This window comes from Ranitomeya imitator, chromosome 3 (assembly GCF_032444005.1).
Source record: "Ranitomeya imitator isolate aRanImi1 chromosome 3, aRanImi1.pri, whole genome shotgun sequence".
In the NCBI taxonomy this organism is placed as follows: domain Eukaryota; kingdom Metazoa; phylum Chordata; class Amphibia; order Anura; family Dendrobatidae; genus Ranitomeya; species Ranitomeya imitator.
The window spans coordinates 524775012-524919190 of NC_091284.1; the positions used below are offsets into that span (position 1 = coordinate 524775012).

At 43.1% G+C, this 144179-nt stretch overlaps 1 protein-coding gene across 1 annotated transcript; it reads left to right on the forward strand.

Moving 5' to 3' along the window:
- The first annotated feature begins 44190 nt into the window (after positions 1-44190).
- MYH15 (myosin heavy chain 15) lies at positions 44191-113020 on the forward strand. The gene is made up of 43 exons (XM_069757759.1): positions 44191-44215; positions 44339-44463; positions 51444-51547; positions 53011-53154; positions 53902-54058; positions 55084-55111; positions 61009-61105; positions 63620-63640; positions 64099-64191; positions 65613-65676; positions 67695-67793; positions 68670-68773; positions 68891-69029; positions 71170-71288; positions 73249-73398; positions 74999-75169; positions 75307-75486; positions 75595-75727; positions 83352-83419; positions 85347-85434; positions 85520-85637; positions 86337-86460; positions 87947-88083; positions 89744-89999; positions 91053-91295; positions 91434-91610; positions 91907-92052; positions 92994-93084; positions 93372-93761; positions 94525-94651; positions 94965-95083; positions 95305-95501; positions 95701-96050; positions 97409-97533; positions 99473-99588; positions 102176-102368; positions 107212-107415; positions 107638-107763; positions 107984-108154; positions 108246-108350; positions 110701-110796; positions 111486-111617; positions 112899-113020. The coding sequence occupies exons 2-43, from the start codon at positions 44373-44375 to the stop codon at positions 112914-112916; spliced, it is 5811 nt and encodes a 1936-aa protein (XP_069613860.1). The 5' UTR covers positions 44191-44215; positions 44339-44372; the 3' UTR covers positions 112917-113020.
- Positions 113021-144179: the final 31159 nt, after the last annotated feature.

The window sequence follows — 144179 nt, forward strand, 5'->3', positions numbered from 1 at the left end:
TCTAGGTTATCCTATATAGTGTTTTTCCACTATTTAGCTGGATACGAGTGGAAAGACACTTATAGGATTTTTTTTTTTTCAAATTTTAAACAGGCTGCACTATTTGAAAAAAAAGGAAAATTTTTCGCAAGGTATGAGCCAGTAACGAACCCTGAGCTGAATCCAACCGGCTATGGCTGCACACAGACTACAGGGCGAGCTGGGCTCACACGGAGACCGTGCAGACAGCCGTAAACGGCGCTGCAAGGCCAAAAAACCCTCCTCTAGGTTATCCTATATAGTGTTTTTCCACTATTTAGCTGGATACGAGTGGAAAGACACTAATAGGAATTTTTTTTTTCAAATTTTAAACAGGCTGCACTATTTGAAAAAAAGGAAAATTTTTCTCAAGGTATGAGCCAGTAACGAACCCTGAGCTGAATCCAACCGACTATGGCTGCACACAGACTACAGGGCGAGCTGGGCTCACACGGAGACCGTGCAGACAGCCATAAACGGCGCTGCAAGGCCCAAAAACCCCCTCTAGGTTATCCTATGTAGTGTTTTTCCACAATAGAGCTGGAGACTGGTGGAAAAACACTAATAGGAAATTTGAGAAAAAATGTGCAGCAGGCTGCACTAAGAGCAAAAAAGAACAACTGTGTGAGGCAGTGTGAACCCCCCCTGAGCTGAATACAACCGGGTATATGGCTGCACACAGACTACAGAGTGAGCTGCACACACACACACACACAGAGACCTTGCAGAACGCTGTTAAAACAGCGCTGCAAGGCAAGAGCAAGGTGAACAGTGAAGAACACACAGCGTTTTGCTAAATTAGCCTTTGGAAAGGAAAATAAAGCAATTAGCAAGCTCAACTGGCCCTCAGTTAGAACACAGCGTCCTGTCCCTAACTGAAATCACAGCAGAGTGAGCGCAAAATGGCGGCAGCGCTTTTTTATAGTGCAGAGTGACATCATTTCAGCAGCCAATCCAAGCCTTGCCAGTACTTACATGCCCACCATGCTAAACAGGATGTGCCCACACTTTCATTCATTCCTCATTGGCTGCTGCGTTCAATTTGAATTCTGGGAACTTCCGATTCCGGTATCCGATACGCGGGAAGTATCGGAATTCAGTATCGGAATTCCGATACCGCAAATATCGGCCGATACCCGATACTTGCGGTATCGGAATGCTCAACACTACTGACAAACAAGATGGAAGAACTAGAAGCAGAAATATCTACAGGTAACTTTGACATAGTGGGAATAACCGAGACATGGTTAGATGAAAGCTATGACTGGGCAGTTAACTTACAGGGTTACAGTCTGTTTAGAAAGGATCGTAAAAATCGGAGAGGAGGAGGGGTTTGTCTCTATGTAAAGTCTTGTCTAAAGTCCACTTTAAGGGAGGATATTAGCGAAGGGAATGAGGATGTCGAGTCCATATGGGTTGAAATTCATGGAGGGAAAAATGGTAACAAAATTCTCATTGGGGTCTGTTACAAACCCCCAAATATAACAGAAAGCATGGAAAGTCTACTTCTAAAGCAGATAGATGAAGCTGCAACCCATAATGAGGTCCTGGTTATGGGGGACTTTAACTACCCGGATATTAACTGGGAAACAGAAACCTATGAAACCCATAAAGGCAACAGGTTTCTGCTAATAACCAAGAAAAATTATCTTTCACAATTGGTGCAGAATCCAACCAGAGGAGCAGCACTTTTAGACCTAATACTATCTAATAGACCTGACAGAATAACAAATCTGCAGGTGGTCGGGCATCTAGGAAATAGCGACCACAATATTGTACAGTTTCACCTGTCTTTCACTAGGGGGACTTGTCAGGGAGTCACAAAAACATTGAACTTTAGGATGGCAAAGTTTGAACAGCTTAGAGATGCCCTTAATCTGGTAGACTGGGACAATATCCTCAGAAATAAGAATACAGATAATAAATGGGAAATGTTTAAGAACATCCTAAATAGGCAGTGTAAGCGGTTTATACCTTGTGGGAATAAAAGGACTAGAAATAGGAAAAACCCAATGTGGCTAAACAAAGAAGTAAGACAGGCAATTAACAGTAAAAAGAAAGCATTTGCACTACTAAAGCAGGATGGCACCATTGAAGCTCTAAAAAACTATAGGGAGAAAAATACTTTATCTAAAAAACTAATTAAAGCTGCCAAAAAGGAAACAGAGAAGCACATTGCTAAGGAGAGTAAAACTAATCCCAAACTGTTCTTCAACTATATCAATAGTAAAAGAATAAAAACTGAAAATGTAGGCCCCTTAAAAAATAGTGAGGAAAGAATGGTTGTAGATGACGAGGAAAAAGCTAACATATTAAACACCTTCTTCTCCATGGTATTCACGGTGGAAAATGAAATGCTAGGTGAAATCCCAAGAAACAATGAAAACCCTATATTAAGGGTCACCAATCTAACCCAAGAAGAGGTGCGAAACCGGCTAAATAAGATTAAAATAGATAAATCTCCGGGTCCGGATGGCATACACCCACGAGTACTAAGAGAACTAAGTAATGTAATAGATAAACCATTATTTCTTATTTTTAGTGACTCTATAGTGACAGGGTCTGTTCCGCAGGACTGGCGCATAGCAAATGTGGTGCCAATATTCAAAAAGGGCTCTAAAAGTGAACCTGGAAATTATAGGCCAGTAAGTCTAACCTCTATTGTTGGTAAAATATTTGAAGGGTTTCTGAGGGATGTTATTCTGGATTATCTCAATGAGAATAACTGTTTAACTCCATATCAGCATGGGTTTATGAGAAATCGCTCCTGTCAAACCAATCTAATCAGTTTTTATGAAGAGGTAAGCTATAGGCTGGACCACGGTGAGTCATTGGACGTGGTATATCTCGATTTTTCCAAAGCGTTTGATACCGTGCCGCACAAGAGGTTGGTACACAAAATGAGAATGCTTGGTCTGGGGGAAAATGTGTGTAAATGGGTTAGTAACTGGCTTAGTGATAGAAAGCAGAGGGTGGTTATAAATGGTATAGTCTCTAACTGGGTCGCTGTGACCAGTGGGGTACCGCAGGGGTCAGTATTGGGACCTGTTCTCTTCAACATATTCATTAATGATCTGGTAGAAGGTTTACACAGTAAAATATCGATATTTGCAGATGATACAAAACTATGTAAAGCAGTTAATACAAGAGAAGATAGTATTCTGCTACAGATGGATCTGGATAAGTTGGAAACTTGGGCTGAAAGGTGGCAGATGAGGTTTAACAATGATAAATGTAAGGTTATACACATGGGAAGAGGGAATCAATATCACCATTACACACTGAACGGGAAACCACTGGGTAAATCTGACAGGGAGAAGGACTTGGGGATCCTAGTTAATGATAAACTTACCTGGAGCAGCCAGTGCCAGGCAGCAGCTGCCAAGGCAAACAGGATCATGGGGTGCATTAAAAGAGGTCTGGATACACATGATGAGAGCATTATACTGCCTCTGTACAAATCCCTAGTTAGACCGCACATGGAGTACTGTGTCCAGTTTTGGGCACCGGTGCTCAGGAAGGATATAATGGAACTAGAGAGAGTACAAAGGAGGGCAACAAAATTAATAAAGGGGATGGGAGAACTACAATACCCAGATAGATTAGCGAAATTAGGATTATTTAGTCTAGAAAAAAGACGAATGAGGGGCGATCTAATAACCATGTATAAGTATATAAGGGGACAATACAAATATCTCGCTGAGGATCTGTTTATACCAAGGAAGGTGACGGGCACAAGGGGGCATTCTTTGCGTCTGGAGGAGAGAAGGTTTTTCCACCAACATAGAAGAGGATTCTTTACTGTTAGGGCAGTGAGAATCTGGAATTGCTTGCCTGAGGAGGTGGTGATGGCGAACTCAGTCGAGGGGTTCAAGAGAGGCCTGGATGTCTTCCTGGAGCAGAACAATATTGTATCATACAATTATTAGGTTCTGTAGAAGGACGTAGATCTGGGTATTCATTATGATGGAATATAGGCTGAACTGGATGGACAAATGTCTTTTTTCGGCCTTACTAACTATGTTACTATGTTACTATGTTATGTTACTGGCAGATTCCCCTTAGTCCTGATGCTATTCCCAAGTCAGCATTTGTCACCCCGTTTGGCTTACTCCAGTTTCGAGTTATGCCATTCGGGATGAAGACTGCCCCGGCGACCTTCCAGAGGCTGGCTAACCGGCTTCTGGATGGTCTCCAGGACTATGCGTGTGTCTACCTGGATGACATCGCCATCTACAGCGCGACATGGGAAGAGCATCTAAATCACCTAGAGACAGTATTAGACAGGATCCACAAGGCCGGAATCACCCTGAACCCAAACAAGTGTCACGTGGGCAAAGCAGAAGTTCAATATTTAGGTGTTGTGAATTCGGTTCTTGGGCTCCCTCCGGTGGTTGTAAGTGGCACTTTTGTGAGTTCTGCTCTTGGGCCCCCTCCTGTGGTTTCAAGTGGTATGGCTGCTCCTTGGAGTTAGCTGTCAGCAGCTGCTTTCACTGATCGTCTTTTCTGCTCGGCTATTTATGCCTGGCTCTTTCTTCAGCCAGTGCCACTTGTAAATGGTTCCTGGTTGGATTCACATCTCTTTGGATTTCCCTGTTATCCTGACCCGTTCAGCAAAGCTAAGTCTTGCTTGCTTTTTTATGTTCACTGATTGTGGACTTATCCGTTCTGTGCTTTCTATGTTTGTCCAGCGTTATCAGTATGAATTAATTCTGTCTTGCTGGAAGCTCTGGGAAGCAGATTTACCCTCCACACCTTTAGTCAGGTGTGGAGATTTTTAGTAAACTCTGCGTGGATTTTTTGTAGTGTTCTATACTGACCGCACAGTATTCCATCCTGTCCTATCTATCAAGCTAGACTGGCCTCCTGTGCTCATCCTGGTTTCATTCTGTGTATGTCTTTTCCCTCTCCACTCACAGTCATTATTTGTGGGGGGCTAATCTATCCTTTGGGGATTTTCTCTGAGGCAAGATAGTTTTCCTGCTTCTATCTTTAGGGGTAGTTAGCTCTTAGGCGGTGACGAGGTGCCTAGGGAGAGTTAGGAGCATCCCACGGCTACTTCTAGTGTTGTGTTGAGCTTAGGGACTGCGGTCAGTACAGTTACCACTTCCTTCAGAGCTCGCTCCATGTTGCTCCTAAACCACCGTATCATAACAGTACAAGTGGCCAAAAATGAATTAAATGCATCTCAAAAGAAGGAAAAGAAAGTTCTGAACCATTTTTTTTTCTGTGCTCTGGTTTGTCTCTTTTTTCCTCTTGATATCTGGGTGGTTCAGGATATATGCTCTGGCATGGATGTTCAGGGTTTGTTTTCTCGTGTGGATCAACTTGCTGCAAGATTACAGAGTATCCAAGATTATGTTATCCTGACTCCGGCTTTAAAGCCTAGAATTCCTACTCCTGATTTGTTTTTTGGGGACAGATCCAAGTTTTTGAACTTTAAAAATAAGTGCAAATTGTTTTTTGCTTTGAAACCCCGTTCTTCTGGTGATCCCATTCAGCAAGTAAAAATCATCATATCCTTGCTGCGTGGTGACCCTCAAGACTGGGCTTTTTCTCTTGAAACAGGGGATCCGGCATTATTGAATGTAGATGCATTTTTTCAAGCGCTTGGCTTATTGTATGACGAACCTAATTCTGTGGATCATGCAGAAAAACCCCTGTTGGCCTTGTGTCAAGGCCAGGAGGCGACAGAACTATACTGCCAGAAATTTAGAAAATGGCCTGTGCTCACTAAATGGAATGAGGAGGCTCTGGCTGCTATTTTCAGAAAAGGTCTTTCTGAAGCCCTTAAAGATGTTATGGTGGGCTTTCCTACGCCTGCCGGTTTGAGCGAATCTATGTCTCTAGCCATTCAGATTGATCGGCGTCTGCGCGAGTGCAGAGCTGTGCACCATATGGCAGTGTCCTCTGAGCAGAGTCCTGAACCTATGCAATGTGATAGGATTTTGACTAGAACAGAACGGCAGGAATTCAGACGTCAGAATAGGCTGTGTTTTTACTGTGGTGATCCTGCTCATGTTATCTCTGATTGCCCTAAGCGTACTAAGAGAGTCGCTAGGTCTCTTACTATTAGTACTATACAGCCTAAATTTCTCTTATCTGTGACCCTGATTTGCTCATTGTCGTCCTTTTCTGTCATGGCATTTGTCGATTCAGGCGCTGCCCTGAACTTAATGGACTTGGAATTCGCCAGGCGCTGTGGTTTTTCCTTGCAGCCTTTGCAGAGCCCTATTCCTTTGAGGGGTATTGATGCTACACCCTTGGCCAAGGATAAACCTCAGTACTGGACGCAGATGACTATGTAAATGGCTCCAGCACATCAGGAAGATTGCCGTTTTCTGGTGTTGCATAACCTGCATGATGTTGTTGTACTGGGTTTTCCATGGTTACAGGAACATAATCCGGTGCTGGATTGGAAATCTATGTCTGTGACTAGTTGGGGTTGTCAAGGGGTACATAGTGACATTCCTTTGATGTCAATTTCCTCTTCCCCCTCTTCTGAGGTCCCTGAGTTTTTGTCGGATTTCCAGGATGTATTTGATGAGCCCAAGTCCAGTTCCCTTCCACCGCACAGGGACTGTGATTGTGCTATTAACTTGATTCCTGGTTGCAAGTTCCCTAAGGGACGACTTTTCAATCTGTCTGTGCCAGAGCATGCCGCCATGCGGAGTTATGTTAAGGAATCTTTGGAGAAGGGGCATATTCGGCCGTCTTCGTCACCATTGGGAGCGGGTTTCTTTTTTGTTGCCAAGAAGGATGGCTCCTTGAGACCCTGTATTGATTATCGTCTTCTTAATAAGATCACGGTCAAATTCCAATACCCCTTGCCTTTGCTTACTGATTTGTTTGCTCAGATTAAGGGGGCTAGTTGGTTTACTAAGATTGACCTCCGAGGGGCATATAATCTTGTTTGTATTAAACAGGGTGACGAATGGAAAACTGCATTTAATACGCCCGAAGGCCATTTTGAATACCTTGTGATACCATTTGGGCTCTCTAATGCTCCATCTGTGTTCCAGTCGTTCATGTATGATATTTTCCGCAATTATCTTGATAAATTCATGGTCGTATATTTGGATGATATTTTGATTTTTTCCGATGATTGGGAGTCTCATGTGAAGCAGGTCAGGATGGTGTTCCAGATCCTTCGTGATAATGCTTTGTTTGTGAAGGGGTCTAAGTGCCTATTCGGAGTTCAGAAGGTCTCTTTTTTGGGTTTTATTTTTTCTCCCTCGTCTATAGAAATGGATCCTGTTAAGGTCCAAGCTATTCATGACTGGATTCAACCCACATCTGTGAAAGGCCTTCAAAATTTTTTAGGCTTTGCTAATTTCTATCGCCGTTTCATTGCCAACTTTTCCAGTGTGGTTAAGCCCCTTACTGATTTGACGAAGAAAGGCGCTGATGTGACGAATTGGTCCTCTGCAGCTGTTGAGGCCTTTCAGGAGCTTAAACGCCGATTTACTTCTGCCCCTGTGTTGCGTCAGCCAGATGTTTCTCTTCCTTTTCAGGTTGAGGTCGACACTTCTGAGATTGGTGCAGGGGCCGTTTTGTCTCAGAGGGAGTCTGATGGTTCTTTGATGAAACCGTGTGCTTTTTTTTCCAGAAAATTTTCGCCTGCGGAACGCAATTATGATGTCAGCAATCGGGAGTTGTTGGCTATGAAGTGGGCGTTTGAGGAGTGGCGACATTGGCTTGAGGGAGCTAAGCACCGTGTTGTGGTCCTGACCGATCATAAGAATCTGATTTACCTCGAGTCGGCCAAGCGGCTGAATCCTAGACAGGCTCGATGGTCCCTGTTTTTCTCCCGTTTTGATTTTGTGGTCTCGTATCTTCCGGGATCTAAGAATGTTAAGACTGATGCCCTCTCTAGGAGTTTTTCGCCTGATTCTCCTGGACATGTAAGGTGATTTCTGTGGTTCATTGTTCAGTGTTGGCTGGTCATCCTGGGATTTTTGGTATCAGAGATTTGGTTGCTAGGTCCTTTTGGTGGCCTTCCTTGTCGCGCGATGTCCGTGCCTTTGTGCAGTCCTGTGGGACTTGCGCCCGAGCCAAGCCTTGCTGTTCCCGCGCTATTGGGTTGCTTTTGCCTTTGCCGGTCCTTTAGAGGCCCTGGACGCATATTTCCATGGATTTTATTTCGGATCTTCCTGTTTCCCAGAAGATGTCTGTTATCTGGGTTGTTTGTGACCGGTTCTCTAAAATGGTCCATCTGGTACCTTTGCCTAAGTTGCCTTCCTCCTCAGATCTGGTTCCATTGTTTTTTCAGCATGTGGTTCGTTTGCATGGCATTCCGGAGAATATTGTGTCTGACAGAGGTTCTCAGTTTGTCTCTAGATTTTGGCGGGCCTTTTGTCCTAGGATGCATTTCAAAACCTGACCTGCACATCCAAACATAGACACAGTGTGAACAGGTGCTGAACCTAGAGTCGCCAACTCGTATATAGTTAAGTAAATAAGGCAGCACACTGCAGCGCTAAAGCATGCAAACTTGAAAACACGAAATTTGAACTGCATTACTGCACTAGAAATATGAAAAATGAGAGCTTTAATCGCATAAAAATGGCCAATTTTATGTGTACCTGGTAGCCTCTTTAAGGCATCTCTCTTATACCAGGTCCTACGCTTGCCTTACCACGCTGAGAATAAACGTCTCCATCTGAATGGGTACATGTGAAAACCTCTTCTTAGACTAAAATTCTCTCTCTCTGTGGAGGGGTATTGGACCTGCTGTAATTAAAACACCTGAGGCTAGGAGGCGGAGTGCACGATCAGAAGGCTAGAGAATACATTTCAAAAACCTGACCTGAACATCCAAACATAGACACAGTGTGAACAGGTGCTGAACCTAGAGTCGCCAACTCGTATATAGTTAAGTAAATAAGGCAGCACACTGCAGCGCTAAAACATGCAAACTTGAAAACACGAAATTTGAACATGTACCCATTCAGATGGAGACGTTTATTCTCAGCGAGGTAAGGCAAGCGTAGGACCTGGTATAAGAGAGATGCCGTAAAGAGGCTACCAGGTACACATAAAATTGGCCATTTTTATGCGCTAAAAGCTCTCATTTTTCATATTTCTAGTGCAGTAATGCAGTTCAAATTTCGTGTTTTCAAGTTTGCATGTTTTAGCGCTGCAGTGTGCTGCCTTATTTACTTAACTATATACGAGTTGGCGACTCTAGGTTCAGCACCTGTTCACACTGTGTCTATGTTTGGATGTGCAGGTCAGGTTTTTGAAATGTATTCTCTAGCCTTCTGATCGTGCACTCCGCCTCCTAGCTTCAGGTGTTTTAATTACAGCAGGTCCAATACCCCTCCACAGAGAGAGAGAATTTTAGTCTAAGAAGAGGTTTTCACATGTACCCATTCAGATGGAGACGTTTATTCTCAGCGAGGTAAGGCAAGCGTAGGACCTGGTATAATAGAGATGCCGTAAAGAGGCTACCAGGTACACATAAAATTGGCCATTTTTATGCGCTAAAAGCTCTCATTTTTCATATTTCTAGTGCAGTAATGCAGTTCAAATTTTGTGTTTTCAAGTTTGCATGTTTTAACGCTGCAGTGTGCAGCCTTATTTAATTTTGTGCTAGGATGGGCATTGATTTCTCTTTTTCTTCGGCGTTTCATCCTCAGACTAATGGCCAAACTGAGCGAACTAATCAGACCTTGGAGACCTCTTTGAGATGCTTTTTGTCTGCTGATCAGGATGATTGGGTGCCTTTCTTGCCGTCGGCCGAGTTTGCCCTTAATAATCGGGCTAGTTCGGCTACTTTGGTTTCACCTTTCTTTTGTAATTTTGGTTTTCATCCTCGTTTTTCTTCGGGGCAGGTTGAGCCTTCTGATTGTCCTGATGTTGATTCTGTGGTGGACAGGCTGCAGCAGATTTGGACTCATGTGGTGGACAATTTGACGTTGTCTCAGGAAAGGGCTCAACGTTTTGCTAACTGCCGTCGGTGTGTCAGTCCCCGGCTTCGTGTGGGGGATTTGGTTTGGTTGTCTTCTCGTCATGTTCCTATGAAGGTTTAGTCCCCTAAGTTTAAGCCTCGGTTTATTGGTCCTTATAAAATTTCTGAAATTATTAATCCGGGGTCTTTTTGTTTGGCTCTTCCAGCTTCTTTTGCCATTCATAATGTTTTGCATAGATCTTTTGTTGCGGAGATATATGGTGCCCGTTGTTCCCTCGGTTGACCCTCCTGCCCCGGTGTTGGTTGAGGGAGAGTTGGAATATGAGGTTGAGAAGATTTTGGATTCTTGTTTTTCGAGGCGGAGGCTTCAGTATCTTGTCAAGTGGAAGGGTTATGGCCAGGAGGATAATTCTTGGGTTGTTGCCTCCGATGTCCATGCCACCGATTTGGTTCGTGCTTTTCACTTGGCTCGTCCTGATCGGCCTGGGGGCTCTGGTGAGGGTTCGGTGACCCCTTCTCAAGGGGGGGTACTGTTGTGAATTCCGATCTTGGGCTCCCTCCGGTGGTTGTAAGTGGCACTTTTGTGAATTCTGCTCTTGGGCTCCCTCCTGTGGTTTCAAGTGGTATGGCTGCTCTGTTTGTGAATTCTGTGGCCAAGCTCCCTCCTGTGGTCGTGAGTGGTACTTCGGCTGGTTCTGTCTATGAGCTTCCTTTGGTGGATGAGAGTGGTACTGCGGCTTCTGAGTTTCCTTCCTCAGGTGATGAGGTTAAGTTGTTAGGTGCTGCTCTATTTAACTCCACCTGGTGCTTTGATCCTGGCCTCCAGTCAATGTTCTAGTATTGGTCTTGCTTCCTCCTGGATCGTTCTTGTGGCCTGTCTATCCTGCATAAGCTAAGTTCTGCTTGTGTTACTTTTGTTTGCTATATTTTCTGTCCAGCTTGCTATATTGGTTTTTCTTGCTTGCTGGAAGCTCTGAGACGCAGAGGGAGCACCTCCGTACCGTTAGTCGGTGCGGAGGGTCTTTTTGCCCCCTCTGCGTGGTTGTTTGTATGTTTTTGTGTTGACCGCAAAGCTATCTTTCCTATCCTCGGTCTATTCAGAAAGTCGGGCCTCACTTTGCTAAATCTATTTCATCTCTGTGTTTGTATTTTCATCTTTACTCACAGTCATTATATGTGGGGGGCTGCCTTTTCCTTTGGGGAATTTCTCTGAGGCAAGGTAGGTTTATTTTTCTATCTTTAGGGCTAGTTAGTTTCTCAGGCTGTGCCGAGTTGCATAGGGAGCATTAGGTGCAATCCACAGCTACCTCTAGTGTGGTGTGATAGGATTAGGGATTGCGGTCAACAGAGTTCCCACGTCTCAGAGCTCGTCCTATGTTTTTGGTAATTGTCAGGTCACTTTGTGTACTCTGAACTTCAAGGTCCATTGTGGTTCTGAATTACCTGTTCATAACAGTACTGGAGGCCCAAAGTACTAATGCTTCTCAATAGAGGGAAAAGAGAAGTTCTGAGACCATTTTTTTTTCTTTGCACTGTGTTCTGTCTTTCTTTTCTCCTTTACATCAGGGTGGTTCAGAACACAGGTGTGGACATGGACATTCAGGGTCTGTCCTCTTTGATGGATAATCTCACTATAAGTGTACAGAACATTCAAGATTTAGTGGTTCAGAATCCTATGTTAGAACCTAAAATTCCTATTCCTGAGTTATTTTCTGGAGATAGAGCTAAGTTTTTGAATTTTAAAAATAATTGTAAACTATTTCTGGCTTTGAAACCCCGCTCCTCTGGTGACCCAGTTCAACAAGTTAAGATTATTATTTCTTTATTACGTGGCGACCCTCAAGACTGGGCATTTTCCCTTGCGCCAGGAGATCCTGCATTATGTAATATTGTTGCGTTTTTTCTGGCGCTCGGATTGCTGTACGACGAACCTAATTCAGTGGATCAGGCAGAGAAAAATTTGCTGGCTCTGTGTCAGGGTCAGGATGAGATAGAGATTTATTGTCAGAAGTTTAGAAAGTGGTCCGTGCTCACTCAATGGAATGAATGTGCGCTGGCAGCTATTTTCAGAAAGGGTCTTTCTGAAGCCCTCAAGGATGTCATGGTGGGATTTCCTATGCCTGCTGGTCTGAATGAGTCTATGTCTTTGGCCATTCAGATCAGTCGACGCTTGCGTGAGCGTAAATCTGTGCACCATTTGGCGGTATTATCTGAGCATAAACCTGAGCCTATGCAGTGCGATAGGACTTTGACCAGAGCTGAAAGGCAAGAACACAGACGTCAGAATGGGCTGTGTTTCTACTGTGGTGATTCCACTCATGCTATCTCCGATTGTCCTAAGCGCACTAAGCGGTTCGCTAGGTCCGCCACCATTGGTACGGTACAGTCGAAATTTCTTTTGTCCGTTACTTTTATCTGCTCTTTGTCTTCCTATTCTGTCATGGCATTTGTGGATTCAGGCGCTGCCCTGAATTTGATGGACTTGGAGTTTGCTAGGCGCTGTGGGTTTGTCTTGGAGCCCCTGCAGTGTCCTATTCCATTGAGAGGAATTGATGCTACGCCTTTGGCCAAGAATAAGCCTCAGTATTGGACCCAGCTGACCATGTGCATGGCTCCTGCGCACCAGGAGGATATTCGCTTTCTGGTGTTGCATAATCTGCATGATGTGGTTGTGTTGGGGTTGCCATGGCTACAAGTCCATAACCCAGTATTAGATTGGAAATCTATGTCTGTGTCCAGCTGGGGTTGTCAGGGGGTACATGGTGATGTTCCATTTCTGTCTATCTCATCATCCACCCCTTCTGAGGTCCCAGAGTTCTTGTCTGATTACCGGGATGTATTCGATGAGCCCAAGTCCAATGCCCTACCTCCGCATAGGGATTGTGATTGTGCTATCGATTTGATTCCTGGTAGTAAGTTTCCTAAAGGTCGACTGTTTAATTTATCTGTACCTGAGCACGCTGCTATGCGGAGTAACGTGAAGGAGTCTTTGGAGAAGGGTCATATTCGCCCGTCATCGTCGCCATTGGGAGCGGGGTTCTTTTTTGTGGCCAAGAAGGATGGTTCGCTGAGACCTTGTATTGATTACCGCCTTCTAAATAAAATTATGGTCAAATTTCAGTACCCCTTGCCGCTGCTGTCTGATTTGTTTGCTCGGATTAAGGTAGTTGGTTCACCAAGATAGATCTTGTGCGTATTAAACTAAGCGATGAATGGAAAACAGCATTTAATATGCCCGAGGGCCATTTTGAGTACCTGGTTATGCCATTCGGGCTTTCTAATGCTCCATCAGTGTTTCAGTCCTTTATGCATGACATCTTCCGAGAGTACCTGGATAAATTCCTGATTGTATACTTGGATGATATTTTGGTCTTCTCGGATGATTGGGAGTCTCATGTGAAGCAGGTCAGAATGGTGTTCCAGGTCCTGCGTGCTAATTCTTTGTTTGTGAAGGGGTCAAAGTGTCTCTTTGGTGTTCAGAAGGTTTCATTTTTGGGGTTCATTTTTTCTCCTTCTACTATCGAGATGGACCCTGTTAAAGTTCAGGCCATTTATGATTGGACTCAGCCAACATCTCTGAAGAGTCTGCAGAAGTTCCTGGGCTTTGCTAATTTTTATCGTCGCTTCATCAATAATTTTTCTAGTATTGCTAAACCGTTGACTGATTTAACCAAGAAGGGTGCTGATGTGGTCAATTGGTCTTCTGCTGCTGTGGAAGCTTTTCAGGAGTTGAAGCGTCGTTTTTCTTCTGCCCCTGTGTTGTGCCAACCAGATGTTTCGCTTCCGTTCCAGGTCGAGGTTGATGCTTCTGAAATTGGAGCAGGGGCTGTTTTGTCACAGAGAAGTTCTGATTGCTCGGTGATGAAACCATGCGCCTTCTTTTCCAGGAAATTTTCGCCTGCTGAGCGAAATTATGATGTTGGCAATCGAGAGTTGCTGGCCATGAAGTGGGCATTCGAGGAGTGGCGTCATTGGCTTGAAGGAGCTAAGCATCGCGTGGTGGTCTTGACTGATCACAAAAACTTGACTTATCTCGAGTCTGCCAAATGGTTGAATCCTAGACAGGCTCGTTGGTCGCTGTTTTTCTCCCGTTTTGACTTTGTGGTTTCGTACCTTCCGGGCTCTAAAAATGTGAAGGCGGATGCCCTGTCTAGGAGTTTTGTGCCCGATTCTCCGGGTTTGCCTGAGCCGGCGGGTATTCTCAAAGAGGGGGTAATTTTGTCTGCCATCTCCCCTGATTTGCGGCAGGTGCTGGAAAAATTTCAGGCTAATAGACCTGACCGTTGCCCAGCGGAGAAACTGTTTGTCCCTGATAGGTGGACGAATAAAGTTATCTCTGAGGTTCATTGTTTGGTGTTGGCTGGTCATCCTGGAATCTTTGGTACCATAGATTTGGTGGCTAGATCCTTCTGGTGGCCGTCTCTGTCGCGGGATGTGCGTTCTTTTGTGCAGTCCTGTGGGATTTGTGCTCGGGCTAAGCCCTGCTGTTCTCGTGCCAGTGGGTTGCTTTTGCCCTTGCCGGTCCCGAAGAGGCCTTGGACACATATCTCTATGGATTTTATTTCGGATCTCCCCGTCTCTCAAAGAATGTCGGTCATTTGGGTGGTTTGTGATCGCTTCTTTAAGATGGTCCATTTGGTGCCCTTGTCTAAATTGCCTTCCTCCTCTGATTTGGTGCCATTGTTTTTCCAGCATGTGGTTCATTTACATGGCATTCCAGAGAACATCGTTTCTGACTGAGGTTCTCAGTTTGTTTCGAGGTTTTGGCGAGCCTTTTGTGCAAGGATGGGCATTGATTTGTCTTTTTCCTCGGCTTTCCATCCTCAGACAAATGGCCAGACTGAACGAACCAATCAGACCTTGGAAACCTGAGATGTTTTGTTTCTGCTGATCAGGATGATTGGGTGTCCTTTTTGCCTTTGGCTGAGTTCGCCCTTAATAATCAGGCCAGCTCGGCTACTTTGGTTTCGCCGTTTTTCTGCAATTCTGGGTTCCACCCTCGTTTCTCTTCAGGACAGGTTGAGTCTTCGGACTGTCCTGGTGTGGATACTGTGGTGGATAGGTTGCAGCAGATTTGGACTCATGTGGTGGACAATTTGACTTTGTCCCAGGAGAAGGCTCATCGTTTCGCTAACCGCAGGCGCTGTGTGGGTCCCCGACTTCGTGTTGGGGATTTGGTTTGGTTGTCATCTCGTTATATTCCTATGAAGGTTTCCTCTCCTAAATTTAAGCCTCGTTTCATTGGTCCATATAGGATTTCTGAGGTTCTTAATCCTGTGTCTTTTCGTTTGACTCTTCCAGCTTCTTTTTCCATCCATAACGTGTTCCATAGGTCATTGTTGCGGAGATACGTGGCACCTGTGGTTCCATCTATTGATCCTCCTGCTCCGGTTTTGGTTGAAGGGGAATTGGAGTATATAATGGAGAAGATTTTGGATTCTCGTGTTTCGAGACGGAAACTCCAGTATCTGGTTAAGTGGAAAGGTTATGGTCAGGAAGATAATTCCTGGGTCTTTGCCTCTGATGTCCATGCTGCCGATCTGGTTCGTGCCTTTCATGTGGCTCATCCTGGTCGGCCTGGGGGCTCTGGTGAGGGTTCGGTGACCCCTCCTCAAGGGGGGGTACTGTTGTGAATTCTGTGGCCAAGCTCCCTCCTGTGGTCGTGAGTGGTACTTCGGCTGGTTCTGTCTATGAGCTTCCTTTGGTGGATGAGAGTGGTACTGCGGCTTCTGAGTTTCCTTCCTCAGGTGATGAGGTTAAGTCGTTAGGTGCTGCTCTATTTAACTCCACCTGGTGCTTTGATCCTGGCCTCCAGTCAATGTTCTAGTATTGGTCTTGCTTCCTCCTGGATCGTTCCTGTGGCCTGTTTATCCTGCATAAGCTAAGTTCTTCTTGTGTTACTTTTGTTTGCTATATTTTCTGTCCAGCTTGCTATATTGGTTTTTCTTGCTTGCTGGAAGCTCTGAGACGCAGAGGGAGCACCTCCGTACCGTTAGTCGGTGCGAAGGGTCTTTTTGCCCCTCTGCGTGGTTGTTTGTAGGTTTTTGTGTTGACCGCAAAGCTATCTTTCCTATCCTCGGTCTATTCAGTAAGTCGGGCCTCACTTTGCTAAATCTATTTCATCTCTGTGTTTGTATTTTCATCTTTACTCACAGTCATTATATGTGGGGGGCTGCCTTTTCCTTTGGGGAATTTCTCTGAGGCAAGGTAGGCTTATTTTTCTATCTTCAGGGCTAGTTAGTTTCTCAGGCTGTGCCGAGTTGCATAAGGAGCGTTAGGCGCAATCCACGGCTACCTCTAGTGTGGTGTGATAGGATTAGGGATTGCGGTCAACAGAGTTCCCACGTCTCAGAGCTCGTCCTATGTTTTTGGTAATTGTCAGGTCACTTTGTGTGCTCTGAACTTCAAGGTCCATTGTGGTTCTGAATTACCTGTTCATAACACTGCTCCTTGGAGTTAGCTGTCAGCAGCTGCTTTCACTGATCGTCTTTTCTGCTCGGCTATTTATGCCTGGCTCTTTCTTCAGCCAGTGCCACTTGTAAATGGTTCCTGGTTGGATTCACATCTCTTTGGATTTCCCTGTTATCCTGACCCGTTCAGCAAAGCTAAGTCTTGCTTGCTTTTTCTGTTCACTGATTGTGGACTTATCCGTTCTGTGCTTTCTGTTTGTCCAGCGTTATCAGTATGAATTAATTCTGTCTTGCTGGAAGCTCTGGGAAGCAGATTTACCCTCCACACCTTTAGTCAGGTGTGGAGATTTTTAGTAAACTCTGCGTGGATTTTTTGTAGTGTTTTATACTGACCGCACAGTATTCCATCCTGTCCTATCTATCAAGCTAGACTGGCCTCCTGTGCTCATCCTGGTTTCATTCTGTGTATGTCTTTTCCCTCTCCACTCACAGTCATTATTTGTGGGGCTAATCTATCCTTTGGGGATTTTCTCTGAGGCAAGATAGTTTTCCTGCTTCTATCTTTAGGGGTAGTTAGCTCTTAGGCGGTGACGAGGTGCCTACGGAGAGTTAGGAGCATCCCATGGCTACTTCTAGTGTTGTGTTGAGCTTAGGGACTGCGGTCAGTACAGTTACCACTTCCTTCAGAGTTCGCTCCATGTTGCTCCTAAACCACCATATCATAACATTAGGGTATTGGGTGGGAAGTGGGAAACAGAGACCAGAACCAGCCAAGATTGAGGCCATAGCCAAATGGCCCACCCCACACACTAAAACCCAGGTCATGGCGTTTCTAAGGACAGCGGGGTATTACAGGAAATTCGTTCCCAATTACAACAGCGTGGCCAAGCCTCTCACTGATCTGACCCGTAAGAACCAACCCCGCCAGGTATCCTGGACCCCAGAGTGTGAGGAAGCCTTCCGCCAGCTAAAAGACGCCTTCACCAATACCCCTGTATTGGCCGCACCCGATCCAACTAAACGTTTCCTTGTTCACACAGACGCTTCTATGTTTGGATTGGGGGCAGTACTATGCCAAGTTGGGCCGGACGGCCAAGAACACCCGGTAGCTTACCTGAGTCGGAAACTACTGCCCCGTGAAGTGAGCTATGCGGCCATCGAGAAGGAGTGCCTGGCAATAGTATGGGCACTCAAAAAGTTACAACCATATTTGTATGGACAACAGTTTTCCCTCCTAATGGACCATAATCCCCTAGTCTGGCTTAATCGGGTCTCCGGAGACAATGCCAGATTACTGCGGTGGAGTTTAGCCCTACAACCTCTGGACTTCACCATCCACTACAGACCCAGCAAACAAAACGGTAATGCCGATGGACTAAGTCGACAAACGGAACTTGTACCAACCCCATAAACTTCGGTCATCCCCAAACCGATCCGCTAAGGATCAGACTGTGTATGCCGATCGCGTCGCTGAAAAGGGGAGGCGTGTTACAGAACCCCCAGCACCAAGAATATGCTATGCAGTATATATTATGTATAATAGGTTCCATGGGAAATGCATCAGTCAACAGGCTGCATCCCTGGGCAGAGGGGACAAGATATTCTCCTTCTGATCTCCCCCACCTTTGTAATTCCCACAGTAAATACCAGCAGGCTCCGGGCCCCTGCGGCTATTGTAATGTATGTCTGGCATGTTTTTTCTATTGGCCTGCCCTGTGTATCTGTGTTATATATTCTGTGTGCTGTGAATAAAGTGTGTTCTTTTAGACTGGAAATACGTGGAGTAGCAGGCAGCTTTTATATGCTCTCACGGAATCAAGGAATTCCAGCCAGCGTCCTTCATTCAGAATCCAGCAAAAGCAGAGTGGACCTCCTGAAACACGGGGGGGGGGGGGGGGTGCTGAAAGAGGTACTACAGCACAGTAGACCCCGTTACAAGACACCTTAAGGCAGACTTTATAGCGCTTCTTCTGCCGCCAATTGCTCGCTTTCCTTGGCACAGTTCTCCGTACAGCAGTTGTTTCGGTAGTCGGCTGTCAGGCATTCTGACCACATGTCCAGCCCACCTGGCTTGGACTTTTAGCAGGAGAGTGTAAACGCTGCAGAGCCCAGTTTGTTCCAAAATTGCTGTGTCCGGGACATTGTCTTGCCACCTGATGTGGAGGAGTCTGCGGAGGCAACTCATGTGGAAATGATTAAGCTGTTTAGCATGCTGGCTGTACACTGTCCAGGTCTCGCTAGCATAGAGAGCATTTAGGGCAACTTATCTTCTGTAATGCTGACCTTCAAGCTCAGTGACTCTGTTGTTAGTTCTCTATATTGACATTACAACACCAAGAAGGTAAAGTTGTGGAAATATAGAAATTACATGATGGATAAACATGTCAATGATATGTAAGTTTAGAAAAATATGGAAAAAAAACTTTAAAAATACCTCAATTTAATCACTATTGAATATGAGCGCCATGCACAGAAATATTAATTACGATTTGCCAATAAAGGCAACTGATCCATAACTAAAGACAGTTAAAATTAACTTTTAACCCCTTTCTGACCTCGGACGGGATAGTACGTCCGAGGTCAGATCCCCTGCTTTGATGCAGGGCTCCGGCGGTGAGCCCGCATCAAAGCCGGGACATGTCAGCTGTTTTGAACAGCTGACATGTGCCCATAATAGGCGCGGGCAGAATCGCGATCTGCCCGCACCTATTAACTAGTTAAATGCCGCTGTCAAACGCAGACAGCGGCATTTAACCACCGCTTCCGGCCGGGCGGCCGGAAATGACGTCATCGCCGACCCCCGTCACATGATCGGGGGTCGGCGATGCATCAGGATGGTAACCATACAGGTTCTAGAGACCTCTATGGTTACTGATCACCGGTGGCTGTGAGCGCCACCCTGTGGTCGGCGCTCACAGCACACCTCCATTTCTGCTACATAGCAGCGATCAGCAGAGGCGATCGTGCTGTGCCTGCTTCTAGCCTCCCATGGAGGCTATTGAAGCATGGCAAAAGTAAAAAAAAAAGTTTAAAAAAATTTGAAAAAAATAAAAAAAATATAAAAGTTTAAATCACCCCCCTTTCGCCCCAATCAAAATAAATCAATAATAAAAAATCAAATCTACACATATTTGGTATCGCCGCGCTCAGAATCGACCGATCTATCAATTTAAAAAAAAGCATTAACCTGATCACTAAACGGCGTAGCGAGAAAAAAATTCGAAACGCCAGAATTACGTTTTTTAGGTCGCCACGACATTGCATTAAAATGCAATAATGGGTGATTAAAAGAACGTATCTGCACCAAAATGCTATCATTAAAAACGTCATCTCGGCACGCAAAAAATAAGCCCTCAACCGACTCCAGATCACGAAAAATGGAGACGCTACGAGTATAGGAAAATGGCGCAATTTTTTTTTTTTTTTTTTTAGCAAAGTTTGGAATTTTTTTTCACCACTTAGATAAAAAAATTACCTAGTCATGTTAGGTGTCTATGAACTCGTACTGACCTTGAGAATCATAATGGCAGGTCAGTTTTAGCATTTAGTGAACCTAGCAAAAAAGCCAAACAAAAAACAAATGTGGGATTGCACTTTTTTTGCAATTTTTTCCCGTTTTCTAGTACACGACATGGTAAAACCAATGATGTCGTTCAAAAGTACAACTCGTCCCGCAAAAAATAAGCCCTCACATGGCCAAATTGACGGAAAAGTAAAAAAGTTATGGCTCTGGGAAAGAGGGGAGTGAAAAATGAACACGGAATAACGAAAAATCCCAAGGTCATGAAGGGGTTAAAATTAACTTTTAATTAAACTGATTTTTAACCATCTTTAGTTAGGGATCAGTTACCTTCATTGGCAAATCGTAATTAATGTTAATGCCCTGCGCTGACTGGGTGAACATCAATTTTGTCTGTATGCATAGAAATACACATATACAGTTGTAGCAAAAAGTATTGACACCCCTGCAATTCTGTCAGATAATACTCAGTTTCTTCCTGAAAATGATTGCAAACACAAATTCTTTGTTATTATTATCTTTATTTAATTTGTCTTAAATGAAAAAAACACAAAAAGAATTGTCCTTAAGCCAAATTGGATATAATTCCACACCAAACATAAAAAAGAGGGTGGGCAAAAGTATTGTACCACATTGAGCATGGAGAAAAGAAAGAAGAACAAAGAACTGTCTGAGGACTTGAGAAACCAAATTGTGAGGAAGCATGAGCAATCTCAAGGCTACAAGTCCATCTCCAAAGACCTGAATGTTCCTGTGTCTACCGTGCGCAGTGTCATCAAGAAGTTTAAAGCCCATGGCACTGTGGTTAACCTCCTTAGATGTGGACGGAAAAGAAAAATTGACAAGAGATTTCAACTCAAGATTGTGCGGATGTTGGATAAAGAACCTCGACTAACATCCAAACAAGTTCAAGCTACCCTGCAGTCCGAGGGTACAACAGTGTCAACCCGTACTATCCGTCGGCATCTGAATGAAAAAGGACTGCATGATAGGAGACCCAGGAAGACCCCACATCTTACCCAGAGACATAAAAAAGCCAGGCTGGAGTTTGCCAAAACTTACCTGAAAAAGCCTAAAACGATTTGGAAGAATGTTCTCTGGTCAGATGAGACAAAAGTAGAGCTTTTTGGGCAAAGGTATCAACATAGAGTTTACAGGAGAAAAAATAGGCATTCAAAGAAAAGAACACGGTCCCTACTGTCAAACATGGCGGAGGTTCCCTGATGTTTTGGGGTTGCTTTGCTGCCTCTGGCACTGGACTGCTTGATCGTGAGCATGGCATTATGAAGTCTGAAGACTGCCAACAAATTTTGCAGCATAGGACCCAGTGTGAGAAAGCTGGGTCTCCCTCAGAGGTCATTGGTCTTCCAGCAAGACAATGACCCAAAACACACTTCAAAAAGCACTAGAAAATGGTTTGAGAGAAAGCACTGGAGACTTCTAAGGTGGCCAGCAAAGAGTTCAGACCTGAATTCCATAGAACACCTGTGGAGAGATCTAAAAATAGCAGTTTGGAGAAGACACCCTTCAAATATCAGGGACCTGGAGCAGTTTGCCAAGGATGAATGGTGTAAAATTCCAGCAGAGCATTGTAAGAAACTCATTGATGTTTACCGGAAGTGGTTGGTCACAGTTATTTTGGCTAAAGGTTGTGCAACCAAGTATTAGGCTGAGGGTGCCAATACTTTTGTCTGGCCCATTTTTGGAGTTTTGTGTGAAATGAACAATGTTTTGCCTTTTGCTTCATTCTCTTTTGTGTTTTTTCATTTAAGACAAATTAAATGAAGATAATAATACCAAAGAATTTGGGATTGCAATCATTTTCAGGAAGAAACTGAGTATTATCTGACAGAATTGCAGGGGTGTCAATACTTTTGGCCACAACTGTACACTTACATGTGCTGGCGTGCCATCAATGAAGTTATTAATGGTTGTCTGAGGAATGTTCTGCCATGCTGAATGCACTTGGATATGCAAGTCATCAAAATCCCCTGCTGACAACTGCCAACCAATGACATCCCAGATGTCCTTCAAGAGGTTGTCTAGGCTTGGAGTTCAAGTTTACAGTCACTTTACATGACTACAGATTTGTGAATCCTCACGGTGCGTGCTGTCAAGATTCTCAATTTCTGCTGCTTCATTTGACCTTACATCTATATGACAGCTCTTCCTCTTCTTGTCTGTACTTTTGATGGAGTATGACTGCCAACATCATGCTGGTTGACAGCTTGCTCCCCACAATTAGGCAGCTGGGAGGCCAGATATCAATCAGCATGAAAATGGCACTAAATCCCCATCTATACAGTAGAAAAGTAGCTACTTAGTCAACATGTCACCAGAAGCCGCAGATGTGCAGGCAGGAGCGTGTTTGATCACTGTGCCAGCTGAGATCAGCACTGGACACAACAGGCATGTAGGGAGCAACCACCTGCATGTAAGCTCTTAGGCCCATAGGAAAATAATAAAATAGTCCCGGATAACTCCTTTAAGTATAGACTCCTGTTCAGAGTTCTAATCTGGCCCTAGGCTTGGAGGCTAGCTTGATAATTCAGTCACTTATATTCATTCCAAGTCCTATGACAGCCTTGCAGTGTTATCTCAAATGTTTTAATAATGTGACTTCAGCCATGATAAATCTGTCATCAGCTCCTCTCACAAATGAATTCTTGTAGTGATTAGATTGCTTCTTGTCTGTGCACCAAAGCTGTTCTAGAAGTCACTCTATGAAATCTCGATATTTATATACCATATTCATTATGTATATATGTTCTTGGGGTTCACGCTCTCAGGTAGCCGCTTGGATACACGTGACACAGGGCTTTGTCCATCATAACCTTTACAGCTATAAAACGACAACAGCCTTCCTTCAGTATCAATGGATAACATAAACAGCCCTTTTCTTTTTGCTTGTAGTTTTCCATATTACCATAGTAACCACAAAATCTGGTGCGATTCACTTTTCTGGCGTACGCCAACTGTGATCGGGAATGGAAATGAAACCTCAAAACTGGCAGGATTCAGTATGAACAGGTTAGTTCCAATGTTTTGTCCAATTGCTGATCCATGGAACAAAATAGGAGAATGGATACACCGATTTTGAAGCAGACATATAGTAAATTAACTAATCAATGCATCACAATGGGCAAATAAGTGAAAGGGAAATATAGTGAAAATATGTCTTCTGCCAGGAACTTAATTTGTGCGACCTATCGAATCTGGCTGTTTATCAGACATGTACTAAAATATTTCTGCATTATGCAGCCGAGATAAAAGGTGGGGAAGGATACAACTGTTTGTGAAGAGTTATTCATGAAGAGCGAGGACATAGCTTTATTCTGCAAGATGACATAGCTGCTTCTAAAAGGTAAATCTGCACTTGAAAGAAATGGCCTCTCAAGAGTTACATAGAGTCTCTCACTACATACTGTGATGCAGTGACCCCTGTAACAGGTAGGGGGCACTGCATGGTCTCCCCAGTATGCACACAGAGGTGTATTGAGGCCGTGAGAGTGCATGGCAGTTGCATGCATGGATGTGATTATGTGACAAAGTCCGGCATTGTGGTGAATGGCCGATATATGTGTCGCAGAGGAGGAGACTCTGCGCTGCCAGCCTGAAGTGATGTGGTGTTCTGGGACCTGTAGTCCTATAGTTATAGTGTTGTATAATAGTCATGGGAAGATTGGCAGGGCTAGTTATGTGAGATGGACAGGACAAACTAGCCACACATCCACACTCCCACCCAGGGGAGTGGTTAAGGATATATAATGTGACCAGGGTGTGGGTCACGTGGTCCCTGTGTATGGTGGCTGTGAGGTTCCAGTGGAAGGTCCTGGAGAGCCTGTGTGTTGGAAGGTCCTGGGAGTAGGACCGGATCCCTGAATAGCACACTGAACCACCTGTGTTGGATTTCCTGGGAGTAGGAGTCCAGAAGAGCACATGGTGGGGTTTTGGACTTGGTGAGCCTGGTGTGTTGGATTTCCTGGGATTAGGAGTCCTGAATAGCACACTGGAGAACTGTTGGGAAAGCTACCGTCCTTCGTTTGGTCTGGACTGACTAGGATATGCCGCACCGGCAAGTTGCTGATTCCTGTGAGGCAGCTTTCCCAGAGGACTGACAACGAGTCAGCAGGTGGAGCAGGAGCTCCCGTAAGGTACCATAGACTGTTGGTGCTGGTGTTGTGATATGAACTGTGTGGTAACCCACGGCAACTGGTCAGGGGAGGACCAGCGTGTTTAGTTACCACAGACTAAGGATCTGAGACGTGATGTGATGTCCCGGTCCAGTGTGTTAAAGAATGGACTACTTGTAAGTCAGCGATGTGCAACTTGGCTTACGCTGTGGTTTATGCTGTATAAAATAAACCGGATGGACTGTTCTTGTGTTCAAAAACCATGCCCGTGTACGTTAATCCCATGCCAAGCGAGTAATCCCCTGCCCGTTAGTAAGTGCAATCTTACAATACAATACTCACAGCAAGAAGCAATGAAAAGAATGCTGCACAGGTTGTACCCATGTTGCCTTTTCTAGCTTATTTCTGCTGCTCATGATTAAATTAGAAAGGATTTATTTTTACTTTTTCTAATTACGGTATTTATTTTTGAGAAATGCTTCTCATTTTAGTTTTCATTTACTTATTTAAAAGGAACCTGTACACCCCCCCCCCCCCAAGCGTTTGAAACTAAAAGAGCCACCTTGTGCAGCAGTAATGCTGCATTCTGACAAGGTGGCTCTTTTAGTTATTGGTCCTGTAAATGCAGAAATAATCAGTTTTGTAATTTGTCCGAAATACTTGTCTTCAGTCCTGGAGGCAGGCCTTTCCCCCCTGCTGGGGGTTGACAGGTTCCCTTTAAATCCTCCTGGTCCTTTTTATGTCTTTTTTCAGAAAGGTATGCAGGCCAAGGGAATACTTATAAACACTCATGCACTTGTGTATTGATACAATAAAAATATAGTAAAATGCCAATAAAATATTGTAAAAAAACTACTCGTGAAGCATTCATTGCTAGGAAAACACACACAGTAATGTTATGAGGTCTGGGAAAAGTTATAAGTACCATAATCCTGCGTGATAAAAAGGCTGCATAATTGCTGATTAAAGTGCAGTGCACAACTTTCACTTGTGGTGAGTGCCTGTTTGCAAATGATGAGTGATGTTATATTTTATTTAAATTTGTATTGACACAATATAGAGAAGATATAGACAATAGAGAACATTTTCTTGGTCTGCACAGTCTCTGCAATGTCTTTCACGTAAATTTGGCTATGGTGTTGTAGTGTATGCTAGCCATCTTTCAGAAAACATCACATATCAGTTTTCAAGACATCTGTTATTTTCCTTGCAAAAAATATAGAATATATTGCTCAATGTTGTTTTTACCGATGTTAATGTAAAATGACCGCAAGCGGTAGCCATGACCGAACTGCTGTCTCATTACGGCCTGAGACTTTACAGGAAAAGCGTGTCCCAGTCCCAATGTGCTGTCCAGTGTGGGGTGCATCACAGTCACGTGTATGCAACAGTCCACTGCTGCTTCCAGGCCTCAATCTTCCAGAGTTGCCGCACATAACTCAGAGTAAAGGGTGAAAACGTGTGCACTACTGTTGGTGGTGCCAAGGTAGGTTCCTACACCATGTAAATCAGAAAGAAAGAACCTTGCACTTAACTTAATGCTCTTGTGAATTTTAATGTAGTACCCAAAAACGTTTTGGTCCAGAATCAGGACCTTCATCAGTTACTATAGGAGTGAATATAAAAAATATATACATACATACAAAAATAAAACAAAAAAAAAATATATACAAAAAATGCGAAAATGCAAAGCATCAGAGCCGTTTAGTGGAGGGAGGGTGAAAACTGGTATAATGTAACAGACTATTGCGGTCGGTGCTTTTGGCATAGAGGTTGGTGGAAATCGAACCATCAGGTTTCAGTATGACCATTGTGTCTAGGAATTTGATCCTGTGTGGATCATGTGACATCGTAAAAGTGATATCTGGCCAGGATGTGTTGAGCCATTGAAAGAAGGAAGCAAGGGCCATTTTACTTCCGGCGATGTCACTTCTAAAAAACTTCTTGTTTCCTTGACACAGTAAATTTCCTTAACACAGTTCATTTCGAGCATTACTATCCGTTCCTAATGGACTATCCCTATGTTTGCTATTCCAGACTGTCCCGGGGATTTCCTGTCCAGTGCCGCAGTGCACTCATGATCCGCTACCTTCCCTTAAGGCACTCCTCCCAGTGCCTATGCCGCACCCTGAGCTATCGACATTGCAGTAATGTCCACAACAGATTCTAGTAAGGCCTCCCACTGCAATGAATGATGGCTCCTCGCTTAGCCAGCAGCCCATTAGGCTTGAAATTGACCTTGGTTATTGTACCTCTCTATCTGACTATCACGAAGTAATCTGCTTTGTACTAGCATTAGCAGATCCCATTGTGGGCTAGTCCCAAACATAAACTGTACCTTATCCTATTTTATACCAGTATGTGTTAGGGTTGGTGGAACGCACCGAGTAAATATAGAGATAGTATAGGTGCGTTTGCAGCCCGGGGTCCACCGTGCAGGAGTGGAACCTGCGGTTAGTAAATGACGGCACTATATGGCGGTACTACGCCTGAATAGACACGGGTTCCGTCACCCGGTCTGTATAGGAGCGAACTCTTGCTTCACAGAGTCGCCGGGATTAAAGGTAACGCTGTGCTATGTTAACCTCATCGAAGGGTCAAAGCTCTCTAACGGTGCAGGAAGCATACAGTGGTCATACAGTCAGCAACAGCACACAAAACCACTCCTCTCCGGAGGTGCTGGAATTCTAGAGGCTATACACCAGCCCTACATTCACACAAACAAATTCCTCTCCAGAGGTGCCAGAATTCTAGTGACTATATGCCAGCCCTACATTCACACAAACAAACTCCTCTCCAGAGGTGCTGGAATTCTAGTTGCTTATAGCCGACCCTGAGCACATGCTGACAGAGACCACAAAGTAGCTAAGCTCATACACTTATGAACATAAGTTGATACTAGCGCATGACCGTGCAGCCATGCAAACCTTTTATAGAGAAAGCTCTCCAGGACCTTCCTAGTGGTCCAATAGGAAATGCTTCAAGACCTGAGCATGTGACCCCCGACCTCCAATGAGAGGTCGTCCCTTGGGCATACTCAGTAGAGGAAAAGCAGGACTTAGTCCCAGGAGCGTCTGCTCGCCACTGAACAGTGCTGGTTACAATGGCTGAGTCTGGAAGATCAGCAGTAACCAAGCGCACAGTATCTGACTGAGCCAGACGCTGGGACCGATGTCTCTGCTGAGCAGGCTTCACTGTGGCTGAGGAAGAATGGGAGACCGCAGCGGAGGTGGCTTGAGATTCCCCCTGTGCAGCAGAGGGAACTCGACACCTAACAAGTATGTACTAAGCCTATTTCCTTTCACTTATGTCCTAATGTATATCATATCCTATACTATACACTACCGTAACACAGCTTATGAACAGTTACACTTATGTTTCACCTCAAAAACGCTGCAGAGAATCCGCAACGTGTGCACATACCCTAAAGCTAGGAAAAAGCCTTTCATCAATGAGAAGCGAAGGAGAGTCAGGCTGAAGTTTGCCAAAGACCATAAGGATTGGACTATAGAGGATTGGAGTAAGGTAATCTTCTCTGATGAGTCTAATTTTCAGCTTTGCCCAACACCTGGTCATCTAAAAGTTAGACGGAGACCCGGAGAGGCATACTAGCCATAGTGTCTTGCACCCACTGTGAAATTTGGTGGAGGATCGGTGATGATCTGTGGATGCTTCAGCAAGGCTGGAATTGGGCAGGTTAATCTTTGCGAAGGATGTATGAATCAAGCCGCATACAAGGTTATCCTGGAAAAACAGTTGATTCCTTCGGCTCAGGCAATGTTCCCCAACTCTGAGGACTGTTTTTTCCAGCAGGACAATGTACCATTAGGGTTGAGCGAAACGGATCGGACAAATTCAAAAATCGCCGACTTTTGGCAAAGTCGAGTTTCATGAAACCCGACCCGATCCTAGTGTGGGATCGGCCATGAGGTCAGCGATCTGCGCGCAAAAGTCACGTTTCGTATGATGCTTTCAGCGCCATTTTTCAGCCAATGAAGGAGGACGCAGAGTGTGGGCAGCGTGATGACATAGGTCTCGGTCCCCACCATCTTAGAGAAGGGCATGACAGTGATTGGCTTGCTTTCTGCGGCGTCACAGGGGCTATAAAGGGGCGTGCACACCGACCGCCATCTTACTTCTGCTGATTGTAGCATAGGGAGAGGTTGCTGCAGCTTCATCAGAAGAAGGGATATACAGTAGTTAGGGAGGGAAGATTAAGCCCCGAAACTGCTTGTGCTGTAGCGATTTCCACTGTCCAACACCACCATTTTTTTGCAGGGACAGTGGAGGCTATGTTTTTGTGCATCATCTCTGTAGCTTATTAGGCTGCCTTATAAGGCTCCCTGATAGCTGCATTGCTGTTTGCACGCTGCTGTGCAAACCAACTGCTTTTTTAAAAGCAAAAATCCTGTTGCTTCTTTCTGCACAGTTATCTTGTTTATTTGTTCACACTTTTGTGTGCAGCAGTCCTTTTTATTGCTGCCATACTTTTCCTAAGATCATTGTAGGCAGATTGAAATTGTACTACAGTCGTTGTATTTTTTCATATATCTTCCAGCCACTTTCTTCAACTTACATTGTGTTAGGCCCGTGTCCCATTCCCCTGTTCCTTCCCCTCTTTCATTTGCATGCCCCTGGTGACTTAGATGCACCACCGACTGTAGTGGTCAAATATATACAGTATATGATTTGTGAATAATTATAACTCTTTTTCTAGTGTTCGCTACAGCTCTTTTTTGATATCTTTTGGTGTTATCAGTCAAGTTCCATCTAATCAAGGGTTACCCTCCAAGTGCTGACTGTACGATGACCACCTTTGGACGATTGAGGCATATTCAAGGAAGACTGAAGAAGTCCCCTATGATTACATCATGATATGTTATGCTTTTGTATGGGGGCTGTATGACTTAAGATCGAATTATTCTATACATTTAGTATTATGTGCAATATCGTTCATGCCTCTAGGATATTTCCGCAGGTCAGCAGTAGTAGTAGTTTATACATATTCCGTTTTGGTAGGGCATCTTTACAAATTATTTCCTGTTTACTATTCCCCTTATATATCCATATGGTCCTGTCTGGATATGGGTCCTATTTCGTATGTGCAGTTTATGGATTACTCATGGGTTAACATTTTGAATTGGGGGGAGGATCTTAGTTCTGGTGTTGCTGCGTTAGATTCACTATTTGGTATAAGCTTTTACACTATTTTCTATTGGTACCTGTGAGCGCACGGCGCGCATGCGCTGCTGTGCCGCCGTGGGGAAGCGCTCTCTTGCTGTGTGTAGTTGCCTGGGTTACGTGCCCGGTCATGTGACCGGAACACGTGACCGGGTGACGCGCACGCTGAGCGCGGTCCCCTAGGTGACGCCGCAACATGGCGCCGGTGCACCGCTGTACAGGTGCCGTACATTCACTCATTAGGTCTATGATATAAGGGCTTTAACATCAATGGTACCTTACCTCCTGACGAAGCTGCTCTTGCAGTGAAACGCGCGTCGAGGTGCGCTCAGTCGGTACGACCCCTCTCTCCCTGGTTCCAACATGACCACAGGTAACTACCGCTCCTAGCTGGGACTTACTATTTAGCTGGCGACTATTGTGTATATTATGGGATGCTAGAGTGTAGTAGTTACACATATACTGTGGATTTACCATGTATTTAGTAGCACTAGGGAGCTGTTAACATATTATGGTCACTTGTATATTATGGTCATTTGTTATTTGACTTGTGACAAATATTAGGGGTCCTACCAGTCTGTAGCTTCTGTTTCGATCCTGTATCCGTTCATTATAACGTCTCACCAGTATGTTATTCGATATATATGTATTTTTAGATGTTTTGTAATAAAAGTTGTGGTTTTAATATATTTATCTTGCGATCCAGAGTCTTCATAGTTCTCTATTGGTGTGCAGTATCTACTTGTGAAGGGATCCTGTCATTATATATGAGGGTGTATTGTTTTGTTTTAAATTGTGTTGTTTTATACACTGGGCCTGAGTTTTGATTCAGTCGCCCCCAAAAAAGTGAGATTCAAATTCTCACAAAGTGGATATACTTCAGTCCTGTTAGTTTGTCGTATATCAGCCAGCCACTTTCTGCCACTTACATTGTGTTGTTCTATGCTCAGGGCATGAGGTTTGGTTCAGTCTCCCCAAAAAAAGGGAGATTCAAATTCTCACAAAGTGGATATACTTCAGTCCAGTTAGTTTGTCATATATCAGCCAGCCACTTTATGCCACTTACATTGTGTTGTTTTATGCACAGGGCCTGAGTTTTGGTTCAGTCTCCCAAAAAAAAAGGGAGATTTAAATTCTCAACAAGTTTATATACACCTTCTACCTTGTTTTACAGTACCATATAACGGTTGTTATTTTGGTTAGATTTTCCAAAAAATGAGGAAGTCTGGTGGAAGAGCCCGTGGGCGGTGGTTGCCAGCTGGTACTGATGGTGGAGGTGGTGGTGGTGCATCTGGTGGTAGTGGCAAAAGCACAATAACAGCTAAGACTGGAGGTGTTGAGCCAGCGTCATCGTCTGGCTACACAAGGCCTCGAAGGCTCCCTTATCTGGGAGTAGGAAAACAGCTTTTAAAGACGTCGCAGCAGGAAAAAGTTTTGGCTTTCCTTGCTGACTCAGCCTCTAGCTCTTTCGACTCCTCTTCAGAAAGTTCAATTCTTATACCTCCCTAAATGGGCTGACTCCCCCCACAGGGCCGTGCTCACCACCTGGTGCAAGCACCCGTGCGAGTGCCGTTTGCCTGGACAGGTGAGTGTGCCCACTCTTGGGCAACGGCACTGGCACAGGGTCCCTCATAGTACAATGAAGTGTCTCTGACGGTGGTGGTGCACAACCAACGTCAGACACACCGTCGTAATATGAGGGGCCCTGTGATAAGTACCGCCGCCCACGAGAGAGTGTTCCCCCCAGCTTGAACAGTGCTCTACCACTTGCAATACTTACCTCTTCCTGCTCTACCACTGTGTAGTCTGTGCTGTTAAATCCTTCAATGGCACTGCCAATACAAATTTGTTGAAATAATAGATGATAGTTAAAATATACAGGGGCCCTGGCCTCCATTTAGACCAGTTAATACATTGCACCTACTACCACTGTCTGCTATTCAGCAGAAGAGCTCACCCCTGTACCTAGCTATGCCACCTGTTTATTTATGAACAATTTTTTGGCAGACATTTAGCCCACTTTATTATTTGGGCCTACTAACTGTGTCTGCCTCTCATTACAGTTTTCCTCCACTGAACAAAGCAATGCCGCCTGTTTAGTCCTGTTACCAATTTTAAACTGCATTTAGCCTACTTTATTATTTCGGCCTACTAACTGTGTCTGCCACTCATTACAGTTTTCCTGCACTGAACAAAGCAATGCCGCTTGTTTAGTCCTGTTACCAATTTTGAACTGCATTTAGCCTACTTTATTATTTGGGCTACTAACTGTGTCTGCCACTCATTACCGTTTTCCTCCACTGAACAAAGCAATGCCGCCTGCTTAGTCCTGTTACCAATTTTGAACTGCATTTAGCCTACTTTATTATTTGGGCCTATATCTGTGTTTCCTCCTCATCCTGCCCATTACCCAGCCACTGCTAGATGAGTCTGCTGGTACATTGACCCAGACCACTACATTCCCCTTGCACTCTACACAGCCAGAATCTGACCCTGCTGAAAGTCAGGTTCCCCTTCCCGCATACTATACCACCTTACACGGGGCCAAAGAGGAAGGTGCAGATGAAAGTGTAGGTTCCTTCTTCAGGTGGTGGGCATACTCATTGGCGACGCCACTGGCACAGGGCCCCTCATAGTGCGCAAAAGTGTCTCTGCCAGTAGGAGGCGCCACCCGCCGTCAAACACACCGCCGTACTATGAGGGGCCCTGTGCCAGTGCCAACGAGTGGGCCCCCCCTGCTTGCTCAGGATCACAGCACTTGCAAAGTTGAAATACTTACCTCTCCCTGCTCCACCGCCGTGATGTATTCCGCGTTTCCAGGGCCCACGAAAATCTTGAGCCAGCCCTACCCCCTCACAACTTTAGCCAAATGACCCCAGGTTTTCAATGCCTAACTATTATTATAAAGTAAATTAAGATTAACAAGCTTAAGTAATAAGAATTAATGTTTTTGGCATTAAAATGGGCACTGTAGGTGTTTTCCTGTCCTCCACTCACTGCCAACTTTGATTCCCCATTGACTTGTATTGGGTTTCGTGTTTCAGTCGGCCCCCGCCATTTCGCAATAATTGGCCGATTTCACCCGACCCGACTTTTGACAAAGTTGGGTTTCGCGAAACCCGACTCGATCCGAAAAAAGTAAAAGTCGCTCAACTCTATGTACCATGCCACACCATCAATCAAGATGTGGATGAAGGACTACCACATCAAATCCCTGTCATGGCCAGCCCTATCTCCGGACCTGAACCCCATTGAGAACCTATGGAATGTAATCAAAAGGAATATGGATATTCACAAGCCATCAAACAAAGAAGAACCTCTTAAATGTTTGTACCAGGAGTGGCATACGGTCACACAAAAGCAGTGTTAAAGACTGATGGAAGGCATGCCAAAACGCATGAAAGCTATGATTAAAAATCATGGTTATTCCACAAAATATTGATTTCTGAACTGTTCCTGAGTTAAAATATTAGTATTGTTGTTTCTAAATGATTATGAACTTGTTTTTTTTTTTGCATTATTTGACGTCTACAAGCAAAGCATTTTTTTGTTATTTTGACCATTTTTCATTTTCAGAAAAGAAATACAAAATTTATTGCTTAGAACTTCGGAGACATGTTGTCAGTAGTTTATAGAATAAAAGAACAATTTACATTTTACTCAAAAATATACCTATAAAGAGAGAAATCAGACAAACTGAAAATTTTGCATTGGTCTCTTAATTTTTGCCAGAGTTGTATATTAACACATTATACCATCATGTGTAATAGTTTCTCTGCATACTACATGAGTTTATGTTCGGTTCGTCCTGTAATCCTCCATCTTAGGCCTTATTCACATGTCAGTATTTGGTCAGTATTTTGCATCAGTGTTTGTATGCCAAAACCAAGAGTGGAGCTTACAGAGAAAAGCTATCATTGAAAGATTGATATATGTTCTATCAGTGGCATATCTACAAAATTATGGGCCCCGATGCGTACTTTCAAATGGCCCCCCACTGCCAAAATATTTTCCACCCAAATCCACATCCTGCCCATGATCCTGCCTCATCTGCCTCCACATTCTGTCCCATCTGCCTCCACATTCTGCCCCATTTGTCTCAACATTCTGCCCCATCTGACTCCATATTCTGCCCCACTTGACTCTACATTCTGCCCCATCTGAGTTCACATTCTGCCCCATCTGCCTCCACATCTCACCGGAACAGCAGGACCTGGAAATCTGCTGCTGTCTGATTCCAGAGAACATGAGCACACAACCAGGATGGAGCTGCTGCTAAGAGCTGAAGGACCTGTGGTGACGTCACCGTCATGTGATCAGGAGGTGGAGCTGATAAATGGTGAAGGACCTATGATAATGATGACGTCACCACAGGTCCTTCAGATCTTCCTTTCTAATAGTTCAGTATTCGGCTGCTGAGCTGATGTGTGTGTGTGCCCAGCAGGGATTCAAGCTTGAGGAGGCTAATTTGCATATTCCAGGTGCCTTCTGGGAAAAGCGAAGAGTCTCCCTAAGCTAGAAGATCGTTGGGTACAGCCGGGACCAGCTGCTTGGAAAGAATCACCAAACCAGGGATTCAAGCTTGAGGAGGCTAATTTGCATATTCCAGGTGCCTTCTGGGAAAAGCGAAGAGTCTCCCTAAGCTAGAAGATCGTTGGGTACAGCCGGGACCAGCTGCTTGGAAAGAATCACCAAACCAGGGATTCAAGCTTGAGGAGGCTAATTTGCATATTCCAGGTGCCTTCTGGGAAAAGCGAAGAGTCTCCCTAAGCTAGAAGATCGTTGGGTACAGCCGGGACCAGCTGTTTGGAAAGAATCAGCAAATTTTTGCCTGTAGGACATTATTGCAAGAGAGCTTGGCTGAGTAGATTACACAAGAAGGAAAACACACAGCAAGTCAGCAGGATCTAGGAGCAACATGGCAGATGTGACAACCTACATGGTGAGCTGCAGTATGTGCTACATGTTCACAGATCGACCAGAAGAAGAATTAAATTTCACCTGTCAGAAGTGTAGACTAGTGGCCCTTTTAGAAGAAAAGGTGCGGGGTCTGGAAGAAAGAATAGCAACTTTGAAACTCATCAAAGAGAATGAAGACTTTCTAGACAGAACAGAAGCATCTCTACTGGTCACAGAAGGTGAAAAAAGTGTCAGAGAACCTCCAAAAGCAGATGAGTGGAAGCATGTGACCAAAAGAAGCAAGAAGACCATGGAGAAATCACCAACCACACAACTGAAGAACCGATATCAAATCTTTGTAGAGGATGAAGATGGCACACCTAAGGATGAAGCAATACCAGCAAGCAAAAAAGAAAAGGGCACACAGCAACAAGTGACAGCAAAAAGTACAGCCAAGAAGCAACGAAGAGTGGTGGTGGTGGGAGACTCACTACTGAGAGGCACAGAAGCAGCCATCTGCAGATCGGACATAACTGCAAGAGAAGTATGCTGCCTTCCAGGTGCGATGATCAAGGATGTGACCGATAGGATACCAAAGCTCTTCAACTCCAAGGACGTCCACCCATTTCTTCTGATATATGTTGGCACCAATGACACGGCAAGGAAGGACCTACTGACAATCTGCAAAGACTTTGAAGAGTTGGGGAAGAAAGTAAAGGAACTGGATGCACAGGTAGTTTTTTCTTCTATCCTTCCAGTAGACGGGCATGGCACCAGGAGATGGAACAGGATCCTTGATGCAAACAACTGGCTAAGACGATGGTGCAGACAACAAGGATTCGGATTCCTGGACCACGGTGTGAATTACTTGTACGATGGACTCCTCGCCAGAGACGGACTACACCTCAACAAACCTGGGAAACACACATTCGCCAGAAGACTCGCTACACTCATCAGGAGGGCGTTAAACTAGAAGAAGAGGGGACGGGAAGAAAAACATTAGACTCAAACAAAGAAGACCCAGGAAAACATACTCAGAAGGGAGGTAAGAACATTTCTAAAACAATCCACAGCGAGGAGATTGGAACAAAACAAAATCCTCTAAACTGCATGCTCGCAAACGCCAGAAGCCTGACAAACAAGATGGAAGAACTAGAAGCAGAAATATCTACAGGTAACTTTGACATAGTGGGAATAACCGAGACATGGTTAGATGAAAGCTATGACTGGGCAGTTAACTTACAGGGTTACAGTCTGTTTAGAAAGGATCGTAAAAATCGGAGAGGAGGAGGGGTTTGTCTCTATGTAAAGTCTTGTCTAAAGTCCACTTTAAGGGAGGATATTAGTGAAGGAAATGAGGATGTCGAGTCCATATGGGTTGAAATTCATGGAGGGAAAAATGGTAACAAAATTCTCATTGGGGTCTGTTACAAACCCCCAAATATAACAGAAACCATGGAAAGTCTACTTCTAAAGCAGATAGATGAAGCTGCAACCCATAATGAGGTCCTGGTTATGGGGGACTTTAACTACCCGGATATTAACTGGGAAACAGAAACCTGTGAAACCCATAAAGGCAACAGGTTTCTGCTAATAACCAAGAAAAATTATCTTTCACAATTGGTGCAGAATCCAACCAGAGGAGCAGCACTTTTAGACCTAATACTATCTAATAGACCTGACAGAATAACAAATCTGCAGGTGGTCGGGCATCTAGGAAATAGCGACCACAATATTGTACAGTTTCACCTGTCTTTCACTAGGGGGACTTGTCAGGGAGTCACAAAAACACTGAACTTTAGGAAGGCAAATTTTGACCAGCTTAGAGATGCCCTTAATCTGGTAGACTGGGACAATATCTTCAGAAATAAGAATACAGATAATAAATGGGAAATGTTTAAGAACATCCTAAATAGGCAGTGTAAGCGGTTTATACCTTGTGGGAATAAAAGGACTAGAAATAGGAAAAACCCAATGTGGCTAAACAAAGAAGTAAGACAGGCAATTAACAGTAAAAAGAAAGCATTTGCACTACTGAAGCAGGATGGCACCATTGAAGCTCTAAAAAACTATAGGGAGAAAAATACTTTATCTAAAAAACTAATTAAAGCTGCCAAAAAGGAAACAGAGAAGCACATTGCTAAGGAGAGTAAAACTAATCCCAAACTGTTCTTCAACTATATCAATAGTAAAAGAATAAAAACTGAAAATGTAGGCCCCTTAAAAAATAGTGAGGAAAGAATGGTTGTAGATGACGAGGAAAAAGCTAACATATTAAACACCTTCTTCTCCACGGTATTCACGGTGGAAAATGAAATGCTAGGTGAAATCCCAAGAAACAATGAAAACCCTATATTAAGGGTCACCAATCTAACCCAAGAAGAGGTGCGAAACCGGCTAAATAAGATTAAAATAGATAAATCTCCGGGTCCGGATGGCATACACCCACGAGTACTAAGAGAACTAAGTAATGTAATAGATAAACCATTATTTCTTATTTTTAGGGACTCTATAGCGACAGGGTCTGTTCCGCAGGACTGGCGCATAGCAAATGTGGTGCCAATATTCAAAAAGGGCTCTAAAAGTGAACCTGGAAATTATAGGCCAGTAAGTCTAACCTCTATTGTTGGTAAAATATTTGAAGGGTTTCTGAGGGATGTTATTCTGGATTATCTCAATGAGAATAACTGTTTAACTCCATATCAGCATGGGTTTATGAGAAATCGCTCCTGTCAAACCAATCTAATCAGTTTTTATGAAGAGGTAAGCTATAGGCTGGACCACGGTGAGTCATTGGACGTGGTATATCTCGATTTTTCCAAAGCGTTTGATACCGTGCCGCACAAGAGGTTGGTACACAAAATGAGAATGCTTGGTCTGGGGGAAAATGTGTGTAAATGGGTTAGTAACTGGCTTAGTGATAGAAAGCAGAGGGTGGTTATAAATGGTATAGTCTCTAACTGGGTCGCTGTGACCAGTGGGGTACCGCAGGGGTCAGTATTGGGACCTGTTCTCTTCAACATATTCATTAATGATCTGGTAGAAGGTTTACACAGTAAAATATCGATATTTGCAGATGATACAAAACTATGTAAAGCAGTTAATACAAGAGAAGATAGTATTCTGCTACAGATGGATCTGGATAAGTTGGAAACTTGGGCTGAAAGGTGGCAGATGAGGTTTAACAATGATAAATGTAAGGTTATACACATGGGAAGAAGGAATCAATGTCACCATTGCACACTGAATGGGAAACCACTGGGTAAATCTGACAGGGAGAAGGACTTGGGGATCCTAGTTAATGATAAACTTACCTGGAGCAGCCAGTGCCAGGCAGCAGCTGCCAAGGCAAACAGGATCATGGGGTGCATTAAAAGAGGTCTGGATACACATGATGAGAGCATTATACTGCCTCTGTACAAATCCCTAGTTAGACCGCACATGGAGTACTGTGTCCAGTTTTGGGCACCGGTGCTCAGGAAGGATATAATGGAACTAGAGAGAGTACAAAGGAGGGCAACAAAATTAATAAAGGGGATGGGAGAACTACAATACCCAGATAGATTAGCGAAATTAGGATTATTTAGTCTAGAAAAAAGACGACTGAGGGGCGATCTAAAAACCATGTATAAGTATATAAGGGGACAATACAAATATCTCGCTGAGGATCTGTTTATACCAAGGAAGGTGACGGGCACAAGGGGGCATTCTTTGCGTCTGGAGGAGAGAAGGTTTTTCCACCAACATAGAAGAGGATTCTTTACTGTTAGGGCAGTGAGAATCTGGAATTGCTTGCCTGAGGAGGTGGTGATGGCGAACTCAGTCGAGGGGTTCAAGAGAGGCCTGGATGTCTTCGTGGAGCAGAACAATATTGTATCATACAATTAGGTTCTGTAGAAGGACGTAGATCTGGGGATTTATTATGATGGAATATAGGCTGAACTGGATGGACAAATGTCTTTTTTCGGCCTTACTAACTATGTTACTATGTTACTATGTTACTATGTCCGGTGGAGGGCAGGTCTGTCTTTTACCGTGTGGGAGGAATCTCCTGTATGGCAACAGATTTTAACTTTTTGCTGTTGTCGGCGTGCCTCTGACCTGCCAAGCCCCTGACTCCCCCCCGGGCCCAGTCACAGTGGCGACTGCTGCGACCGTGGTAGTTACGCCCCTGTATTCTGTGTTTTGGAGACACACTTGGTTTTGGCCTAGAAATACTGATGCAAATATATTGATGTGTGAATAAAGCCTTAGGATGATGCAAACAATGGTTGCTGCATTTCCCAAGTGCTTGAATGTCCCAGTACTAATTATTGTACTGAAGGCTCAAATCTTCTATACAGGTGACCATATTCTTAACCATGGATTGCCTGACTCTAGGACATTGATTCCACTGGTGGATAAATCCTGCTAGATGAGTGAGTCTTGTGCTATCCTGGTCTATGGAGTTGTCACACAGGGTGGTCCACCCAAAATAGAGGAGATATGACTGATATTGTTCCAAGTGTCGGATCAAAATAGCCAATGAAAATCTATGGGACCGTGATAGAGTGGGGAAAAAACTTATTTAGTCAGCCACCAATTGTGCAAGTTCTCCACTTAAAAAGATGAGAGAGGCCTGTAATTGACATCATAGGTAGACCACAACTATGAGAGTGAAAATGAGAAAACAAATCCAGAAAATCATAGTAACATAGTAAGGCCGAAAAAAGACATTTGTCCATCCAGTTCATCCTATATTCCATCATAATAAATCCCCAGATCTACGTCCTTCTACAGAACCTATTAATTGTATGATACAATATTGTTCTGCTCCAGGAAGACATCCAGGCCTCTCTTGAACCTCTCGACTGAGTTTGCCATCACCACCTCCTCAGGCAAGCAATTCCAGATTCTCACTGCCCTAACAGTAAAGAATCCTCGTCTATGTTGGTGGAAAAACCTTCTCTCCTCCAGAAGCAAAGAATGCCCCCTTGTGCCCGTCACCTTCCTTGGTATAAACAGATCCTCAGCCAGATATTTGTATTGTCCCCTTATATACTTATGCATGGTTATTAGATCGCCCCTCAGTCGTTTTTTTTCTAGACTAAATAATCCTAATTTCGCTAATCTATCTGGGTATTGTAGTTCTCCCATCGCCTTTATTAATATTGTTGCCCTCCTTTGTACCCCCCAGTCGAGGGGTTCAAGAGAGGCCTGGATGTCTTCCTGGAGCAGAACAATATTGTATCATACAATTATTAGGTTCTGTAGAAGGACGTAGATCTGGGGATTTATTATGATGGAATATAGGCTGAACTGGATGGACAAATGTCTTTTTTCGGCCTTACTAACTATGTTACTATGTTACTATGTTACTCTCTCTAGTTCCATTATATCCTTCCTGAGCACCGGTGCCCAAAACTGGACACAGTACTCCATGTGCGGTCTAACTAGGGATTTGTACAGAGGCAGTATAATGCTCTCATCATGTGTATCCAGACCTCTTTTAATGCACACCATGATCCTGTTTGCCTTGGCAGCTGCTGCCTGGCACTGGCTGCTCCAGGTAAGTTAATCACCTTGTCTGATTTGGCAAGATTTATTTTGCAAATTATGGTTGAAAATAAGTATTTGGTCATTAACAAAAGTTCATCTCAATATTTTGTTTTTGTTTGTTTGACAGAGGTAAAATGTTTTCTGTAAGTCTTCACAAGGTTGGCACACACTGTTGGTGGTACGTTGCCCCATTCCTCCATGCAGATCTCCTCTAGAGCAGTGACGTTTTGGGCCTGTCGCTGGGCAACACAGACTTTCAACTCCCTCCAAAGGTTTTCTATGAAGTTGAGATCTGGAAACTGGCTAGGCCACTCCAGGACCTTCATATGCTTCTTACGAAGCCAATCCTTTATTGCCCTGGTGGTGTGCTTGGGATCATTACCATGATGAAAGACCCATCCATGTTTCATCATCAATGCCCTTGCTGATGGAAGGAGGTTTGCACTCTCTCACGATACATGGCCCGATTCATTCTTTCATGTACACGGATCAGTCATCCTGGTCCTTTTGCAGAGAAACAGCCTCAAAGCATGATGATGCCACCCCCATGCTTCACAGCAGGTATGGTGTTCTTTGGATGCAACTCAGCATTCTGTCTCGTCCAAACACAACCAGTTTTGTTTCAACCAAGCAGTTCTACTTTGGTTTCATCAGACCATGATATTCTCCCAGTACTCTTCTGGATAATCCAAATGCTCTCTAGCAAACTTCAGATGGGCTCGGACATGTACTGGCTTAAGCAGGGGGACATGTCTGGCAATTGCAGGATCTCAGTCCCTGGTGGCGTAGTGTGTTACTGATGTGTGTTACTGATGGTAGCCTTTGCTAGGGTGGTCCCAGCTTTATGCAGGTCATTCACTAGGTCCCCCGTGTGGTTCTGGGATTTTTGCTCACTGTTCTTGTGATTATTTTGACCCCAAGGTGTGAGATCTTGCATGGAGTCCCAGATCGAGGGAGATTATCAGTGGTCTTGTATGTCTTCCATTTTCTTATTTTTGCTCCCACAGTTGTCACACTAAGCTGCTTGCCTATTGCAGATTCAGTCTTTCCAGCCTGGTGCAGGGATACAATTTTGTTTCAGGTGTCCTTTGACAGCTCTTTGGTCTGACCACCATAGTGGATTTTGGAGTGTGACTGTTTGAGGTTGTGGACAGGTGTCTTTTATACTGATAACAAGTTCAAACAGGTGCCATTACTACAGGTAGTGAGTGGAGGACAGAGGAGCCTCTTAAAGAAGAAGTTACAGGTCTGTGAGAGACAGAAATCTTGCATGTGTTTTGGTGACCAAATACTTATTTTCAACCATAATTTGCAAAATAAATCTTGCCAAATTAGACTAGGTGATTTTCTGGTTTTGTTTTCTCATTTTCACTTTCATAGTTGTGGTCTACATATGATGTCAATTACAGGCTTCTCTCATCTTTTTAAGTGGGAGAACTTGCACAATTGGTGGCTGACTAAATACTTTTTTTCCCACTGTATAATTGGATAACATTTTTATGTGTGCTGTCTCTTTTTTTATGGACTGTTTAGGTGGAAATTTTTTTCTCCATCCAAGAAAAACTGATGAAACTCTGACCAAAATCTTATGGTAAAAACTGTCACTGAACAAACTCAGATGAAGCGCTCATACTGATGAAACTTGTACCAATTTTCTTATACAGCTCTGGCAAAAATTAAGAGACAACGGCAAAGTTCAGTTTGTCTGATTTCTCTCTTTATAGGTATATTTTTGAGTAAAATGTAAATTGGTCTTTTAGTCTATAAACTTCTGACAACGTATCTCTGAATTTTTTTCTGACAAAGAAAAATGGTCAAAATCCACAAAAAACAATGCTTTCAGACCTCAAATAATGCAAAGTTCATAATCATTTAGAAACAACAATACTAATGTTTTAACTCAGGAAGAGTTCAGAAATCAATATTTTGTGGAATAACCGTGATAATTACACAGCTTTCATGCATCTTGGCATGCTTTCCACCAGTCTTTCATACTGCTTCTGGCGCAAAAAATGTAAGCAGTTCTTCTTTGGGCTTGTTTCCATTTGCGAGAAACACGTCCGTGTCTCGCATGTGGAAACGAAGCTCTGGTGCCGGCACTCCGGAGCGGAGCATGCGGCCGCATAGCAACACTTGCAGCCGAACGCTCCGCTCCGGAGTGCCGGAAACAGAGCTTCGTTTCCACATGCGAGACACGGACGTGTTTTTCGCAAATGGAAACAAGCCCTTTGTTTGATGGCTTGTGACTATCCATCATCCTCTTGATTACAGTCCATAGGTTTTCAATGGGGTTCAGGTCTGGAGATTGGGCTGCCCATGACAGGGTTTTGATGTGGTGGTCTCTTCATTTTTGCCAGAGCTGTATGAGAAAATCCCTTGTATCTGAATGAGCTCTTAGACTGGATTCACATTTTTGTGCACAGTGGGTTTTATTTATGTATTTTTTGAGCTGTGATACATTTTAGCCCTTTAAGGTTTTTGAGCTGTGGTGCATATTTTTAAAAACGCAGTATGTCAATTCTTTTACAGTTTTTTGCTGCTCTTTTTTTACCCTTTCAATTGAATACATACAAAAATTACACATATTTTTGACACTTTTTTAATACATGCGTTAATCCTGCCAACACTGCATTTTTCATGCACAAAAAAAACATTGCAAAAAAGCACCATGTGAACATAACCTCAAGCTGTCCAATTGGAGTCAGGAGACTCACAGCCAATTTGTTTATCGTGGTCCTTACAGAAAGTGCAAAATGTGAATGTTTGAGTCCAGCCTTATGTGGACATGATCGCAATTGTTAAAAAAGGGCTTTTACATATTTTCACAAAATGAGCATAATTTATCATACATTTATGTAGTTTTAGCTTCTACAGGTGAAAACACCAGAAGGTATAAGGCCATGTTCACACGTTCAGTATTTGGTCAGTATTTTACCTCAGTATTTGTAAGCCAAAACCAGGAGTGGAACAATCAGAGGAAAAGTATAATAGAAACACGTCACCACTTCAGTATTTATCACCCACTCCTGGTTTTGGCTTACACATACTGAGGTAAAATACTGACCAAATACTGAATGTGTGAACGTGGCCTTATTGTCCAAAGTCAGCAGCTGATTCCACCTTTCAAAATAGTTAGAAATGGAAAGGATCTTCCCTAGAATCATTGGGTGTAATCTTGACATGTTTTATGATGCAATAAGGGTATGTATAATCCCATTTTAGGAGAAAGCCACTCTTCCTGGAAACAAAGGGTACAGATTCCACATTAGGGCGCTAAACTATATCGCCCTACAACTATTACAGCTGCTATCTCAACATACAGGGTAATATTTGGTAATATGAATAATGTAACATGGGATTGCGGATGTGAGGGCAAAAATTTCAAAGTGTTAAATCAAATGAGTTGGAGAAAAACAAAGGTTGGACTAAAGAATAACATCAAATACAATAATGAGACTGGGCAAAATATCTAAAAAAAATGGCAAGAGGATGGGATAGTAACTAGGAATAGGGTAAGAAATAATAATAGGATGGTTTCTAGCACAACTGTGAGGCCCCCCTAGTTATTGGTATTGCGCACCTATGGGGAAGTGATTTTATACTTCAAAAGCCATTCATATGCTGTGACATTCTCTGGCTTAGGCCAGTCTCACACGTCCAGATAATTCCGGTACCGGAGTAATCCGTGTCCGTGTGCTCACGTAGGCCATCCGTGTAGGATCCGTGTGATGTCCGTGAGTATGTTTTTGGGGTCAGTGTGCTGTCTGTGTGCTGTACGTGTGCTGTACGTGTGTCTGTGTCCGTGTATTGCAACAATTTTTACAATTTTAACCCTATGACAGGAAAAACGCACACGGACAGCACACGGATGGCACATGGATGGCACACGGACAGCATCCGTGTGCGGTACGTGTTTACACGGACCCATTGACTTTAATGGGTCCATGTGATCCGTGCGCTCCCATGAACACTGACATGTCTCCGTGTTTTGCAAACGGACACACGGTCCGTGAAAAGTCACTGACATCTGCAGAGACACATTGATTTTAATGTGTCTACGTGAGTCAGTGTCTCCGATACGTGAGGAAACTGTCACCTCACGTACCAGAGCCACTGACGTGTGAATCCGGCCTTAGCAATGGTACAATTTGAAACAACATTTAAAAACTGCACATATTTAGCGATTAATAATTGGCGATTGTAAAGTATAAAAATGGCGTATTCATGACTGTAGATAATGAGGCTATACATCTGCATATTTAGTACACATTTTTCATCAAGTACAGGTTCCAGTCCCTTCCTATTAGCACTGAAGTGGAGAGTGATAAGGAAATATTTTGGGAGCCATGGTGCACACATTTTATCACAAGTGATTAGGGAAAACAATTTCTCTGTTCCATTAGGTCATTTATCAACAATGTACCAACAATCAAGTGAAGAGACAAGCATGAGCCAAAAAACATGTATGCTTAGTGTCACCAATCTACACCCACCAGACTAATATAGCATCACATGAGAGGTCCTTGGACTCGCTGACCTTGGAGACCTCATATAAAAGGTAGACCTCATCCGGCGCGGGGCACTGAATCAATCACTTGACAGGGTATGTAATAATCATTACACTTCCTTGAAATGGCTTATAATAATGCATGGTGTATATATTTAGTTATTTTTTATGTGTATTATAGTCAATATCATAAAAAAAAGGTTTGTTTTATGTTTGTAGTGGCTGATTTTGTATATCACATCAAGCTGTCAAGATGATGGACATGTCAGATTTCGGGGAGGCAGCTCCCTTTCTGAGGAAGAGTGAGAAAGAGTTAATGGTGCAGCAGACTGTGGCTTTCGATGGCAAGTACATTTTATATATTTTAACCTATTTTAGGATTTACAGTAAGAGCAGAGACATTTTATATTTTATTTTTATTATTTATTTTATTTTTATTTCATAAATCAACGCATTTCATCAGTTACAGCTTTTTTTATTTTGCTGTCAACAAAACTGCATGAAAGCTTGTTTTATTCTTGCTCTTTTGGGGTGTGGGGAGTTTATTGTGGGAGGAACGGCAGTTTGGGGACTAGATAAGGATAAATTGATTCTTTTTACATGTGTGGAATAAGAAAAAGTCAACATTATTCTTTAACACATTAATATGGTAATATCCTTGCAAAATAAAGGCATGCTTTATGGGAAAAAAAATATGTTGCCACATTTGTTCTGTATATGAAAGCAAATGAGAACTTTTTTTTTTTTTTTTGCAGAATGTTATAATTTTTATTAGTATCATGATGGGTTACATGTAGTTTATTGATTGGTCGTTTTTTTTTTGTATTTTCAATATTGATCAATAAAAACAAATTGGACATAGTTTATTGATTCATTTTAATCATGTCTTTGTAATTATGTCGGTACTAAGTCTAAAAGTTGGTTTACTATTTAAGAAATATATATATTTTTTTTAATGGTTTTTCTGTGGTTCGAACGCTGCAATTAGAATGTAGTAAAACTATTTTTCCTACAGTACATAACAGTAGTTGCATTTTTTTTTTAGATTTGGCAGTTGTTCTCTGGAGGGATTTTTTTCCTTGAAAGATCAGGAAAATGTTTAATTAAATTAATATTTATCTTCTAGCTGTTTTGACGAACAATTTTTTTTTTCAAATAGTTTTATTTATTCAATACTACCTTATACTTAGTGCCAACAGGTTCCACAGCACTTTAAAAATCAGGGTACATATTCAGATGCAAATCACAAACAACTGAGGGACAGCATCTGATAATAAAACACTATATAATCGTATTTCCAAGTTTTATTTGTATTTTCTGATCAAGTTTTCTGATAAGTACAGTAAAGGTACCTTCACACTGAGCGACTTTAGAACGATAACGATAGCGATCTGTGACGTTGCAGCGTCCTGGATAGCGATATCGTTGTGTTTGACACGCAGCAGCGATCAGGATCCTGCTGTGAGATCGCTGGTCGGAGCTAGAAGGCCAGAACTTTATTTTGTCGCTGGATCACCTGCTGACATCGCTGAATCGGCGTGTGTGACGCCGATTCAGCGATGTCTTCACTTGTAACCAGGGTAAACATCGGGTTACTAAGCGCAGGGCCGCGCTTAGTAACCCGATATTTACCCTGGTTACCTAAAAAAAAAAAAACACTACATACTTACATTCTGGTGTCTGTCGCGTCCCTCGCAGTCAGCTTCCCGCACTGACTGTGAGCGCCGGCCGAAAAGCACAGCGATGACGTCACCGCTGTGCTCTGCTTTACGGCCGGCCGGCGCTCACAGTCAGTGCGGGAAGCTGACTGCGAGGGACGCGACAGACACTGGAATGTAAGTATGTAGCGTTTGTTTTTTTTAGGTAACCAGGGTAAATATCGGGTTACTAAGCGCGGCCCTGCACTTAGTAACTCGATGTTTACCCTGGTTACCCCTGGACCTCGGCATCATTGGTCGCTGGAGAGCTGTCTGTGTGACAGCTCTCGAATGACCACACAGCGACACTGCAGCGATCGGCATCGTTGTCTGTATTGCTGCAGCGTCGCTTAATGTGACGGTACACTTAGATGCATGCTGGAGATGATCGAATCTGCTAAGATTCTAATTCCAGATTACAGGCAAATTCAAAAGAAGTTGTACACAATTGAGAAAGGGAAAAAATAGATGCGACGGGCTGGGTGGCAGGCAGGTAAACGTGGAGGTATTATTTTTTTTACATGGTTCAGCAAGATGGCTGCCATTTTGCTGAATTCAAGCAAAACAAATTGCAAAAAAGTCCATATTCTGGAGAATGCTAATTTTTGTAAAAGTTGAGAATTTCCATTCCACTCAAGTTTGCTTATCTCCAGTGAAAGGTTTTCTTTTGGAGATTACAGGCATAGATGGACATTAGTGCAGTAACAGAGAAGAAGCTGAGATCTTTGGTCAGATTCAGACGACTGTACGTGGACTGAACTCGGTTTAGTCTAGTCATACGCTGTTCAATTGTAGCTTACTGTATCTGTAGAGAATTAAGTCGAGGTTCTGTTTCCCGAAGGAGAGAAAAGAGTCTGAGGTTAAAACATTTCTGCCCTATGAAACATATGCTGGATCATGTACTATGACGTGTATTAATGCGGCACAAAGAGGTAAAGTGAAAAATGATTAGAGAATCGGTTGTTGTTATACACATAAAAAATAAAAATTTAATTCATACATATGAGAAGGCAGTAACCAGAAGTGGTCAGAGGGCATTGCCTTTATTTGCATCAATTATATCACAGGGTTGCACACTCTTTATAGGGGTTCTCGGAGAAATGTAATAAAATAAATAAATAATACACATTTAAATACCGTTTTTCTCAATACCTTTATTTAGCAAAAAGCCATGATTTACCTACTGCACTCTGTCAGTATTTTAAAGATGGCAACTTCCATCAATCACAAGCCGTCCTAGATTTTAGAGCACACATAGTAGGACAGGCTGTGTGAAAAACATTTCTTCACATATTAAGTAAATTAGGTTACTTGCAGTTTCTCATCGCGTTTTTGGGCTGCATTTTTTCTCATGCGTTTTTGATGCTGCAATTTTTGACTCTTTTTGGTATCTCATATTTTAAACAAAGCTGCTTTATTTTGAATATGTCCTGGTATTTGGCTTTGATAAAGCTTTATTGATATACTAATGTGGAGATTACATGTGTTTTTGATGCATTTCCGCTGCAGGAAAGCACTAATAATACATGTGCATTTTTTACCTGCAGATTTAGGCCTGTCCCACACGTCCAGATAATTCCGGTACCGGAAAAATCGGTACCGGAATTATCCATGTCCGTGTGCTTACATAGCACATCAGTGTGGCACACGTGCGGCAGCTGTGTGCAGCCTGAGTGCCGACTGAGGACCACACGGACCGTGCAGGAGACAGCGCTACAGTTAAGCGCTGTCCCCTGCGTGCGGTGCTGAAGCCGGTATTTATCCCTTCTTCCCAGCAGCGTTCGCTGGAGAGAAGGAATCAATAATCTTTTTTTTTTCTTTCCCCTTAAAAATAAAGTTTGTGTCCCCCCTCCCGCCTCCCATCCCCTGTGCGCCCCCCCTCGCTTGCCAGGAAATACTCACCGACACCCAGCTCCAGCGATGTCTCCTCTCAGCGCCGGCAGCAGGCCCTGTGTGAGTGGTCACGTGGTCCCGCTCATTACGGTGAGGAATATGCGCATATTCCTCACTGTAATGAGCGGGACCATGTGACCGCTCACACATCACAGGCTGCAGCCGCTGAGAGGAGACCGCTGGAGCTGGGTGTCGGTGAGTATCTCCTGGCAAGCGAGGGGGGGCGCACAGGGGATGGGAGGCAGGAGGGGACGCACAAACTTTATTTTTAAGGGGAAAGAAAAAAAAAGATTATTCATTCCTTCTCTCCAGCAAACGCTGCTGGGAAGAAGGGATGAATTCCGGCTTCAGCACCACACGCGAGGGGGACAGCGCTTACAGTAGCGCTGTCTCCTGCACGGCACACGGACTGCACACGGACAGCATCCGTGTGCGGTACGTGTTTTACACGGACCCATTGACTTTAATGGGTCCGTGTTATCCGTGCGTTCCCACAAACGCTGACATGTGCAGAGACACTTTGATTTTAATGTGTCTACGTGAGTCAGTGTCTCCAGTATGTGAGGAAACTGTCACCTCACGTACCGGAGCCACTGACATGTGAAACCGGCCTTAGGCCAGTCTCACACATCCAGATAATTCCGGTACCGGAAAAATCGGTACCGGAATTATCCGTGTCCGTGTGCCGGTGCGTTTCTGTGGCACATCAGTGTGGCACACGTGTGGCACACGTGTGGCACACGTGTGCCGCCTGTGTGCCCACTGGGTACCACACGCACCGTGCCGGAGACAGCGCTAAAGTTTAGCGCTGTCCCCTGCATCTGGTGCTGAAGCCCCATTCATATCTTCCCTGCAGCAGCCTTTGCTGTAGAGAAGATATGAATAATTGTGTGTAAAATCAAGATCCAGGTCCCCACCCCCTCCCACCCCCTGTGCGCCCCCCCCCCCCCCCCGCTGTGATTAAAATACTTACCCAGCTCCCTCGCTGGCTGGCGCTGCTTCCTGTCCTGGCCGCACCTTCTACTGTATGAGCGGTCACGTGGGGCCGCCGATTACAATCATGAATATGCGGCTCCACCTCCCATAGGGGTGGAGCCGCATATTCATTACTGTAAATGAGCGGCCCCACGTGACCGCTCATACAGTAGAAGGTGCGGCCAGGACAGGACGCTGCGATGGAGCCGGGTGAGTATTTTAATCACAGTGGAGGGGCGCAAAGGGGGTGGGGACCTGGATCTTGATTTTACACACAATTACTCATATCTTCTCTACAGCAAACGCTGCTGCATGAAGATATGAATCGCGGCTTCAGCACCAGTGGGGGGGACAGCGCTTAATGTAGCACTGTCTCCTGCACGGCACACGGACTGCACACGGACAACGTCTGTGTGCGGCACGTGTTTTACACGGACCCATTGACTTTAATGGGTCCGTGTAATACGTGCACTCCCACGAACACTGACATGTCTCCGTGTTTGGCACACGGAGACACGGTCCACAAAAGATCAATGACATCTGCACAGATGCATTGATTTGAATGTGTCTACGTGTGTCAGTGGCTCCGGTACATGAGGAAACTGTTACCTCACGTACCGGAGCCACTGACGTGTGAAACCAGCCTTAGGCTGTGTGTATATGATGCGTTTTTACACTGCTTACTTTTGCTATGTCGTAAATGCAGCAGTTCCAGCAAAGTGGATGCGATTTATAGAAATCTCCTGGCTACTGAGCTTTTTTGTAATCACTGTTAACTGACCTGCGGTGCATGTTTCAAATCCTCAAGATATTAATTTATTTTTCAGGTAAGCAGCAAAAAATGCAAGTAACCCAGTTTACATAATACGTGCAGAAATGGTGCAGAAATTCTGCAACATCAAAAACTCATTGAGGGAACATGCCAGCCTCGTAGCCTAAACTTTTGTAACAAAAAGAATGACCCTTTGCACTATGTTTAACACATTTTCAATGACTTGATGGGGTGTGGCTGAGCAGTGTCAGAGTCTGCTCCTCATTCTGTAGTGGCAAGGACCAGACACGGTGCCAACATGGCTACTAAGAGATGGCGTAAGTCACTTACAGCCACTCTAGTAGACTTTGGCTTTTTTAGATTCTCTTAATAAACACCATTAGTAAATAGCAGACAATGTTTTAATGCTTTTTTTTTTTTACTTTACATTTTGTATTAAATGTTTTTATTGTAGATCTATAAAGGTTCTGAAAATAGATATATTGATTTTATTTACATTTTCCTAGTAGCTTGCATTTTCACGGGTAATTAGAGCTTCTATGGAAGTCAGTTATGGAGGATAAAATGTCCTGTGCTGTGGCATTTCTCACAGTCAGGGCCGGTAGACCTCCTGTCATATGGCTCTCTTAAGTAACGTAATGGATTTCACCCCTGCTTCCTCACTGTACTTGCTTAATTGATTGTATCATCTATATATTTTGTTATGTACATACATACTTTCTTTTATTCTTTTTATTTTCCACATTATTAAGAGTTTGAGCATTTATTAAAGGGATTGTCCGGTCTTAAACGACGAGTCTGCAGTTACTCTTTGTGACTGCACACTTGTGAATCCTCACATCGCACTGACTGCGCGCTGTGATAATTTTCCGGTGCTGGAACTGTCATGTGACCGCAAGTATGCGATATGCAATATGCATACTCCTGGCCATACTCCAACTAGACTGTTTCCGGCTTCGATCAATACACATGCGAGGCCGTGCTCATCTAGTCAGAATGTGGCCAGGGGTATGCATATCGCACGCAAGCGGTCACACACCCACCGCTCCCTGTGCCCGCACCAAAGAGTCCTCACAGCGCATAGTGCGCAGTGCAAGGATCTGCAAGTCTGCAGTCACATAGTATGACATAGTGTGACTGCAGGCTTGTAGTTTTAGATTGGACAACCCTTTTAACTTCCATCTTTAAAATAAAAATGTTACCTTTCATTATAATCCTGCTTGAGATCACTGCAATCTCAGCACCTAACCAAATCTAAGAACTGATCTCTAGAAAACGGGAAATGTCAGTCTATTGTGCAGCTCTGTGGTCAATATGAAAACTATACAATGCAAAACCCACCAAAAACTAAGAATGTGTATAAAATAAACATTTTAAGCAATAGTAATGTTATTTTCCAAACATCCCTCATGTACAATAGATAGTTGTTGGTATAACGAAGAGCAGAATGTTTGGACTGACCGCTACCTCCCCCATGTCACCCATAAACTGGAACACTCAGCCAAGCGCTCCTCTGGTAGTAGCTTCAACCTCGGAGAATAAAAGGATCAGTGATCTAAATTCTGATGTACTGGATCCCTCTGTTCCCCGATATCATCTGTCTGGGGCCAGTAGGGAGGTTCTCGGCATGTTCAACCAAGATTAGTCTAATGTGTATGGGGGCTTAATAACGCTTTCCCCCGTGATTTTAACAATCTAGTTAGCAGAAATGGTTGAAAAATCTGCATTCATCCTCTCTTCTGGTTTGTCAGCTGTATTAGAGATCAGGACAACTGACCTGCAGTTATGAAATTGTCTGAGCAGCTGCAATTCTTTTGCAGCATCACAATGTGGAGTAAAAAAGCCCAGAAATTTCATGTTGAAGGCAGGAGAAAGCAGTACAGCTCCGGAGAGCACATGCTGTGTCACGGGGTCATAATGCTGGATATAAATGAAAAAAATAATGAAATATATTGTAACTATGCACTTAACATGTTTATTGTAACAGGAAAAAAGAAATGTTGGATTCCTGATGAAAAGGAAGCCTATCTGGAAGCTGAGATCAAAGAGACGGGTGGAGGAAAAGTGACTGTTGAACTGGCAGATGGAAAGGTGAAATATACCATATTGTTCTTAGTACATTAAATAGAATGAGACATAGAATTAAATAGACACACTTAAAGGGTTTCACCAGTTTGGTCCTGAAGTGAACGTCTAAAGAGAATCTGTTAAAAGGATTTTGCTACACCATCTGAACACATCATAGTGTAGGGGCAGAGATCCTGACTCCAGTGATGTCACTTACTAAGCTGCATGCTCATGTTTTAATGTTGAAATTAACCTACCCTTAAAAGTCTTTGTCAGTGGGAAAACTTACAAAATCAGCAAGGGATCAAATACTTATTTCCTTCACTATATGGTCCCCTCATCCCCATCCTGGTATGCATAGCCCCCTCATCCCTATCCTGGTATGCAGGGCCCCCATCTCTGTTCTAGTATGCATGGCCACATCCTTATTCTGGTATGATTGGCCCTCATCCTGTTATGTATGGCCCCCATCAGAAAAACACTAAAAAAAAAAAGCGTAAACCACTATACTTCATACATTCCTGCGCTCCCTTGCAGCATCTTGTTCTGATGCCAACAGGTGCTTTATGCTTGCAAGCAGCCCATGACCGTGACGTCATGCGCTGCTTACAAGCCGATGTCTGCTGCCAAAATACTTAAGTAGCAGGGACACAAGAAAGCCCGGTAGCTGCAGAAGCCAACTGCTGCGGCTAACAGCGTGTCCGCTATTAAAGAGAAATGAATATTCTCTGTTGTCCACTCCCAGGGGTTTGGAATGCAGAGAATATTCATTTCTCAGTGGGTACAGGAGTTAGCCGCAGCCACTGGCTCCTGCCTCCTGTGACCCATTTCTCCACCACTGCCGCTCCGCCACCTCCCCACTACAGCCAGAGCTGTGAGCCAGAATACATCTGGACTATAAGATGCACCCCCATTTTCTTACACATTTTTGGAAGAGAAAAAGTGCATCTTATAGTCCAAAAATACGGTATGTTATAGTTTTCTCCTTTAATTTTTTAGTGAATCAACCATTACAACATTGTGTGGCAGAGAGTTCCCTAATCTCACTGCTCTTACAGTAAAGAATCCCCTGGTGTAATTAGGTGGTAAAAAACTGGTGACAAAGTCCCTTTAACACCTACTGTGGATGTTCACAGACCAAGAGTTTTCTGTGCATGTGAATGTAAAAATACACATACATGGGAAATAGTAGCCCTGGATCAGTTTTGTCATGCATGGCATACATGGCAATAACATTAGAAGCATAGTTCTTTGCACAACTCTATGTGCCAAGCGATTTCCAGGATCTATTTGCAAATTTGACACAGACATTTTGCTTTGCAAACTTTTATAAAAAATATATTTTATGGGGTAAATCTGAATCCAGGACTGCTTTGGTACCTGCAGTGCATTTTTTCCAGATATGAGTTGTGTCATACAGATACTTTGTTGGTATTTTTGTATGCAAGGAAAGTAAACAATTCAAGTTACTGGTTTCTCCTTTTTAGTCGGTGATTGTAAAGGAAGGAGATGTTCAGCAGATGAATCCTCCAAAGTTTGACATGATTGAAGACATGGCCATGCTGACACATCTGAATGAAGCATCAGTGCTATTTAACCTGAAGAAACGCTATGCTAACTGGATGATCTATGTAAGCCCAATCATTGCTATGTACTGTATACTATATTGTTGATTAGTCACATTTCAGGTACTCAAGCATTCTGTCTTATCTGCATTTAAATACAAAACCTTCATTTTAAAGTTTACATTTTATATTGGTTTTAACATGTTGAAGAGGTTTTATTACAGGAGGTTTTAACTACCTGCCTTTTTTACCTGGCCCTGGCTCAGTCACCGACCGCTCCTGCCAGCGATTTAGCTGCTTAACGTCCACAGGGCTGCTCTGTCAACAGGGCATGACTGCTGATAGGCTGATTGACAGCCAGCTCCCTGTTGTTAGGCGGGGGGGGGGGCAGCTGTCAATCAACAAGATGTCGGCAGTCACACTTTATCAGCAGAGCAGAAGAGAAGAGACTGCTCTGTTGATGTGACATCAGCGGAAGCCACTGCATCGCCAGCAGGGGTGGTCTGTGACCGCTTTGTGCCGGCAGAGATCGGTGCTGGTGGGCACAACAGGCAGGAAGTTAGCAACTACCTGCCTGTAAGTTCTTAAGACCACAGTTTAAAAAAAATGACCTGGATAACCATTTTAACTGCTACTATACCAGAATTATCACTTATAATATTTTATACATATCATTTATTTTATTATTTCCTTACACCGTTATTTTCTTTAAAGATTTACTTAGGATTGTGTTTATTAAAATATTTTATTCCAATATTTTAATGATAAGTAGATGTAATAATTACCATCATCATTTTTTTTTCTAAATTTCAGACCTATTCAGGCCTTTTTTGTGTAACTGTGAACCCATACAAATGGCTTCCCGTCTATAAAACTGAAGTTGTTTCTGCCTATAAGGGCAAGAGACGTTCGGAAGCCCCTCCTCATATCTTTTCCATTGCTGACAATGCTTACCATGACATGTTGCGCAGTAAGTAGCATTTTACCTTAGTACTTATGCAAATTGTCTCTTCAGAGAGGAAGAGGACTAGAACTCTAGTGCCACCTATTGGAAGTAGCAATCCTAACAGTCAATGTCGACCTTTTAACGAGCCTTGTCACATGACTTAGGATAAAAACCAAACCAGAATCTCAATTTGCAGACACTGTGTTTCAGGGTACTGCCCCTCATCAGTGCAAAGTGGAGATCTGGTTTGGTTGGGTGAGATGCGCCTGACCAGAATCCAAGAAGTATCGTTTCTTCTTGCGGAGAGTGACCTGTTCAGCATGTCGAGATGAGGAGACTTAAAGCCGCATTGATTCTCTGGGAAATATTCTCTTCAGAGAGGAAGAGAACTAGAACTCACTAGTGCCACCTATTGGAAGTAGCAATCCTAACAGTCAATGTCGACCCTTTAACGTTAATACTTAGTAAGTCCTAGTCTATATCTTAAACTGGTAAATATTTGGGGGTTATTGCAAATTTTGTGAGATTTATGGGGAAGAATAATAATGCATGCAGCAATATTCTTCCAATCCCATAATCAGCCATCACTAATGTATTTGATGGACTCCATCATAAGTCATGGGAATCCTTCAGGTGGCAATAATATCTGTCCTACTATGGATTCAATACTGCTTAATGGTTTCCATTATAAACTACGGCAGTGCATTTCGCCTTGTTTTTCTGCACAATACTAGAACCTATTTTTAGTAATCCATTACTAAAGCTGTAAGATGAGATCTATAAATTATAATGTCCCTCAGTCATGACATGATTAGTCTCCCAACCCACCTATACAACAGAATAGTCTCAATTTTAGAATTTCCCGGTATTGGCCCACTTTTCAGATCACAATGTAGGCAGCTTATTCTCTTGTGAAAAACCATGCTAAAACATAAATTTGCAACAATGTTGTAAACATGCTGGGAATAAGTTGATATATAAAACCTATGCAGTAAAAACAAGTCATTAGCACATATTGTATGTAATTATAAGCATCTCTTGTCTCTTAGATCGGGAAAACCAGTCAATGCTGATCACGTAAGTAAGCTGTCTGTATATCTAGATTATCTGTCTATCTTTAGTAAAAAAGAACTTTCCCAACCAGCACTCCATACCTTATATGCACTAGCCACTGTAATCCTTCTGACCCTTCTTTTTATTTTTTAAAGAGAACCTGTCACCAGTTTTGTGACATAGCAGCTAAAAATATCACCTTATTCAGCGTCTGCTATGCATTCCGTAAATCCTTATATAACCCCCTGACTCCCCTTGTATACTCCCGAAAAACCGTTTTAATTTCTCCCGTTCTGTATGGTAGTCTTCTCAGTCCGGTCCGATGGGCATGGTTTCGAGGCTCTACATCACTCCCATCGGCTTCTTCTCGCCATCCTACTTCATGGATGATGCTTCTTGCGCCATGCGACATCGCTCGCCTGCTCAGAAATATTGCGCTTCGCACGTGCGCAGTATTCTTTGCCCAACTGCGGGCAAAGCCAAAAAACAGAAGTGTCATGTGCCAACACATGTACTTCCGGCTCATGTACCGGAACGTTTGCCAGCACATGCGCACTTCTGTTTTTCTGCTTTGCCCGCAGTTGGGCAAAGAATACTGCGCACGTGCGAAGCGCAATATTTCTGAGCAGGCGCCACATGTTGCATGGCAATGTGCATCTTTATCCAAGTTAGGAAGACGGCGAGCAGAAGCCGGGGGAGGGATGCAGAGGCTCGAAACCACGCCCATCGGACCGGACTGAGAAGATTACCATACAGCAGAGGAGAAATTAAAAAGGTTTTTTGGGAGTATACAAGGCGAGTCAGGGGGTTATACAGCTCTGGCAAAAATTAAGAGACCGCTGCAAGATGTTCAGCTTGTCTGATTTTTCTCTTTATAGGTATATTTTTTAGTAAAATGTAAATCGTTCTTTTAGTCTATAAACTTCCGACAACATGTCTCCGAATTTCCAAGCAATAAATTTTGTTTTTTTTTCTGACAAAGAGAAATGGTCAAAATTTAAAACAAACAAACTGTGCTTTCTGACCTCAAATAATGCAAAGAAAACAAGCTCATAATCATTTAGAAACAACAATACTAATGCTTTAACTCAGGAAGAGTTCAGAAATCAATATTTTGTGGAATAACCATGATTTTTAATCACAGCTTTCATGAGTCTTGGCATGCTTTCCACCAGTCTTTCACACTGCTTCTGGTGCAAAAATGTAAGCAGTTCTTCTTTGTTTGATGGTTTGTGACTATCCATCATCCTCTTGATTACATTCCAGAGGTTTTCAATGGGGTTCAGGTCTGGAGATTAGGCGGCCCATCACAGGGATTTGATGTGGTGGTCTCTTAATTTTTGCCAGAGCTGTATAAGGATTTAGGAAATGCACAGCAGACACTGAATACGTTGATATTTTTAGCTGCTATGTCACAAAACTGGTGACAGGTTCCCTTTAAGCAACCCACTCACGCGCTGTGCATGTGCAATTTTCCAGGCACGTTCCGACCTATCAGTATTGATTTTTCAATTTGATCATGCAAATGAATACCTAGGAATGCCGGGTCCTGGAGCGTCATGGGCCACAGATAATGACATACAGGGCCAGCTATGTTTTGATTTTAACATGCACACAGGGAATTTATTAATAATAATAATCTTTATTTTTTATATAGCGCTAACATATTCCGCAGCGCTTTACAGTTTTGCACACATTATCAACGCTGTCCCCGATGGGGCTCACAATCTAAATTCCCTATCAGTATGTCTTTGAAAAATGTGAGAGGAAACCAGAGAACACCCATGCAAAAATGGGGAGAACATACCAATTCTGCAGATGTTCTCCTTGGTGGGATTTTAACCCAGGACCCCAGCGCTGCAATGCTAACCACTGAGCCACCGTACCGCTTTATTAAGATCACTAGTATATTTATGCACTATGTGTGAATAGCTGTTTTAAATATAATATTTATATAATGAATGTATTTTTGATGCCCTTTGAATAAATTTGCTGTACTCATTAAATTGATTCATTATAATCAATTATGAACCAACAACTATATATAAGTTCACACTAGGCATTTTTTTTTTTGCAGCAAAACCTGATCTCTGTAAGGCCTCTTTCACACGTCCAGATAATTCTGGTACCGGAGAAATCGGTACCGGAATTATCCGTGTCCGTGTCCGTGTGCTCACGTAGCACATCAGTGTGGCACACGTGCGGCAGCCGTGTGCCGCCCGTGTGCCGACTGAGGACCACACGGACCGTGCAGGAGACAGCGCTACAGTTAAGCGCGTTTTTTACCGGCAGCACGGACCACAATACGGACAGCACACGTGCACACGGAGAACAGTGTGCACTCTCTTCCATGTGCACGTACTACCCGCAGGAGAGACAGTGCTACAGTTAAGCGCTGTCCCCTGCGTGCGGTGCTGAAGCCGGTATTCATCCCTTCTCCTCAGCAGTTTGCTGGGGAGAAGGAATGAAAAATCCATGTTTTTTAATTAATTTTCCATTAAAAATAAAGTGTGTACGTCCCCTCCCGCCTCCCATCCCCCGCTTGCCTGCCGGGAAATACTCACCCAGCTCCCAGCTCCCGCGATGTCTCCTCTCAGCGACCGCTGGCAGCAGGTCCTGTGTGAGCGGTCACATGGTCCCGCTCATTACAGTGAGGAATATGCGAGGAGGCATCGCGGGAGCTGGGTGAGTATTTCCCGGCAGGCAAGCGGGGGGGGGGGGAGGCGCCGGCGCACAGGGGATGGGAGGCGGGAGGGGACGCACACACTTTATTTTTAAGGGAATATTAATTAAAAAACATGGATTTTTCATTCCTTCTCTCCAGCGAACTGCTGGGGAGAAGGGATGAATACCGGCTTCAGCACCGCACGCAGGGGACAGCGCTTAACTGTAGCACTGTCTCTCCTGCGGGCAGTACATGCACATGGAAGAGAGTGCACACTGTTCTCCGTGTGCACGTGTGCTGTCCGTATTGTGGTCCGTGCTGCCGGTAAAAAACGGACATGTCTACGTGTTTTGCACACAGACACACGGTCCGTGTGAAAACACGCACATGTGCAGAAACACATAGATCCTAATGGGTCTACGTGTGTCAGAGTCTCCGATACGTGAGAAAACTGACACTACATGTACCAGAGACACTGACGTGTGAAAGAGGCCTAAGAAAGAAGCTGCAGAAAAGAAAGCATGTTTTCCTTGCGTTTTTGCCGCATTTTGGGGCAGTTTTTGAGGTGGTTTTGGCATACTAGATTTGTCTCGTGTGCATGCTGATATAGTTTAGTGTTGAAAAAAAAAGTCCTATTCTATAGAATCAGGTTTTGGTACAAGAAACGCAGCAAAAATGTGTGAGCAGGAGGTTTCTGAAATGTCATAGACTTTGCTGGTACTGTAAAATGCAGCTGAAAATTTGCCTTCCCCGAAAAGCTGCTAAAATGCCTAGTGTGAACTTAGCCTATGTGTGCAAAATGACAGCAGCACAGCGTAGGAATATAAAAAAGTGAACAAACTTAAAATTTGCCATGTGAGCAAAAAAAGCAACATTTCGGCTCCAAAGAGCCTTTGACAAGTAGTTCATAGAGTGCAGCAGACACATATGTATAGGTGGGTTCATTTAGAATGACATCACAGGATGATCAATCGGTGAAGTGCAATTTACGTATTAAAAAAAATAGCAGCAATACTCCAAATCTTGACTGCATAGTCCGGGTCCTCGCGTCTTGACTGGCATTGTCGAGGCTCTGAATCTTATCTAGTGTTATCTGAGTCCTGTCTGCAAGCAGAAAGCACTCTGTTGGCGCACGCTACTCTGGCCGGAGCGTCGTCTCCTGTGCACATCAAAACCTCTCACTGTATAAAAAATAGATAGATTAGAAAAAATGCATAAAATTACATTAGAAAAAAAGGCTGACTTTTAATAGCCAATAATGGCAACATTTTCCAAAACATCACTATTATGAGCTATTAAAAGTCAGTCTTTTCCACTAATTAATTGGTGTGCGGCCTCCATTTTTTTTTATATATACAGTGGGGCAAAAAAGTATTTAGTCAGTCAGCAATAGTGCAAGTTCCACCACTTAAAAAGATGAGAGGCGTCTGTAATTTACATCATAGGTAGACCTCAACTATGGGAGACAAACTGAGAAAAAAAAATCCAGAAAATCACATTGTCTGTTTTTTTAACAATTTATTTGCATATTATGGTGAAAAATAAGTATTTGGTCAGAAACAAACAATCAAGATTTCTGGCTCTCACAGACCTGTAACTTCTTCTTTAAGAGTCTCCTCTTTCCTCCACTCATTACCTGTAGTAATGGCACCTGTTTAAACTTGTTATCAGTATAAAAAGACACCTGTGCACACCCTCAAACAGTCTGACTCCAAACTCCACTATGGTGAAGACCAAAGAGCTGTCAAAGGACACCAGAAACAAAATTGTAGCCCTGCACCAGGCTGGGAAGACTGAATCTGCAATAGCAAACTAGCTTGGAGTGAAGAAATCAACAGTGGGAGCAATAATTAGAAAATGGAAGACATACAAGACCACTGATAATCTCCCTCGATCTGGGGCTCCACGCAAAATCCCACCCCGTGGGGTCAGAATGATCACAAGAACGGTGAGCAAAAATCCCAGAACCACGCGGGGGGACCTAGTGAATGAACTGCAGAGAGCTGAGACCAATGTAACAAGGCCTACCATAAGTAACACACTACGCCACCATGGACTCAGATCCTGCAGTGCCAGACGTGTCCCACTGCTTAAGCCAGTACATGTTCGGGCCCGTCTGAAGTTTGCTAGAGAGCATTTGGATGATCCAGAGGAGTTTTGGGAGAATGTCCTATGGTCTGATGAAACCAAACTGGAACTGTTTGGTAGAAACACAACTTGTCGTGTTTGGAGGAAAAAGAATACTGAGTTGCATCCATCAAACACCATACCTACTGTAAAGCATGGTGGTGGAAACATCATGCTTTGGGGCTGTTTCTCTGCAAAGGGGCCAGGACGACTGATCCGGGTACATGAAAGAATGAATGGGGCCATGTATCGTGAGATTTTGAGTGCAAACCTCCTTCCATCAGCAAGGGCATTGAAGATGAAACGTGGCTGGGTCTTTCAACATGACAATGATCCAAAGCACACCGCCAGGGCAACGAAGGAGTGGCTTCGTAAGAAGCATTTCAAGGTCCTGGAGTGGCCTAGCCAGTCTCCAGATCTCAACCCTATAGAAAACCTTTGGACTGAGTTGAAAGTCCGTGTTGCCAAGCGAAAAGCCAAAAACATCACTGCTCTAGAGGAGATCTGCATAGAGGAATGGGCCAACATACCAACAACAGTGTGTGGCAACCTTGTGAAGACTTACAGAAAACGTTTGACCTCTGTCATTGCCAACAAAGGATATATTACAAAGTATTGAGATGAAATTTTGTTTCTGACCAAATACTTATTTTCCACCATAATATGCAAATAAATTGTTAAAAAAACAGACAATGTGATTTTCTGGATTTTTTTTCTCAGTTTGTTTCCCATAGTTGAGGTCTACCTATGATGTAAATTACAGACGCCTCTCATCTTTTTAAGTGGTGGAACTTGCACTATTGCTGACTGACTAAATACTTTTTTGCCCCACTGTATTTGGAGGATTGGTCTTTGACTGGGGGTTTGGCATTGTTAACTCATGGCTGGTGCTGCAGCTACGACTATCTATCTATCGACCGATCTATCATCTATCTATCTATCAACTATCTATCGATCTATCTATCTATCTGATTATCACCCATATAACTAATTATTAATAATAATCTATTGTAAGTATATAACCAAACCATCCCCACCATGCTTACCACATAATCATAGCACTGTATTTGCGTTTTCTGCATGTATTTATGGTATTGTAATTACCACTTTATTCTCACCTGCATTTTAGTGGAGAATCCGGTGCTGGCAAGACTGTCAACACAAAACGTGTAATTCAGTACTTTGCCACAGTAGCTGCAATTGGTGACGTTTCTGGTAAAAAGAATGTGAGTGTTGGTTTAGCTAATGTTATTTCATGTCTGCTAATCATCAGTTTATGGAATACGGCAAGTGGTTGATTTATAATGCAATATTTACCCCTGCCTTTACTGTTTTGTCGTATGGCTCTTTGTCATATGGCTGTTTGTCGTTTGGCTGTTTGTCTTTTGGCTATTTGTGGCTGTTTTTGGCACTTTGTGGTTATCATCCTTGTATTTAACACATGTTCATGTATCAAGTAAAATGGTTATATTATAAAAAAAAAATCAAAGGACATTTTCTCGGGGGTTATTGATTTTATCAGTCTTGATTAGAAAGCACTACAATTGTACACAGTGAAACCAGTAAAACGATCTGTACAGACCCTGTGAGATGGCATTTAGTCCTTACAGATTTGTTACTACTCTATGTGCCATCGTACAGTGATTTCATGAAGAACAATATCCTTTTCGTACATGCATTGCTTACAGAATATCACATGAGCTAGAATGTGGCACCAATGTTTTTGTCACAGATTCTTACACGGAACAAACCTTTGTATATCTATATCAGAGGAAAATGGAAGTGTAGGATAGGCCCAGACCAGGATAAGGGTGCTGTACAATAGATTTCTATAACTTCACTCTGTGATATGGTCATGTGTATAAACCCAAGGATGTTTCAAGATCAGAATGTAAAATATTAATTACCGGTATATGTATTTGGCACAAAACTTGCCTTTTATTTTGGTTAGTCTATTTGCAGGACTGGGCATGATACAAATGCTATGTCCGCTTTAGGCCTGCCAATATATATTTGAAGCTTAAATGGGTTGTCTGGTCACCTAGTATTGAAGACGTTTCCCCAGAAATACAGTCAAGGCCAAAAGTGTTGGCACCCTTGAAATTGTTCCACAAAATGAAGTATTTCTCCCAGAAAATTATTGCAATGACACATGTTTTGTTATGCACATGTTTATTTATTTTTTGTGTATTGGAACATAATTTCTCACAAAATCCCAAAAATGGTCTGGACAACATTGCTGGCACCTTCAGCTTAATATATGGTTGCACATCCTTTGAAATAAATAACTACAATCAATCGCTTCCTATAACCATCAACAGTGGTTGATGACCCCACATGGTCTGAAGTGCAAATGTCGGGTCATCATAACAGAACCAGGCCCCAATCATAGGACAACAAAACATTCACTCCTAATCTAGGTACGTTCCAATATTTATGGACACAACTGTTTATCACTTATCACTCTCCCATAATGACAGTTCTGTGCTGTGTTGTGTATAAATATGTAATTCTTCACAATTTGCTTTAGTCTGTGCCTGATGAAGGGACCTGAGTAGTCTCGAAAGCTTGCAATTTGTTACCATCTTTTCAGTTAGCCATTAAAAGGTATCAACCACTGAGGACTCTCAATTCTAAATATTTTTCTATCTACTGGCTAACACGATACCAAGATATATATCTTTCCTGTATAACCATCAACAAGTTTCTTACACCTCTCAACTGAAATTTTGGACCACTCTTTTTTTGCAAACCGCTTCAGGTTTCTCATATTTGAAAGGTGTCTTCTCTCAACAACAGAGTCAACTTCTACCCTTTTTATCTGGTTTCTGTTGTGATTGTTTACCATCAAATTTTGAAAAGTTGCTAACAATTTTGTCATGTCCATTTTTGTTTTTTTGTATGACATGATGTCCTGTTTGCCTTTTTTTCTCTCTTTTTTATTGTTCCTGTTCACACAAAGGAAATAAACATGTGTATAACAAAACGTGTAATTGCAATAATTTTCTGGAAGAAAAACTTATTTTTCTGGAACAATTTCAAGGGTGCCAACAATTTTGGCCATGACTGTAGGTCATGAATATTAGACATTCAGCACCCCCATTGATTAGTTGTCATTAGGTATAGCAATTGTCGGATGCAAACATAGAAAGGAGCTGAATAGTGCAACTCCGTTCAATGTGCAACGGCCGCTGCCGAGAGCTGCACTTCAGCTCATATTCTCTTGAAGCTGCTGGACTACATGTTGATCTGCAGTTTGCTACTTGGAGCTGTGTGATTGGAGCTGTGCTGCTCAGCTAGAGTTAGAGTTAATATCAAACATCCTACCGCTGCTGAAGCTAATAACCGCAGATCAGTGCCAGACCTCCACCAATCTGATATTGATAACCTATCCTATAATAATAATAATTTTATTTATATAGCACCAACATATTCTGCAGTGATTTACAAATTAAAAAGGGGATCTGTACAGACAATAGACATTACAGCATAACAAAAATCACAGTTCAAAACAGATACCAAGAGGAGTGAGGGCCCTGCTCGCAAGCTTACAAACTACGAGGAAAAAGGGGAGACACATCCTATATAAAGGTCATCAATATTAGATGCCCGTACAACCACTGTAACTTGATATAATTCAGTACACAAGTGTGCATGTGTTACAGACATATGATCAGGCACATTATGTGAAGTATTGATTTGATTTGAACTAAACAAAATGTTTGACTTTTTGATTACAGCAACCAGCAACAAAGACCGGGGTAAGTAGAAAAACTTGACTTAAAAAATTAACAGATTTGAGTTTTGAAAACTACAAGCTTTACATATACATACACACAAAAACTAACTGATGCTGACAGATTTAGATTTCTGAAAATGTCAGACTTTACATATACAACCACGTACTTTAGAGCTACTTTTTAACCAGTTAATGAAATCTGGCATTGATTGAATAACGTGTTTTTGTAGAAAATTTCACAACCCCTTTTGAAAAGTACATAGTGGTGCGCACACAACTGCAAGGTGTAATTTCCAAACTTGACCAGTGTCTCTCTATAAGGCATACTTTACAACTATAGATACTGGCAAGTTGGCATTGACAAAAAATGACATTTCTATCATTCGCATATTCAAGACAAATATATAGAAAAAAATATCTGCTCATATAATCAACACAGCAAATATGTATAGTAATTCTATAGGGGTTGTTGTCTAATAGGGAACACTGGAAGATCAAATCATCCAGGCAAACCCTGCCCTAGAAGCCTTTGGGAATGCCAAGACTCTGAGAAATGACAACTCTTCTCGTTTTGTAAGTTTCTCTTTGTTTTTTGTTAAAACCTTCCTAGTAAAATCTAAAAGAGATACTGTAAACCTGTTTGCTATTATAATTGTTATATCTAAGAACTGTCTGGTCAGAAATATTACCTTATATCTGGCAGTATGTATTGCAAGCAGTGTAATTTAATTGAATTAATCCTTATGCATGCAACCCTGGGCTGTCTCTCATTCCAGTTTCCCCGACCTACACCTGAGATTGACAGTTGAACTGCATTTTGGAACACCTTAGATATAAAAAGGGGGTAGTTTCAAATGACATGTTTCTGAGATATTATAAAATTGGCAACAGTTAAAACCAAAGGACAGATTCCCACCTTATTGTTATGTAAAACAGCCACAACTCTCTGGATGCGTAGAGCCTAGGTGATCAGATTGGCTACATTAGAGCACCACTCCAGAGGTTTTTTTATTGCAGAGTTGGAGTGGTGCCACTAATCTAAGTTCCCTGACCCTGGTCTCATACTCACCAGCCACCGTCTTGCTCTGTTATCAGTGCCTCTCCTGTCAGCCTCCATCAGTCTGTGACCTGCCGGATCGCTCCAGTGTTTGCTGGGCAATCAGAAGTCACAGCTCAATGTAAGTTTATGTGAACCAGAATGAGGCCTTCAGACTTGCATTGAGAGCTTGTGATGGTTACCTCTGACTTTCTTTTAGTCAGAAATTGCGGTCACAAGCTGGCGGCGCGGTACCAGAGCAGTGCTGGGAAAAGTTGAAGACAGCGGCTGATAAGCATAATACTAGGGTCAATAAATTAAAATGAGTAGTACCACTCCGCTGGAGTGGTACTTTTATTCAACTGAAACCTCTTCCCACTGTCACTCCATCAATCGATAAATAAGACAATAAGACAGTATTAATTTTCTATATGTCCGCAACAATACAGAAGAGCCACTCCTATTGTTTTATGACTTTTTTTCTATGGGGTTTGGAATTTTTTGGACCCATATTGCCAGAGTCTAACAACCAGAATGCAGTATGTCGCCGCAAGCAAAGTATATTTCCCTAATCTGCTTGCATTGACAGACAGTAACTCTTTCCCCTTGTGTGTAACTGTGAAGGAAGAACTGTTCAGGTCATAAATGTATTTGATTGTTTTTTCCAAGTATAAGACATCACAAGTGCAAGACATCAGATAAATTTGCTTTTCTTCCCACAGTTGCCTAATTGCCATATATTTCCAATCTAATAGCAATGCTTGGTTGAGACAATTTTAAAACATGGGAAATTTCAAGATATGGTGATTACATGGTCAAATCCAATTCAATTACTGGAAATGATGAGAAAAAGATTAGAACAGTCAACCAAACAGGAGAAACACTTTTAGTAAATTACCATTCTATTGCTTATTAATTAAAAAAAAAAGCGCAAACATTTAATTAAACTCTTTTTCAGGGTAAATTCATCCGAATCCATTTTGGTACAACCGGCAAGTTGTCTTCTGCTGATATTGAAATTTGTAAGTTTACAATGCCTTCAGGGTCAGTCTGTACACTAGTGTACCCTTATATCACATGCTACTTATTTTTATACTAGAACCCTAAAAACCATTAAAAATGCACTTTTCCTAAATTCTAAAAAAAAAAAAAGCATCATACCAAAATAAACGCATTGCCTAGAGACATTCCACGTCCTCTACCGGATCCTCCCCAACTACGGCAATTTTGGCAAAACTGCAATAACTTAAGTGAAAACGCAAAAGATCAGAACATTTTTGCAACTTTTCAAATTGTTTTACTCCAGTTTTCTGGTACAAATACCATGAAGAATTGGTGTCATGATGTTTATCTTAATGACAGAAAAACGGAATATTAAAAAAAGATTTAAAAAAAGCGTATAGAAGATAATGTCGCCATAATACATATAATTGTCCTAAACCATTTAAAGAGAACTTGTTTGTGCTTTTATTTTCCCTACCCTTCTTCTAAGATTCATAGCTTTTTTATTTATTTTATGTATTTATTTATTTTTGGCTGACAAAGGCATGTGAGGGCTTTTTTTGTGGGACTACTTGTACTTTTGAATAACACCATCCATTTGATCATACTGTTTACTGGAAAATGTGAAAAAAAAATCCAAGTGAATTGAAATTGCAAAAAATGCAATTCCACAATTGTTTTTGGGTTTTGCTTTGTCAGCGTTCATTCTACAGTCGCAATGACCTGTAGATATGATTTTCCAGGTTAGTACGATTATGACAATACCAAACTTGCATATTTTTTATTTAAGTGGAGAATAAAAATTCAGACATTCATAAAACAAACAAAAATTAGCTTGAGTCGTCATTTTCCAAACCCTGTAACATTTTTATTCTTCGGTTGATGGAGCTGTGTTAGAGCTCATTTTTTGCGCGGTGAGCTGTTGTTTTTATTGATACTAGGTTTTTATGGATACAATGCTTTTTACATCTTTATGCATTTTTTTGTGGAGTTGCGACAACCAAAAACCCACAATTCTAGCATTTTGATTTTATTTTCTCATTAGTTTTTACAGATCTGGTTAAATAGTTTTATGTTTTCATAGATCAGATTTTTCTGAACAAATATGTGTATTTTTGATGTTTTACCTATCTTTATTGTTAACTGGGGAAAAACGGGGTGATACAAATTTTTATGTTTTTTTTAGTTATTTTAAAACTTTTTCCTTATATTTTACTCTATTTGTTAGTTCCATTTGGGGACTTGAATCTGCGATCATCTGATCGCTTCTGCTATATACAGAAATACTACAGCACTGCTTTATATCGTAAAATCACTATCTTCTATGAAGTCCAGCCACGGGTTGGATGTCATAGAGGAGATCACATGGCATGGGGGAAGGTGGCATTCAACTGGCCCCCGACAGTCATAGCAAATTATTGGGTCCCTGCCATCGTGTCACAGGGAAGCCTATGGCGGCTTGAGCCGACGCCTAGGCCGGATGGCAGCGCTTAAATTAAGAGGATAACAGATCGGCAGGCATGCTGATCACCACTGTTAGCGGCAGACGTCTCCCTCTGCTTCTCATCCAGCTCAAAAGTCCCTGACATGCTCCAAGACGGATATATCCATCATGTGGCATTAAAGGGTTAATAAAGTTAGTTTTATTCATCAAAATTGCTGCAAAAACGTGAGTTGCGGTTTTTGTAACGTTTTTTCACGTACTCATTACTTTCTAAGGGTGAAAAAACTGCGAAAAAATGCTGAAAAAATTGACATTGGTACAGATTAACAAAACGCTGCAGTTCTCAAATTCAGGAAGGAGAAAAAAACAAGCGTGTGTTTGAGATTTCCGAAATCTCATACGTTTTGCTGGTACTGTGAAATTCAGCTTTCAATTTGCATTAAAAAAGGTCTGCAAAAACGTTGCATGTGAACATGGCCCAAATATGAAACCATAAATAATAAAGAGCTCGGCAGCATCTGATATCATTGCTGCATTTTATACATATACTTATGAAAAGATAAATTGTTACAATTTAACAAAATATATTTTCAGATCTACTGGAAAAATCCAGAGTCATTTTTCAACAGCCAGGAGAACGAAGCTATCACATCTTTTATCAGATAACCAGTGGGAAAATGAGTGAGCTACTAGGTGAGATACGATTTCTAACCACAAAACAGCACAACAGACCACCACAGCGAAATCATAACATATGACTACAGCTAGATTGTTTATTGGAAGTGTAAAGAATTAGGAAATAATACAAGTGCACACATAGATTTTACTAGCTTTAAATTCACAAGCAGAATAATACATTTTTTCACTGAGACTGAACTGATTTCATGGGAATAATTTGTCCCCTGCACACTTGGCAGATTTGCAAATTTTTTTTTGCAAAATCAATGCAAATTCCACTTGTTACATGTAAGTTGTTCAGCAGATTTGATTTGTTTTGGATTTGCCACAGACTTCATCCTATGGTGAGAATTGATGAATGGATGGTTTGAGTTCATTGAAAATTGAATGTTCCTTATTATTTTCTGGGGTCTGTCCAGCCAGAGTGTGCAAAATGCTCCCCTGCTGCTCGCTTCTGTCTGCCTTTCGTAAGGTTGCAGCACACATCGTGACATCACAAAGTCACAAACTTATGACCCCCAAACCCTGATCACAGCTGTAAGTCCTGATCTATAGTGAAAAGCTTGGAAATGCGGCTTTTAACGGTAGAAAGAACATACAGTTGGCCGCGAGCAGCGGGGCTGCCGTAGTGGTGAGCTGTGAGGGTTTTTTTCCAGACCCTAAATGGTCCACTAAAATGGCGGCCAGAGATTTCTTTTTTTGACAAATCAAATTGCAAAGTATTCTAATTTGTGTAGAACTGCGAATTTCAGGGAATTTGACTCAATCTCAATCCTCCCGGGGTCGATCCACTCATATCTAATGGCTCTACTCACTTGTATTCACTATTCACTCATATCTCTATTCACTTGTATTTTAATGCTAGAGCTTTCTACTGTTTATGTGTTGTAGACATGCTGTTAGTGAGCACAAACCCTTACGATTTCCACTTTAGCTCACAAGGGGTTGTTACAGTGGACAACTTAGATGATTGTGAAGAATTAGTTGCAACTGATGTAAGTATTGACTGTCCAAATTCTAGAAGTTTACAAAAGTTGAGTTAGAAAATATTGCTTTGTGATCTGAAATGAGTCTTGAAATATGGCCTTATCTTTGTGTATATATTTCCATAGCAAGCGTTTGATATATTGGGATTTATTCCGGAAGAGAAGTATGGAGCCTACAAACTGACAGGAGCCATAATGCATTTTGGAAATATGAAATTTAAACAGAAACAAAGGGAAGAACAAGCAGAGGCTGATGGCACTGAAAGTAAGATCAAATGGGCACATTAATGGTTTATTCCCCCCAAAATCCTATTCATATGATTTACATGCTGATCACTGAAGGTCCAACAGCTGTGACCCCAGTGATCCACAGAACTATCTTAAGTGGACCTGAGGTGCACAAACTCAGCATCCCTTCCAATCATTGTTATTGGAACTGCCGGAAACAGAGTGGCTTTCTCCAGTAGTCCAATAGACAATGAATGATACAGAAGTACTGCTCCATTCATGACAAGGCTCTGAAGATCCCGTAAACAACTATATTTTACTGCAATTTTGATTAATGGTATAAATGTATACACCATAAGTACGGTCAACGTGTTATTCACAAAAGTTAATCCTTATTGCTGATCGCTGAGGGACACGTTAACTATTCATATGTACTCACTGAAATGAATAGCCAAAATAGTAGTAAATAAAATAGTTTTTTTAAAGGGTGGTCTCTAAGAAAAAAGTTGATTTACAGTATACATAGGATATAAAGGAATTGAGAACATGCAAAAGAAAAATCTCTTCTGGCCTATAGAAATGTCCTGCCACATTGCTTGGTTAAAATGATTGGCCAAGAGTGGAAGAAGTGACAATTTGCTGCAGGAAATGTTATATAATAAAGAGCACTAATATCACTTAGTTGTTGCAGAAATGGGTTTCCAGATATATCCAAAAGAAAATTTTGTTTAAAACAACTTCATTATTAAATTACAAACATGGCTACATGACGTTTTGGCCATAAGTGGCTTATTTTTAGACATACACTAAAAAACAGAACCAACTATAAGAAAATATTATAAAATAAAGAACATTCCCTTTACTCAATTTCCCTGTGAAATTCCCTGTGACTGCAGGGCCGATACTGCATCATTCTCCATCGGTCTTTATTTTCCGGGAGTGATGATATCACATACACAAATCACCAATAAGATTTCTACAACAAACCACGAACTTCAGCAGCGGTAACGACATGATGGCAAGTGACTGCTAAGAGACAGTTCACACACATACAATGCTCTCTGCTGAGTTCTGTAATCCCCAGAAAGCAGGAGTCCAATGGACATCCCACTGCAGAGCTCAGTGCAGAGCACTGTATTATGTGCGAACCTAGCCTTAGGACTTGTGCAGATGACCGTAGATGACCGTAGATCTGTCAAAACATTAAATTGAACCAATGTTATTCAATGAGCAATGCATGAGTACGATTTTTTTCTTCGGATTGAGTGGTCTGAGGAAAAAATTTGCCTCAAAACATTAGTTGGTACTCACCAATTTATGTCTTTGGGTCCGTGAAAAACATCGGACAACACTTGGATGACACGGACTGACTGAATGGAAAAGATGGAGAAACTTTTTTGTTTTTAATACTCCACATCCAAGAAAAACGGGTCCCACTCTGATCAGAGTCTAATCAGAGTGTGATTACCATAATCAGACAATTTTTCTCAGATGTCGATAGGCTGGTGATTTGCTGAAGCAGTCATATGCTAGTATGGCACATCATCGCAGCTGGAAAAAAAAAGACCAAAGGGCACAACCAGACTGGAAGGAGATTTACCTAGCATTGTTTTTTTGTTTTTTTTAGTTTATAGCATTACCTGTCTGTTGTTCCTGGCACTGGTTATTGACCGCTCCTGCCAGAGATTCAGATGCTCGCTGTCAACAGAGCAGCAGTTTCTTTTCCAGTTGACAGGGCGGGACTACTGGTGTCATGCTGATTGACAGCCAGTTACCCCCAATTAGGCAGCGGAGAGACGGCTGTCAATCAGCATGACACCAGTAGTCCCGCCCTGTCAACTGGAAAAGAAACTGCTGCTCTGTTGAAGTGAAGTCAATGGAAGTCTGTGACTGGAGAGTGACGCTGGGCACAACAGCAACTACCCACATGTTAGGTTATTCTGAATTTAGTGACCATGTGAGAGCCAGTGGGCAAATATACATGTCAAAAATGCATATAATGGCCAAAAATAGTATTATTCCCATGTGCACGCACATTAAATCTGATCCAAAAAAGTGAATAATTGTAAACAAACTGTGATTTGGACCATGGCCTACTTTGGAAATAAGAAGCGACATGTTTGGTCTGGTTCATAATGATATTGTAACACTGGGCGGGTGTCTTTCATTTATATTAGATACAGATAAGGCTGCTTATTTGATGGGCATCAGTTCCTCTGACTTGGTGAAGGGGCTACTGCATCCCCGAGTGAAAGTGGGGAATGAGTATGTGACCAAAGGACAAACTGTAGAACAGGTAAGACCACCTAACTAAGTGGTAAACATACATGATCTATACCATACATTTTGCTTAAATACATGTATTTTTCACAAAAAAAAAATAAATTTGCAATTGGGCTTCATTAAAAATGATGCACCATTTGCCTTCTGTAGCCTGAGTGCTGCTCTGTCTATTGCTGGCTGCACAATCAATTAAAAGGGTTTTCTAGATTTTGGAAATCCCTGTCCTCCGGCTGCAGCTTACTCTCCGTCCCTGGAGTCTCAGCTGCTGCTCCAGGTGTCTGTTACTGACTGCAGCGCCGATGTCACGTCGACATCACTGCAGCCAATCAGTGAGCTCAGTGGCTCTGAGCGGCTCATGCTACTAAATCTGATTGGATGCAGCGATATGGACACGACATCAGCAATACAAACAATGACAGGTATCGTGAGCAGCGGCGGAGACTCAGCGCTGAAACAGGGTAGGTGAGTAAAGTATTGTCTGTTTATAAAAACTGCAGCTGAAGGACAGGGATTTTTAAGAACGGTTACCCCTTTGGCCACGTTCACACTACCAGTATTTGATCAGTATTTTACATCAGTATATAAGCCAAAATCAAGAATGGAACAATCAGAGGAAAAGTATAATAGAAACACGTCACCACTTCTGCATTTATCACCCACTCCTGGTTTTGGCTTACACATACTAAGGTAAAATACTGACCAAATACTGAACGTGTGAACGTGGCCTTTAACTGATAATCCCTCAGTGAGCCATTCTGAAGGGAGAGTTTATAACTGTTTTTTTTTCTTCTTATGAGCTCCTCTCAATTAATTTATGACCACATGACAGTTAAGCTTTTGGTCATAAATCAATTGTGAGGAGCTAGGAATAAAGAAGATAACTGTCCTTCCTTCTGCTCACTCATAAACTCTTAATTAACTCCTTCCGCAGCCATCAATAGACAGTGCAACTATAAAAGTAAATGGTGCAAAATGTTTAATGAAACCAAAATGATTTTTTGCCCAAAATATTTTTTTTAACCAAATTTTTACCCCAAAAATGTCCCCAAAAAGGTCTTCATATCCTATAAGTGGACTGTAGTTATTTTTCTATCATAATTACCTGATTTAGTCTCAAAATGTGAATTTTTTAAAGAAACAACAGAGTACATTATAGCAACTTATATAATGTCTATCTTCTTTTTATCTAAATTGGTAAAACATATTTTGTTTATTTTTTTATTAGATATTTATAGCAGTTCATTATTATTGTTTAGAGCTTTAAGATAATAATGTGAGCACTTGCAGCCACGGCTAGAAGAAATGTATGCACGTACGTCATTGGACCCAATAATCAAACACTATGCAATAAGCTTTCTGTAGTGGTGGCTGCAGGCTATTGAAAAAAGCACTTCAAGCGAAAATTGTATCTACTAATATGTATTTGATGTAGTGTGGGTGTATTAAAGGGAATCTGTCACCAGAAAAAAAGCTATTAACCTGCAGATATGGGGTTAATCTGCAGGTTAATAGCGTTATTAACCTGCCTGGCACTTGCACTTAGCCAAACACTGCAGGGAGAAAATGAACATTATCCCCCCCGGCAGCGTTCCGGTTTCAGTCACAGGTATAGCGGTGGCTGTAACCACGACCCAACTCGATACCGTTGCTAAACTTCCTTTAAATCAAATGCCTTTGTGTTTATATTACTTTTCATTGGAATCTGGGGCCTAAAATTCTAAAAAATTGCTTCATACCCTATCCCTCCCCCACAAAATTTGACAGCATCTAACACATCCAAATTCCTCCATCACACCGCTCCAGAGTAGAGTGTTTTACACCTAGAGAAGAAGCTTTTTTTGTAGAATGACTCCTTGTTGTATACATATATTCATTCATACTGACCACGTTAACAATTCTTCCCACGCTGTAGTTTGCTGGTTTACTTATGACAATGAAAATTATTAGCCCTTTAATGCTTGTTTTTCTCATAGGTTGTTTATGCAGTTGGTGCATTAGCCAAAGGCATATATGACCGAATGTTTAAGTGGCTCGTGATCCGTATAAACAAAACGCTGGACACAAAGTTACCCAGGCAGTTCTTCATCGGTGTGCTTGACATTGCTGGATTTGAAATTTTTGATGTAAGTCAAATATTCCAAGAATGCTCATTTTCAAACAATCTAGCCCTAGTCTATATACTAAAGGGGGGATTAGCTGGACACTTTGAATATAGTATCTGAGAAAGCAACTGTGGCTAAGGGTGTTTAAAAAATACAATTTTACTAATGGTATGATCCAGTTTTTTTTATTTAACTAATTGTCTGAAAATAAGCCCACTAATGAGTGATGTAAATTTAGACTAGTCCAAAAATGAACCATATTCATCATTTAATATATCAATAAATAAACCAAAGGAGTGCTCACAGTAAATGTGGTCGGAAAACAATAAAAGAATATAATCAAATGATGTAATTTTCCGTATGGTATAAGATACTTATGAGCTGGACCAATATAAAAGAAATGGACAGTCGGAGATTACAATGAAAAAAGCAAAAAAGAACCACAAAAACCGACCACAAGTCCAGTATAAAATAATTTTTATTAATATATAAAATATATGGTAAAAACAACAATTAACGGGGAAACTATAACCAGTGCAAATATAGTTTATAGGTCACAGTGCCTTAATCTATATGATATAAAAATATTATACTCATAGAACAACAAGGACGCATATCAGAAGGCAAGTGCTATAAGAAGATTAAATAAACCACAGAGTTGTGAAACAATCTACCACAAAATTGTAGTTAAATATTAGGGGATCGCATTCAAACATGTGAGTGGACAGTACAATAACAGACCATTATGTCTCACTGATAAGTAATCAATCATATACTGTAACAACATGAATAAAGTGAGTAAAAACCTCCAAAAGTAACTACCCGGGCAGCAACCGTATTAGCTAAGTGAAAAAAACCTGTGTGAATCGAAATCATCAGATCAACAATAATCAACGCATATAAACCATTGGGTGTGATACCAGATCACAAAGTGATAAAAACAAAAATATTAATGGTACCAAAATAAGAACCATAGGAGATAATGGTGAAGGAGGAATGACTGAGATAATTACTTTTGTTTTTTCATTGGCTGTAAGCCATAATCATCAACATTAACACAAATAAACACTTGATATAGATCACTCTGCTTTTAATGACTCTATATAATATATGAGTTTCACCTTTTGTGTTGAAGAACTGAAATAAACTAACTTTTTGATGATATTCTAATTTTGTGAGATGCACCTGTACGTGTTCTATTCCTGACAATTGTCTCTTCAGAGAGGAAGAGGACTAGAACTCTAGTGCCACCTATTAGAAGTAGTAATACTAAAAGTCAATATCGACTCTCTAACGAGCTTTGCCACATGACTTAGAATAAAAGGAGCATTGCAAGTCTGAAAAGTCACCTCACCTTGGCATGTCAGGCTTCTCCACAAGGAGAAACGTTACCCCTTGGATTCCTATTCTTGAGAAACACGGATAGAACACATATGGGTGTAAGAGGCCTTGAATCAATATATGCACTTCATTACTTGTTAAATAGTATGGCTCACTTTCATATCATAATTCCATAATATTTCAGTAGGTCAACTGAATCCTCTAATATCAGCATTATCATGCTCGTTATACTTACTTGTGTAACTATACAAGGAGAATCCAATTGTTCGTATTTATGCAGTATAACAGCTTCGAACAACTTTGCATCAATTTCACAAATGAAAAGCTGCAACAGTTTTTCAACCATCACATGTTCGTGTTGGAACAAGAGGAGTATAAGAAAGAAGGTATTGACTGGGAGTTCATCGACTTTGGACTTGACTTACAGGCCTGCATTGACCTGATTGAAAAGGTAATGATTGTATTTTATAAAATTCACATTCTATTAAAGTATTAATACTTGATATTAATTCCTTATTCTATGTTATTGTTTTGTATTTATTGGTTGCATATACAATATTAACCAATTTGATATCTCTCATGTGATAGCCCATGGGGATTATGTCAATCCTTGAAGAGGAGTGCATGTTTCCTAAGGCTACAGACATGACATTTAAAGCTAAGCTTTATGATAATCATCTTGGAAAATCACCTAATTTGCAAAAGCCGAGACCTGACAAGAAGAGAAAATATGAGGCTCATTTTGAGCTTGTACACTATGCTGGAGTGGTAAGTAGCCCCGAGTAATAGTCTACACGATAAATATCTGCACGTGTAATGGCATCATACCACTATATTATGTATACATTACAAATATTATTTGTTTTTCACCTGTAGGTTCCTTATAATATTGTTGGTTGGCTGGAAAAAAATAAGGATCCACTTAATGAAACAGTGGTGCAACTCTTCCAGAAGTCATCCAACAAACTTCTGGGCTGTCTGTTTGAAAACTACATCAGCTCAGACAGTGGTTAGTACCCTTACACACGTGTACTTGCTGCGAATAGGGAGCTCAAATGGCATATGTGCAAAACTTAAAGGGGTTATTCCAGAATCTATGAATTTTTTTTCAAGCTCCTTGTCTCTTAATAATAATAATAATAATAATGTATGTAATAACCAAAGCCTTCACTAGCTAATTATTTTTTCATATTTTCTGGCTCCATGTCCTCCATAAGGCTTCTTTCACACTAGCGTCGGAATCTCCCCGTCGCAATCCGTCGGGGAGAGAATCCGACACTAGCGTTTAACGCTTTGCACAATGGGTGCAGCGGATGCATTTTTCCGGCGCATCCGCTGCCCCATTGTAAGGTGCGGGGAGGTGGGGCGGAGTTCCGGCCGCGCATGCGCGGTCGGAAAAAGCGGTCCGTCGGGAGAAAAAAACGTTACATGTAGGGTTTTTTTTTCCGTCGCAAGACGGATGCGAAGTGTGCAAATCCGTCGCAAATGCGTCGCCAATAGAAGTCTATGGGGAAAAAAACGCACCCTGCAAACACTTTTGCAGGATGCGTTTTTTCTGCAAAACGACGCATTGTGACGGATTTACAAAAAACGCTAGTGTGAAAGTAGCCTAATTGTGTCCCTCTGCTCACTGTGAAGTGGGCGGTCCTTCAGTGCTGCCCATGTGACCACTGTAAAGTACAATTCCCACAAAGCTTCTTCTCCAGGAACCCTGATCTCCCCCTTTCACAGATAACACTAGCTACGCCTCTAAATGCTCTTTGAACTTTTAGGGCCACCGAGGCAGAGCCGATAACAGGAGACATGGTGCTGTGCATAGTTTCTAATAGTATATCAGTACAAGTAATTCTTGTCTGTCCCACCACCCTGTGTAAAGGTTTCTATTCCTCTGTCCTCCAATTCTGTTTTTTTAGATTATTTTCCCACTGTTTGACAACTTCTAGCTCCAAAACCTGTCTTTGTTGCCCATAGCAAGCAATCACAGTGCAGCTTTCATTTTACTGGAACTGTTTAAAAAATGAAAGCTGAGCTCTGGTTGGTTGCTGTGGGCAGCAGACAGTATAGATAAAGGTTCTGTTGTATTTATAGTAAGGAGGTGTCCATTATAATAATTAAGGACACAAATACTTATGCTTTTAATGAAAAATAAGAGGTGTTGTGGCTTGTACGTCCGTGCTTGTTTGGCTATATCTATCACACAGACAAGCAGCGCAGTCTGAGGGGAGGGGAGCTGATCCTCTTTTGACAAGTGTCCATGCCCACCTTGTGCAGTGAGGACTGTGCAATCACGCAGAAGATACTTACCATAGATGACTTGCAGATATCTAGGCTGTGATATCATGATCAGCTAACATTTTTGGAAACTAATTTCATTTGACAACTTTATTTTAGTATTTTAAGCTAGTGAACTATGACTGATATTGCATGACACAGGACTGTGGGTGTATGCTTCTGCCGCCAGGAGGCTGACACTAAGTAAACTTAAAAAAAAAAGTTAGCTCCTCCTCCATCGTATACACCCTGACACTGGCTACCAGAGACTCCAGTTTATGCTTAGTGTCTCAAGGAGGCACACCTCTGAGTCCTTTCTCTTGGACTCCATTTTTTCAACGCGATGAATTGAAGGGGCGACGGATCCTTTTGAGGGTCCGATCTCCCCAAAACCATCAACGGGCAAGCACGTGTGATTCCTTGTCCACGTATCCTTTCCCGCTACGTGGGATTCTTCACCGGACTTGGCCCTGACCACCCTAAGGTATTGAGACCCTGGGCTGTATAGGTGCCCGTAGTCGTCCGTGTTTCCCCCCAGGATTTCTACACCCCGGCTCTGCTGCGGTGATAGATGGGGTGGTGGACGGTCCCTCTCCTTATCCTGGCAGATAACGGAGATAGGGTTCCTGCACCGTCTTTTCTTTTTGGCTTTCCCCCTCTGCTGGGGCGCTGGGGGGCTCCTGGCAGGGCGCTATTGATTTTGAATTACCTGACGCTTCTGGTTTCTCCATGCGCCAGGTCCGGTGGCTGTGCTGCGGCGCTGCAGCGTGGCATTTCCGATGCCATTGTCCTGGCGGCTGGCGCTGATATGCGGCCGGTCCTGTGTTGCGGCGGCGGCGCCGCGGCGCTCCGGTGTGCGGCGCTAGAGTGCGGCTGTGCCGCTCTGTCTTCTCCTGGTGCGGGCCGGGCAGCACAGGGCCCGGGCTTCCGTCCAGCAGACCGCGTCATTTGGCTCCTCCCCTTCCGGCGCGTCCACTTCCGGTTTCCGCCTTTCCTCTCTGGGGGGAAAAAAATTGAGTTCCCGGCGTTAGGCCTACTACAGGCCGTAGCGCTGTATGGCGGTACCGCTCCCTATCAGCCCAGGCTCTGAAGAGGATAAAAACAGCATCCTATTGCTCCGCAGCGTGCGTCTGGATCCGTTGCTACAACCTTGGGGGCACAGGACTGGGGTAGGTGCTTCTCCCTCCACCTGCTGTAGCAGTATTTTTTTGTCCCAGTCTCTGTCCCTGGGTAGAGCTTTACGGATAATTATGTCTAGAAGAGTTAAATCTCACACGGTTCTATTTACCGGTTGTGTAGATTGTCGTGCCCCTTTCCCGCACGCCCAGAGTAATCGCCGCTGCGAGGCCTGTGACTCTGAACGCGCCCAGGAGCCCCCCCCCCTGCCAGCTCCCCAGCAATCCCTCCGGCTCCTGCCCCTCAAGATTCTGGGGCAGCTCCGCCAGAATGGGTCACGTCCTTGTCGCAATCCATGGCGTCCCTCACTGAAGCAATCAAATCCCTTCAGTCCCCGGCGGTCGGGGCTGGCAGTCCATCTGTCTCGGAGAGGGCCTCAGGGTCTCAGGAGCCTTCGGCCTGCAGGGGTCGCGCTCGCACTAGACAGACGCGTGGAAAGCGGATTCGCACTGCGTCACACAGGCCCTCAGGTGCTTCTGCATCCTGGAGCTCTGTATCTCGATCTCCTTCCCCTGCAGAGAGCGGAGAAGTTGAGACAGACTATGAGTCTGAAGGGTCCCTTAATTTTGAGAGTCCTGGATTTCAGGAGTCGGTAGATAGCCTCATTGAGGCTGTCAATCAGTCCCTGGGGATAGAGGACGAGCTCGCCTCATCCTCAGATCATAAGGTCACATTTAAGCGGGAAACGGACCCATAGGGTATTTGCCTCGCATCCGGAATTTGAGGATCTGATTCGCCGCAACCGGGAGCACCCGGACAAACGTTTTTCAGGGCTGAGGGCTCTGAAAGCTAGGTACCCCCTTGCTACTGAACTTTGTAGTAATTGGGCGGAAAATCCTGCTGTGGATCCTCCGGTGTCCCGTTTAGCTTCTAACACTTTATTATCGCTCCCTAATGGCTCAGCAATTAAGGATCCTACGGATCGTCTTATTGAAAGCTTGGCTCGCTCCGTTTTCGAGGCATCAAGTTCGGCGCTTTTCCCTTCTTTCGCGGCAACCTGGGTTGCTAAGGCTATGTTGTCTTGGTCAGAGTCTTTATCAAGGGCTCGTCAAGAAAGTGATTTGTCAGCAGAATTGGCGGAAATGTCATCTCAGATAGCACTGGCTGGTAGTTATCTGATTAATGCACCTTTGGATGCTGCAGATTGTGCCTCTGCAGCCGCGGCTAATGCTATTGCTATTAGGAGGGCCCTCTGGCTTAGAACATGGCGGGCGGACTCTACCTCTAAAAAATCGCTTACAACTCTTCCGTATCAGGGTGGCCGCTTGTTCGGTGAAAAACTGGATCAGCTGATTTCGGATTCCACAGGAGGGAAGAGTAAGTTTCTTACCCAGCAGAGGATTAGACAGCCTTTTCGCCGCCAATTTCAAGCACGTTTCAGACCCTTCCGCAATGCTAGATGGGCTCCAGTATCGAGTTCTGCTGCGCAAGGTCGACCCAATCAGGACCGAGACGTTCGGATGCCCTATTCGGCCAACCAGGGGGGAAGAATGCGTTCCCAGTCTACCAGATCCAGAGGATCTAGGACTCAAAGATTTTCGGCCAAGTGACTGGAGGCCTCCTCGGAGTACCTCCAGCAGAGTAGGCGGACGTCTACTTTTATTTCACCAGGTCTGGCTTCAAGTAGTCCACGACCGGTGGGTGGGGGAGCTCGTATCTTCAGGTTACAAGATAGAGCTGGTCCGTCTACCTCCTCCCCGGTTTTTCCCATCCCGTCTTCCCAAGTCCGAGTCCCTCCGACAAGACCTGTACAACTCCATAGAGTCCCTTCGTCTCAGCGGTGTAATTTCTCCTGTCCCAAGGGAGGAAAGGTTTCGGGGTTTTTATTCCAATCTTTTTGTAGTCCCCAAAAAGGACGGAGAGGTACGGCCTATTCTAGATTTAAAACTTTTAAACAAGTTTGTCTGCGTTCGTCACTTTCGGATGGAATCGCTCAGTTCTGTCATCGCCTCTCTGGAAAAAGGAGAGTTTTTGGCCTCAGTAGACATTCAGGATGCTTATCTGCATATTCCCATCTTTCCGCCTCATCAAAGATTTCTCCGGTTTGCCGTAAACAATCTACACTTCCAGTTCACGGCATTACCCTTCGGGCTGGCTTCCGCTCCCAGTGTGTTCACAAAAGTCATGTCTACTGTGGTGTCCATTCTGCACTCCCGAGGTATAGTTGTCTTGCCATACCTAGACGATCTGCTGATCAAGGGACCGACTTTTCTATCTTGCAGGGAAAATCTCAGCATCACTCTGGACACCCTTTCTCGCTTAGGGTGGCTGGTAAATTTAAGGAAGTCATCCCTACAGCCGTCTCGAAAGATCTCATTTTTAGGCATGATCTTCGACACCTCTCAAGCCCTATCAATCCTTCCCCAGGACAAGGTCCTAGCCCTTCGGCGGGAAGTGAGGAATCTTCAACAACCATGCCCTCATACGATTCGGTCTGGCATGAGGGTGTTAGGAAAGATGGTTGCTACTATAGAGGCGGTTCCTTTTGCGCAGTTTCATCTTCGACCCCTCCAACAAGCAATCCTATCGGTGTGGAACAAAAATCCTCTCTCCCTCAACCGCAGGTTTCGGTTGTCTGTCCAGGTCAGGCAGGCCCTCTCTTGGTGGCTAAACAGCTCATCTCTACTCAGGGGGAAGCCCTTTCCCCCAACCAATTGGCTAGTGGTTTCCACAGATGCCAGTCTCCTGGGTTGGGGAGCGGTGTTTTTTCAACACACAGCTCAGGGACGCTGGTCTCCTCGGGAATCAGATCTCCCCATCAATATCTTAGAGATTCGAGCAGTTCGACTAGCCTTGTTACATTTCCTCCATCTTCTGGCAGGTCGTCCTGTCCGGATACAATCGGACAACGCCACGGCGGTAGCCTACATCAATCACCAGGGGGGCACCCGCAGCAAGGCAGCCATGCAGGAGGTAAAACAAATTCTACTCTGGGCGGAGAAAAATCGCTCTGTAATCTCAGCAGTCCACATTCCGGGCGAGGAAAACTGGGTGGCAGATTTTCTAAGCAGTCAGGGCCTAGCCTCCGGGGAATGGTCTCTCCATCCCGAGGTGTTTTTGCAGATATGCCATCTCTGGGGGACTCCGGACGTGGATCTAATGGCGTCCAGGATGAATGCCAAGGTTCCCAGGTTTGTCTCTCGGTACCGAGACCCCCAGGCAATTGCCGTGGATGCGCTGGTTATGTCGTGGAACCAGTTTTATCTCTCTTATCTATTCCCTCCTCTGGCTCTGCTACCGAGGGTAATCAAGAAGATCAAATCAGAGAGAGTGCCGGCCATCCTGATCGCTCCAGATTGGCCACGACGGACCTGGTATGCAGACCTGGTACAACTTCTCGCCGGGGTTCCTTGGCGGCTCCCCGATCGGCCAGATCTTCTATCTCAAGGGCCGATCTACCACCAGAACTCAGAGGTCCTACGTTTGACGGCCTTTGCCATTGAATCTTGGGTTTTAACTCGGGCAGGTTTTTCTCAAGAAGTGGCTGATACCATGATCAGTGCACGTAAGTCCGTCTCGGCCAAGATTTATTATCGCACTTGGAAGGTGTTCCTTTCCTGGTGCAGAGAGCGCGGGCTGCCTCCTCTGCGTTTTTCCGTTCCTAACATTCTAGCCTTCCTTCAAACAGGCCTGGATTCTGGGCTTGCTCCGAGTACCCTTAAAAGGCAGGTTTCGGCTTTATCAGTCCTTTTTCAGCGCAAGATTGCTCCTAATCGTCAAGTCAGGACTTTTTTCCAGGGAGTCGCTCATAAGGTTCCTCCTTATAAGACTCCTTTGGAAGCTTGGGACCTTAATCTGGTCTTAAAGGCTTTACAGGACGCTCCTTTTGAGCCTCTTCAAGATGTTTCTTTGATGTTTCTTTCTTGGAAAGTCGTATTTTTAGTGGCCATAACGTCCATAAGACGGGTATCGGAGCTGGCAGCCCTTTCTTGTCGGCCTCCCTTTTTACGCGTTTTCATCAGGACAAGGTAGTGCTCAGACCAGCACCGTCTTTTTTGCCGAAGGTTGTTTCATCATTTCACATCAATGAAGATATTGTTCTGCCCTCTTTTTGTCCGGCACCTACGCACCGTGTAGAAAAAGCTCTCCATACGTTGGATCTGGTGAGGGCTCTGAGGAGGTACGTTTCCCGAACGGCTCCTTTTCGCCAGACAGATGCTCTGTTTGTCCTTCCGCAGGGTCGCAGGAAGGGATGCGCGGCTTCAAAATCTACCCTTGCCAGGTGGATAAGAGCGACCATTCAGGTGTCTTATCGCACCATGGGCATGACGGTTCCGGATGGAATTAAGGCCCATTCGACTAGAGCAGTGGGGGCCTCCTGGGCCATTCGGCACCAGGCTTCAGCAGAACAGGTTTGCAAGGCTGCGACCTGGTCTAGTCTGCATACGTTTGTCAAACATTATAATGTCCACTCCCAGACCTCTGCAGATGCAAGTCTGGGTAGAAGAATTCTTCAAGCGGCAGTGGCGCATTTATAGACAACCAATATATGGAGGTCTTTTACTGGTGAGTTATTTTTTTCCCACCCAGGGACTGCTTTAGGACATCCCACAGTCCTGTGTCCCCCAATGAGGCGAAGGAGAAATAGGGATTTCTGTGTTACTCACCGTAAAATCCTTTTCTCCGAGACGCTCATTGGGGGACACAGCTCCCTCCCTGGTAGCCTTATGGCTGCTTTTGTTATATCTGATTGTGTTAGTCAGAATCTTTTCTAGACATAAAATTTTCTGTATTTATGCTGTTATATTATCTGTTGAGTTTTGTTCTCCTACTGCTTTTTACAGCAAACTGGAGTCTCTGGTAGCCAGTGTCAGGGTGTATACGATGGAGGAGGAGCTAACTTTTTTTTTTAAGTTTACTTAGTGTCAGCCTCCTGGCGGCAGAAGCATACACCCACAGTCCTGTGTCCCCCAATGAGCGTCTCGGAGAAAAGGATTTTACGGTGAGTAACACAAAAATCCCTATTTTAAAATTAAGAATATACTGTAGCTGAATGCTGTGCTATTCAAAAGTAAAATCCTACTTCACTGCAGATGTTATTGAAAAGATAGCATACAATTTTTTCAATTTTTTAACCTTTTCCTCTAGATGTCTGGTATAGTTCCAACAAGTATAGTATTAAGTACATAAGTGCAGATTACTATTATACTTGTTCTTGAATTCTCTGTTTTATTCAATATTCACAGCTGATCAAGGTGGGGAAAAGAAACGCAAGAAGGGAGCTTCATTCCAAACTGTGTCCTCCATGCACAAAGTAATTTTTTTTCACACTCCTAGCTTTCTGTAGAGTACAATATGGTATATTGTTGTTATGCTGAATAATAGAACATATATCTATGAATCATAAGAATTGGAATTTTTTGTTACCCTACAGCTGTTCCTGACGCCGCTCTGGTTCTGTGCCGCCATCTTGTAACTGCCACTCCTTACCGACCGAACAGTCATAAGCTCTCAGTGCAAGTCTTAAGGTACCTTCACACATAACGATGTTGTTAACGATATCGTTGCTTTTTGTGACGTAGCAACGATATCGTTAATAAAATCGTTATGTGTGACAGCGACCAACGATCAGGCCCCTGCTGGGAGATCGTTGGTCGCTGGGGAAAGTCCAGAACTTTATTTCGTCGCTGGATCTCCCGTGGACATCGCTGGATCGGCGTGTGTGACACCGATCCAGCGATGTCTTCACTGGTAACCAGGGTAAACATCGGGTAACTAAGCGCAGGGCCGCGCTTAGTAACCCGATGTTTACCCTGGTTACCATCCTAAAAGTAAAAAAACAAACACTACATACTTACCTACCGCTGTCTGTCCCCCGGCGCTGTGCTCTGCACTCCTCCTGTACTGGCTGTGAGCGTCGGTCAGCCGGAAAGCAGAGCGGTGACGTCACCGCTCTGCTTTCCGGCCACTGTGCTCACACAGACAGTACAGGAGGAGTGCAGAGCACAGCGCTGGAGGACAGACAGCGTTAGGTAAGTATGTACTGTTTGTTTTTTTTACTTTTAGGAAGGTAACCAGGGTAAACATCGGGTTACTAAGCGCGGCCCTGCGCTTAGTTACCCGATGTTTACCCTGGTTACCGGCATCATTGGTCGCTGGAGAGCGGTCTGTGTGACAGCTCTCCAGCGACCAAACAGCGACGCTGCAGCGATCCGGACCGTTGTCGGTATCGCTGCAGCGTCGCTTAATGTGAAGGGGCCTTTATAAGGGTCTCTTTATCATAGACTTACATTGAATTGTGACTTTCGGATTGCTCCATCAAACACCGGAGAGATCTGGCAGGTACAAACTGATTAAGACCGACAAGAGCGGTGCCGACAGATAAAGACAGCAGCTGGTGAATATACGGCTAGGGTCAGGGAACTTAGATTAATAGCACTAATCCAGTGCTGCAATAAAAAAAACACTTAAGTGGTGCTTTAATTAAAGAGACAGGAAACACTGAAAAGGAAGGAAGGTGATTGCCCCACCAACAAGGTTATATGAACAGGGCACTTGCAATTCTAAAGATCTATAGGGGGTCTTCAGAGAGAGGCTCTTCTCCCATTGTTGTGTGCTCATGGTGGAGAAAGTCATGAGCAGTCTAGGAATCTGTACAGGAAATAATGATCTACATGGCGGGAACCAGGTATACCTTTGAGGGTGGATGAATGACTTCCATGTAGACAAAACAGCATTGTTATTGTTTAGTGAAACTTTAAGTACTTTCTACATCTACACATTTTCCTCTGTGAGGCTATGTGCACACGTCAGGATTTCTGGCAGAAATTTTCCTGACATTTCTGCCAGAAATCCGCATGCGGTTTTTTTCCGCGTTTTTTGCGCATTTTTGATGCGTTTTTGATGCGTTTCTTCTTGCGTTTTTCCAAATGCATACAAAAGCGGGAAAAACGCGAAAAAAACGCAAAATTAATGAACATGCTGCTTTTTTTACCGTGATGCTTTTTTTTGCGGAAAAAAACGCATCATGTACACAAAAATTGCAGAATGCATTCTAAATGATAGGATGCATATGTCTGCAGTTTCTAATGCGTTTTTATCGCGAAAAAACACGAAACAAAACGCGAAAAAACCTGAACGTGTGCACATACCCTTATAGTTCTTATTATAAGGGCATAAAAATAATTTCATTAGAGTCACCAACTCATTTTATTAGTACCATAAATTGTCTTTTGCTTTAGGAAAATCTGAACAAATTGATGACCAATCTTAGATCAACAGCTCCACATTTTGTGCGCTGCATCATTCCTAATGAAACTAAGACTCCAGGTAATTTCACACATCATTTAGAGCCTTGTGTCAATATTTCAAATAATGCTTTAGTGATATGAATACACGCTGTATTTTATGCTAGGTGCTATGGACCCATACCTGGTTCTTCATCAACTCCGCTGTAATGGTGTCTTAGAGGGAATACGTATTTGCCGCAAAGGCTTTCCAAACAGGGTTTTGTATGCTGACTTCAAACAGAGGTATGTTATCAGTCATAGAGAATTCCTTATGCTAGCTAATTAACTACCAATAATCATGATGGGAATATAGATACCTCAGATTATTATTGTAGATGAAGTCAGATATTTATCAATGAAATATAAATCCTATTTTGTGGAGTATAGAAGTAGTGCCTTATATCTTCTGTTTCAGTTCAGCAGCACAAAGAATACATAATTAAAAACTCAATCACAAAAGTAAAAACTGTTATCCTGGTTTCCATTCAAAACAACTTTATAAATTACTAAATTTGTCAGGAAAATATTCAGATTTGAGAGTCCTAAATATTTTTCTATCTACAGGCTAACACGGTACAAAGATATATATTTTTTTGTATCTAAATTTGGCAAGAAAACTAGAAATTTTAGGTGTTATCCAGGATTTTAAAATAGATGGCACATTTTCTGCATGGGCCAACGATATTAGATCAGTGGAATCCAACTTGGCACCCCAAGTGATTTTCTTTTTCAAGGGGGGTGCAGGTTCATGTGCACCAATTTCTTTATTGTTCACATTTGGTCTCGGCTTAGCTCATATTAGCACATGATCTACTTTTCGTAGTACCTGTGTTTTGCAATGCAGCATTATCCCACCTCTTCATTTTTATTTTTTTGTTCCAAGCTCCATAAAAGCTAGAAATATCCCCAATTTAATCACAACTTTCTAATTTGTTTTTACAGGTACCGTATTCTGAATCCTAGTGCCATCCCAGAGGACAAATTTGTGGACAGCAGGAAAGCCTCTGAAAAACTCTTGGGAACTTTGGACATTGATCACACGCAGTATCGTTTTGGGCATACCAAGGTTAATAATAAATGAATTTATTAATATGTAGTCTAAGAATTTATAGTATTAATAAGTATTTTTGCTGGTGATTCTCAAATTAAAAGTATTTTCTAGGACTTTAATATTGATGGCCCATGTAACTGCTAGACCATTAATATTACATTGTGTGGGTGGCGAGTGTTGGAAACCAACCAATTAGGGTATGTGCACATGTAGAAAAATCCGCTGCGGATTTTTCTGCAGCGGATTTGATAAATCAGCAGTGCAAAACCGCTGCGGTTTTTACTGCGGATTTATCGCGGTTCTTAATGCGGATTCTGCTGTGGTTTTCCATCTGCATTTTTCTATTGGAGCAGATGGAAAACCTCTGCGGATTCCGCACAAAGAATTGACATGCTGCGGAAAATAATCCGCTGCGTTTCCACGTGGCATTTTCCCCAGCATGGGCACAGCATTTTTTGTTTCTCATAAGTTTACATTGTACTGTAAACTCATGGGAAACTGCTGCAGATCGGCAGCTGCGGAAACGCTGCGGATCCGCAGCAAAATCCACAACGTGTGCACATACCCTTAGTTTGCTTCTTCTGACTAGAGGTGCACAGTGTAGTGGCCGTTCTCAGGTTTTGTAGTTCAGCTCCTATTGATGTCAATGGGAGCTGAGCTGCAGTGTCCACTTCAAAATGTCTCACACCACCAAGGTAATGTTGATGACTTTTCCTGAAGAAAGGTCATCAATATTTTCACCTTGCACAACCATTGCAATATTTGTATTAAAACACATAATTTTCTTGAAAAAATGAAATTTCGCATATTAACATCATAAGTAAGCTCCTTCATAGAGAACTCTAAAGTTAGCTCAATTCTTTTGAATAATAGAATAGGTTTTACATGGGGCTTACTCCTAAAAGTGATGGAATAATTTATTCAAAATGACACAATAATAGACTTCTAGATGTTGGCAATATTGCAAGAAATACAATGTTGTGATTATCAAGTCTGTCCTTCCTATTAATGTCTAAAATGGTGTAGTAATGTTCTAGCCAGATAAAAACATACCGTGCCACTACAGTGCTTCCTCACCGTTTTTCATTGTTCACAGCTCTGCAGCAGTGGCATCCTGGTTGCAACACATGACCATTTTTGACAATCAATTTTCTTAGAGGAAATGCTGACATAGATGACACTAGAATACCGCAGCCAGTGATTGGTTGCAGTGGTCTGAAGTTGTAGACAGGACATCACTGCTGCAGCACTTTCACAAATGACCAACAAGGAGTCAGTACATGAGCTGAAGGGCCTTCAACAGGTAGGTAATTTGTATTTTTTTTTTACATTTAAGCATTTCAAACCTTTTCTCCACATTTCAGGAACAATGAAATGCCCTTAAAAAGAGGTTATTGCACCACATTCATTATGCAAGAGTATAATCTCCTAAATGTTGTGCTCTTATCATCATGTGTTCTTCATAATAGAGAAAATTCTAACATACTTTTATGCGCACTAGGTATTTTTCAAGGCTGGTCTCCTTGGACATCTTGAAGAGATGCGAGATGAAAGATTAGCTAAAATTCTCACACTGATTCAGTCAAGAGCCCGGGGAAAACTAATGAGGATTGAATTCCAAAAGATTCTTGAAAGAAGGTAAATTAAAATTAGTCAAAGAAAAATTAATGCAAATTAAAAACTGATTTTTCTTATCTAACCTGAACTTACGATAAAGCTTTAGTTAATATTCCAGATCATATATGCCATCTATGTTTCAAGAGTTTAAGTAATCTAAATTACCTTACAGTAAATTGAATCTTAAGTCCATACCTGGATAATTACTGTTGCTTAACGGAAATTTACATTATAAAAATGTATCTTAAAATGCAATCTGACGATGTAAGCTAGCCCTAATCTTGATATAATGGTCAGCTGCTATCCCCACCAAATCGATCACTGATGTGCACACTTGTTTTGGCTTACCATGGATGGTTTCCTCAATGGAAAGAGAGGAAAAGCCACTGTTAAAATTCAATATGATCATTCTGATCATTCTTTCCTCTAGATCTGCTGTCAAGAGACAATTTGGAAACCCCCATGCCCATAAGATAGTCATATAATTCCAGACTTACCATAATCAGCAGATTTAGCTAGGTTTATCTAAGATGTAGCAAAAACTGTCATTTTAGTTGACATTCATACTTACACAACAGTTTTAGTCACTTTTATTTAAAGCGTTACTAAACATTTGTTCTTATTTCATTAAACTCCAGCCTTTGCAATGTTAGGATTTTTTTTAAATTTGCTTCATAATCATTACCTTATTTTGCATTCATCTCTCCCAGTCAATAAAAAGAATAAAATAATAAAGAATAATTACATGTTTAAGTTTTTTTTACACTTTGTAGGCACTTTAAATGTCTGTGGATTTGTGGGGGTCCATATCCGGAGAACCGCACCAATTGCTCAAAAGACAACTGAGAAGTGTGCAGCTTGAGAGGCAAAAGTGCACATAAAATGCTGAAGTCAGTGCACATAGAGTACGGAATCAATGGAAAGTTATAGGATTTATATTGAATCAATACTCCATTCTGTACACTCACTCAGGTAGGGGGTGCGCGCTCCTGCTTCCCGAGTTGTACACTTCTGAACCATTTTTTGAGCTATTGGTGGGGGTCTCAGGATCCTGAACTCAGCATTTTCTGTAGGCAATAAAGTCCCTACAAAATACAAAAAAAAACTGTTAAAGGGAACCTGTCAGCAGTTTTGGCCGATATAAGATACAGCCATCACCTTTCAGGGCTTATATACAGCATTCTATAATGGTGTATATCTGCCCCAACCTGACCTGGAAGAACTAAATAATTAATTTTATTATACTCACCTGCGGGCAGTCCGGTCGGATCTGATAGGTGTTGCTGGTCTTGGTCCAACTCCTCCCATCTTATGATCGCTGCCCTCCTGCTTGCTTCTTGTGGATAAGAAGATGGGAGGCATCGGACCAAGACCAGTGACACCCATCGGACCAGATCGCCCCCTGGTGAGTATCATAAAACTTATTTTTCAGTTTTTCCAGGTCGGGTTGGAGCTTATATACAGCATTATAAAATGCTTTATATAAGCCCTGAAAGGTGATGGACGTATGTTATATCAGCCAAACCTGGTGACAGGTTCACTTTAAATGTTTAATCTAAAAAAAAATATTTAATCACTGACAATTCGAGGTACAAAGTAAATCTTCATAGAAATAACAAAACCACTGAAACTGTTAGTGTCTACTAAATATGGTAATAAAAAAGTATATTTTATTTCTTAGGGATGCACTGCTTGTTATCCAATGGAACATTCGTGCTTTCATGACTGTTAAAAACTGGCCTTGGATGAAGCTCTTCTTCAAGATTAAGCCTTTGTTGAAGTCTGCAGAAACAGAGAAGGAAATGGCAAACATGAAAGAAGAGTTCCTCAAGCTAAAGGAGGCTCTGGAAAAATCAGAAGCCAGGAGAAAAGAACTGGAGGAAAAACAAGTCACATTAGTACAGGAGAAGAATGATCTAACACTTCAGCTACAAGCGGTGAGAATGAATAAAAGCCTGTACATAAATTATTATAAAACACATTGATGCATCCTGCAACTGTCTTTACTACACATTAGTGATGAGTGAATGTGCTTGGATAAGGTGTTATCCGAGCACGCTCATGTGCTAACTGAGTGACTTCAGCATGCTTAAAAAATATGTTCGACTTCCCGCGGCTGCATGTCTAGCGGCTGTTCGACAGCCACAACACATGCAGGGATTGCCTGTTTGTGAAAACACAGAAAGTATTGATGTGCTGCATCTGGGGATGCTTCAGCAAGGCTGTAATTGGGCAGGTTAATCTTTGAGTAGGACGTATGAATCAAGCTGCATACAAGGTTATCCTGGAAAAACAGTTGACTCCTTCAGCTCAGGCAATGTTCCCCAACTCTGAGGACTGGTTTTTCCAGGAGGACAATGCACCATGCCACACAGCTAGGTCAATCAAGGTGTGGATGAAGGAGCACCACATCAAATCCCTGTCATGACCAGCCCAATCTTCAGACCTGAGCCCCATTGAAAACCTCTGGAATGTAATCAACAGGAAGATGGATAGTCACAAGACATCAAACAAAGAAGAACTGCTTACATTTTTGTACCAGGAGTGGCATAAGGTCACCCAAAAGCAGTGTGAAAGACTGGTGGAAAGCATGTCAAGATGCATGAAAGCAGTGATTAAAAATCATGGTTATTGCACAAAATATTGATTTCTGAACTCTTCTTGAGTTAAAACATTTAGTATTGTTGTTTCTAAATGATTACGAACTTGCTTTTTGTTTTTTGTTTTTGCATTATTTGAGGTCTGCAAGGAATGCATTTTTTTGTGTTATTTTGACAATTTCTCATTTTCAGAAAAAAATACAAAATTTATTGCTTGGAACTTCGGAGACATGTTGTCAGTAGTTTATAGAATAACAGAGCAATTTACATTTTACTCAAAAACATACCTATAAAGAGAAGGTCAACCATACACTAATGAAATATAAGTAGCAGTTTAATATTGAATCTAACTTGTGTAAGTTCATTTGATTTTGAAATATCTCCCCATAGGAACAAGACACTCTGGCTGATGCTGAGGAAAGATGTGACCTGTTAATTAAAACTAAGATTCAGATGGAAGCCAAAATTAAGGATCTCACCGAGCGTATAGAAGATGAAGAAGAAATGAACTCAGAACTCACATCTAAGAAAAGAAAACTAGAAGATGAATGTTCAGAACTTAAGAAAGACATTGACGATCTTGAAATAACATTAGCTAAAGCAGAAAAGGAAAAGCATGCAACAGAGAATAAGGTAAATGGGGTATTCTGTTTTTGTGATAGCTTATGAGATCTGATGAAAATGCAATAAAGGTCATAATGTTAACAGCGTAATGTGTGTGCAATAACAGGTCCCTATGGCAAGCATTATTTCTTTTCAACTCATTTCCAGGTCAAAAACTTAACAGAAGAAATGGCAACGTTGGATGATACTATTGCCAAGTTAACGAAGGAGAAAAAAGCTTTACAAGAGGCACATCAGCAAACTCTGGATGATCTCCAAGCAGAAGAAGACAAAGTCAACAGTCTGACCAAACTCAAAACAAAGCTGGAACAGCAAGTAGATGATGTAAGATTGGATTTTTTTACTTTTTATATTTTGTTTTTAGCGATTTTAATACAAAATCTGTAAGCAGAAGACATGTAGCAAGAAGTGTATATACAGTTCAGTGACCATCATTGGGTCAACATGTAAATGAGACAAATTTGATTATTTAGCCATTTTTTCTGTTTAATCTGCAATATTGTTAGAGAACTGTTTGCTATGAAGCTGTTACATACAGCCATATGAAATAGATAGAGTACGTGAATTAAACAGTAAACCAAATACACAATTAATCACTATGTTTTTTTCTTTTTTTGTAGCTTGAGGGTTCCTTAGAACAGGAGAAGAAAGTAAGAATGGATCTCGAAAGAGCAAAACGCAAGCTGGAGGGAGATTTGAAGCTGACACAAGAGAGTCTTATGGATGCCGAAAATGATAAGCAGCAGATGGAGGAGAAACTAAAAAAGTAAGCTTAGGATTCCATTAGAGGAAGGCTATTAACTAAATGAAAGCCCCATTAGAAAACCTTCCCAATTAGTCCAAATTAATTCCTTCATTATTGAAATTTTTTTTATATGTTTGGTCCTGATTCATCAAGGTGTATACGTCAGATCTTTGTCATAAAACAGCTAAAAATGTCTCATCTCAGAGTCATGTAAAAATGTAGTGACTTTTGGTACACTTATGATATTACCAACTAGCTTCACCAAAGTTGGAGCAATTGCAGCCGGATGAGGCTTGGCAAAGGCCGCCCGGTAAAATTAATCAAAAGTTACACTACTTTATGGCATATCTTACGTCAGAAATGTACTCTTGTCCGTGGCTCGAGTCTGGCAGAGGTGAACAGTGGTTATATGATGCGTTTAATTCATTAAGTGGCAAGCGCCTCTGAACTCATCTCCTTCCAGTGCTCCCTTTATTAAGACCGGTATGCACAATGCCAGTCTTAATGAATCTGGCCCTATATGTTTACTTTTCTATGTCATATAGAGATTTTTTAGGAGTTATAAAAATGTAGCCAAGAGCAGGGAATTTCATATTAAAAGAAAACAAAAATTATCCCCAAATCTTCAGTTTCCCGACACTTCAGCACCATTGGTCCCTTGCCATCTCTGCATACATACTGCAGCAATCTAAAGCTGTACATCATTTATGCGACTGCTGCAGCCAATCATTGGCATCAGCGGTAATGTTAGCATGTATTCAGGAAAATAGCATATACTAGCAGGGACAATTGGAGTGCAGGTGCGATACTGGTGGGGAATTGAAAACGTGAGTACAATTTTGATAAATTTTAACCATTCTTTGCTATTGCCTAAATTTCTATAAATCATGTAAAAATATTTTTAAGGTCATTTTTCTTGTTATAGCTATATGTTATTTTTTTCTAATTTTTGGTTTTAATAGGAAGGAATTTGAAATCAATCAGATGTCTTCTAAAATTGAAGATGAACAAGCCATTATCACCCAACTTCAGAAGAAAATAAAGGAACTTCAGGTAAGTAAGTTACTATTAATTACAAGTACGGTACTTTCATAAATGGCCAGACTAATCCATTGATAGGTAATAGCGTAATTTAAGCATACATTTGTGTGTTTGCATATTATAATACCATTGGTTGTCTAGTTGACTATAAATGTCATGCAAAATTCAATTTGATTAATGTTTAGTTTATAGACAAAGGTAAGAATGGTATGGACCAAGTAATATAGAAAATATGATGCAGGTTAGCAAAATGTGTAGACCAAAAGAAAATGGAATTGTAGTGATATTTGGCATTTCAGGCTCGAATAGAAGAGCTAGAAGAGGAACTGGAAGCTGAACGGGCAGCACGAGCAAAGGTAGAAAAGCAGAGGTCAGATCTCACAAGGGAGTTGGAAGAGTTAAGTGAAAGACTAGAAGAGGCTGGTGGAGCAACATCTGCCCAGTTGGAAATGAACAAGAAACGAGAAGCAGAGTACCTGAAACTACGGCGAGATCTGGAAGAAGCCACTTTGCATCATGAAGCTACTTCGGCAGCACTAAGAAAGAAACATGCAGATGCCGTCTCAGAACTAGGAGAACAAATTGACAATCTTCAAAGAGTGAAGCAAAAACTGGAGAAGGAAAAGAGCGAACTCAGGATGGAGGCGGATGATCTGTCTTCAAATATGGAACAACTGGTCAAATCGAAGGTGTGTTTTAGAAAATACAACATATTATTTTACCTGTTAAAAATGCTTACATTTTTGTAAAAATTTTAATTGACATAAAACAGAAAATTTCATTTTTTTCCATAGTATGTTAGATGAACCATAACTTAATTATTAGTTTAGTGGATGCCAAGCATACGACTCATTTAAATGCTATAGAATGAGTGTGTTGTCTGCAAATTGCCTGGCAATATTAGGGTATGTGCACACCATGTCTTTTAGATGCCACAATACCCTTTGAATTTTTCAAGCAGAAAACACTTAAGTAAAATGCCAGAGATATCTTTTTTAATTATTTTTGAGGCGGTTTTGCTGCCAATGTCTTTTTTTTTACTTTATATATAGACGCAGACCTGATGAAGAATGGTCAGTACACTTCTTTTAGCCACTTTGCAGCTTTGGAAGCACACAGCGGTTAAAAGAAGTACAAAAAGACTAAACAAAGGTATAGCAAGTCGTTTTTACATTGTTATCCATTTGTTCATTCCTATTGGAGTTTTTCTTTTAAGCTCTTTTTCAGGTGAGTTCCAGGCAGAAAGCGTCTGACAAAGTACACATACTTTTAATGTGACCCTCAGGATAAAATATGTCGGGTCAAGGGCATTAGATTCATTATGACCCAAATGTGTTGTTTTTTAAAGATCTGAACCAATTGTTTCTGTAAAAATTCTGTATCCTGATAAAGTATATGTTTATAGTGAACTGTCTCAATACAAGAATGCTTGACTATGTGACTATATTTTAGGGTATATCAGAAAAACTGTGTCGCACTTATGAAGACCAGCTTAATGAAGCAAAAGCTAAGTTGGACGAAATGACCCGTCAATTAAATGACCTCACCACTCACAGAGGAAAACTTCAAGCTGAAAATGGTGCCCGTGACTTTTTGTACCATTAACAGTAATAAAAGTAGCATGAGGTTATAGGTGGTATAAAGCTATTGCCATTGTATATTTAGCAGCCAAAATCTATGTCATTTAGTGAGTAGGGAGAATAATACGGTGTTGTAAGCAACACAAAACATTTTCCATAAATGTTCATAAGATGTTCTCTACCTATATTTCAGATAGAAAAAGATTAGATGCAGAAATAAAAGTTTGCAGGCAATGTACTAGTGCAAATGTCACTAGAACACAATTTGATTGCTGACATTTAATATATTTGTCTCATAAATGTTAAAAACAGGGGAATTTTCTAGACTTCTTGAAGAGAAGGAATCTTTAATAAGTCAGCTGTCCAGAGGAAAATCTTCATTTACTCAACAGATAGAAGAGCTTAAAAAACAACTTGAAGAAGAAACAAAGGTAATGTAGTTTTGTATTGCAATGCTTCAGTACATCGGCAGCCATGTAGTAGTAGGTTGCTGTCTCTTCCTGCTATCATATTCTGTTTCTTCTCCCAACCATTCAAAATGTTCATGTTGTCCCTCAGCTTCAGATTAGTGGCCTTATAGACTATCTATGGCAAATGTTCTGAATCATGACATCAGGCATTCATACTGTAATACATTAATTTTGTTCCTCAGGCCAAAAACGCACTGGCTCATGCTCTTCAGGCTGCCAGACATGATTGCGATCTTCTCCGCGAACAATTTGATGAAGAACAAGAAGCTAAAGCCGAGCTCCAGAGAAGTCTGTCCAAATGCAATGCCGAGGTGGCTTTATGGAGGAATAAATATGAAACAGATGCTATTCAGAGGACAGAGGAGCTGGAAGAGGCAAAGTAAGATTCCTAAGTACTATGCACTTTTTATAAGTAAGTAAAGCCTGTTGGGCGCGGTCAGTGTTCGTCATGTGACAGAACCGGCATTATGTGGAGATTTGAACACAGCCTTAATTGTAAAGACCGTAGCAAAAGAAAGCAATATTTGTCATTTATATTTGTATGTACTTTATGTGATTGTTTTTAAATGTTTTCATAGAAAAAAATTAGCTACAAGGCTCCAGGAGGCTGAAGAGGCCGTTGAAGCTGCTAATGCTAAGTGTGCTTCTCTGGAGAAGACCAAACATCGCCTGCAGAGTGAGCTGGAAGACATGATGATTGATCTGGAGAGGTCCAACGCTGCTGCCGCTGCCATGGACAAGAAGCAGCGCAATTTTGACAAGATTATATCTGACTGGAAACAGAAGTATGAGGAGGCCCAGGCTGAGCTTGAAGGCTCACAGAAGGAGGCCCGCAGCTTGAGCACTGAACTGTTTAAGTTAAAGAATGCCTATGAGGAAGTGCTGGATATCTTAGAAACCGTAAAGAGGGAAAATAAGAATCTGCAAGGTTTGCGATTTATATTAAAAAAATCTATATCTAATATTTAAAGTGTTCTCCCATAGTAGTGAAATTACCAAACCATGGTGTAACTAGAGCAGTCTGGGAAGCTAATGGTAATTGTAGATGAATTCAGAGGGGACCGGGAAGTGGTTGGTCTGTTGCTGGCATCCCGTAGGAAGAGCACCAAGAAAAAAAAATTGATCTGCAATCAGACAAATATTATTTTGTGAGGCGGTGCAGATGATTTTTTTTTCACTGACCAAATCAACGTGTGAAAAAAAATAAATCACAGAATGCACTAGTTTATTCCATGTGTGGGATGAGACTCGTCCTTTCAATTCTATTGGTGCGCAAATAGAAAAAAAAATCAGATGCCATAGAGTGTAACAGTATAGCATCCATTTTTTTACAGGTACATTGCAAATCCTGAAAATAGCGATCTGTAAATGGTCTTGTAAATTATTAATAGTTGCTGTTGTAAAAAAATGGATTATATACGGACAGATTGCACTTTTCTGGATGAAACTCTGATGATTTTATTTATACGGTTGTGTGAATCTGGCCTTAATGTGATATCTACCTATAGTGAGCTAATAATCACCTACACAGATTTCCCATACAGTTTGTATAAAGCTTTCTTCTCAATTTAGACTGTTCAAATAGTTAGAAATATAACTATAAAGTATACATTTTGCAAAAAAGTTTATGCAAGTTTTGTAGTTTATAAAAAATATTCAGTATAATCTGTGTTTTATTCATTTAAAGCTCTGCTCTTTCTTGGATGTTGGGTCCAGTGGGCGGTCCTATCAATGATTGACAGCTATATCTATATGCAAACATATCCAAAAAAAGCTGTCAGTCACTTATAGGACTGTCCGTCACTTATAGGACCGCCCACTGGACTCAACATCCCAGAAAAACGGAGGATTAATTGATGAAAACACACGTTAAACTATACACAAAACTATTCAGCTCTCCTTGCTCTGTGCTTTAAGATTGGACTGCAATTTCATGGTGAGAGGTCCCCTTTAAATAATTTAAAAAAAAAATACATACCGTAACTGTAATCGTACTCACGTGAAGAATCATGTTGCCAAGTAATTTTTGATGGCAAAATGAACACTGATAAACCCAAAACGCAAAAGCGGAATTGCATTTTTATTTTGCCATTTCACGGCAATTGGATTTTTCCCCCATATTCTAGTACATTATATGGTAAAATGAATGGTATCATTAAAAATTACTGTTCTTTCCGCAAAAAAACAATTCCTCATACAACTATGATAACTGCAGGAGCTAAAATGACCCTCGATTTCATTAAATGGTAATGTCTAGGCTGTAACCTATAGATATTTGATTTTCAGAGGAGATTTCTGATTTGACTGACCAAGTCAGTGAAGGCAATAAGAATTTGCATGAAGTAGAGAAAGTGAAGAAACAAGTAGAACAAGAGAAGTCAGAGGTTCAGGTGGCCTTGGAGGAAGCTGAGGTGAGGACAAGCCATACTATATACATATGTGTGATTGTTATATACTTTGTGCCATATGAGAAAATGATTGGTTGTGGGACAATATGATTCTTTGGTATCATGAAGGAATGATTTGTACTGTATGTTATATGGAGCACCTAACCCACTGGTTGCACAGCCTGTGAGAACTTTTGGTTATAGATTTCTCGACTCTAATGACCTATGTTGGAATAAAGGGGTCTCACCATAAACAAAAGTTCATTTTAATCAATAGATCTTGGAATAATAATAATTTCCACTACTGGATGTGTTTAAATAAAATGTTCCTGTGTTGAGATAATCTATAAATGTGCCCCTGCTGTGTACTGTGTAATGGCTGTGTCTGATCGTGCAGGGACATGGTCTGATCATACCACAGCTCCTGGGCAGGAGGGGAGAAAAAAAAGTGTACAGACATTATAGCATGGGACCACAAGTGATTTTTTATTTGAAGTAAAATATTGTTTAAAATAAGGCAGGTAAATGTTTTACTCCACAAAAAGAATCAGCTGTGATCCCCTGCAGTCCTGTCTGTATAGTCTTTTGCTTCCTCCCCTGGCCAGGAGCTGTGGTATGATCAGACCATGTCCCTGCACGGTCAGACACAGCCATTACACAGTACACAGCAGGGGCACATTTATAAGATTATCTCAGCACAAGAACATTTTTTTAAACCCATACAATAGTGGAACTTATTATTATTATTATTATTATTCGAATAATCTATTGATTTAATGCAACTTTTGTTTGTGGGAAAACCACTTTAAAGTAGTAAGATTTGATGTTACCTTCCCCAGGTACCGCTCTGCCTCTGTGCCGCTGCCACAGTTTCTGTTTACTTGTTGCACATATCACTGCTGCAGCCAATCATTGTGCTTAGCACAAAGCTCCACAAGAATCCGAGATTCACATGTGGCACCAGTGGAAAATTAATTGCCCACCCATAGCATATCTCATCTACAGTATACAATAACACACTGCTTATATATTGGGGAATACAAAAGGAAAAAGTGTCAAACACCATTTAAAAATGACATGTTGTTAAGAAGCTCATGGGGGCTTTATATGGATTAGGTTTGGCCAAACACCAAGGCCATCAATTCATCGAGACTGCTGATTTGTTCAGAAGCCTTGATGAATAGTGCACTGGAGTGAGATGTGCTAGAAATCATTAAGAGGCATTTGACACTTAAAGGGAATTTGTCAGCAGGATTTAGCCCCCCACCAAACTTTTTATATGTGCATGTAGCACCTTCAAAAACAAGCTCAGCAATACCTTTAAATTACAAGTCTGTTCCTCCATTACTGAGAAATCATTTTGAATTGATATACAAATGAGGCTGAAGAGCTATTGTGATCTGAAGCTTCTGTCACTCCAGCTCTATTCTCCACTCAGCACCACGTCCTCCTGTTTGTTTGAAAGGCACAATGATGTGTAGGAGCCATCAGTCAAGCAGAGTGGGTAATAGAGCTGGAGTGACAGAGGCTCTCATACATCTACCTACATTCATACATCTACAGATTAATTTACATATCAATTCAAACTGCGATTTCACAGTAACAGAGGAAGGGACTGGCCATGTAAAGGTATTGCTGGACTTGTCTTTTAAGGCGCTACATGCACATATGAATAATTTGGGGATTGAGATTCAGCTGATAGATTCCCTTTAATGAATTTCACACATCTTTCAGCTCCTGTGTGCCAGTTTTGTAGCTTAAATTATGCCCCCTGCTGCCTAAGCCCTAAGATACTGGAGCTGGCATAAAATCCGCAACTTTTTTTGTGCAACCATGAGTTGCGAAAAAAAAAAAAGACATTTTAAACAGATGTTTTCCTACAACAATTTGGTGATTTGGTGGATCATATTTTTCTGTATAAGCATAAAAAAGTTTATACGTGATTTTTCTCCATTCTTATAAGGGTGCCCTTGAACATGAAGAAAGCAAAACCCTGAGGTTCCAGCTAGAAGTATCTCAAATAAAAGCAGATTTTGAAAGAAAACTGTCAGAAAAAGAAGAAGAGACGGAAAATATAAGGTATTATCTGCAGACGTGGCCACTGTCCTGTGATTCTTGTGTGGAGATCAAAATTAAAGATGCTCCCTTATAATTAATCTTAATCAGCAGTTCTCTATTGTGGGACCACCGGTCTCATGTATGAAGTCTGGTGCAGGCAGGTACTTGAGTGATGGCTTGCCATAGCTTTTATTTGCAGACCTGACTTTAAGAAATCTGACTGGTTTATACGGCAAATACCTGTAGTACTTAGCAATCATTTATATGTGAGCCCCCATCTGTCACCGATTTATATGTCAATGGATTCACGCTTTACAGTATTAATTCTAGCTGGACAAAGTTTCACGTCTAAAGAGATTATTATCTGGTCCTGTCTTATTTAGAGCAAACAACCTTCATAGTACAAATTTTGATGAACGCTGAACCTTGAAGATTGCATATGGTAAATAGTCAGTTTCACAGAGACTCGGTCATACAGCAGGTATATTTAGGAGGAACTGTCATTTCTCCTGACATGTCTAATTTTAGTAAATATCTGGGTGAAATTTGCTTAATGTGCCAATTTAATCTTAAAGGGAATCTGTCACCAGGTTTTTGTCATTTAATCTAAGAGCAGCTGGATTGCCCCGTCAGGGCAGCAGGGTACTCGGTACCGGGTCCTTCAGTTCACAGGGGGATGTCACGGTGGCTGACCCGGTCCGTGGCCCTGGGACGTCTGTGTAAAAGGGAAAGGTCTTTAAGGGGAATGTTCATGACGCCACCTGTGGTATTCAGTCAGGGTGACCGACGCTGCTTTAAGGGGTCCGCTGGGGTGATGTTATGGCAGCTAGATGGTATACCTTCCCACAGGTGAAGTATGTACCCAGGACTTCCCGGTGTGTAGATGGTGGATGGTGAGAGGCGCAGAGAAGAACGAGGACACAAGGTTGCAGTCTCTTTACTTTTACTGAAGACTTCAGCATCCACAGTCCAGGGCATCAGACCACAGGGCAGGGAGAGTCGGGCCGATTTGGAGGCAAGTCCAGAGTTCCCTTGTCCAGGTGGAAATCAGTAGCCTTCCTCTAGTGCTGCTTTTTTGTAGTCCCTTACGGCTAAGCTTCTCATAAGGTCCTCACAGATGTAAAGTCTCTCTCTCTGTCCCCCGGATAGGACAGGACAAACCGATATGACTGGTGGCTTGAGGCGGTTTATAGGGACTCTATCATGCCCCAGCCTCTAAGGGGTGCCACCATGCCTCCAGGGTGTAGGGCCCACAGATAACGTGAAATTAGCTGTCCTGCCGGTCTCTGGAGCAAGGCATAAAGATCATTACTCCCTCGGTGTTCCGGCTACCGGGCTTCTGCGCCTCAGAAGGAGGAAGCCTGTGTAGGGCTGGTCCCCTTCTGGTATCCACTCCTTTGCTACGACTTCTTTGCACGCTCACTGTAATACAGTTCTGCCTTCAATGTCTCTTTCTGGGAGCTGCAGCTCTGAGGGCATGCACAGCTCCGTGTCCTTCTCCCTCGATCTCTGACAGGATCCCACCCCTACCAGGGACCAACTAACTGAGCGGAGCTCAGCCAGCAACTGACTAACTTTCCCTACAGGTAACCAGTTTTAGCTATGTGGGGAGTGACCTAATAAATAGGAGCAAGAGCTCCCCCTGGTGGCCTAGAGTGTGAAATGGGTTGTATGTTTGTGATACCTGGATGCAGTTATCCTTCTTTGCCTCCAAGCGTAGCATCACTCTCCCCGAGAAGAAAGCAATACCACTGCGACGACCAGGACCCTGGGGCGCCACACAGCAAATAATGTAGGGACAGAGACTCTGATTCCAGTGATGTGTTACTTACTGGGCTGTTTGGTATAGTTTTGATCAAATTACTGCTTTATCAGCAGGAGATTACCACTAGAGGACTGTATAACCCTGCCCCCACTACTGATTGGCAGTTTTCTGTTTATGAACAGTATATACAAAAAGCTGCCAATCTGTGGTGTGAGCAGGGTTATATAGAGCTCAGCATTCAGAAAACTTCTAGATCTGCAGCAGATAAGACAGAGATTTCATTAGAACTGCAGCATCAGCCCAGTGAGTGATATATCGCTGGAATTGGGGTCTGCGCCCCTACTCATGCTCTCAGATTGGATACCAAAACCCACTGATAGATTCCTTTTAAATGTGCAGAAGTGCAATTTATTGCCTCTCAATTAATGTTGGCACATCTACTAGCACCAGAAACAATTTGCTGCAATTGAAGGCATTAGTGATGGGAAATCTGCCTGTCCTTATGAGGCCTGTCCCTCTGCAGCTAATCTCCTTTTCCAGATACATTAGAAAAATGGTGAGATGTGTGAAAAATAACAAATTGCTGTGCAAATATACTATGCGCCATCATTAGCAAATTGTCATCACCATTAAAGTAGAATTCCTTGATGATTTCTCCCCTCTGTACTATGTTGTTCCTGTTATTCCTCTTAAATATTTATGACTAAATTGACAAGTAGGTGTTACCATTCTTCTTATCAAAGAACATGGTGTGAACATAGCCTAGTTCTGGCAATGTAAAACTGTTTAGATACCAAAGTAATCATTCTTACATTCACTTCTCATGTATTTAACAAAAACCAGGAGAAACCAACAGCGTATCATTGAGTCTTTGCAGTCTAACTTGGATTCAGAAGCCAAAAGTAGAAATGAGGCAGTCCGACTTAAGAAAAAAATGGAAGGAGACCTGAATGAAATGGAAATTCAGTTAAGTCATGCAACTCGACAAGCTACGGAGGCGACAAAATCCATGCGGAACCTACAAGCGCAGATGAAGGTGTGTGGCGTGGGAATAGCAGAGTTCAGCTAAATGTGTGAGGAGACAATATGGTTTGATATACTAGTGATAGGTATATATCTTTTCTGAATAGATGAAATACTTCTCAAATGAAACTGAGATTAATAAAGATTACTACAGATGGGCAATATGTAAAGGAGTTGCCCACCATTTGGAAACCCCTTCTTAAATGCTGTTTTCCACCATGTGAAATTTAAAAAGACAGGTTCTCACCCTCCTGCCTGTCTGCCATTCCAGTGATGTTGGTGCTGGGTCTGATGGTACTTGCCTGACATTGTTATGCTACGAGAGCACTGCAACAAATCAATGGCCACCCATGGGCTACAGCTTTCACACTTTCCTCGGACATCTGAGTTTTATCCTAGGAAAGTGTGAGCACTTCATCCTGTCAGCATTTGCTGATTAGCTGTACAGTTCACATGGCGCAATAATATCACGTTAGTGCCAGCAGACCCAACACCGATATCACTTGAATGGCATCGATGCGACAGATGAAAACCAGATTTTTTTGTCTTACAAGAGGGAATACATAATTTAAGAAGGAGTTGTCTTAGTAGTGCACAATCCCTTTAAAGAGGACCGATTACCTTCCTGACTATATTTTACTTAAAAAAGCGAACCCTATAAAAATAAATTCATTTGGAAATATATCATATAAAATACCCTTCCTGCAGAAGTGGGGTCCCAACCCTTTTTTTTCACTGAAGCAGTTAGGCTGTCTGAACTTTTATTACCCATTGACTCTTAACAATGAATCAGTTAAAAATAGATGAAACCTGGATGCAACACTGAACTACTCAGTCTGTCTTTCATGATTCATCCGTTTGACACGAATCTTCAGAATGTTGTAAGAAGGTGGAAGTTTTGCTCACGTTCCCCTTGAAGACACGTGTATTTATGTAATGTGGTGTATGTTTAGTGATGCATGTTATTAGTCGTAGAGTAGTGTGCTGCCCAGCACTAGGTAGATATAACATGGAGAGACAAAGTTAATGTTCGGAACTAGCCCAGAGTGGGAGGGGCTAAAGTGAAGGGACAGAGGTAGTGCCCCATAATAAAAGTCCACACACCCAGCCAGGACCTCCATTTTCCTGTAGAGTGCCGGGGCGTAGAATACGAGTACCTCACCTACGGCTACCGCCCCGCGCCACGTTACAATGTAATGGTCAAAAGAAAAAAAGGGGTTTTGTATAGTGTTAGCCAGTAGAAAATATAATGCTATCAGTGTGAAAAAAAAGATAATCCTGTAGTTATGATAGCTTTTAATGGCTAGCAAAGATAAAATACCATACCTCAGAGGTCCTGGAAGCTTGCTTTGTTACATCATTTATTTTATACAAGATTATTGTCACGATCCATGTTTGGATCTGTGGCAGATCTGGTTTCCCTCAGATTTAAACCTTTTTTCCTTTTCTGGTCATTGGGGGTTAATGCAGCAGTTTTCTCCCCCCGGTGGCCGCTGGTGTTATTGCATTGCATTGCTGCTGGGTCAGCTGATGTTTGTGACCACTCCCACCAACCTTTATAACCAACCATTCCTTTTTTTTTCTGGTGAGCCATGGCCCAGATGCAGGTCTTTGCCCAATTGCTACAGACTCTCACCGACGAGAGTAAGGTGCTGCGTTGTGAGGTGGTGCAGCAGCTGCAGCAATTGTTGGGGTTTTGGGCCTCGGCTCAGGTACAGGCTCAACCTGAACCCAAGATATCTCTCCCAGACAGGTTCCCTGGAGGCAGAGATACATTTTTGGTTTTTAAGGAGGCCTGCAAGTTGTACTTCAGGCTCCGCCCTCGTTCATCAGGGAGTGAGGAACAACGGGTGGGTATCATCGTTTCCCTTCTTAAGGGTGATCCCCAATCCTGGGCCTTCTCCCTGCTGACCGATTCACCATCCCTACGGTCAGTGGACGAGTTTTTTACGGCTCTGGTGTATGGTGATCCAGATGGCGTCTCCCTGGCGGAATCCCGACTCCGTAAGATCAAACAGGGGGGTCGGCCGGCTGAGGAGTACTGTTCAGAGTTCAGGAGGTGGGCCACAGACACACAGTGGAATGACCCTGCCCTTAGGAGCCATTTTGCGCAGGGTCTGTCCCCTAGGTTGCAAGATACTCTGGTGCAGTACGCAGCCCCCAGGTCGTTGGAGGCCGCCATGTCCCTTGCCATCCTGGTGGATAGACGCTTGAGGGAGAGGCATACACCAAATGTGCCCCTATAGTCCTTGCTAGGGAGGAGGACACACCTGGGCAGGCGGACGAACCCATGCTGGTGGGAGGAGTTGGTTCCCAAACTTGGTTGTCTGTGGTTCGCCGTGGAGTAGGGGCATGTTTCTACTGTGGGCAGACCGGTCATTTTATCCATGTCTGCCCAGCACGTGCCAAAGTACCTGCACCATCTAAAGAGCCGCGCCCTCCTGGTCGTGTGGAGGGAGGCGACCAGGGTGTGTATATTTCCTCCATTTTTTCATCTCAGTGTACCTTACCGGCTGAGGTGGTTATTGGTGGGGTAACTGAGAATATTCCGGTGCTTGTGGACAGTGGAGCAGGAGTCAATTTGGTGGATGCTCATTTTGTCCAGACCCATGGCCTGATGAGTAGGATGCTAGCGAAACCCTTAAGCGTCCAGGCCATTGACTCTGCTCCGCTCAGCCAGGGGAGCATTACACAAGTCGTAGACAATATACATCTGCGTATAGGGGCTTGTCATGAAGAGTATTTATCATGCTACGTCTTGGAGGGCATACCAACTCCCATGGTTTTAGGACTCCTTGGTTGAAAAGACATAACCTGGTCATAGACTGGCGGTCTAGGGAAGTAGTCAGCTGGGGTCAGTCGTGTAAGGACTGCTGCCCGGGAGCTACGATCTCTGCCGTTCTTCTAAATCCTACCCCTTCCCCTTCAGTGGGGGCAGCAGAGGTCCTGCCAGGGACGAGGGGCAAGACTTTACCCTCACTACAGGTTAACCCGGTGGGTCAGAGATCTCTTAGGAGGAGGGGTCAGATGAGGGTGGTGGTTCCCTCGGAGCATTGTGGGGGTGTGAGTGTAGTGACACAGGGGGACGCCTCTGTTGTCAATTCCTCAAAGAATTCTCCATCCTGTGGCAAACGTTTGCATGGAAATAAACGTTCAGGTCCGGACCTGTGTGCGAATGAGTACATATGGGTGTCCACCAAAAACATCAGGTGGAAGTGTGCAACTGGGACCTGGAGTTCCAGGGTGATTGGGCCATATCGGGTGTCGGCCATTCTCAGCCCGGGGACTTTTCAGTTGGAGTTACCCCCAGTTATGCATGTACACAACTCATTCCCCAGGTCGGCCCTCTGGAGGTTTGTGGCGCCTTCGTTGGTGGCATTTTCATCAGGTCGTGTTTGCCATAAACCTGAGAGTCAGGTGACTGACGAGGTGAACTCTGGTGGATCGAGGCGTCCTCACCGTAGGTAGGTCTGGTGAGGTCTGATGTTGAGTGTCCAGAGGCCACTTATTGAAAGGGGGGTACTGTCACCATCCATGTTTGGATCTGTGGCAGATCTGGTTTCCCTCAGATTTAAACCTTTTTTCCTTTTCTGGTCATTGGGGGTTAATGCAGTTTTCTCCCCCCGGTGGCCGCTGGTGTTATTGCATTGCATCTGGGTCAGCTGATGTTTGTGACCACTCCCACCATCCTTTATAAGGTCACCTGGTGCATCAGCTGACTGTTGGGTATACAGTTCCTTTCAGGAGACCAACCTCGCAGTAGCAGCTCCCTGGTGTCAGCCAAGTCTGGTGTTTGGAGCTCAGTTGCTGTATTATCTTTGTTGTGGAGCCTGCAGCGGCGTGCACAAGCTAAGTCCTGAGTTTTGTTATTTTGTAGTTTGTGCATTCACCTTTTGGTATCGGGTTCCCCTCACTCTTATATTGCTTATTCCTGTTTATTTGCTTTGTGGTGCTGTTTACACTGTTCACCCCCTGGGGTGGGGGTTGGGGGTTTAGTACAGGGTTTAACAGGAGACAGGGACAGGTCGGTGACTTGGGCCTCCCTACCTTCAAGGGTACCCCCAAGTTAAGAAAAGACAGGGCTTCCCCTAGCCTGAGGGGCAGTTCAGGGGCCCAGATTCCTCATCTTCTGTTTTCCTATTTTTGCCTTGTGACAATTATCTTGTTTTTCACATTGAGAGCATTAGTGTAATGATCCAGTCTGGGCTGCAAAAACGGATGAGCGTCACATGCTGTGAGTCACATGCATCAGGGACACTGTTTTTAAAACTGATATGTATATGGAACAATGAAACATGATGGGTCCGCGTGCTGTCCGAGAAAAAAATAAATAGTACTTGGACCCGTCACATGAGGTGTGAATGTTCCCTAAACCCATGAGATCGCGCTGGTTATCACAAGACCTAGAAGTTGAGATTAAAAGAGTGCTGCACTTACTGTGTATATATATTACAACTATTGGTTTATATATGTGTATACACTGGTTGTTGTTTTTTTCATAACAGTTTTTATACGGTACAGGACACATTTTTGCCTTTTCCACAAGCCATTCACAAGTCAACACTATACTATACTTATACTATATGACTACGGGCAGCTGACTGATCCAAAAGTGCCACAAGCAGCAGAGCGCCATCCGCTGCTAGCTAGTTAACAAAGAATGGCACAAAAGCAACTGATACATTCCATCAATTGTGTTTTTAGTGTTTACAAAATCACTAAGGAGCTAAAACTTGTATACGGTTCATGGTTTCATTTCTTATATTAATTCTAACTTTTTTGCCTATTGATTGAATTTTTTATTATTGTCTTAGTCTATTTATTAGGCTTATTAATCAGTCATGTGATGTCTTTAGGATTATCAAGTCCAGCTAGATGATTCGATACATCTTACTGAGGACCTTAAGGAACAGGCCGCAGTCAGTGAGAGAAGGAGCTTTCTGCTGCAAGCTGAGCTTGATGAACTGAGGGGAGCTCTGGACCAAACAGAACGTGCCAGAAAACTGGCAGAGCAGGAACTTCTAGAAGCTACCGAAAGGGTCAACTTGCTTCATTCACAGGTCACCAATTCATGTTCTTCAACAATTTATTTGATGTTATGTTCTACTGAGAATTATTATATTATATTCTAAGAAATTCCCTAGGAGATAACAATAATTTTGAATTTTTACCTAATTTAAATAGCATTTTTAAACATTGGTAGCCAGGTTATATGTGTGTGAAGCCTATAAAGCACTGAAGATTGGATTGTATTCCATATTCTAATAAGTATTTATTTACAGAATACCAGCCTCATTAATCAGAAGAAAAAGCTGGAGACTGATTTAACTCATATGCAGAACGAAGTTGAGGAGTCCATTCAAGAATGCAGAAATGCAGAAGATAAAGCTAAGAAGGCTATAACTGACGTGAGTCTACCCCTACCAATATGTACATTACATATGTTCATCATGAAATGGTGTAAATGCTATCCACATTTTGCAGTGAATTGTAGGGGTAAATAGAGAGTAAAAGAACTTGCCAATGTCACTGTTATGTTTTGGAATTACAAAACATAGTCTATTGTGAATTCTTGAGTTATGGATTGATTTCTGACTATAGTCGGTATTGTGTTTTATGTATATTTAGGCTGCCATGATGGCAGAAGAGCTCAAGAAAGAACAAGATACCAGTTCTCACTTGGAGAGGATGAAGAAAAACATGGAACAGACTATTAAGGATTTACAGAAGAGACTGGATGAAGCAGAACAGATTGCACTCAAAGGGGGCAAGAAACAAATTCAAAAGCTTGAGTCACGGGTATGGATGGATGGATAGACAGCTTTTCATTTATACATTTAAGTATTATATCTTAGGAAAGTTCTGAACCTTAAAATACCTTCTGCCTTAGATACGTGAATTGGAAAATGAACTGGAAACAGAACAGCGCCACAATTCCGAGTCACTGAAAGGAGTCCGCAAGTTTGAGCGCCGCATCAAGGAGCTAACATATCAGGTATTGTAAATTATATAAATTGAGAGAAATTAAAGATAGGTACATTTTAGCTTTATTGCAAAAAAAAAAAATAAAGTGTGTTTTTTAAATATAAAAGGGTAAATAGTTTTTGGGGTTATGCACGTATTGACAAAGCTAATAGTGCACTTTGGTTTTAATGGGCCTTATTATACTTCAATATAAAGCTTGCCTCAGACTATAGACTGCTGTGGATAATCTAGTTTACAGGGGGTGTTATGGCCCCGATACACTTTAGATTACAGTTGATGCAAATGACCAGTTTCAACCAAATGATAACTTATCGGGGAAAACACATGATTGTATTACCCAACTGATCACAGACCATGATCGATTGAAATGAAGTCAGCTGATACATAGCTCGTTAAAAGATAGATTGCCTGTCCATGAACGATCATTTTTTGAAAGAATATTCCTTGAAGGATCGTTCTTTTATTGTCCATTGTCACTAAATATGTATGGCCAGGCTGAACAGCTGTAACGAGCAATATAGACTAAAATGTGTATGGCTGATTTAGCATTATGATCGCTGAATGATTGTTCAAACAGCAACATACTTAATCTAATACAGTGGGGCAAAAAAGTATTTAGTCAGTCAGCAATAGTGCAAGTTCCACCACTTAAAAAGATGAGAGGCGTCTGTAATTTACATCATAGGTAGACCTCAACTATGGGAGACAAACTGAGAAAAAAAAATCCAGAAAATCACATTGTCTGTTTTTTTAACATTTTATTTGCATATTATGGTGGAAAATAAGTATTTGGTCAGAAACAAACAATCAAGATTTCAGGCTCTCACAGACCTGTAACTTCTTCTTTAAGAGTCTCCTCTTTCCTCCACTCATTACCTGTAGTAATGGCACCTGTTTAAACTTGTTATCAGTATAAAAAGACACCTGTGCACACCCTCAAACAGTCTGACTCCAAACTCCACTATGATGAAGACCAAAGAACTGTCAAAGGACACCAGAAACAAAATTGTAGCCCTGCACCAGGCTGGGAAGACTGAATCTGCAATAGCCAACCAGCTTGGAGTGAAAAAATCAACAGTGGGAGCAATAATTAGAAAATGGAAGACATACAAGACCACTGATAATCTCCCTCGATCTGGGGCTCCACGCTAAATCCCACCCTGTGGGGTCAGAATGATCACAAGAACGGTGAGCAAAAATCCCAAAACCACGCGGGGGGACCTAGTGAATGAACTGCAGAGAGCTGGGACCAATGTAACAAGGCCTACCATAAGTGACACACTACGTCACCATGGACTCAGATCCTGCAGTGCCAGACGTGTCCCACTGCTTAAGCCAGTACATGTCCGGGACCGTCTGAAGTTTGCTAGAGAGCATTTGGATGATCCAGAGGAGTTTTGGGAGAATGTCCTATGGTCTGATGAAACCAAACTGGAACTGTTTGGTAGAAACACAACTTGTCGTGTTTGGAGGAAAAAGAATACTGAGTTGCATCCATCAAACACCATACCTACTGTAAAGCATGGTGGTGGAAACATCATGCTTTGGGGCTGTTTCTCTGCAAAGGGGCCAGGACGACTGATCCGGGTACATGAAAGAATGAATGGGCCATGTATCGTGAGATTTTGAGTGCAAACCTCCTTCCATCAGCAAGGGCATTGAAGATGAAACGTGGTTGGGTCTTTCAACATGACAATGATCCAAAGCACACCGCCAGGGCAACGAAGGAGTGGCTTCGTAAGAAGCATTTCAAGGTCCTGGAGTGGCCTAGCCAGTCTCCAGAGCTCAACCCTATAGAAAACCTTTGGAGGGAGTTGAAAGTCCGTGTTGCCAAGCGAAAAGCCAAAAACATCACTGCTCTAGAGGAGATCTGCATGGAGGAATTGGCCAACATACCAACAACAGTGTGTGGCAACCTTGTGAAGACTTACAGAAAACGTTTGACCTCTGTCATTGCCAACAAAGGATATATTACAAAGTATTGAGATGAAATGTTGTTTCTGACCAAATACTTATTTTCCACCATAATATGCAAATAAAATGTTAAAAATACAGACAATGTGATTTTCTGGATTTTTTTTTCTCAGTTTGTCTACCATAGTTGAGGTCTACCTATGATGTAAATTACAGACGCCTCTCATCTTTTTAAGTGGTGGAACTTGCACTATTGCTGACTGACTAAATACTTTTTTGCCCCACTGTATGTAGGGTCTGTTCTCAAGGTGAAAATAAATTGAGAGCAGAAGTAGGTGGTGTGAGCACGCATTATGTATTGTCTAGATTAGTATATTTATGCTTGCCAAAATATGAAATATTTCCGTATTGTTGTACCTTTTCTCCCCCCCCCCCCCCCCCCGAAGGCAGAGGAAGACAAGAAAAATCTAATTCGTATGCAAGACTTGACTGATAAATTACAGCTAAAAGTCAAGAGTTACAAGCATCAAGCTGAAGAGGCTGTAAGTAAACCATGTACGGTTTATGTAAAAGCAATAAAAAGCCATCAAATAATGTAGGATATTGAACTGGAGTCCATAAGTGTGATAATTGCGGAGTCTAACAGTGCTGTGGAGCTGGGACCAGCTGGAGACTTTTTGCATTGTATCTGTCCAAGCGTGATGCAATTAGAAAGATGTACAAAAATCTCCATATGGCCAGAAGTAAGGGTTTCTGAAAAGATATGTACACATGTAGCATATTGGTTGCCCAAATCTCTAATTGCCCAAAACATTATTATTATTTATTTATATAGTGCCTGCATATTCCGTTGCACTTTGCAGACAATACTAAGAGGGACTCACAATCTAAACCCCGTATCAGTATGTCTTTGGAGTGTGGGACACAACTAGAGTATCCAAAGTAAAATATCACAAACTCCCTGTAGATGTTTCCTCTTGGTGAACATAGGACAGCAAAGCAGCAAAGCGACAGTGCAAACCACTGAGCCCCTGTGCTGCCCCCTTGAATGGGGTATGTAAAAATATACTGTATGTACAATCTGTACAAACAACCCAATTCAGATGCATGGAAATCTGTCACATGTAAACATATTTTTATTGATATATTTCCTCTAAATACTAAAGCCCCTTATGTTAAACTATGCTTATTACTATTTTGGAATGGTCGAATAATTCACTGTCTTTCAAAGGAACAACAAGCCAATCAATACCTGACCAAATACAAGAAACTGCAGCATGAACTGGATGACGCCCAAGAGCGGGCTGATATAGCCGAATCACAAGTTAATAAACTGAGGAGCAAATCAAGAGATGGTGGGAAGGTGAGATGTCATCCACTGGTCACTGTGGCTTATTGGCTTAGCCATACACCTACATGATTTCTAGTGTCCTATCTGCATGCATGAAGACTATATACACCATTGCATATCCTGTTAATATTTCATTTAAGCTGTGAAACCTGTAATGTGAAACACGACTAATTGATAAAATATAAATATTTATTAGCATATTCATGAACATGCAAATTAATATTAAAATTGTATCAATTAGTCGTGTTTCACATTCACATTATATGTTTCTCATTTCCAATAGTCACGCGACAACTAAAATGAAATTATATATGCTACTTTAATTTAAGTTGTTTGACATCATTTTTATTTTTATTAAAGTAATATTTTACTCTCTTGAATTTCATGTACCTATTTATTTCTAATCATTTAATTATTGAACCTAATAACATATTTGAACACAATTGTACTTATATTGCGACAATCAATGAAAACGCTATTATTCAGTTTCATATATACATTGTAAACCCACAAAGAAACACATGGAGTACATGTCCCAAAATGTAAAAATATACGTTTTTATTATAACAATATCTAAAAACATACGGTCAAGAAACTCATAACATATACAGAGCATACAATAGGGGAAACTGAGGAAAGCACTGAAAATATTAAAAAGACGGCAGACCCCAGTACACCGCTAATACGGCTTTATAATATCAATGCCATAAAGTGCACAATTTCAGGCAAGAAAACCACCACACCCAAACGTCTATAGGTGAAAACACTACACCTCCCCAAGTGGGGTGCCGCTAACCACAAAGCGGCATATATCATATTTAGAGGCGATTTAGTGGTTCTTACCCATAAGGTCAGAGTCCGGTCTACAGGGGTCACCGCCGCAGCCCCAACGCGAAACGTGGTGGTTTTCTTGCCTGAAATTGTGCACTTTATGGCATTGATATTATAAAGCCGTATTAGCGGCGTACTGGGGTCTTCCGTCTTTTTAATATTTTCAGTGCTTTCCTCAGTTTCCCCTATTGTATGCTCTGTATATGTTATGAGTTTCTTGACCGTATGTTTTTAGATATTGTTATAATAAAAACGTATATTTTTACATTTTGGGACATGTACTCCATGTGTTTCTTTGTGGGTTTTCTATATATTTTGGAGTGTCCGAGATTTGTTTGAAGGATTTCTAGCACGGGTACTCTCCCTAACACTATACTATTAGTATGTGTGTGAGATCCATCATATTGTTGTCCATTGTGGGATGTGTCTATTTCATATATACATTGTGTATTTTATTTCTAGGTGCGTGAAGAGGAATGAACAGAAGACGTGTGAGGCTGCACTTTCCGAAACTTTGAAGCAATTTATCCTGATGCTGAAAAGCGACCTAAGCATGCGACTACATAAAATAAATCTTAGCACATAAAATGTATCTTTTATTGTCATCCTTTCTTGCTTTATAACACCCAGAAATCTGTAAGATTTGTTCCTTCCCTCATAATCATAATGATTATTGTCTATTCAGAGGCGTAGCTAGGGTTTTGGCTCGGGGGGCGAAGCTTCTGAGTGGGCCCCTAACCAGATAACCTTGATTACAACTCAGTGACTCCCCATAATAGTGGAGGAGAACCTGAGCAGATGACCGCGCTATTACTGAAGATAATCTCTATATAAAGACGCTAGTCTATATACAGTATAAAGACCAACATGGATATTACCGCCATATGGTCAGTGGTAGATACCAGCCCTACAGAACATATAAGAGATCACAGCACAGTTACAGATAATGTCTTACCGCTGACATTCTTACTGATAGAGACGTCACTTTTCCCGTCTTTTCCATCTGGCCCAGACCGACATGACACAACTTCTTCCAGCAACGACTCGGCTGCAGAGAATACAACAAAGACACATTTCACTTCTCAAATTCCAGCCCCATCACCATCTATTCCCAACCTGCACAAACTCCTCATCCTGTTGATATCCCAGTGCTTAGCCACTGCTGCTGTATGTGTCCCTATTACTGCACCTGATACCCCGATACTGAGCCCCTGCTGCCGTATGTGTCCCTATTACTGCACCTGATACCCCAATACTGAGCTGCTGCTGCCGTATGTATCCCTATTACTGCACCTGATACCCCAATATTGAGCCGCTGCTGCCATGTGTCCCTATTACTGCACCTGATACCCCAATACAGAGCCACTGCTGCCATATGTGTCCCTATTACTGCCCCTGATATCCCAGTGCTTAGCCACTGCTGCCGTATGTGTCCCTATTACTGCACCTGATACCCCGATACTGAGCCCCTGCTGCCGTATGTGTCCCTATTACTGCACCTGATACCCCTATACTGAGCTGCTGCTGCTGCCGTATGTGTCCCTATTACTGCACCTGATACCCCAATACTGAGCCGCTGCTGCCATGTGTCCCTATTACTGCACCTGATACCCCAATACTGAGCCCCTGCTGCCGTATGTGTCCCTATTACTGCACCTGATACCCCAATACTGAGCTGCTGCTGCTGCCGTATGTATCCCTATTACTGCACCTGATACCCCAATACTGAGCCGCTGCTGCCATGTGTCCCTATTACTGCACCTGATACCCCAATACAGAGCCACTGCTGCCGTATGTGTCCCTATTACTGCCCCTGATATCCCAGTGCTTAGCCACTGCTGCCGTATGTGTCCCTATTACTGCACCTGATACCCTGATACTGAGCCCCTGCTGCCGTATGTGTCCCTATTACTGCACCTGATACCCCAATACTGAGCTGCTGCTGCTGCTGCCGTATGTGTCCCTATTACTGCACCTGATACCCCAATACTGAGCCGCTGCTGCCATGTGTCCCTATTACTGCACCTGATACCCCAATACAGAGCCACTGCTGCCGTATGTGTCCCTATTACTGCACCTGATACCCCAATACTGAGCTGCTGCTGCTGCCGTATGTATCCCTATTACTGCACCTGATACCCCAATACTGAGCCGCTGCTGCCATGTGTCCCTATTACTGCACCTGATACCCCAATAGTGAGCCCCTGCTGACGTATGTGTCCCTATTACTGCACCTGATACCCCAATACTGAGCTGCTGCTGCCGTATGTATCCCTATTACTGCACCTGATACCCCAATACTGAGCCGCTGCTGCCATGTGTCCCTATTACTGCACCTGATACCCCAATACAGAGCCACTGCTGCCGTATGTGTCCCTATTATTGCACCTGATATCCCAGTGCTTAGCCACTGCTGCCGTATGTGTCCCTATTTCTGCACCTGATACCCCGATACTGAGCCCCTGCTGCCGAATGTGTCCCTATTACTGCACCTGATACCCCAATACTGAGCTGCTGCTGCCGTATGTGTCCCTATTTCTGCACCTGATACCCCAATACTGAGCCGCTGCTGCCATGTGTCCCTATTACTGCACCTGATACCCCAATACTGAGCCTCTGCTGCCGTATGTGTCCCTATTACTGCCCCTGATACCCCAATACTGAGCCGCTGCTGCCGTATGTGTCCCTATTACTGCACCTGATACCCCAATACTGAGCCTCTGCTGCCGTATGTGTCGCTATTACTGCACCTGATACCCCAATACTGAGCCGCTGCTGCTGTATGTATCCCTATTACTGCATCTGCTGTGTGGTTCTCTGTGCCCTCTAAATTCTAAGTCACCCCTCTATAATATAGCAATGCCAGGTGCAAGTGCCCTAGAAAACAGTGCCCATATTTTGCCCCCCTAGAAAGTAATATTGTCCTGTGTGCCCCTTTGATAGTTACAGTAACCTGAGTTCCCATATAACAATAAGTGCCCACTTTACATTTAATAATATCCTGAGTTTCCCCCTGTACAGCTCCCCTATACACAGTATGATGCTCTCTTATACACAGTATACTGACCCCTTAGTAGCCTCCAAACTGATAGCTTCAACACTGTAATCCCCACACTGTATGATGCCCCTCTAGATAGCCTCCATATAGGATAATGCACCACATAGTCCTCAATATAGTATAATGCACTCCCCATAGGCCTACTCAATATTGTATAATGCACCCCCCATAGGCAGACCCTGTAGTATAAGATAGCACCCGCAGGCAGACCCTGTAGTATAAAGCAGCACCCTTATATGCAGACCCTGTAGTATAAGACAGCACCCCTATAGGCAGATCCTGTACCATAAGGCAGCACCCCTATAGGCAGACCCTGTAGTATGAGACAGCACCCCCAAGGCAGACCCTGTAATATAAAGGCAGCACGCCCTTTAGGCAGACCCTGCAGTATAAGGCAGCACTTCCATAGGCAGACCCTGTGGTATAAGGCAGCACCCCCATAGGCAGACCCTGTAGTATAAGGCAGACCCCCCATATGCAGACCCTGTAGTATAATGCAGACCCCCCCAAAGGCAGACCCTGTAGTATAAGGCAGACCCCCTATAGGCAGACCCTGTAGCATTAGGCAGACCGTCCCATAGGCAGACCCCGTAGTATTAGGCAGATCCCCCATAGGCAGACCCTGTAGTGTTATGGGAATTTGGTTTGGATAAATCTATCCCTGTGTGTGCTGCAGCCGTTCCCAATAAGATTTAGTATTTTGAGCGCTCATCAAGAAGGGACTGTACACCATTGTGACAGAAAAGCATTCCATCAATACTGATGATTTATTGTACATAAATAGTTTTATAATTTGTTTAGAAAGGAGCAAATACGGAGCATCGATGAACAAAATATCAAAATTGTATTTAATAAATAGTCCGTAATAAAACGTGAAGTTCAATAACATTAACATTATACAGTAACATGCACAAAAAATGCCTAGAAATGCTGAGAACCCCACCCCCTCACCCTCAAATGATGCCCCCACGAAGGAGAGCATCATATAACCCCCCCATAGTCTCATACAGTAAGGTGCTGTAAGGCAAAGGTCTCAATAGACCCAGTCCTAGTCCCAAATACCAATACCCCAAACCCCAAACAGACATCCCGAGTGTAACTCTGTATCGTCACTAGTAGATATGTGGCTGGTATGAGTACAGGGCTTACCAATAACGGGGGCGAGGTGGGAGAACAGCCGGAAGGTGGACCCTGACGCGCGTTTCGCGGCAGCACCGTGCCGCTTCCTCAAGGAGATAGTCATTTGGTGCCAATAAGGACCTTAAAGTAGCCCCTGACCCCGGTCACATGGTGCGGCAAATCACGGCAGCACTGTTGGCGCGTGCGCACTGCGTCCGCCAGGTCCTGGCCGTGGAACTCGGCATCAAGCCAAGTGCGCACGCGCAGGGACAGAAAAGCACCCGGAGCACACGCACAAGGCCAGGAGACGCCGGTCCACACCAGGGCACAGCAAACCGTAACGCGACGTGCACGGCCACCAACGGAAAGTACATATTTATCAAAAAACAAATACATATTATGACATGCCATCAATTAAACCCAAAACAAGAGACCCAGCATAACCACTTCCAAATTACAATATCAAAAGGACACAAATTAATTAAATATCATATCATGATATGGCGAATCCACGCTTTAGGAAATGTTCATCCATTCAAAAGAGGTAGAGATAACTGTCCATCATGATCGACGGGAAAATCACACTTCTTATCCATAAAGCCTAGCTTAGATCCCCCGGGGGGTAAGATGGCATATCAATCAGGAGTATCGGCAGAGCCAGAAGCACATCGATAAGGGAAACCTTGGGCACCAGATCTATTTAAAGTTACTAATAATGCAAAGAAAAAGAAAAAACGTTAAAATCACATATAAAGATTGATAAAAACAACAACTCGGCAGAAACAAAGGGGAGGGGAAACAAAGGAGGGAGTTGATGGGAAACAGGAGGTACATTAACGTAGATTATGACCAGAGCAATAATAGAAGGCGAGGGTCAAAGACTGCTCATAAATAGGGAGCAAAGCTAAGTGTTTCGTTCAAGCCTTTTGGTGACATGGTGTCAAGTTGCACAATCCATTTTGTTTCAATTTGTGCTAAAAGCTTTTTATTGTCACCACCACGAATCCCCATGTGTAAAACATCAATTCCCCTCACCCGAAGAAGTCTCGCGTCGCATTTATGGTGAATGAGAATGGATATTAGCAAGTTTCTTAGTGAGTTTAATTACATAAGCAGACAAAGTATCATATTGCATAGTCAGCTGCTGAGGGAAAGAATACCCCTAACCTGGGACTAGCCCCAAACAAAATTTTATACGATGACAGCTTTTTCTGGGCCTCTGGGAGTGTGCCTAACACTAAATAGTGTGATTGGGAGTGTCTCATGCCATGGTTTGTGTGTCTCTTGGGCAACTTTCAACATCCTGTTCTTAAGTGTCCCATTCAGTCTTTACACTTTCTCGCTACTCTGGGGATTGTAGGGAGTGCGTAGGCCTAAATCTGACCCTACTGCTGACCTGATCTCCCGTGTGAGATTTGCTGTGAATGCGGGTACCTGGTCAATCTCTATCACTTCTGGGACCCCATATCTGCATATCTCATCTCTGAGAGTAGCTTCTTTGCAGTAGTCTTTGCTGACTGGTTCCTCAATGGGAAAGCTTCTTACCATCCTGAGAACAGTCCATGACCACAAAGGCATATTCGAATCCTCCACTTGACATCATCTGGATGTGGTCTAGCTGGATCCTCTGGAAGGTGTACAGTGGTCAGGCAAGATGATGTGTGGGAACTTTCTCCATTCTTCCAGGGTTGCATTTGCCGCATGTCAGGCAGCTGCTAGTGAATTTGGCTGTTAGGATGGAGATCCCTGGAGCGAACCAGTAGGCACCTATCAGATCATTCATCTGTGTCTTTGATCTGTGTGTGGGCCCATGAGCCCATTGAATCACCATAGGGTACATGCTTCGGGGTAAACAGGGTTTGTAGTCCATTGAGTATACCCTTCCTTCTTCATGTGTGGCTCCCATCCGCATCCAGCATTCCTTCTTGTCCTTTTGGGGCTTGCTCCTGCAGCTTTTAGAGCAGATCCCAGGACGTCATCTGGTCAGGTTTCTTGTCTTCAGTCGTCATGTAGTAGCCGTCCGGCTCTACGACCTCTCCCACTTCTCCACATTGTCTTCCTTTGGCCGCTTCTTTGGCTGCCACATCCGCCGTGTTATTACCCCGTGCCTCTACTGTGTTCAATTTTCCATGTGCTTTGACTTTTAGTACTGCCACCATTTTTGGAAGTTGGAGTGCATCCAGCAGGTCCTTGATGGCTCCATGATGCTTCACGGCTGTTCCGCTGTGAGGAAGTCCCTTGCAGCCCAGATGGGTCCAAAGCCGTGTGCTATGCTATGCGAGTACCTTGAATCGGTGTATATGTTCACAGTTTTGCCTTCTGCAATCTGGCAGGCCTTCGTCAGCGCTATCAGTTCTGCTTCCTGGGCTCACAGACTAGGCAGCAGACTCCTGGACCACAGGATCTCTTGATTGCTGGTCACTGCACATCCCGTGTGGAATCTTCCTTCATCATCTGCAAATCTGGAGCCTTCCACATAGAGGATCAACTCTGCGTTGGTCAGTGGCTCTTCTGCCACCTTGGGTAGTCCTGCTGTTTCCTGTTGCATGATGCTGAAGCAATCATGTTCATCCGTCCGGAGCAAATCCAGATCCCTGCAGAAGGTATCATGCAGATTTTGATCAGAATTTTGATCTGAGGGTCCATATTTGTATCCCCCCTTGGGAGTGGGAGTAGACTGGACGGGTTAAGGACTGTGCATCTGGAGATGGTGACATTGTCGGGCAGGAGTAGAGAGCACTGAAGGCGAAAATGCCTGGCGGTGAAGAGATGTTTTAGCTGGGTTCGGTTGAGGATTGCTGAGATGTCATGCAGAGCCAGGATTTCCAATGGATATCCAAGAATGATGCTGCTCCCACACAGGAGGGGGCTCCCCTTGCAACTGGGTCCAGACGAGCTAAAAATTAGCCTAAAGGTCTCTGCTTTCCCCACTGAAGCTGCGTCAGGACTCCAGTAGCAAGGCCTTCTTTTTCCATCAGGTAGAGATGGAATGGCTTCTCGTAGTCAGGTAGGCCTAGTGCTGGCGCTGAGACTACAGAGCCTTTTACCTTCTTGAACGAGCTGAAGGCTGCATCTGTCAGGAAGAACGGGGTTACATTGACGCAATCATACAGAGGCTGCATTAGGACTGAGGCATCAGGGATCCAGGCTCTGCAATACGAAACTAGACCAAGGAAGGCCTGTAGCGCCTTTTGAGTTGTTGGAGGAACCATCTTCTCCACTGTGGTCTTCCGGTCATGTGTCAGGTGTTTCGTCTGGTAAGCAATACAGTGTCCCTGGAACGTAACTCGCTTCAGACACCACTGGACTTTGTTCTTTGAGACATTGCAGTACTGCTCTGCCCGGTAGAGTAGGAGAGACAAGGAATGGGCTTTACACGTGTCAAAGTCAACTGCACAAAGGAGTAGATCACCCACATCTTGTAGCAGGGTTTCTTCTGCATGTTCTGTGACCCAGTTGGTGAGGACTGTGAACATTGCTTTGCTGAACTGTGAAGGGCTGTTCTGGGCCCGCTGTGGCATCACTGTCCATGTGTGCTGTCCCCCCTGGTGCGTTAAGGCAAACAGGTACTGGTCATCCGGGTGAAGGGGAACACTGAAGAAAACATTAGCCAGGTCGGTCACTGTGAACACTTTTGCTGTGACAGGCACATTTGAGAGCAGAGTATACGGATTCGGCACAATTGGAGTTTCAAACACCGTGGCGTCATTCACATCTCTGAGGTCATGTACCATTTTGAACTTGGCTGGCTCTCCTTTTACAGTCTTTTTCTTGACCGGGAAAAGTGGCGTATTGCAAGGCGATGTGCAAGGAACAATGATTCCTATTTCCAGGTAGACCTTCAGTTGGTCAGAGGCAGCTTGACTCTTGTTGATGGACAGGGGATTCTGGGCCTCATGAGGGTACGGGGTTACCTGGCTTGAGTGGTGACACCATATGGGTGCAACTTGAGGTTTTCCCACGTCCTGGGGTCCGTTAGACCATAGACTTTCTGGTACTACGTCCAGTACCTCCTTGGGTAGGCCTCCGTCGGTTGTTTGAGGTTCTTGTAGGGCCGCCAGCACGATTCTTCTAGGGTCAGGGATGAAGAAAGTGTCACAGTCCCATCTTCCTGGAACACTGTGGTCACCTTCAGCTTCTGCAGTAGGTCTGCTCCCAGCAGATTAAGTGGCAGGTCCCTGACCCCACAAACTGGGACAGGATGGATTGTCCTGGCTTAGTGCACACGCTCAGAGGCTTTGTAGGCTGGGAATGTCTGACTTGACCATCAATGCCCACACTATCAGAGGATTCTGATAGGCAGGTAGGATCGGGTAGTTCCACATGTCTCATCATACTTCTGGCTGCACCAGTGTGCAGAAGAAAAGATCTGACAACGCCATCCACTTTCCGGGTAATTTGAGGTATTGGTCCTGCAGATGGGGTTTTACATGTCAGGAGCGTAGTGTCTTGCAGACCTGGCTTGCTTGCCCCTGTCCTATGGACGGGGTACTTAACTGCCTTCTGTACTTCCTCCTTGACCTGTTTCTCTGGACCAACTCTTGGGTTGCATGGGTGCTCTGCACTGGTTCCGGAAATGGCCAAACTTGCCACTGTTGCAACACTTGACACTTCTTCTGTCTTTGTAGGGTGGTTGCGCTTCCAGGTCAGTGGGCCCCATGAGAGGGGCCGTCTTCTGTACTCCTGGTTGGGACTCAATCCCTTTGGCTACTGTGGACAACGGCATGATGGGCACTGTAGCGGCAGCGGGGTCCAGCCTGCTGATTAAAGCTGCGGGGCCTGGTGGTAAGATGGGGCCTGCAGGTGCGTCCGTGGCGAGGCCCGGGTGTGCCATGAGACCGGCGGCTGCATCCAACCCGAGGTCTTAGGGCATTACAGGGGCTGCGGCTGCATCTGCCACCACTTCTTCCCCCTGGTTTGACATAGCTTCTCCCCTTTGCTAATCTTGTTGAGGTCGGTGTCTCCTCTCCGGAGTCTGCAGCGGATCTTCCGGTGTGTCGCTCGACACTTTGCAGCATCTTCACTTCTGGCTCCCCTTCCGGGGTTCTCAGCAGCACGGCACCCATTTCCTTCTTCGCACTCTTTGTGGCACAATAATAAGTAACATAGTAACATAGTTAGTAAGGCCGAAAAAAGACATTTGTCCATCCAGTTCAGCCTATATTCCATCATAATAAATCCCCAGATCTACGTCCTTCTACAGAACCTAATAATTGTATGATACAATATTGTTCTGCTCCAGGAAGACATCCAGGCCTCTCTTGAACCCCTCGACTGAGTTCGCCATCACCACCTCCTCAGGCAAGCAATTCCAGATTCTCACTGCCCTAACAGTAAAGAATCCTCTTCTATGTTGGTGGAAAAACCTTCTCTCCTCCAGACGCAAAGAATGCCCCCTTGTGCCCGTCACCTTCCTTGGTATAAACAGATCCTCAGCGAGATATTTGTATTGTCCCCTTATATACTTATACATGGTTATTAGATCGCCCCTCAGTCGTCTTTTTTCTAGACTAAATAATCCTAATTTCGCTAATCTATCTGGGTATTGTAGTTCTCCCATCCCCTTTATTAATTTTGTTGCCCTCCTTTGTACGCTCTCTAGTTCCATTATATCCTTCCTGAGCACCGGTGCCCAAAACTGGACACAGTACTCCATGTGCGGTCTAACTAGGGATTTGTACAGAGGCAGTATAATGCTCTCATCATGTGTATCCAGACCTCGTTTAATGCACCCCATGATCCTGTTTGCCTTGGCAGCTGCTGCCTGGCACTGGCTGCTCCAGGTAAGTTTATCATTAACTAGGATCCCCAAGTCCTTCTCCCTGTCAGATTTACACAGTGGTTTCCCATTCAGTGTGTAATGGTGATATTGATTCCTTCTTCCCATGTGTATAACCTTACATTTATCATTGTTAAACCTCATCTGCCACCTTTCAGCCCAAGTTTCCAACTTATCCACATCCATCTGTAGCAGAATACTATCTTCTCTTGTATTAACTGCTTTACATAGTTTTGTATCATCTGCAAATATCGATATTTTACTGTGTAAACCTTCTACCAGATCATTAATGAATATGTTGAAGAGAACAGGTCCCAATACCGACCCCTGCGGTACCCCACTGGTCACAGCGACCCAGTTAGAGACTATACCATTTATAACCACCCTCTGCTTTCTATCACTAAGCCAGTTACTAACCCATTTACACACATTTTCCCCCAGACCAAGCATTCTCATTTTGTGTACCAACCTCTTGTGCGGCACGGTATCAAACGCTTTGGAAAAATCGAGATATACCACGTCCAATGACTCACCGTGGTCCAGCCTATAGCTTACCTCTTCATAAAAACTGATTAGATTGGTTTGACAGGAGCGATTTCTCATAAACCCATGCTGATATGGAGTTAAACAGTTATTCTCATTGAGATAATCCAGAATAACATCCCTCAGAAACCCTTCAAATATTTTACCAACAATAGAGGTTAGACTTACTGGCCTATAATTCCCAGGTTCACTTTTAGAGCCCTTTTTGAATATTGGCACCACATTTGCTATGCGCCAGTCCTGCGGAACAGACCCCGTCGCTATAGAGTCCCTAAAAATAAGAAATAATGGTTTATCTATTACATTACTTGTATTACTTACATTAGGCGTTGGCCCAGCCGGCAACACAGAAGAAGAAGAGTCTGAAACTGGAGGAGATATATGGGGCAGAGAAGAAGGAGAAGATGAAGAAGAAGAAGGAGGGGTTGATGAAAGGTGTCTAGGAGGAGGAGGTGAGGAGTGAGGAAAAAGGAACAGAGGGAGGAGTAGATGGGAGTTGTGGAGGAGAGAGAAGAGGAGGAGAAGAGAGGCGTGGAGGTGGGTGCGGAGAAGGAAGAGCAGGAGAAGATAGGTGTGGTAGGGGAGTGAAGAAGGAGGAGAGAAGGAGGCTGTGTGAAAGAGGAAAGAGGTGTAGACGAGAGAGATAGAGAGAGGGAGAGAGAAGAAAAAGTGTGGTGAAAGAGGAGAAGAAAGGAGAGTGAGAGAGAAGGAGGAGAGAAAGAGTGACAGAGAAAATGGAGGATAGAGAGGAGAATTCCTCCCCCCTCTGTGCAGTCTCTTAGGGCATGGTTGGAATAATAATGCTTTCTCCCTGTAGGGAGGGTCGGTGCGCGCCACATATTGCGCAAAAACTCCCTATGCCATTGATTCTGTTGAGAGCAGACTGCACATGTCTAATATATGGGGAGGCGCTGATGGCTTAATACCTTTTGTGAGGAAAATGTATAATATAAGTTTTCGTTTCTCTTGCCAGCACATATAGAGTGGGTGTTGACCCCCCCTCACTCTGTGTTTAGCTGAGGGATTTTTGCACTTCTGACCATGGTCCTGAAAGCACATGGCAGCTGTAAAACCCCCTTCTCTCTTTGCTTCTATATGTGTAAAGCTATTCTTCTCAATGATCTGCCCTGCCCCCAAGGCAGGAAGGTTTATTGAGCTTGTAGCAGCACAAATCTCCCTCCAGCTGAAACTGGTCTGATATCCCTCGCAAAGACATGCGGTTCTTTGTTCTGTTACAGTAAGATATTGGGTCAACGATTTAGGCTAGGAAAATAATAAGTCCATGTTGCAAATCTCCATCGGAGGATCTATCAGTCACTGTAAGCGCTAGCCTCTAATTCCAACAGGTAAAAAATACGGATTTCTCCGGAACTGTGTGTCCCTACTAGTCCTGATGTACTGGTACATTTGGGGTTCTGCCTACCAGCATGGTTTTGCCTTGAAATGACCTGAACACATGTAAGTGTTAACTTCTCATTTAATCCTTGTTATTTTTATAATTACCCTTGTACATATTTTCAATTGTCTCATATTGTAACATCCTTGTAATATTTTGATAAAACACTGCCTAATCTTTCGGAGTAAAATATTCAAATTACTAGTTTTCATTCTTCCTGCTCTAAAACGTACCCTAAGTCTTCTGAAGGGAATTATTCTACTGTTTTGGGTTAGCTTCGGACCTGTTAATCGAAGGTGGTGGCAGCATACCGTGTTCTTTGCCTTTGGGAGTCATTGTAGCGACTGCGGCATTGATAATTATTGTTCCTGCCTGAGTGGGAGTAGTTATATCGCCTCTCTGCAGCATGCCCAATAGCCAGTACATAGCAGGCAGCCTTTCTGGCGACTAATTACCCTAGGTGCAGTACCAAATCTGACCTGAGGGTAAGGGGGGCACCAGAGAGCTGCAAGTTCAAGCGGAACTCTAAAGCAGGATATACATAAATCCCTGCAGTTCGTGGTATATTGAAGAGCAGTGGGATAACTAAAATAAGCCCCTGCTGTAAACTAAGAGGTCAATAGCCTTGTGTGTGTTTTTTCATCACATTGTTAGCAGTGGAGAGATAACTAAGATAAGCCCCTGCACATGTGATAGCCGTCTGTTGGCCTAAAGTCACCCCGATCCGTGACGTAGGGGTGACGGTCACTGTGTGAATCGTGACACCTTTGCCCATTATATCCACATAAAAATCACTTCCTGGTTTGCTCGCATATCTTTCTATACCACCTAAACGATGTAAGCTCTGCTGCTACTTTATACCATGTATTAGTATTCAACAATTTAACATCAGCTAACTTCCCTTATTTTCCTTTCTACGTCATGCCATTCTGCAGCTTGAATTCTGCCATTCTTATGAATTTCAAATACTTTCATGAGCTGCTTGTAATTCTTCATATATTTAACACCCTCGTGTTCTGCCACTATCTGGGTGGCCGTTTTCTCATCAGGAAGCAAAAGGCTCTCCTGTTGCTTGGCCACTTTATTCCCCATTGCAAGAATAAAAATAAAAAGGACAACAAAAACCTCAAACAGATGGGTATATAAAAACACAAAAAACAAAAAGGAAAGGAAAACTTCAAAAAGTTGGTGCAAGAAGTTGAAACCAAAAGAAAAGAAAACCATCAAAAAAACTTGATGCACAACCAAAAACCTTAAAATTTTGATACAAAAGGAAAAACTTTAAAAAAAAGGAAAGAGACAGAAAGGAAAACTTTTGAAAACTAAAAAAATGTAAAAAAACTTTAAAATGTAAAAAGACAGAAGGAAAACCTTCAAAAGAGTAAAAAGTTAAAACGGCCTCTTTTTTTTCTGTGCTCAAACGCAGTCAGACACACACACTTCCCCTTTATTTATGCTGCTGCATCCAATGTCACTAAAAATCGTGTATCTGAAAACAAGTATGTCACAGCAAAAATGATAGATACCATTTAGTTTCACTTCTTCAAAAAAAAAATTGCTACACCATAGCCAGCACTGCAGAAACAGGAAACTTAGCAAAAAAAGAAAAAAAAAGATGCGACAGTGTGATTTACAATGCATATATCTCTGTTAGCAGCGTGGAAAAGGGGAAGTTCAGAAAAGAGAAAAAAAAAAATTTCCTTTACAATTGTATGCACTTACAATTGTTATCACTTAAAGCAACAATACGTGACATTAACAAACAGATATAGACGCCCGGGAGAATCGATAAGACCTCTTTATTATTTTGTGACACGTGCAGGTTGCCCTGGGAACAGACTACTGCCAATCGCACTGGGCCGCCTGAGTGAGAAACACAAACGGGAAATCTACCACCCACGTTTCGGTCGTCCTAACTGGCTCGCCAGCACTACAGGAATCTGCAGTAGCCCTCTAAGTTATCACTACCCGTGCCTGGGACCACCTGCCCCGGGACTACCTGTCCCTCCTATGCACGGGAATCCTGCAATAATTTATCGAGCGATTTGACCTCCTGCGGTCTATTACCCAGCAACCACAAGCAAAACAGTCACCGTTCCAACTGTCTCCCAGATTTTACACAAACATGGAACACATACACGGCACACAGCAGACACCTTGACTTATATCCCAGGGCTTGGATACGGGCTTGGACTTTTTACACTACCTGGGAATGCGGTGGTGACCACACCTGACCAGCAAGAGGTATAGACCCGGACTGGGCACAGGGGACTTTCAGGTAAGATGATAACATTTTCTTACCTTACTTATGGAGCTGTGCAGTCTCCGTCCCGTGAACCAAGGCTGTGGCCAACACCTCCATCTCTCCGGTCAGCAGGGTCTCCGTCCAGATGTTAAGGAAATTTGGTTTGGATAAATCTATCCCTGTGTGTGCTGCGGCCGTTCCCAATAAGATTGAGTATTTTGAGCGCTCATCAAGAATGGACTGTACACCATTGTGACAGAAAAGCATTCCATCAATACTGATGATTTATTGTACATACATAGTTTTATAATTGCATATAGAAAGGAGTGGTTAGGGGTGGTAAGTTAATTACCATATTGTCTAGCTCTTCTGTTACTGGTTATCTAAATATATATGGAATATTGTGATTAATGCACATATGAATGCTGATTAAGCAACTAAAATGTAGCTCTCTGCATCTAGGACAAAGTTGAGACATCTGATCAGCACTTAATACATCTGGCGTTGTTCCGCTTTTTGGGTGTCTGGAAAGCACCGAGGAACCATCTGGCCTAGCTCATGTGGTCAAATCGAGCAATTGATTATAAACTAGCTGAGTATATATTAGCTGTGGATATACAGTATGAGTATATATGATTATAGAGGAGTATACATGCAAGTGAGATCTACATGATATATATTTCTATCACAGTAGTATAAGGTAGACCCCCCTATAGGCAGACCCTGTGGCATTAGGCAGACCCCCCATAGGCAGATCCTGTAATATTAGGCAGACCCCCCCATAGGCAGACTCTGTAGTATAAGGAAGACCACCCCATAGGCAGACCCTGTACTATTAGGCAGACCCCCATAGGCAGACCCTGTAGTATCAGGCAGACCCCCCATAGGCAGACCCTGTAGTATTAGGCAGACCCCCATAGGCAGACCCTGTAGTATTAGGCAGACCCCCTCCCATAGGCAGACCCTGTAGTATTAGGCAGACCCCCTCCCATAGGCAGACCCTGTAGTATTAGGCAGAGCCCTCATAGGCAGACCCTGTAGTATTAGGCAGACCCCCTCAGAGGCAGATTGTGTACTATAAGGCAGCACCCCTTAAAAAAATAAATACTCACCTCTTCTTCCTGGCTCCTGCGCTGCTCTGAGCTCCCGCTCACCTCTTCGCCGGGCAGTGATTCATCGCATCCCCTGTCGGCGTCGCCGACATTAGACGCTGACAGGGGGATGATGGGGGAAGGAGCACAGTGCTCCTTCCCTCATCATTGCGGTCAGCTGTATCGGCTGGTACATTGCTGGTACAGCTGACCCTGGAATGACAGGCGGGGGGCCAACTGCTGACACCTGGCTTCCCCCCGCCTGCTCAGGGGCCCCATAGTGGCCGGTGTCAGACCAGGGAGATCGATTGTCCCTGCTCTGCCGCAGAAAGTAACTGTACAATTACAGTAGCGTATCTCCGGGTGGGCCCCCTCAGAGCACCGTGCCCGGGGAGCCCGTACACTCTGCCCCCCCAGTAGCTACTGTGTCTATTGTAAGAGCAAAAAAGGTCAATGACATAAAGAAATTATCATTTTTATTCAATATTAAAATCTAAAAAAAATCACATTAGAAAATAGGAATGAGACCAAATAAAAAGTCCAGAAAGCATAAAGAATCACAATAAACAGTAGGGGGAAATAGGTGCAAAATGAAAGGCAACTATAACTGTAAACTCCTGGACAATAAAACATCAGAATAGAGTAAAAATGCTAATAAATGCCATTCACAGCTCACTGACTGACCTCACAGATGAATGCTGCAGTTATTTTAGGAGAATCTGATCATCTTACCCGTATTTTTCGGACTATAAGACGCACCGGACTATAAGACACACCCAGGTTTTAGAGGTGGAAAATAGGAAAAGAAATATTTGAAGCAAAAAAAGGTAAAATATTTAATAACACACTATTATATGTGATGTTATTATATATAATATGTTATTATGTTGGAAGCTACGAGTAGAAGATGGTGCTGCGGGACCAGTGTGGTGTCTGTAAAGTACTATATGAGGACACTGGAGGGTGAGTATAAGAATGAGGTCACAGGGCTTCTATTTAAATCACCACTCCAGCACTGAAAAATAACATTGGAGTGCTGCTTTAAGAACCCATGGGAGAACTATAACTCCCAGCATGCCCTGCAGATCCTATGGCATGCTGAGAGTTATAGTTCACCACAGGAGTGGCAGAGTGCATAATTGTGTGTTGTAGTGACTAACCTTTTAATTGTGGTTGCCAGCCAGCCACGCTGTGGTGAGGTAAAAAGCTGGAGCATCCCATGACTGCACAGAGCCCTCCCTCTTGTTGCCTCTCCAAAGCACAGGTCATAAGAGGAAGCTTGCAGATTGGCGTCAGAAGGACCTGTGATGACATCAAGAAGAGGGAGGGCTCTGTGCTGTCATGTGATGCCCCAGCCCGCCCACTTCCTGACATCACACAGGTCCTTATACACTCAGCATCCAGCACAGCCCGGGAAGGCAGAAGCTGTGCTGTCAGGTATGCAGCTGTCTCCTCCGGCCCCTGCTGCTGCTCCCTCATCCACTGGACACACAGATCTTCCCAGCTGCTGCAGGAATCCAGCACTGGAGAAACCATGTGTGTCCACTTCTTAAGTGAAGGACTATTCATTTGCTGGTCCCTGCTCAGCTGACAGGTGGGCGGGGAAGCGGCTAATGAATATTCACTGCACTTTAATAATCGGGACCATGTGGTTTAATCATTTAATCAGCGAGACCAGCACTGATTCCTGCAGCCAGGCGGCGGGGACATTTTTCTGCCTCCTGCGAGTGGGAACCCAGTGCGATCCCACTCGCCGCTGCCCCCTCCACACATGTTAGTTCCGGACCATAAGACGCACCCACACTTTCCTCCCAAATTTGGAGGAAAAAAGTGCGTCTTATGGTCAGAAAAATATGGTATTTGTTTTCATATGCTAAAGAAATCTACAAAAAGTGGCTCAATTTCAATTAATTTTCACCCAGAGATGATGCAACAGATGACTTCTAGTACCTAGAGATCACCATAGTGGACACAATAGGAAATATTCTTAGGAGACCTCTCCTAAACACTGTAAGAATAACAGAAAATGACATGTTCAGCCCACCTCCTATGTGGCTTTAAAGGTCACTTAAAAGGTGGTGCACAGGGTAGTCAGATATTACAAGTTGCAATGTGGGAAAAAGGGGATGGAAAAAAAGAAAGAAAATAAGAAAAAAAGTGGAAAAATCATCACTAGAAAAGAAAAGTAAATATATAGAGTAAAAAAAAAATTATCGGTTGTCATGTCATGCCAGGGCAACATGGAAGATGGGTGAACATGAGAAAGCATATTCGATCCATAATGTCAAGGTCTGAACTAATTTGTCATCTACTGTATAATTGTCTAAGGGCGACTCCTGTCTTTCTGTCTGTCCTTCTGTCTATCTGTCACGGAAATCCCAAGTCGCTGATTGGTCGCGGCAAAACGGCCACGACCAATCAGCGACAGGCACAGTCCGGCGGCAAAATTCCCGCTCCTTACTCCCCGCAGTCAGTGCCCGCTCCATAATCCCTTCCAGTCAGCACTCACAAAGGGTTAAAGGCAGCGTTAACGGACCGCGTTATGCCGCGGTGTAACGCACTCCGTTAACGCTGCTATTAACCCTGTGTGACCAACTTTTTACTATTGATGCTGCCTATGCAGCATCAATAGTAAAAAGATCTAATGTTAAAAATAATAAAAAAATAAAAAAATCATTATATACTCAAAACAGAGAATAAAGATGGTACTTGCGGTTGAAGAAATATATATTTAAAATAGATTGAATCGCTACAAAATGTAGTGTATTACCTGGTAACGGGAAGATGGAGTTGAATTGCAATGCTGACGCTACTTGCATGCAGATAAAAAAGTGTCAGTCTGGACAAATAATCTAAGGAAAAAGGAGTAGTAAAGAGAATAAGAAGAGTAGTAAAAAATTGTGCGTTTTCTAAAGGATATCTACTATATAAAGCTGAATGTGTGTGTGTGTGTGTATGTATGTATGTATGTATGTATGTATGTATGTATGTCCGGGATTGGCATCTGCACCGTCGCAGCTACAGCCACAAAATTTTGCACAGTCACACGTCTGGACCCCGAGAGCGTCATAGGCTATGTTGTGAGGCGAAATTTTAACCCCGCGCGTTCCAATTCACCAAACAATTTTGCCCCTATCTACATAATGGGGAAAAAAGTGAAAGGAAAAGTGTTGGAGGCGTCGTAGCTAGGGTTGAGCGACCTTGACCTTTTTAGAGTCGAGTCGTGTTTCGCGAAACCCGACTATATTAGAAGTCGAGTCGAGTGGAATCGGCCGATTATCGCGAAAAGTCGGGTATCGCCCGAAACACGAAACCCAATGCAAGTCAATGGGGGAGCATAGTCGGCAGTGAGTGGAGGCCAGGAAAACACCTACACTGCCCATTTTAATGGCAAAAACATCCATTCTTGTTACTGAAGCTTGTCAATCGTAATTTAGCTTATAATAATTGGAAGGCATTTGAAATTGGGGGTCATTTGGCTAAAGTTGTGGGGGGTAGGGCTGGTTCAAGTAATTAGTGGGCCCAGGAAATCTGGAACACGTCACGGCAGTGGAGCAGGGAGAGGTAAGTATTTAAACTTTGCAAGTGCTGTGATCCTGAGCAAGCAGGGGGGGGCCACTAGTTGGCATTGGCACTAGCACAGGGCCCCTCAAAGTACAGCGGTGTGTTTGCACGGCGGGGGCGCCTCCCACCGGCAGCAACACTTTTGCGTACTATGAGAGGCCCTGTGCCAGTGACGTCGCCAACTAGTATTCCTCCCCCCACCTGATGAAGGAACCTGCACTTTCATCTGCACCTTCCTCTTTGTCCCCGTGTAAGGTGGTATGGTATGCGGGAAGAGGAACCTGACTTTCAGCAGGGTCACAATCTTGCTGTGTAGCGTGCACGGGGAATTTTGCGTTATGGGTCAATGTACCAGCAGACTCATCTATCACTGGCTGGGCAATGGGCAGGATGAGGAGGAAACACAGATATGGGCCCAAAGAATAAAGTTGGCTAAATGCAGTTCAAAATTGGTAACACAGGACTAACCAGGGGGCATTGCAGTGGAGGACAACTGGAATGAGAGGCTGACACAGAGAGTAGGCCCAAATCAGTAAGTAGTCGAAATGCAGTTCAAAATTGGCAACCGTAGTAAACAGGCGGCACAGCTTTGTTCAGTGGAGGAGAACAGCAAGGAGTGGCAGACACCGATAGTAGGCCCCAACCCAACTAGTAGGCCAAATGCAGTCTAATATTAACAACTACTTAACGAGAGCCTGAAAATGGAATTTCAGGACAGGAAACCAGGAGAACAGCAAGGAGCGGCAGACACTGTTAGTAGGCCCCAAACCAACTAGTACGCCAAATGCAGTTGTTCCATTTAACCACTATTTAACAAGAGCCTGAAAATAGAAGCTCAGGAAAGGCAACCTGGAGAACACCTTGGAGTGTAACACACCATCTCTCTACACCCCATACCCAATTTGTAGGCCTAATGCAGTGTAGTTTCCAACAACTACTAAACGAGAACCTGAAGATCGAAGCAATGGAGAGGAAACCTGGGGAACACCTTGGAGTGCAACACACCATCTCTCTACACCCCATACCCAATTTGTAGGCCTAATGCAGCGTAGTTTCCAACAACTACTAAACGAGAGCATTAAGATCGAAGCAATGGCGAGGAAACCTGGGGAACACCTTGGAGTGGAACACACCATCTCTCTACACCCCATACCCATTTTGTAGGCCTAATGCAGTGTAGTTCCCAACAACTACTAAATGAGAGCCTGAAGATAGAAGCTCAGGAAAGGCAACCTGGAGAACACCTTGGAGTGTAACACACCATCTCTCTACACCCCATACCCAATTTGTAGGCCTAATGCAGTGTAGTTTCCAACAACTACTAAACGAGAGCATGAAGATCGAAGCAATGGAGAGGAAACCTGGGGAACACCTTGGAGTGGAACACACCATCTCTCTACACCCCATACCCAATTTGTAGGCCTAATGCAGCGTAGTTTCCAACAACTACTAAACGAGAGCATTAAGTTTAAAGCAATGGCGAGGTAACCTGGGGAACACCTTGGAGTGGAACACACCATCTCTCTACACCCCATACCCAATTTGTAGGCCTAATGCAGTGTAGTTTTCTACAACTACTAAACGAGAGTCGGAAGACCGAAGCAATGTGGACGAAACCTGGGGAACAACTTGGAGTGTAACACACCATCTCTCTACACCCCATACCCAATTTGTAGGCCTAATGCAGTGTAGTTTTCTACAACTACTAAACGAGAGTCGGAAGACCGAAGCAATGTGGACGAAACCTGGGGCACACCTTGGGGAGGCAAACACCGTTAGTAGGCCCTACCAAAGTTGTACCCCCAATGCAGTTTTAAAATTCCTAGAGGCTGAAAACAAGACTATTGACGCTCAGCTTTTTTCAAAGGAACACAGCTGAATTGAGTGGCGCAGACAGACACAGGTAGTAGGCCTTAAACCAAAAATGTGGCTCACTGCAGCCTAAAAAAGGTTACAGGGGTACACAGGCAGCATTGCTCTGGGCAGTGGAGGACAATTTCAATAGTGGACCGCAGACAGACTTTGTACGCCTACTATTAAAAAAAGGATGCAATAAAAAATAGGTTCCAGGGGTACACGGGCAGCAGTGGTCTGGTCAGTGTAGGAGTAGTAGAAAGAACGGGCCGCAGACAGGCTTCGAAGGCCTAACATAATAAAATGGGCTGGCTGTAGGCAATTTAAAATTGGTTCCAGGGGTAGACGGGCAGCAGTAGACAGGTCATTGGAGGCCTAGTGGAAGGAGGGACCACAGACAGGTTTCGAAGGCCTAACATAATAAAATTGGACAGGCTGTAGGCACTTTATAATTGGTTCCAGGGGTACACGGGCAGCAGGAGACAGGTCAGTGGAGGCCTAGTGGATGGAGGGACCGCAGACAGGCTTCGAAGGCCTAACATAATAAAATGGGCTGGCTGTAGGCAATTTAAAATTGGTTCCAGGAGTACACGGGCAGCAGTAGACAGGTCAGTGTAGTAGTAGTTGAAAGAACGGGCCGCAGACAGGCTTCGAAGGCCTAACATAATAAAATGGGCTGGCTGTAGGCAATTTAAAATTGGTTCCAGGGGTACACGGGCAGCAGTAGACAGGTCATTGGAGGCCTAGTGGAAGGAGGGACCGCAGACAGGCTTCGAAGGCCTAACATAATAAAATTGGACAGGCTGTAGGCACTTTATAATTGGTTCCAGGGGTACATGGGCAGCAGTAGACAGGTCAGTGTAGTAGTAGTTGAAAGAACGGGCCGCAGACAGGCTTCGAAGGCCTAACAATAAAATGGGCTGGCTGTAGGCAATTTAAAATTGGTTCCAGGGGTACACGGTCAGCAGTAGACAGCTCAGTGGAGGCCTAGTGGAAGGAGGGACCGCAGACAGGCTTCGAAGGCCTAACATAAAAAAATATTGGACTGTAGGCACTTAAACATTGGTTCCCAGGGTACATGGGCAGCAGTAGACTGGTCAGTGTAGTAGTAGTAGTAGAAAGAACGGGCCGCAGACAGGCTTCGAAGGCCTAACATAAAAAAATATTGGACTGTAGGCACTTTTAAATAGGTTCCAGGGGTACGCAGGCAGCAGTAGACTGGCCAGTGTAGTAGTAGTAGAAAGAACGGGCCGCAGACAGGCTTCAAAGGCCTAACATAATAAAATGGGCTGGCTGTAGGCAATTTAAAATTGGTTCCAGGGGTAGACGGGCAGCAGTGGTCTGGTCAGCGGAGGCCGATTGTAATGAGTGTCTGCCAGTTAGTAGTCCAAAACAATAAATAAATGTGAATGTCTCGCATTAAAACAAAACGAAAACACTAAAGGGTGCAATCATTAGGTTCAGGGGTGGGATCCTCTGCGTAGTTTCAGACCTACTAATTTAGCGCAAAGTATTTACTGTGGTCAATAGAGGACACTGCCCCTGACTATGTTAAGTACCATCATACAAGGCAACACAATGGTATTGTCAGTGGCAGGAATGGAAGGATGTCAGCGCATAGACTAAACATTGGTGGAAGTGTGAGAGATAACTGTGGAAGTGGTAGAGCAATGTTTGACCTGGGGTTGGGTGAACTCTCTAGTGGCCGGCGGTACAGGCCCAGGGCTCCTCATGTTACAACAGTGTGTCTGACGTTGGGTGCGCACCACCACCGCCAGAGACACTTTATTGTACTATGAGGGACCCAGTGGCAGTGCCGTCGACCAAAAGCGGGCACACCCACATCTTCAGACAAACCGCACTCTCACGGGTGCTTGCGCCAAGTCGCGATACCACGGCCCCGTGTGGGGAGTTTGGCCATTTAGGGAGGTGTAAACATGTCATATGCTGGACAATCAGCTGCAGCAAATTAGACATTAGAAAAGTAATTCACAGTAGTCCACAGGCAAGAGCTTTTCATAGGAAAGCTAGGTGTCTGCCGGGCAAGGTGGGGCAAAAGAATTCGAAATCCAGTTGTGGTTCATTTTAATGAATGTTAGATCATCAACATTTTGGGTAGCCAGACGAGTCCTTTTTTCGGTTAATATTGAACCTGCAGCACTGAATACTCTTTCTGATAGGACACTAGCTGCCGGGCAAGCAAGCTCCTGCAATGCATATTCTGCCAATTCTGGCCAGGTGTCTAATTTTGATGAGGGAGAACATCGATAATGGATGAAAAATAGTTAGTAACCATACTGGACAAATGTTGTCTCCTGTCACTTTCAATTGATGCAGCAGTACCTGTCCTGTCTGCGGTCATAGCAAAATCACTCCACAACCTGGTCAGAAAACCCCTCTGTCCAACGCCACTTCTGATGTGTGCACCCCTAACACTCCTGGTCTGCTGCCCCCTGGAGCTCGTGTGAGAACGATCACGTGCGCTGTGTGCTGGGAATGCCTGAAGCAAACGGTCAACAAGAGTTGATTGTTTGGTTGCTAATATTAGTTCCAAGTTCTCATGTGGCATAATATTTTGCAATTTGCCTTTATAGCGTGGATCAAGGAGGCAGGCCAACCAGTAATCGTCATCGTTCATCATTTTAGTAATGCGTGTGTCCCTTTTGAGGATACGTAAGGCATAATCCGCTATGTGGGCCAAAGTTCCAATTGTCAAATCTGCGGTTGTGATTGGTTGAGGGGCAGTTTCAGGCAAATCTATGTCACTTGTGTCCCTCAAAAAACCAGAACCCGGCCTTGCCACGCAACCAATTTCCAGTGCCCCCGGGAAAGCTTCCTCATTAAAAATATACTCATCCCCATCATCCTCCTCGTCCTCCACCTCCTCTTCGCCCGCTACCTCGTCCTGTACACTGCCCTGACCAGACAATGGCTGACTGTCATCAAGGCTTTCCTCTTCCTCTGGTGCAGACGCCTGATCCTTTATGTGCGTCAAACTTTGCATCAGCAGACACATTAGGGGGATGCTCATGCTTATTATGGCGTTGTCTGCACTAACCAGCCGTGTGCATTCCTCAAAACACTGAAGGACTTGACACATGTCTTGTATCTTCGACCACTGCACACCTGACAACTCCATGTCTGCCATTCTACTGCCTGCACGTGTATGTGTATCCTCCCACAAAAACATAACAGCCCACTTCTGTTGGCACAGTCTCTGAAGCATGTGCAGTGTTGAGTTCCACCTTGTTGCAACGTCTATGATTAGGCGATGCTGGGGAAGGTTCAAAGACCGCTGATAGGTCTGCATACGGCTGGAGTGTACAGGCGAACGTCGGATATATGAGCAAAGTCCACGCACTTTGAGGAGCAGGTCGGAGAACCCAGGATAACTTTTCAGGAAGCACTGCACCACCAGGTTTAAGGTGTGAGCCAGGCAAGGAATGTGTTTCAGTTGGGAAAGGGAGATAGCAGCCATGAAATTCCTTCCGTTATCACTCACTACCTTGCCTGCCTCAAGATCTACTGTGCCCAGCCACGACTGCGTTTCTTGTTGCAAGAACTCGGACAGAACTTCCGCGCTGTGTCTGTTGTCGCCCAAACACTTCATAGCCAATACAGCCTGCTGACGCTTGCCAGTAGCTGCCCCATAATGGGACAACTGGTGTGCAACAGTGTCAGCTGCCGATGGAGTGGTTGGCCGACTGCGGTCTGTGGAAGAGCTGTCGCTTCTGCAGGAGGACGAGGAGGAGGAGGGGGTGCGAACGCCTACAGCCAACTGTTTCCTAGACCATGGGCTAGGCACAACTGTCCCGAAATTGATGTCCCCTGTGGACCCTGCATCCACCACATTCACCCAGTGTGCCGTGATGGACACGTAACGTCCCTGGCCATGCCTACTGGTCCATGCATCTGTAGTCAGGTGCACCTTTGTACTCACAGATTGCCTGAGTGCATGGACGATGCGCTGTTTAACATGCTGGTGCAGGGCTGGGATGGCTTTTCTGGAAAAAAAGTGTTGACTGGGTAGCTCGTAGCGTGGTTCAGCGTACTCCATCAGGGCTTTGAAAGCTTCGCTTTCAACTAACCGGTAGGGCATCATCTCTAACGAGATTAGTCTAGCTATGTGGGTGTTAAAACCCTGTGTACGCGGATGCGAGGATAAGTACTTCCTTTTTCTAACCAGAGTCTCATGTAGGGTGAGCTGGACTGGAGAGCTGGAGATCGTGGAACTTGCGGGTGTGCCGGTGGACATGGCAGACTGAAAGACAGTTGGAGACGGTATTGTTTCCGCCGGTGCCCTAGATTCAATATTTCCTCCTACAAAACTGGTGATTCCCTGACCCTGACTGCTTTTGGCTGGCAAAGAAACCTGCACAGATACTGCCGGTGGTGCGGAACATGGTGGCCTTACAGTGACGGAAGGGATGTTGCGTTGCTGACTAGCTTCATTGGCCGAGGGTGCTACAACCTTAAGGGACGTTTGGTAGTTAGTCCAGGCTTGAAAATGCATGGTGGTTAAATGTCTATGCATGCAACTTGTATTGAGACTTTTCAGATTCTGACCTCTGCTTAAGCTAGTTGAACATTTTTGACAGATGACTTTGCGCTGATCAATTGGATGTTGTTTAAAAAAATGCCAGACTGCACTCTTCCTAGCATCGGATCCCTTTTCAGGGATTGCAGACTGAGCTTTAACCGGATGGCCACGCTGTCCTCCAACAGGTTTTGGCTTTGACCCGGCAGATGGAACCTGTTGCGATGTTGATGCCTGCTGCGGCCCCTCCTCCACCTCCGCTTCTGAACTACTGCCGCCTGCACCCTGTTCCCCCAATTGCTGCCAATCAGGGTCAACAACTGGGTCATCTATTACCTCCTCTTCTAGCTCGTGTGCAACTTCGTCTGTGTCACCGTGTCGGTCGGTGGTATAGCGTTCGTGACGGGGCAACATAGTCTCATCAGGGTCTGATTGTGGATCAGTACCCTGAGAGGGCAATGTTGTGGTCTGAGTCAAAGGACCAGCATAGTAGTCTGGCTGTGGCTGTGCATCAGTGCACTCCATGTCAGAATCTACTTGTAATGGGCATGGCCTGTTAAGTGTTTCACTTTCTAAGCCAGGGACGGTATGTGTAAAGAGCTCCATGGAGTAACCCGTTATGTCGCCTGCTGCATCCTTCTCTCTTGTTGTTGTTTTTGCTGAAGAGGACAAGGAAGCGACTTGTCCCTGACCGTGAACATCCACAAGCGACGCGCTGCTTTTACATTTACCAGTTTCAGAAGAGGAGGCAAAAGAGATAGAGGCTGAGTCTGCAAGGTAAGCCAAAACTTGCTGTTGCTGCTCCGGCTTTAAAAGCGGTTTTCAAACTCCCAGAAAAGAGAGCGTTCGAGGCCTTGTGTAGCCAGACGATGAACCTGGCTCCACAGCTCCAGACTTAGGTGGAATATTTTTTTTCCCACGACCACCTGATGCTCCACTACCACTACCATCATTACCAGCTGACAATGAACACTCACGGCCACGACCTCTTGCACCAGACTTCCTCATTGTTTTAAAAACTTAACCAAAGTAACTTTATTTGTTGCTGTCAAACAACTTACACAGTGACCTATAACTTCAGTATGATTTCAATATCCCTTTACAGGTTGTTGAGAGCACAAGGAAAATCAGGCACAATGTTACACACTCTGTTTTCTGTGGCACCAAATCACAGAGATGCCACACACGCAGGACTGTCACTCAAGCACAAATGTCAATATTAATCTCCCACCTATTTTTTTTTTTTTTTCAGGGAGACTTTAGAAACAAAATAAAATAAAATGATTTTTTCAGGAATAATTTAGAAACCAAATAAAATAAAATGATTTTTTCAATGACAATTTAGAAACCAAATAAAAAAAAATAAAAAAAGGCTTTCTATGCCCCACTGAGTGAGAGATGGCACACACAGGAGTCAGGAGTGGCACACAAGCCCAGAGGCCAATATTTTTCTCCCACTGATTGATGTAGTGATTTTTTTCAGGTAGATTTTGGAACCCAAATCAAGCCAAAAAATTAATAGGCTTTCTATGGCCCACAATTTGAGAGAGAGAGAGAGATGGCACACCCAGGAGTCAAGACTGGCACACAAGCAGAAAGGGCAATATTAATCTCCCACTGTTTTATTTATTTATTTATTTTCAGGGAGACTTTAGAAACAAAATAAAATAAAATGATTTTTTCAGGAATAATTTAGAAACCAAATAAAATAAAATGATTTTTTCAATGACAATTTAGAAACCAAATAAAAAAAAAATAAAAAAAAGGCTTTCTATGCCCCACTGAGTGAGAGATGGCACACACAGGAGTCAGGAGTGGCACACAAGCCCAGAGGCCAATATTTTTCTCCCACTGATTGATGTAGTGATTTTTTCAGGTAGATTTTGGAACCCAAATCAAGCCAAAAAATTAATAGGCTTTCTATGGCCCACAATTTGAGAGAGAGAGAGAGAGATGGCACACCCAGGAGTCAAGACTGGCACACAAGCAGAAAGGGCAATATTAATCTCCCACTGTTTTATTTATTTATTTTTTTCAGGGAGACTTTAGAAACAAAATAAAATAAAATGATTTTTTTCAGGAATAATTTAGAAACCAAATAAAATAAAATGATTTTTTCAATGACAATTTAGAAACCAAATAAAAAAAATAAAAAAAGGCTTTCTATGCCCCACTGAGTGAGAGATGGCACACACAGGAGTCAGGAGTGGCACACAAGCCCAGAGGCCAATATTTTTCTCCCACTGATTGATGTAGTGATTTTTTCAGGTAGATTTTGGAACCCAAATCAAGCCAAAAAATTAATAGGCTTTCTATGGCCCACAATTTGAGAGAGAGAGAGAGAGATGGCACACCCAGAAGTCAAGACTGGCACACAAGCAGAAAGGGCAATATTAATCTCCCACGGTTTTATTTTGTTTTTTCAGGGAGACTTTAGAAACAAAATAAAATAAAATGATTTTTTCAGGAAGAATTTAGAAACCAAATAAAATAAAATGATTTTTTCAATGACAATTTAGAAACCAAATAAAAAAAATTAAAAAAAGGCTTTCTATGCCCCACTGAGTGACAGATGGCACACACAGGAGTCAGGAGTGGCACACAAGCCCAGAGGCCAATATTTTTCTCCCACTGATTGATGTAGTGATTTTTTCAGGTAGATTTTGGAACCCAAATCAAGCCAAAAAATTAATAGGCTTTCTATGGCCCACAATTTGAGAGAGAGAGAGAGAGATGGCACACCCAGGAGTCAAGACTGGCACACAAGCAGAAAGGGCAATATTAATCTCCCATTGTTTTATTTATTTTTTTTTCAGGGAGACTTTAGAAACAAAATAAAATAAAATGATTTTTTTCAGGAAGAATTTAGAAACCAAATAAAATAAAATTATTTTTTCAATGACAATTTAGAAACCAAATAAAAAAAATTAAAAAAAGGCTTTCTATGCCCCACTGAGTGAGAGATGTCACACACAGGAGTCAGGAGTGGCACACAAGCCCAGAGGCCAATATTTTTCTCCCACTGATTGATGTAGTGATTTTTTCAGGTAGATTTTGGAACCCAAATCAAGCCAAAAAATTAATAGGCTTTCTATGGCCCACAATTTGAGAGAGAGAGATGGCACACCCAGGAGTCAAGACTGGCACACAAGCAGAAAGGGCAATATTAATCTCCCACTGTTTTATTTATTTATTTTTTTCAGGGAGACTTTAGAAACAAAATAAAATAAAATGATTTTTTCCAGGAAGAATTTAGAAACCAAATAACATAAAATGATTTTTTCAATGACAATTTAGAAACCAACTAAAAAAAAAAAAAAAGGCTTTCTATGGCCCACTGAGTGAGAGATGGCACACACAGGAGTCAGGAGTGGCACACAAGCCCTAAGGCCAATATTTTTCTCCCACTGATTGATGTAGTGATTTTTTCAGGTAGATTTTAGAACCCAAATCAAGTAAAAAAATAAATAGGCTTTCTATTGCCCACTGAGTGAGAGATGGCACACACAGGAGTCAGGAGTGGCACACAAGCCCAGAGGCCAATATTTTTCTCCCACTGATTGATGTAGTGATTTTTTCAGGTAGATTTTAGAACCCAAATCAAGCAAAAAAATAAATAGGCTTTCTATGGCCCACTGAGTGAGAGATGGCACACACAGGAGTCAGGAGTGGCACACAAGCCCAGAGGCCAATATTTTTCTCCCACTGATTGATGTAGTGATTTTTTCAGGTAGATTTTAGAACCCAAATCAAGCAAAAAAAATAAATAGGCTTTCTATGGCCCACTGAGTTAGAGATGGCACACACAGGAGTCAGGAGTGGCACACAAGCCCTGAGGCCAATATTTTTCTCCCACTGATTGATGTAGTGATTTTTTCAGGTAGATTTTAGAACCCAAATCAAGCAAAAAAATAAATAGGCTTTCTATGGCCCACTGAGTGAGAGATGACACACACAGGAGTCAGGAGTGGCACACAAGCCCAGAGGCCAATATTTTTCTCCCACTGATTGATGTAGTGATTTTTTCAGGTAGATTTTAGAACCCAAATCAAGCAAAAAAAAAAAATAGGCTTTCTATGGCCCACTGAGTGAGAGATGACACACACAGGAGTCAGGAGTGGCACACAAGCCCAGAGGCCAATATTTTTCTCCCACTGATTGATGTAGTGATTTTTTCTGGTAGATTTTAGAACCCAAATCAAGCAAAAAAAATAAATAGCCTTTCTATGGCCCACTGACTGAGAGATGGCACACACAGGGATGGCACTCTAGCAGAAATGCCAATCTTAATCTCCCACAAAAAAAAAAAAACAGGGACTGTCCTACAATTACATTCTCCCTGCAGTAATCTCAGCCAGGTATGGCAGGCAGCAATAAGGAGTGGACTGATGCACAAATTAAATAAAAAGTGTGGACAAACAGAAAAGATAGCTGTGCAGAAAGGAAGGAACAAGAGGATTTGTGCTTTGAAAAAAGCAGTTTGTTTGCACAGCGGCGTACACACAGCAATACAGCTATCAGGGAGCCTTCTAGGGCAGCCCAATGAGCTACAGCGCTGAGAAAAAAAAAATAAAAAAATTAGCTTCCACTGTCCCTGCACACCGAAGGTGGTGTTGGACAGTGGAAATCGCTACAGCACAAGCGGTTTGGTGGTTAATGGACCCTGCCTAACGCTATCCCTGCTTCTGACGAAGCGGTAGCAACCTCTCCCTAAGCTCAGATCAGCAGCAGTAAGATGGCGGTCGGCGGGAACGCCCCTTTATAGCCCCTGTGACGCCGCAGACAGCAAGCCAATCACTGCAATGCCCTTCTCTAAGATGGTGGGGACCAGGACCTATGTCATCATGCTGTCCACACTCTGCGTTCACCTTCATTGGCTGAGAAATGGCGCATTTCGCGTCATTGAAACGCGACTTTGGCGCGAAAGTCGCGTACCGCATGGCCGACCAAGCACAGGGGTCGGATCGGGTTTCATGAAACCCGACTTTGCCAAAAGTCGTCGACTTTTGAAAATGAACGACCCGTTTCGCTCAACCCTAGTCGTAGCTACAGCCACAAAATTTTGCACAGTCACAGGTCTGGACCCTGAGAGCATCATAGGCTATGTTGTGAGGTGAAATTTTAACCCCGTGCTTTCCAATTCACCAAACAATTTTGCCCTTATCTACATAATGGGGAAAAAGTGAAAGGAAAAGTGTTGGAGGCGTCGCAGCTACAGCCACAAAATTTTGCACAGTCACACGTCTGGACCCCGAGAGCGTCATAGGCTATGTTGTGAGGTGAAATTTTAACACCGCGCTTTCCAATTCACCAAACAATTTTGCCCCTATCTACATAATGGGAAAAAATTAAAGGAAAAGTGTAGGAGGCAAATTGACAGCTGCCAGATGTGAACAAGGGGGACTTAAAGAGTGAGAGCGATGGCGCCAAAGTATATACCGTACAGTTGCTAAGGTGGGGCCCTGACATGGGATACTCACCACACACGGGGATATGAACACACACAAAATGCGCCACACACTACCACGTGCTTGAATACATATTACCCTCAGCACACATTTCACCACAAATACACCAACCTCGCCACATAAAAGTCGAAACACAAAAGTCGCAGCTCAAAACTCGCCACGTGCAGAACTCGCCACATGCAAAAACTAGGCTCTTGCAAAACTCGCCACAAGTGCAAAACTCACCTCATGGAAAACTCGCCACACGCAAAACTTGCACACACGGAAAAATTGCCACATGTACAAAAGTTGCAACACATGCAAAAGTTGCCTCACACAAAACTTGCACATACTCAAAAGGCACCACACATAAAACTCGCCACGCGCAAAACTCGCCATGCACAAAACTTGCTGCACACAACTTGCTACACTAACCTGTCACATGGAACTCGACACACAAAAAGTTGCTATGCGCATGTTGCCACACAAAACTCAACACACACAACTTGACAAACGAAACTCGCCCTAAAACACACACAAGTCTGGTATTATTCTTCAAAAATAAAAATCTGATTAATAAGCAGACAAAATACAAGAGCAACAAATGTACCATATAGGAAATACGGCAGCTGTCAGTCACATGACCTGTCTATTATGTGTATGTGTGAGCTAATATATACTGCCAGGGGGAGGGCTTCCTGTTGGCTGGGGATTTATCAGGCTGCCAAAGTAGCTTACAAATACTGAGGTAAAAATACTGAGCAAATAACGTGTGAACAAGGTCTAATACAGGAGGAGATGACACACAGGTATATACTATATACAGGAGAGATGACACTCAAGTATATACTATATAGAGGAGGAGATGACATACAGGTACATACTATATACAGGATGAGATGACATACAGGTATATACTATATACAGGAGGAGATGACACACAGGTATATACTATATACAGGAGCAGATGACCTACAGGTATATACTATATACAGGAGGAGATGACATACAGGTATATGCTATATATAGAAGATGACATACAGGTATATACTATATACAGGAGGAGATGACATACAGGTGTAACAACCCTGCCGGCATCACTGCATGGCC

Bases quoted from the DNA above. Each gene is read 5' to 3' on its own strand.
- MYH15 (XM_069757759.1), top strand. From the start codon at position 44,373: ATGATGGACATGTCAGATTTCGGGGAGGCAGCTCCCTTTCTGAGGAAG. The intron at 69,030-71,169 runs GTAAGATCAAAT...CATTTATATTAG, and splicing joins AGAGGCTGATGGCACTGAAA to ATACAGATAAGGCTGCTTAT. The intron at 71,289-73,248 runs GTAAGACCACCT...TTTTTCTCATAG, and splicing joins AAGGACAAACTGTAGAACAG to GTTGTTTATGCAGTTGGTGC.